The sequence below is a fragment of the Vanellus vanellus genome, assembly GCF_965231255.1.
Source record: "Vanellus vanellus genome assembly, chromosome: 3".
NCBI classification, from domain to species: Eukaryota; Metazoa; Chordata; class Aves; order Charadriiformes; family Charadriidae; genus Vanellus; species Vanellus vanellus.
Genome location: NC_138907.1, coordinates 53,352,335 through 53,457,801, shown reverse-complemented (window position 1 = coordinate 53,457,801; position 105,467 = coordinate 53,352,335). Strand labels below are relative to the sequence as shown.

The 105,467-nt window shown below is 41.9% G+C and overlaps 1 protein-coding gene across 1 annotated transcript; it reads right to left on the bottom strand.

The window, feature by feature from the left end:
- Window positions 1-2,617: 2,617 nt before the first annotated feature.
- Window positions 2,618-72,539, bottom strand: AGPAT4 (1-acylglycerol-3-phosphate O-acyltransferase 4; the record flags this gene model as incomplete). The annotated part of the gene is made up of 8 exons (XM_082481176.1): window positions 2,618-3,137; window positions 11,944-12,142; window positions 19,123-19,198; window positions 21,323-21,425; window positions 28,512-28,665; window positions 30,874-31,035; window positions 39,992-40,161; window positions 72,362-72,539. The coding sequence occupies 8 exons, from the start codon at window positions 72,537-72,539 to the stop codon at window positions 3,046-3,048; spliced, it is 1,134 nt and encodes a 377-aa protein (XP_082337302.1). The 3' UTR covers window positions 2,618-3,045.
- Window positions 72,540-105,467: the final 32,928 nt, after the last annotated feature.

Genomic DNA, 105,467 nt, shown 5'->3' with positions numbered 1-105,467 from the left:
TCTCTTCAGTTTTCTATTTTCAGTTATGATAGGAGAGGATGTAATTTGTCATCCTCAGCAATTGGCTATGAAAGTACCTGAGGTAAAAGTCCCCCCTCCCAGACTGCTGTGTGCTTCGTGTTGTGGTATATCAGAAGTATCCCTGTGGTTTGTGTCCTTATTTGCCTTGTTAAAGGTATCCTTGTACACAACAGGAACTGAGGACGGCTTTTAGGAGTCAGAGTGAAGGTGAAAAGTAAACTGTTACTAATTGTTGCCAGCTGAAAGAAAACTCACTGCACGACAGCTTTTTATACTTTTAATTTTTGTATAAACAAACGTTAAAACTACTTTTATTAAGGCAGTTGTAGAACATACAGTTGCTTGTGGGGAGGAGGGGCAAACACTGCTTCCTAATGACAGATGTCATTCTTTTAATACAGCAAACTGGACTAGTTTAACTTTGGCAAGTACCAATAAGCTTTCTCTGTTTGCCGGTGAATGCTGGAAGGGTCCAGTGGTGCAGTCCTTGTGCGCTGGGACTTCTAGAAGGGCTTAGGAGGACGGATCCAGGAGTGGTGTGTTTGGCCCTCAGGCTGTTCTAAGGGTTGATCCCAGGGAAATGGGTATGAAATAGTCTAAATACTCTTTCAGAAGTATTTACATGTGTGGTATTTTACTCTGGGAGAAGTGGCACCGCATGCAGTTAGAGAGGAAAGGACTAAGATTCATAAGGAATGTTAAATGTCTCCCTACTGGCATGTTAAATGAGCGGCTCTTTAAAAAGGCAAAAAAGCCAGTCTCTATCACTACATGAATATACTTTGCTGCTCAGAACTACTTATCCCTGCGGATGGGGTTCATTCTGCCAGTCTGAGAAAAGCCCACTGTATCAGTCAGGTAAGGTTTACAGTAAAAGGCTAGATTAGATTGGAGAGATCTTTTCTCTCCCACCCCCACCCATTTTCAGTCTTGTGTACAGTGTCTTCAGGCTTGATGCATCACTTTGGGATAGCTGGACCTTCAGACACTACTACAGGTTATAATACTTAGTTTTCCACTGTTAAGATTTTAGCAAATAGAGGTGCAGGGTGTGTGCTTTATTAAGAGAATAGCTGTATAAGCATGGCAGTATTCTCTGATCTCACACTCTATTTCATGTGTTGAAAAACTATACTAAAGCCTGTGTTTATGTTCATGGCATCATACGATCTATTCCAGAAAGCTTCAGAGCACAGGGAACACGTGTGTACACAAGACGGGTGGGGAAAAAAGCCCCCCAAAACCAGTCTCTCCATCCTTCGTGATGTACGTTTTACTGCCTCTGCTCTCAAAAAACTTTACTTACTGCCCCATGCTAAAAGCACTACTCCACCTGCTCTTTAGGTGCTGCATATTAAAAAGACTAGTTTCTAGATGATCTGATGTACTGAACAGCAAATGCATATTTCATGGAATGATTCACACTCTGTTGTACCAGCCCCTGTTTCTTCTGGCCTCAGTTTTGTTATAGGAAAAGAGAAATTGTTTTTATAGCAGCTGCTTGAACTGACTGCTCACTTTCTTCTCTAAAGACACATGGGCTGTTCATTCCTAGACTATCATGGTTTAGTCCTATGTGCAATGAAAATGTACCATCATTGAAAGTGTCAATCGTAATCCCCACTGCTCAGTATCAGTATCTTTAGATTTTAAAAGATTGGGGTTTGGTTTGGGGTTTTGTTTTTTTTTTTTTTTTTCAATCATCATTGCTGGTAGTTGGAAGTCTGCTCTTTTCCTTTTTCTTTTTTTAAACAGGCTCTTTTTAGTAACTTGCATATCCTTAATCCTTGAAGTTTAAAAAAAAAAGGGGGAGGCTTCCCTGGAATCAGTACCAAGGATGTCAGACCGACAGTTTTCCCAAGGGGACTGATTCTAGTTTTATTTAATTCCGAAGGGTGTCAAAGCAAGTCCAGACAGCCATAAAAAAACACTCTTAAGCCATAGCCCTGTCCTAGGTCTCTCTCCTACTTCCCCTCTTCTCCCCCTCAAAAAAGCAAAAGATAATTTAAGTATTGCCTCAGGCTGCCTGTTATGAGGTACCATTTAAACTAATTTATCAGAAAAGACAGACAAGCAGATTAATTGGGATCACAAGAGTATGGGTGTGGGGCGTAACTTTTAATGCACGCTTTGCATTACTTAGTTACAGCATACCCACTTGTTTTGTTTCCACCATTGTTAGGAAGGCCTAGAATTTTAATCAGTGTTTAAAGCTGAAAGGAATTTTATTACCTCAGTTCTTCCAAACTATAAATGGCATTTACTCTCAAAAGGATTACAGGTTTCAGCTGCCCCTCTGAAGTATTGCCTGGGGGAAGATGTGGCAGCAGGTAAAGTAGCTCTGTTCAGGCCAACTATGCCGAATTCCACTCCAGGTTATGCCACTGTAAGGCTCCGATCTAACACCGTGGGCCTTTAGCTGGGGTCTGGCTGAAGTTCTAAAGGGCCCATGTGGTGCACACTGTGGGAATAAGTTCTAGCTGTAGAAAAACTCTACTGCAGTTCTGCCAGTTCAGTAGAGCTGCTTCAGTCCAATACTGGTATAACCAAGCAGAGCATTTTACTGTATTTAACATAGACAGATTATGGTTGTTAAACTGGTAATGTGTAATCTACACAACTATCAATTTTAATCATCTTGTGACAATCTTCTGACGTTTATCCATTCCTTAGAGCAAGTTAAGAAAGATAAAGCCCGCACCTCTGGTTAGTTTCCAGGTAGAGTCTCATCATACAAGCACATTGGATTATTTTTTTTCTTCAAAACTTAAGACACTTTATAGGAAAACAAACCAACCAAACAAATGCAAACCTGTTGTAGAGAGTATACGAAGGAGTGCATCTTTCAAGTGTGTCATCTAGTCCAAACCCCCAGAGAAAAATAACAGGAGCACAAAATCAGATATGCGTGGCAATTGCTCATCCTACCCTTCCTCTGACTTCACCTGAAGGACCATGATATGCACTTAAGAGTTTTCCGAAGTTGCATTTGTTCCCTTTGGATTGAAGCAGTCTCTGAAGATACTACTTTTGTTTCTGCTTATTGTCATTGTTGCCATAGGTGGAGCCTTTGTTAATTTCTGTAACGCCTATCATCCATCGGACACCAACAGAAGCTGCAAAATAAATAAAAATAAAGTTAAAAGCCACTTGCAGACAGAGATTGAAGATCTGTAGAGGTGCATTAATTTGAAAGAGAGGAGCAGCATTCACAGCCTTAGAGCAGCACAGCATTATAGCTACACAGCTGTACTACCTGTACTTCACCCTTGATGAAAGGCACCCCCCCACCACCACCCTGCATCAAGTGAGTTGCCCACGGTAATTCATTAAGGAAGGTCCTAGGCTGCTGGCCTCAGGCTATACATGTCCTCTCCCACCAGCAGGGAAGAGGCTACAGGAACCAACATGGGCGTGAGAGGCACAGGCATGATGTGCCCGACCCTGTTAAACCTTACACGAGGCTGGCAGTGAAATGGGGGTACTTCGGGGGCACTGGCTCCCAGGAGCGGAGTGACAAGCTGTGCTAATGTATCCGCATGCGAAGTGTGACAGGGGAAAGGAATTCTGCCTGCTTTCAGCAGCCCCCATGCCTGGAAGAGCATGAGCAAGTGCAAGGGTGCTTCAGATCTTCATAAACGACAAAAAAAAGTAAGTTGTGGCATTTTTTAACATGAAACCATTACAAGAGGCCAGGTTAATTTAAAAGACTTTTATAGTTGATTAAATGGTAATAATTCACCATGCACAGGGCTTTATGTTTGGCGGGGTTTTTTTATAATTTATTTATAGTGCCTGAAATGACTGCGTCTTAGCCTAAGCCCTTCCTCTTCCCCTCCCCTTGCAGCTTTTTTTTTTTTTTTTTTTTTGCAAAGGGGCTCAGCTGCCCAAAATTTATTATTCCCCAAACTGCTACTCAGCTACTCTATGTATTGAGAATGGCCATGCTTCTTTCAGGCCCAGACCTACTTGTGAGTCACAAACACCTTCCCTCTGCTCAGAATGCTTTTTCCAAAAAAAACCCCAGAAAGCCATGAACCTCCCCTCAGCCTCCAAATCCCAGTTTCTTGCTCACTGATGGTGAAAAGGCCCAGTCCTGTGAGGTGCTCTAAATGGCTCGTTCCCATCCATCTTTATCTCTCTAAGATGACCCTGAACAAATCCTCACCGGCCAAAGGACTCTTTATGGTCAAGCCAGAGCCCCAGATCACCAAGAGAAGCCTGAGGTTTCATACCACTACCAGAGATCAACTGCCAACAACAGCGCTGATACAACACCCTGTGTCCTGGCATTTGCTGCTCGTTAGCACAGGAATGGGAGAGGGCTGTCAGCTGGTAACCAGTGCTGCCCTATGCTTTACCAGTTGCTTGCTTGTCCAGCTGTAACCTGGCACTACCACATCAACCACACAAAACCCATCACTTTTTCAAATAGCTACTTCTCGCTTGTGCTTCAAGCAACCTGTTCTGAGGTGGAGCACTGACTATTGAACAAATGTTGTAACTGTAATGCAGGCAACTTGAAAAAGCTGAATATACTATTTAAGTAAGAAGATAGATGGGCTAGAAAGCAGCTCTGCAGAGAACCTGGGCTTCCTGGTAGATGCCAGCAGTATGCCCTTGTGGGAAAGGAGGCCAAGGCTGCCCAGGGCTGCATTACGAAGAGTATTTCCAGCAGGTCAAGGGAGATGATCCTTCCCACCCTGCTAAGCACTGGTGAGACACATCTGGGGTGCTTGGTTCAGTTTGGGCTCCCTGGTACAAGAGAGACATGGACATGGTAGAGCGAGACCAGTGAGGGACACAGAGATGATTTAAGGGAGTGGAGGGAGCATCTTTCATATGAGGAGAGGCTGAGAAGGCTGGGACTTTTCACAGCTTGGAGAAGAGAAGAAAAGCTTGGTGCAATCTTACCAATATGTGCATAAATATCTGAAGAGAGGGTGTAAAACAGATGGAGCCAGGCTCTTCTCAGTGGTGCCCAGTGACAGGACAGAAAGCAATGGGCACAAACTGAAACATGGGCGGTTCCCTCTGAGAAGAGGGAAAAAGGAAGAAAATGTTCTAGTAAAGAACAGTGTGAGTGGCTGAACACTGGCAGAGGCTGACCAGGGAGACTGTGGTCTCCATTCTTGGAGATATTCAAAACCCAATGGGACACAGCCCTGAGCAACCTGCTGTAGCTGACCCTGCTCTGAGCTGGGGGTTTGGACTAGAGCTGCCTTCCCACCTCTGCTATTGTCTTCTCTCTGATTTGCTTGGATGAAAGGCACTGTCTATTTTGTTCTTTCAAAATACCAGCACCTGAAAACAAACCAATCAGCTACAGACTCATGTTTTGTAGTATGCCAGTAAATTAGTTTTTGGAAGTGCAAGTGGTAACCGGATAACAGAGATGAGTCACACATGATGTGACACAGCAATGGCTGAACTGATAATGGTGCAATGGGTAAGCTGGGCTGCCCGCAGGGCTGCCCTTAGGTCTTCCCTTAGGTCTTCTTGATGGAGAGACACAAGGAAAGCAGTGCCCTCTCACAGGCAGATAGCTGTGCAGTGAAGAGCCCAGAAAAGGCGATGGTTGCTAGGGAGTTCACTGTCACTTACACTCCACTATTAGACCATGAATGAAAATGCAAACAACTGGGACAAGTGAAGGGTTTCACTCTCACAAACAGATAAGAAAAAAACCATCTCAGACATTTAAATGGCTGTGAGCTAGGGAAGACAAGAGGAAGATCCACATGTAGCCTGCAGGCTGGGAATCATAACATAATAGTAAGCATGAAATCATTAAGATTTTAACCAGAAGGTATAGAAGCAGTATCTGGAGATGGACACAGCATAAATAAGAGCAGCTGTTACCACAACCACATGGCGCATTGGGGATTTCATCCAGTTCCAAGAATGCCACTGCCTGGACACCAAAAAATACCTAGTTCAGCGGTTCAGACTATTTTTTTTTCTTCTCCTTTGCTCCCTGGCAGAAGCCATCACCACCCTTCTGTCCTCATTTCACCCTGCAGCCCTCAGCACCCTGGCAGGGTGCAAGGAAAAGGGACAGCTCATGTTTGCCAAACTTGTGGAAGCAAAGTGGGGATAAGTGCTGAGGTGCCTCAGTGGTTTCTCCCTGCACTGCCTGCCTCCCTTCACAGCTCTCCTGGAGCTTTAGTGCATACCCTAGTGATACCATCATGTTTAAGGATTTATTCCACTGTTGTTTTAAATACACCTATAGCAAGAGGAACCTAGGTTTTTTTACTACAAGGAAGGGGAGAAAGGGAGATCAAGCAGTAATTGTGTCGAACTTAATCAGCTGTGAGAGTTTAAGCCCACCCTGAGAAGAGCAGGAGAAAGAATTCATCAGCTGAGGCATCCCTGCACTGCTCCACGGCAAACTACAGAAGGTAACTGAACTCCTGTCATCTTTCTGCCCATCATTACCCTCCAGCCAAAAGATGCAGAAGATTGCTGAGGACTTGCTCTGCCTGCCAGAGTGCTGGGTGCTGAGGAAAGGCTGAGCTAACGCAAATCAACAGAGACAATAATGTAATCTCTTTCTTGGAACATTTTTTAGCTCCAAGAAAACCACCTCCTCCATGCATAGTACCATATCCCTCAGCAAAACCTTAGCTCAGACCAGAGGCTTTCCACCTTTTCTCTCACACCTCAGGATTTCTCCTCATCTATTACCTGGGGTTTGTATCACACAGCAAATGCTATATGCAGCACAGCAGGCAGGGGCATCAAAATTTCCCATATATAGTCTGCTATACACCTGAGTTATATAGGTTACACATTGAAATGAATATTTGTACAATTAAAGCTTATATAAATGTCAGAAATTACCACTGAGGGCCTATCTTACATACTACAAAGGAGAAGAAACAAGCAAGTAACAAAAAAAAAGAAAATACCAGTTTTAGACAACAGGCTGAAGGGCCAGATTGTCTGGCAGCTCCACCACCAACAGGCAGAATCAACACAGGCAGAATCCTGCACATGGTTTGTAAAACTTACTTACTGTTGGCTCACGCACTCCTCACCTTCCACTCATCTCAGCCTACGGGCATCAACAGCATTGCTGCCCAGATCACATCATGCTCCAACCCTTTGGTCCACATTCCACACTTGGACGCTGTCAAGTCACCAAGGACTCACTCACCGTTTGTACTCTGATCCCTGGAAACAGGTCTAATAGCACGGTGCACATACTGTATAGCAGACATACAACAGCTCCTGCATCATCAAAGCTGGCTCATTACTACTTACGCTTGGTTCAAATGAAATACTTTTCTCGCCTATAACTGATACTCAACTGTTGGCCCCACGCCATAAGCCCAGATGCCATTAATGCTTTTAGCATTAGACATGTAAGAGCTACTTCTTCATTTAAAAGCCAAGAGAAGCTCTCACATCTTTTGCATACAGAACCAACAATCCCCTTTTAATTGCTGTTGACAGCTCTACAATAGAATACTTCTAGAGCATGAAAGTTGTCCTCTTCAACACAAGTTACCAAAACACGAAAGGCAACCTAACAAACACTGGGTTCTTTGGAACGAAATGAGACTGAGTCAGCAGAAGGAGGGAAAAAAAAGAAACCACTGTCAAATACAAACACTGGCATTTGTCAGACTCGCTCACTGCTTTAACACCAAAATATCACCCCAAAGTTTTAAATAGCAGTTGTGAGTTAAGTACATAAATCTCTTGCCATGTGTGCTATGAAACTAAAGCCAGTTTTCAAAAGAGACTTTTGTCCCTCAAACTGCTTCAGCCTTTATCCTCTGGAGCAGGGACTGCCTTGTGTTGGTTCAAGTAGTGTCACAAAGGGCTCCTGCTCCCAGACCGGTAGTTAGATATTAGCACAATGCAATGATTATTATGAGTATAAATAGCCCAACTGCTACACAGCAAAGCAAGAGGGGATGGCTCAGCATTTTCAGTATAAAGAGGAGACATCGTTTATTTAGGGCTGAAAGAGTTTGAGCTGAACCAGCAGAGCTATATATACATTGATTATTTATTCCTTGGATCTGAGAGTTTGGGTCTGAAGGATTATTACAGTGCCTTCACTCCAGCTTGACCGCCACGGGGCATTTCTTTTACAGCTCTTTCCACCTGAACAGCCAGTTATTTACAAGCCCGTAAGTGTTTTACTGGTGAGCACAATTAGCAGAGACTGTCTAAAAGACAAATGACACTCTGAAAACAAAGCAGAGGGTAGCAGGTAAAAGGACCTCCTAGTTCCTCCGTTCTTTCCTATCACAGAAGGTTTAGGAATATCTTGTGCTATCTGCACCTATGCTAATAAAGGTAATGCTATTAGGTACTGAAATCTGCCTTTAGAAATAGCAGTCTACTTACAATGGGCTATTAGGGACTGCAATAGGCTTCCCGATTCTGGAGTATTAGGTGAGCTGTCAAATTGCCATATAAAAAAATAACGTCCCAAAGCTACCTATGCTGCTTCAGTTAACGAACAGAGGGGAAAAGTCTACTAGGAGCAATGTGAAAAGGCGATTTTATCACCTGATCAATGGTAAATATATCCCTCTGATTTACAGAAAAAGCTTCCTTTTTACGTTGCTAAGCGAGCAGGTACCAATCACTGCTCACACTGGAAAAGACAGCATATACAGTGCTCCCTGTGTTGCTACAAACTGGATTTGCCAGGCAGACAGTTCCAGCTGGCACCAAGAATCACAACCTCCAAGGTACATTTGTGTTCTTCTACCGCTACCTTCAGCGATTGCAGAAGTCACTTCTGAGAGCTTGCCTAAAGCTGGAGACCAACTGCAAAATAAAATACTGGCTGTTCCTCTGTCAGAAGACGTCTGCAACACTCCCAGGACGTTCATGACAGAGATACCCCTTAGGATATAAAACACGGTTTGGGGAGAACAGCCTTGCTAAAGAAACTCAGCTATTGGCTACAAAAGTCATTGTGACAGCTTGGACTGAAGTTTTTAGATGCTCCCACAGAAAGAGACCAGTGATTACCAACAAGCAAAAATATTGCTTTTAAAGGGATATAGTAAAACCGAAACAGACTATAACACACTAAGTGAACCACTGCACTTTTGGCCAGTAATGACAAATCCACTTTTAAGTGACCAGGATAAACCAGCTCGGCTTTTTCTTTGCTTTTACTGAAGGCCGAGCTTCCTCTACTCCCACGGATTCTCTTCCTTCCAGAGCTTCATGAGGCTGCTATCTGCTAATAAGTGACAACATCATCTTTCTTTTTGCCTATTCATTCAGAGGTGGCTGGTTGAGTCTAATCAGGCGACAGCCACTACTACAGGCAAGGTAGCGTCTTCTGCTGCACCACAAATCCTGGCCAATTACAAGCACTTTGGGTTTGATCACACCAAGTATTCAGAGTGAGAACAGAGCCGTTGCTAAGCTCAGGGGTCTTTCAAAAGTTGCAACCTGTAGCATCCCACAAATGTGGTGCATTGGGGGAGCAATGCACGTTGCAGTGGGATGTTAATCTCACTACTTTTAATGCACTCCTCAGCTGTGCTTTTGCAGCCTGGGAGCTCATGCATTCATTCTGACTGCTGCTGTAGCTTTCTGTTAGCTCAAGCATTACAAATAACCTGAGAACCTTTGGGTTATCACTGCATTCAAAAGAGGACTTACAGCAGCCTGCTTGTTAATCTTTCCTTGTGGCTAGAAGCAGAAGAAAACTAAGTGGGGACTAAGACAGCAAGAAAGAAAAAAGAAAAAGAAAGAGAAAGGGCTTTTTGCTGTTCATTCTTAGTAGCGTCATTGTTTTTTCTTCTTTACAGGTTCTTTCACTCCCTTCCTGATAAAGAGAAGATGTAACCTAGTTGTAAAGGCCCCTAATGGCAAGATGGTATTGGACTTACAGTGGGGGGTGTGGTGTCACTCAACTAAATTAATAGGGGCTAAATCCAGAAACATCACAGATGCCACAATACCAAACATTAAAGCATTTGGCCCTGAGGTTAAAATCCGGAACCCTGAATTAGGCAGTGAGGCTCCCTGTGGAGGATACACAAGGTATGAGGCACTTTGGAATGGTGCCCAAACAACCAGCCCACTGAGCAGAGAAGCTGAATTATGAAGAAAATGCTGAAGGAAAGATAAGAAATTAAAAACTTTTCCAACGGCTAAGCTTCAGTGACCTATTGGGCCATCATTCCACAGCTCAGTACCAAACACAGACTATGCCAGCATTTCTTCCAAAGGCAGAACAAATGCCCTCTTCAGTGCTACTGCCAGGGACGTAGCACTTGCAATGCTGTCAAACCTCATCCTGCCCACTGTTGTATACCCATTTTGAACTAGAGCACAGGGGACACCAATTGACCTTTCTCTGGAACTGAAGGGGGTTTGAACCCAACACCTCCCATTCCAGAGAAGCACACCCCAACCATGGTGCTTGCTCTTTACTTCCATCCTATGCTAGTCAGAGAAGGGGGGTGGGGGGAGAGCACCACTTGTGCCTTCCAACAAGTAAGGTGGGTGAGAAAAGGTGCTTTTAAGTTGTAGTCACTGCTCCAAGAAATTCTCACGCATTTTACATAAAACATTCCCAGGGTAAAAAGCACCAACAATTTCTCCAGGTGAGGACAAAAGCACAGGACTCCCTCCATGTTGCCCACATTAACGTACCAACTATTATGTTGAACCTTATCCTTGCTCTCATTTTCCTTCCTCTAGCCCAAAGCATCATGAAGCAAATTTCCTGCACACATGCACACACACACAAATTCTTCCTTCTCCAATTATCTTTAAGAAGCTTCCACAGTAGCTTATGGAGAGTTTGATTTGCTGGGCACTTTCTGGAAAAGAATATTGTGTGCCTACCATATCAAGCTCTTCACACACGGGCAAAAGGACATGAGTTAATTTATCTTGATCAGACTAGCCTGGGGCCTGCTCAAGATTCAGACTTTTTGAGAATGCAAAGAAATATTCATGTGTTTGGAACAATTTCCTAGGTAGAGAGCAAAGATGCACTTCTAAGAGAAGAAAATGCTCCATGTTTTCCTGTTTCCTCCGTGTTGCTATTTTGGACATGGCTTTTTAAGCTAATACTAATATCTCTGCATCCAACTTCACTCAAAACCAGAAGGACTGTGAAGCTCTGTTTATTTTTCAAAGGATGATTGTAATATACATAGGTGTTAAGGTGATGAAGCCATAAATAAATGCGATGGTCAGTGCAGCCATATAAAATATTTGCTTTATAAATGCATGGCTTATTCTGGAAGAGAACTTACTCTTCAAACAGGCACTCAATATGCCATAAAGCACAGATACCCATATACGACGTTATTTGCCAAACTGACCTGGTTCTTACTTCCATGAAGGACACCAAATGAGATCTCCCTCCCTTTCTGTGGGCCACCTCCTTGTTTTGTTTTCCTTCCTCCTCTTAAATAACACACTAGTTTAAACACAAACAAAGGCAGTTCAGAACTACCACAGGAACTGTAGGAACCACCTGTGATAGTCTATGCTCTGTGCTACACAAGTCAGACTAGATGGCCAAAACAGGCTGTCCTTAGATCATAAGTTCATAGATTTCCAGTGGATGACGTACCAGACTATGATTAGATAAAAGAATTCTCAACAGAATAAATTAACCTTGATCACCTCTTCAAGGCATTCAAAGTGCAACCCAGAAACACAGCAGACAAGAAAAGAAAGCCTCTTGTAGGCAACCCACTGGAAGGTTACTGTTTTGTATGCAGCTCTTATAAAAAATAACACAACTACACAAAAATAAACAACAAAAAAATCTATTTAACCTGTTCCAGGCCAAAGTGGATATAGAATCAGATGGACTGTTGATTTCGCAAGTCATGTTTATATTTAGTAAGCCTCAATAAATCATGCCTGACAGTTACCCTGTAAGTAACCTTTTTGTTTTAGAAAACTTACCCATTACAATGACAAATGCAAAACTAGCCAGTGTCAGCGATGATCCACTGTTGATCATGTTGATGAGCAGCTTGAATAAAGGATATAGCAGCAATAAGGCCCAGAAAAGCCAGTTCAAAAGCGTCCATGGTCGTCGGGGTGGTACTATAGGGACTGCTGGGTAGGTTCCTGTTCGGTAGTACTCTTCCTGGAATGCATCCTAGTAGAAGAAAGGAGGGCAACAATTAAATACCCATCTGCCAACAAAACTAGCCATTTCTGACTTTGATGTTCCTCCTTCTGCACGCTTGTCACCGCAGGGGAAGATCAAAGACCAAGTCATGGCTGGAAAGCTTGTACTTCGAAGTCAACAAACACACAGTCAAAAAACCAAAGAGCTTACACTGATACATGCATCCTTTCTTTCTTCCACACATAGAAGCCTGAAAAATAGCATGCCTGGAGAGTATAACAAGCCCAGTAAAATAAGAGGGTAAGGGGATGTACACTCCTGCAGCAATGTAGACAACACTGTTGAACCTTCTGCAAGGGCCACAGCCGCTGGACAAATACTACTGGTAAGCCAGAGAAGTGCTTGGGCTACGTGTTCAGCAGCAGATCTCTGTTCCCTAATGTTTTCTCCAACCACTGCTCTAAAACAGACCCACAGCCCTGTCAGAAAAGGTGAGCAGACACCATCTTGTCCCATACTCCAAAGAACACCACCCCCTCCTGTCTGCTTTGTCCCACAGTTGCAGTCTTGTTCATCCAGTTCCCATGAAGCTTACAGAAGGAAGTTTGGGTGCTGAACTTCCCTACAGACAGGTAAGCATGCAAACAGTTTAGAATCTCTCACTGACCAGAGGACTTTTCCTTGCAGTATAATATCAGGAAGATAATGGGGTGGGGTTTGGGTGTTTTTGTTTTGTGGTGTGTGTTTTTTAAAGCACAGAGAACACTTAGAATTGAGTACCTTCCTCTAGAGCCCATATGAGTGAACGGCATTGCCTTTAGCTATGTGATCAACCCAAGATACCAGCGTGAGTGGAGGAAAACAACCCTTCCTTCTGGTTCAAAATCAAATATTATTAATCTGTGTTATAACATGAAACTGGTTAACTAATGAAGTCAGAATTAGACTGACATATAAACAAACCTCAATTTAGTTAGAGGTGCTAAATTTTTTCAAAGAAAGGAAAGATTCATGACTGTTTCCAAAAATTCTGGCAAAGCCAAGACTGTCCTAATCAACCACAGGAAGATTATTTCTACTATGCTATGATTTTACATTTACTTACACTCCAGCTGACACAGACAATGCTTTAATTATTTAATGGCAACTCGAGCAATTACAGGCTGCTACCATTTTATCTATTTCAAAGGGAACATTTAGCTTTCAAGAGATTATACAGTAATTAAAGCATTGCACTCTCTTTATAGAGATTAGAAAAATTATGACTGTTTTGCACATGCGAGCTAAATTGTACTGGGATCATTATAGCAAATTAATTAGCTGTCTTCAACAAATTACACAGTGTATGAAGTTTTCTTCACAGTGCCTTGAGGATTTTGGTTTATGACTGGTTTAACACAGAGCTACTAATCATCAGTAAATTGAATTCTACTATATATAATTACGTTTCTAAATACTGGTATTACACAGAAAAGTTAAGAATTTCTGACTATTATTGGTATTGCCATTAGGGGGCCTATTACTACAGATAGCAGGACAGATTCACTTAAAACAAGCACAGCAGTTTTCTCTTTGTTGGCTCTGCACGGTTTTAGGGGCAGCAAAACCACTGACCACATCTCACCAAGAGGTTTGAGACAAATGGATTCACTAAGGGGAAGTCGTGTCTGACTAATCTGATAGCATTCTATGATGAAGTGACTAGATGGGTGGATGAGGGGAGGGCAGTGGATGTTGTCTACCTTGACTTTGGCAAGGCTTTTGACACTGTCTCCCACATCATCCTCACATGCAAGCTTAGGAAGTGCGGGCTAGATGAATGGACAGTGGGGTGGATTGAGAACTGGCTGACAGATAGAGCTCAGAGGGTTGTGGTTAGTGGTGCAGAGTCTAATTGGAGGTCAGTAACGAGTGGTGTCCCTCAAGGGTCAGTACTGGGTCCAGTCCTGTTCAATATATTCATCGATGATCTGGATGAAGGGATAGAGTGTACCATCAGCAAGTTTGCTGATGACACTAAACTGGGAGGAGTGGCTGACACGCCAGAAGGCTGTGCTGCTTTACAACGTGATCTGGACAGGCTGGAGAGTTGGGCAGAGAGAAACCTAATGAAATTCAACAAGGGTAAATGTAGGGTACTGCATCTGGGGAGGAATAACCCCATGCATCAGTACAGGTTGGGGGCTGACCTCCTGGAGAGCAGCTCTGTGGAAAGGGACCTGGGAGTCCTGGTGGACAACAGGATGACCATGAGCCAGCAATGTGCCCTGGCGGCCAAGAGGGCCAATGGCATCCTGGGGTGCATCAAAAAGAGTGTGGCCAGCAGGTCGAGGGAGGTCATCCTCCCCCTCTACTCTGCCCTGGTGAGGCTGCATCTGGAGTACTGCGTCCAGTTCTGGGCTCCCCAGTTCAAGAAAGACAGGGATCTGCTGGAGAGGGTCCAGCAAAGGGCTACGAAGATGATTAGGGGATTAGAACATCTTTCATATGAGGAAAGGCTGAGGAACTTGGGTCTCTTTAGTCTAGTGAAAAGAAGACTGAGGGGGGATCTTATTAATGCTTTCAAATACTTAAAGGGAGGATGCCAGAGGGATGGGAGGAGTCTTTTTTCGTGGTGCCCATTGATAGGACAAGGGGTAATGGGCACAAGCTTGAACATAGGAAGTTCCATCTTAACATGAGGAGGAACTTCTTCACTTTGAGGGTAGTGGAGCACTGGCACAGGCTGCCCAGAGAGGTTGTGGAGTCTCCCACTCTGGAGACATTCAAAACCTGCCTGGACGCTGTCCTGTGCAACCTGTTGTAGGTGACCTTGCTCTGGCAGGGGGGTTGGACTAGATGATCTCCAGAGGTCCCTTCCAACCCTGACTATTCTGTGATTCTGTGAAATGGAAGGAACAAACAACGGGCAAAACATTGTCAGTGCCATCACCTCCACTACACGTTTTACATCATTATGGAAAATAGCTCTTCAATTCAGTTATGATACCTTACCCTTAAAAAGATTCACATTCCTTGCAAAAGAGATCTATGGGTTGATCCATCTTCTAAGCTTTTGCAAGGGTGCCTACAGTACCCATCAAAAGCTCAAGTCAGCATTTAAACCCATGATGTACCTCAAAATTTCACTCAGTCACCTCCCCCAAATTATGTTCCTTTCACTCCCCTGCATACAGAGCTTGTTTTCAGTTTTTAATAAATCCCACCCACCCAAGTCTCATATTCAGACATAAAAATATAAAAATATGCTCCTTCTACTGCCCCCACCAAATCTAGGTTACTTCAGATGGGGGGGTGGATAATGCAGTGGGTGGAAACCAGGGAACATCCATTATCTTGTGAGAGGTAAGTGGATTATTCTTCCCTGCTCCCACCAGGGAGGTCTGACTGCAGAGGTATGCCACCGTCCTTTCATGAGGAAGCCCACAAAGAGTAAGTATCCAAAAATATATCCTTTGTTAGCTAACACTGGAGTTGTGTACACTTCCCCTCTTCAGTTATGCTTTGCTAATTCCCTGTGGCATTTCAGCATGTATTTTCATGCCCTGTTTTCCACGCTTCTCTTACAAGTGAGAAGACTTAGAAGCTCACTTCCCTTTCAATGGAAATTAAGATTCTCAAGCAGAACTTCTATTTCAGGCACTGAGGCTGTAAGGATGGGAAAAAAGAAATCAAACATGCAAGGGCTAACAGAGTTGTGACTATTAAACTGTACCTCATCAGACCAGGCATTATGATGCTCAACCTGGTCACTGTTGAAGTCAAAGGAAGTGTTTCCAGTGAGGGGAGGCAGAGGGAAAGAGAGGGAGAAGGAAAGAAAGAGGGGAAGAAGAGGAAGAGGGGAAGGAGAGAGAGAAGGAAAGAAAGAGGGGAAGAGGGAGGGGGAAAGGGAGAGGGGAGGGAAAGGGAAAGAGAGAGGGGAGGGAGGGAAGAGGAGGACACGACAGGAGAGCCTGCGGAGAGGAGAGGAGAGGAGAGGAGAGGAGAGGAGAGGAGAGGAGAGGAGAGGAGAGGAGAGGAGAGGAGAGGAGAGGAGAGGAGAGGAGAGGAGAGGAGAGGAGAGGAGAGGAGAGGAGAGGGGAAGGATGGAGAGGGGAAGGATGGAGAGGGGAAGGATGGGGAAGGGAAGGATGGGGAAGGGAAGGATGGGGAAGGGAAGGATGGGGAAGGGAAGGATGGGGAAGGGAAGGATGGGTAGGGGAGGGGAGGGGAGGGGAAAGGGAAAGGGAAAGGGGGAAAGGGAAAGGGGGAAAGGGAAAGGGGGAAAGGGAAAGGGGGAAAGGGAAAGGGGGAAAGGGAAAGGGGGAAAGGGAAAGGGGGAAATATGCAACCCAAATTGCATTTTTGTCATAATTTGGCATTAATTGATATAGTGCTGACCATCTGTGGAAGGACAAAATTCACCCCAGGTGAGGAAGAAGCACATGGACATGGTAAGCCTGGAAAAGGAAGGAGTATAATGTTTGGTTTAAAAGAGCACAGTGTCATTGTTTATCTGGCACGGCCCTGTTCATTGCATTTGCAGCAGTGGTTGAACCAGAAAATGAAGTGATAAGTAGCAAGAACATAAATTCTCAGAGAGGAGTATCTCAGATTGAGGTACACGTAACTGACATCAGGCAACTAGGTAAAAAAAAAATGGAACAAGCTTTTCTCAAAGACTCTCCTTTACTAATGAAAATTAAAAAAAAAAAAAAAGGTCATGCCCTTTCATGTCCACTACCTGTTGATTTTATTACTCATTCAAACAGACTTGTGTCCCTGATCATCACAAGCACATGGCACTCCAACCTTGACCTCAGTACCTGTGGCACACCCCACCTACTAAATCATGCTATTAGAGCATAATTCAGTGGACAGTACACAAGCCTTGAGAAGGTACTGCAAAATTATGAAAATCACTGAGAATAAGCAATGGCACATGCAACCATAATGCAAGATAAAATAAGGGCTCTGTTTTTCAGTCATGTGCGTACCTTGTCTTACTTTGAAACAGAAAGTGGAGTCCTATAGCCAAAATATACAAAACAGGGGATGAGTGCATATCTTGCAATGAATTACTGCCCTTTGAATACAGATTTGTTACATTTTATCATCAATATTTACTGACTCTGAAGACATTAACCTGAAACAGATTAATTTTTGGAAACAACACCTAGGTGACAACACTGCTTCTTACCCAACCTAAGAGCCAATTATGTTTTTAAAGATGCATGGCAGAAAGGTGATACAGAATTGCATTTTTACCCTGCAGGTGGGCTTTCAGCATCTCAGAACTCTTGAAGTTATCCCTGCTCTGTATTCTCCCAGTCCAATTTTACAGAGACATGAGCTTGTGTAAACCAGGAATGACTGCAATGAAGTAAGTTTCACTAATGTAAAACAGCTGAAGGAAGAGGAACATGCCACCTTCAGCAAAAAACCAAAACCACCACCAAACAAAAAAAAAAAAAAAAAACCCAACCAGTCAAAAAAAATGCCACATAACCAATAAGGTTTTAATTGAAAGGAAAACTGAACACACGTTCCTTCCTTCTATGCTTAAATAGGAAACTATGGACTAAGTTGTTATGAAGAAAGCAGGATAGATGTACACTCTGTTTGCGCTAGAAATAACTGAGTGTTTGCCAAAGAGAGAATAACAGAAAAAATTTGAAGTGATTACTGCAAACTATGTAATAAGGGATTCAGGAAAACAATCACATTCTCATCTGATTTATGCTCGTCTTGCAAATGTCTAAACAGTTCTTAGGAACATGAAACAGGGTCAAAGTCACAGTAGCAGAAAGTGGACTTTTGCACTGTTTAGCAAAAGGGCCATTTGCATTTATATGGCTGCAGAGAGGGCACAGGCCCACAGGTAACAATGCCTTTCTGCAGAAAGGTGTTAGGGGTTCTGCCTGAAGTAGGTGTTAGTGGCACAACTTATAAGAAGGGAATCAGAGGCAAAGCTAGTAGATCTACAACTGAGGTCTCAACACATTTACTTTTCACATTCCTGTAAGCAAGTTGCTTATAGAGGCCATGAATTAAACCAAAACCAGTCATGGTTTGAAGCTGAGAAAGACTAGAACACAGTTAATACAGAAATGCTAACATGGTGTTCTGGCTGGAGTACAACAAATGGCACAACAGAATTTTGCTGCCCCAGTGAGAAGAAACCTGAGCCTAGCTATATGCTATCACTTCTAAATCCAAAGTGCTGCTGTATTCCAGTCTGAATACATAACTTAGATCAATTTTTGGAAGCAAACTGAGCTGCCAGGCTCTCATGCCTTGCATACCTATGACTCCCACTGATTGAAATGGGAGTGCTGTGTGTATTCAAAGAGCGCATCCCCCAACCATTATCTCCCATGTTCATAAAAACAAAACCCAGGAGAAACAGATTCTGAAAGTCTGAAGCACAAATATGAGAGTATTTGGAAAAAAAAAAATCAGTGGGCATCTACAAACACACAGTCATTATTATTCTGCCTCCATCCGATGTAATTAGGAATCTTAAATGCACATATTCTATCCACTCAACGTGAAAGCGATTTATCAGCCTGCCCTATTAATGTTGGATCTTTGCCTTGGTAAAAAAGACAAGGTAAAAAAAGGGACAAAATTTTTAATACATTAAAGCAAAATATACCTCATTTGGCCCACAAATTACTTAATGATTTAGGATGTACCTTAAAGCCATAGGAGGTCCTTCTACCAACCAGGAGGCAGTTGTGTTTTTTGTATCCTTATGCAACTTGCAAAAGATTTTTAAAACTACTCTATCAAGGTTTGCTTAAATTTTCTTTCTGTTGCTTTTTAAGTGCAAAATAAAGGCAAACATGACTGACAGCACAAGACCAGTTTGTGTCTGGTGAAACAGAACATTGTTACCCTGAAAAACAAACAAACCCCAAGTCCCCAGAGCAGGACCACTACACATGCACACTGTAAAGGTCTACTAGCAGTATAAATAACTGAGCACCAGCGGTTTGCAAGTGCTGTCTAGACAAAAAACCAACCTTTTCTTGATACAGTTTGTGGAGCCAGTTAGAACATTCCTGCTCATCTTCTGGGACTTCCTCTAGTGGAATCCGCCTGCCAATGGCAAACAAGAGAAATTGAAGAATATTAAATACTTCGGCTCCCATGATCATTATACAGACAGATTATCCACCTGACAGGAGACTCACTACATTTTCCATCTTTTTTTAATATGTGGAAACAGCTCCCAGATCAGCAAACTATAGTTTGTTTTAGAGCCACCTTCAGTTTTTAGATGTATTAGAAACTTAGATTTCTGAAATAGTAATGCATTATGTTTGAGCTCACTGGAGACATTTTCTAGACAAAGGTTTGCAATTTTCTGTTTCCAAACAAAGGTCTTGAATGAATTAATTTCTTACCCCACCTATGGAATTCAAGGGTGTATTTAATCAGCTAGATATTAGAGAAAAATCCACTATTCTCCTTATACCTAGGGTAAAGAGTTCTGGTATTCCTCAGGTAACATTTCCAATTCCTACAATTTTTGTTATATGCAGCTTGGTTGGATGATTTACAGCAAAATGGCTCCTATCACTGAAAAACCCTCTCTCGACAAAACAAAGTTTACATCACATTTTCATCAATAAACCTGTGACAGGAAAAAAAATCCCCTTGTTATCTTCATTTAGATACGCTAATAACCATATTTAATAATTTTATATTTTTCAATATAGCATATATTTTAATTAATATCCACTAAGAGCAAATTCAAATTAACTTCATTCACCACAGAAGAGAGCACTTTTCACAGTCAGGACACTCCTGTTTGCAGTTGATAAATTAAGAGGTGAGACACTACTGTTTTGTTCCTTTATTTAAGAAAGTCGTAAGCTGACAAACATCAAAAGTCAACAAAATTTAAGCAGAGACAAACAAGACCATACAAATTTTACAGACTTCTACTGAATGCAACTCCTACAGCACTTCAATACGCAAATATGCAAGATTTTGAAGAATATCTGTGATGGTCCCCAATTAATTGCCAAAATAAATTTTGCCATGAGGTTTACCCTACCCGTAAGAGCTTTTCAGGGAGCTCAAAAGGACAGAAGCGCAAATAGTTAGCCTGAGTTGTGAAAAGCAATTTTCTGCTGCAGATTGACTTGCAGCAGGCTGGAAGGGTGTAAAGGGAGACACAGCAAGTTGAACACCTCTACACTGTTGGAGGAATGGTCCACAAAGGTAGGGCCAGCTGTTCCTCCATGAACACTAGCCAGCCAGGCCATCCATGTACACCAAACTAAGGCCACTGGGCTGAGCTACCCATGAGAGCCAGGTGGGAGTGCAAACACATGTTGCACCCACGAGGAATCAAGAGAAAGTTTCTTTTTACCTTTCGGCAAAAATATTTTCTGAAGAAAATATTTTTTCAAACGGGCAGAAAAGGGGAGTTGGAAGAAAAGGCCACCCTACTCCATTTCATGTTGGTACCCAAGATTAACCAACTGGACCAGCTAATTATGGCTATAAAGGAGTTATGATGAACTCCTGATCACTTGTGGGATCCCTTCTAGGCTCCTGTGCTCCAACTCTAAACCATCACATATCCTTTGTGCCTGCAGCATAGGTGCTGCTGGTAGAACCCAGCCTGCAAATAAGTGGCTTGGAATTGTCCCATTCGCATTAAGATTATGAGAAACAATTGGGGTATTCATCACTTACAGAAACATTAATGATACAGAATCCAGGTAACTGCTCTTTTCATTATATAACCCCCTTCTTGGTAGGGAGGGAGCAGGAGTCAAGTACATCAACAACGACACCAAAGAGAGATGGGAACAGTCCTGAGCCTGGCCTCCACCTGAGTGGGAACTATTGTACCAGAGACAGGTGTAAAGCCACTTCACCTGAACACTTAGTAGTTGTTTGATATTCTGGCCAAGTGAGTGAAGAGGCCCCATTATTGCTGCTGAACTGACAAAAAGACACACAAATGAATAAAAAAGTAAAAACCAAAAAATCCTATAGACCTTTATACGTCCCCACATATTTACAGGCACAGAACTTTACGAGAAACCTTTCCCATCCCATATGAGTTTTTATCTGCAGTTCTGTGAAGCCAGGTTGGTAGAAATTTGCTATCTGTTACCTACTTGAAAATATTTCCTTGTGCAATTGTGACTGCAAGTACACATTTCTGTATGCCAAAAAGGAATTAAAATATGGATTACTTGCCTTACATATAAATCTGCATGATATTTCTTTCCATTTAGAACTCCCAGCAATGTTGGATTCTCATTATTTCTAAAATTGAGGGTAGAATCATAGACTGCAGAAACTAAAAGAAGAGAAAAAAGTTATGTTATTACTTTAGTAATATAATGGAAACCGTTCTCTCTCAGATAAGGAGCATATTTAAATATGAAGTCATCAGCAATAGCACTGTAGCTTGAACTGTCACCAAGGTAAAGATGGCAACGGAATATTCAACATGCAGGTTTTAAGAAGCCAAATAACCAGCGACCCTTTCAGGAACTGCACCAGTAGAACAGAAGGGCTTGCTCTCCACCCTTGTCTCCTTCCCCGTCAGATCCAGAATGTTTGGCATAGGGTGTTAGGTACACTAACTTTATAATATACCTAGGACATCCTAGGAGTCAAATGGCTGAAAAACTATTAGTTTTCTCAGCTTACTGCGTATCACACACACACACACACATCCCCACCCCGTTCTGGGTAAATAACCAGGCATCTTTATTAACAATGAACAATATACACGGTTTGACTAAGAATGGTTAAAGTGTGTGTGAGACACATCCTATAGCAAGAAGGCTTAATGCAACTATGAATAGCTGGGGTTCAAAAAAACCTCCCCATCATTTGATAACTAAAGCACTTGCTATAGGGAAAAGGCAGAGACAGAAAAGGAGACCACACCCTGCGTGAGCCAGGCTGCTGCTATGAAGACACGCAGCTGTGAGGAATATAACATCCAAGTTCCACAGAACAGAACTGCAACCAAAGTTTCAGCCTCAAGAAAACACTGTGTCTGCAGTTCAGGACGGCACAGTAACAGTAAAAGTATTTGTGAAGGTCGTTCGTAGTTAAACTAAGACAGCATTAACAAGCAGTTTCTACAGAAAAAGCATTCACTGTTTTAAACCACATAAAATGTTTCAAAAGAGTTTCTTTGAACACATCCTTAGAGACACTATTTTCCTGATGTCACAAAATTACCAGAGAGCAATTAATTTTCCTGTCACTGAAACCAATTGTGCATTGTGGTACGAATTCTAAGATCAATGCCAGCAACAAAACTTTTTTTTTTTTTTTTGGTCACAAAAGTAACTAAAACACACTTCACATGCAGCTTGCTGTACTTTAGGTTTTCTGCTCTGGACTTCTGCAATAACAAATACTGTGATGAACCTTTATTGTGCAAATTTTCGACCCACCTAGGAAACCCTTTTATTACACAGAACAGATTTGCTTTTATTTTTGAAGCCTATCTAGCTACGAGAGATAAATATGGCTTGGTCACAACATTCAGCCCCCAGAAACTCACCACAACATTTGTTATTGCAAAGCAGAATTCATAACTCAGAACAGCCTGGTTTCAGCGTTGCAAGGAAATCCTGAAAACAGAGGCCAAAACCCTGTCACTGTATACAGACTGTATCCCTCATTAACAATTCTATTCCTACTACAGTTGGGTTTTTAGCCCAAACTCAAAACTACAACACATAAACCAAAATCTACTTCAAGCACAGCAGAGGAACTAACTCTTTTGAATAAATTATCTACCTCCATTTTTAAGCTTCTTAGTGTAGAAGGATTTTACTAATCTACTGTAATTTACTAATCCAATGTAATTGAAGGAAGACAAGAGCTCAATTTGGTTTATACAGGGTAAGCTTCTTAGTTTATTCTTTAATAGCATTAGATTATTCTAACGACAACAGGGATGCAATAAAGGAAAGTATGATGTATGCAGCACTTGTTCTTTCGTCTTTTGCAAGAAGACTATACTTGAGTTTTGATGTGAATTGAGTACTTGTTCACACACATTGGAAGATGCTTCTCCTGTTCAGAAAAAGCTACTGCAGAGTCGGTCAGGAACATCTTTACATGCTCACAGCCATACACAGAGTTGTTCTTCACTCCAGGGAAAAAATATCCCATTTCAGTTTCAACTGGTCTGTAGTTTGATATTCAGTCCAGTGCTTTTTAATATAACACTGAAATCTTTTGCTGCAAAGCAGTGCCAAATCCAAGACAATGATAGCATATGCAGAAGTAAACAGACCTCTGTTACATCCCGATATGAAATAACTGAAGACGTAAACTCTTCTATTTTGACAGTGCAGGAAAAGAACAACAGCAGTAGCATCAAAGAAAAAGACTGCACAGAATTAAAATTTGCCAGAAAGCTTCCACAGCCAAAGCCGTACTAGCATGCTGTGTGACACACTGAATTTGTTTTTCATTAAATGTATATTTCGTAATTATATAATTAAACCGGACATCTCATGACTTTCTCATCCAAATGCTGAAGAGTCCAGAAATTTCACATTCTAAACCGAGTAAAAAAATAACTCCATGCTTTCTTGAAAACATTGCAACTGTCTCCCTCTCAGACTAAATTAGGCAGTGTTTGAGAAGTTTTGCTTCAATTGGGAAATAAAATGGTTTCTCAAAGAAGTTATTTTAAAACATCTTTTTCATTAAACAACAAACAATTCTATATGTGGAAGCCTTTTCAAAGGCTTAGAAGAGATCATAACTGAAAACAAATTTTTTTCAGCTGAATTACTATTTTCTGACAAAAAAGGCTAGGAGTTTTTTTTGTTTTGTTTTCTAATATCTGCCCATTTTTTTTTTATATCTTTAACTTTTGGTTCCTTGTACAGCATTCTGACAGATCGCTACGTACTTAAGAATTTAAGATTGAATTTCTTAATTTTGACTTAAGAAATCTTTGGATTACACACCTAGAGAGGATTTTTCTTACTTCAACTGTCCTCTTAAATTTCATTCATTATTTTGTGGACGTGGCAGATTATGCCAGAATGATCATCCGGCAAATCAACCTACAGGCAACGAGTGTGCCTACACAGAGCTTCATACTAGCACACAAATGATCTGAAGTGGAGCCTGGGAAAGGGAGGGGAAGAGACAGTGCAATTGACTGTACTGCTGGTATGACAGCCACCTTGACACAACCATTTGATTTAACATCACATTGGTCATCTTGGTTAAAAATCACTCATCCTCTCAAACTTTGTAGTTTGCTCAGGAGGATGGCTAGGACCCTCACTAAACATTGAAAAAAAAACAGGACTAAAGTGCAGCCCATGGGAAAAAAAGTCATTGCAACACCCCCAAACACTGTCATATTGAACTCCATGAGAACATCACCCTGGAATTTATTCTTGTGTATTCCCTCTAGGACAGTAGTTCCCAGCATGCACAATTGGAGGAAAAGGTTGATAACTTGGAGTTATCTACAATCCATCACGAGGCACATTTTTAAATACAAGTCCTAACTAAATAAAAACAGCTGCAAGGAACTGCCTGATATACAGCCAGGCAATAAAAGTAACAGTTAAATATAACTTTTGCAATATTTATGACTTTTGGATACGTGATTTAGAAACAAATCTGTATTTTCATTTGCTTCCATGTACAGGCTGAGAGAGTTGGGGTTGTTCAACCTGGAGAAGAGAAGGCTCCGGGGAGATCTTATTGCGGCCTTCCAGTACCTAAAGGGGGCCTACAGGAGAGCTGGGGAAGGACTTGTTACTAGGGCACGTAGCGATAGGACAAGGGGGGCATGGCTTTAAACTGGAAGAGCGTAGATTTAGATTAGATATTAGGAAGAAATTTTTCACTGTGAGGGTGGTAAGGCACTGGAACAGGTTGCCCAGAGTTGTGGAAGCTCCATCCCTAGAGGTGTTTAAGGCCAGGCTGGATGGAGCTTTGAGCAACCTGGTCTAGTGGGAGGTGTTCCTGCCTATGGCAGGGGGACTGGAACTAGATGATCTTCAAGGTCCTTTCCAACACAAACCATTCTATGATTTTTAACAGTATAGGTAGTCAGCACTACAACCTAACAGCAATTTATTAAGACAGCAAACAGCTTCTAGAAATGAAGTTCCTGGGGACTGTGTTTGTACTACCAAACTGGTAGAGATGGCCACTGATAAAAATATCAGAACAAGTTCAAAAAAATACTAAAAGCACTCCTTTAAGAATCAAACTGCATGCAGAGATCTGAATTTGTGAAAGTCGCTGAGGAGAAAAGAATTCCATTATCACTTAGGAAGGAATTTAGTTAGGAGGGAAGGTTCTTTACTCCTTATTTTGTGTGAAAGATATTTTTACCCAAATATATCTGCTTATGCAGCTATACAGCACCCACTGGTATGGAGGTAGTTTGCCATGCACGTTAGAACTCCTTCTGAAGCTAAGTTTTTCAAAACAGATGGACTTGCCAGATTGATGTCACCAATGCCTGCTTCCAACAGACGCAGAACTACTGCACCAGGTAGCATTAACAGTTAATACAAAGTTTCAAAAAGCACCAACTGTGATCACTGGTATTGTGGGTGAATTACCTCTACAGCCACACCAACCAGCATCCATCCATCCTATTGTACTACAGCCTCAGACAAGTTGAATCACACCCTTGTCAGAAAGAAGGAACGAAGAATACAGGAAAAGGAAATGCTGACCTCCGTCACACTCAGCTTGGAACTGGATCCAAATATTTGGCTCACCTTCACTGCTATGTTGTGCTGCTGCTGCCTCCCTTAGCAAGGCACTCCAGCTAGGCTCAACATGCCTAGCAGAAAGTGCATTAGCCTAAGTGGCAGGCCCCAAAATGCGCTCAGGCAGCTCAGCACCAGTCTCTCACTTTCAGAGACATGCAGGGATACCCTGCTGCAAACTGGGCCACTGAAATGGATGTGAATTGTACCTCGAGAGAGACAGGTCAGCCTGCAAGAGTGATTCTTGTAGATCATTAGAGAAGTCACTAAGACGAACTGAAGTTATGAACATCTGCATGTTGCCATTGCTGATTCTGCACACAGAGCAGCTATTCAGCAGTCACACTGATGCTGTTCGGAACAAGTAATTTGCAGCTGTAATAGATGGATACAGTCGCTTGCTGGGTCATGTTATAAGGCAGAGCATAACAGTAAGACTTAGGGGATTTACAGTGAATAAATCAAACAGTACTATTTACCAATGTAAATATTCAAAAGAAAAAATGCCCAAATTACTACAGCATACAGCCTCTCCATATATTGACACCTACAACAACGTGTTACGGCTTATAATGTGGGTACCAAATGTCAGTGAAGGTTAACAGAGACAAGTATCAGTACTCATGCAAGAAAGGAATAATTTCTAGATAGAACTTACATTTCTTGATTATGGACTGACAAAAAAGACTTCCATCATGTTCTCTATTAAAAAACATTTATGGACTTCCTTGTTACCCGTACATATTGATGTTACAAGGAGCTCTAAAAATAAGATATTGTTTACAAAAGCCTTTCAAATACTCTTCACGTGTGCCCCTTGTCTCTATAGGAGAGAAACATACAGTAACCCAGACAGTAACTCTTATTAACTCCCTCTCATTGCAAAAAGCAACAATGCAAGTAAAGCAACATACCCAGAAGAATTTGCAACACCGATGTGGGGTCATCAGCTGCTTCCCACACAGGTTTGTTCGTTGGGTTTTTAAACTATACAGTTTCAACAAAAACTACCTATGAGAAGTTATGGCTGTCTCTGCTTCTCCTTGAACTGTGACAGGGATATATTACCTTCTTATTAGCCTTAGCCTGTTTGATCTAGCAAGTCACAGCTTCTGGGTTGAGGTAGTAACATAACTTCCCTGAGCATATAAGTAATCTAGCAATCTCAGTCTTCTTTTTCTGAAAGTATTTCAAATATTTAGGATCCTAAGAAGTGTTAGTGTAGTGTACTGTGTGAATGCCCAAAACCTTTTATAAATGTCACTTGGGTTCCCTAAAATTGTTTCCTTTTGAAACATTTTCCCACAAACCAGCTACTTGTCCACAATCATACCATGTTTTGCTTGCTTTACCCAGAGTAGTGAAAAAGAACAAAATCACCACCAAAATAACCCGTCCCTGGTTCCCAGCTCAGGGCATTGGAGGTCACGGAGTTTTGACTCAGCTCTTCTTCAATGCCTCAAGTCCATCTCCCTCGCCCTCAGCAAAACAGTCACCCGTATTCAAAGGTTAAACTGTGCCCTTAAGGGAGTTGCTGGATGCTGCACATAACTTACCTCTTCACATATCAGAAAAGATCCAAGCTATGCTACCCATTTTGGGAGTGGGAAGTCATGGATGCCTGACAAGCTACAACAGTGATATCGTCTACCTGACTTGTAAGAGGATATGTAGAAGAAACATGACAGATAGCAAGACAGCTGACTGCAAAGCTTTTTTACAGCAGCTATCCCAAATATGCCACATAAAAACATGTCTTCAAAGACAAAAGAAGCTTTGACATTCATTTCAGTTAAGCAAGAAAATTTTCTTCTAAACTAACCACTTTGTCTTTCTTACATATCAGCCTTCTAAGAGCACACAAATCTACCAAACCCCAAAGTTACTGAAGCACTATGGCTACTTAGCACTGTCTTTCCTTTGCCCACGAAGTACACAGCAGAAGACTGATGGATTGTATCAGTCAAAAAAAAATCACTTCAAAGGCATATGTGCCATATTCTTACTGGTGCCACAAGTTGGAAAATTCAAGTAACCAGAAATAACTTGGGGGTGGGAATTCAGAACAACATTAACAAAGAAAAACTTACTCATTCTCTGTAATGTAGAGATAATTTATTTATAAATTTCTCCTACATGTATCTTGAGTTGAGGTATACTCCCATTCCTCAGCTCCACAAAGGTTAGTAAGAAATTCTAAAGAGTTCATCTACACAGAAGTTTAAAGCAGAATACTTTTTATTGAAAATGGGGTTATTTGAGGCAGATATTTATCACAATAAAATATTTAAGACACACTGCCTCAGATTCTCTGATGTATTTGCTTCATTTGGAGTAGGATTGCATAGTAAATATTAAGAAATATTATCCTTTGGCAATAGGTATGAAACATGCAACTTGATATCCCCCTGATACAGACTCAGTAACAGAATACAAAGCAAAAAATAATAAAAAAAAAAAAAAACAATGCTCCCCCAACACTTTGTTAGTAAAACCTAATCTTTAATTTTCGCATTGGCTAGCAGAAGAAAGGTCAGAAAGGATCCCAGGGCTTTTCTGCTAGGACACATGCTACAGGGAAAAGAAGAGCATGGCAAAGAGACAGCAGTTACACAAAATAACCATTTAGAATTGTTCCTTGTGACTTTCCTTACCTACATTTCTCAAACACTGCACAGTGACAGCAAATCCTTTCGTTCGTGGCAGTAGGTGATACTTGAGCTTGGGCAGGCCTTTGGCTTCAGCTACCTGCATGCTAATCTGGTGCTTCTGTTCTGTGAACCTCGTGCCCTCGCAATGAATCAGGAACTAAAACCAAGAAAGAACTACAGTTAGAAAGCAGCTCAGGTCTTCTACATCTGTCTGACCAGAGGCACCTCTAATTCCCACCAACACAGCCCAAATGAACACTGCTAGCAGGGACACATGCATATTAAGGTAACTTAATTGCCCTGGAGTTTACAAAAAACCCAAACCAAACCAAAACTATCTCAATTGCCTCCACCCATCCAACTTGCCATCCTCTGGTTTGAACTCTAGCCTTTGGGCTTTAACATCTGCTCTGCTACTTGGTGTCTGAATGACTTGATTTCTCTAAATGAGTCACTCCATCTCTACTGAGATGTTATAAAACAATCAAAACATACCTCCTGTTGCAAATCTCTCACTGATGGTGAGGTGCTTGAGTGTCTTGGTATCTAAAGCTTGGTAAGTGTCTAAACCAAACACATTTCTAAGAAATGCTTTAGTGCCCAGATTGCTTCCCCTCACTCCAACCCACTTGCTTTCATTGTAGCGTGAGGACCACTGATAACTGCAGACAGTAACTTTGATGCCAATGACTGCACTGGTAACAGATGTAGAGCAGTAAATGCAAAACAGAAAGCCTTATGAACTATACAGTGGAAGTGCTCAGACATGAATGATTACAATTTTGCCACTGGCATACAGGGGAGAGCAGACAGATCTTTGGAGATTCCCAACTTGCTCATCTGCTTTCTGCCAAGCCTGAATGCAATCTAACACATCAGAAAGCATTGCCAAATTGCACGAGCTAAGTCCCCATAACCCACAGCAAAGATTTAGCCAACAAAGACAGAAAGACTGAAGAAAACTAGCCAAGCAGACAGCTTCAGTTCCAGCTCATCTAAGAGCACTTTTAGTCATGTATCATATGCATAATGCTAAACAGCTAGATGAAACATACAAAAACTAATGAGAAAATCCTTCTAGCCCACTTAGAATGCTCTGTCTTTCTACCTTCCAAGGTGCTACTGCTGTGCCTTTTGACATTATGTCCCCACACAAGGGCAAATTAAAACTCCACACTGCAATAACCGCAGGTGTACACCAACAACTGTATCTCTCAATACAGGTATAGCTCCTTCTTAGTAATCCCTCTACAGTAGTATATAGAGCACAGTGGCGGTTTGTGCTCACCAATTAGAGCTGAACTGCCTAGGTGCACAGAAAGGCACTCAACACCTTTTAAGAGTCACAGAGCACAGGCAAATCCCTGTGAGAGAGATCAGAACTAGAAACCAAGAGCTGTCCCTTTGCTAGACAGCCTCCTGCCTGGAAGGCATTTAATCATTGTCCAAGCACAGAGCTTAGTTTTGATTGCTTAGCCCTCATTCAAATCAATGACAATTAAAAAAAGTATGTTTCAGAGAATGAGAGATACCATATAGACATCTTCACTAGGAAACTGCTTCTTAAGCAATAGTTTCTGTAGGCCCTTGTGAGGCTGCTTAAAGTACAATTTCTTTAACTGAATCCCCTCTCGCCATCACCAGCTCATGAGAACTAGGATTTTTCCGATTACTGGGGAGAAAAAAAAATTCAAAGGCTTTTCATTCCCAGACTAGGAAATGCCAGGCAGGCTCAATACTAAAAAATGATGGTGATGTAAAAAGTAACGCTTTCCTGTTACTGAAAGGCGACACAAATCCTCTCTCTGTAACACAGCCGGATGGCCCCAGGGGTCACTTTGCTGTCCAGGTACTTATATGTGGCTTCCACTTACTTCTACTGGGCCATGCCTGTCCTAGCACCTTCACAGGAATGGCAGAATCACAGGGAAATAGAAGGAGAAAATACTAGTATGAACTCAGTAATGAATGAGAGGGAAGCTTAGGTAAAGAATACAGCTAATGTGTTTCAATGCAACGTTGTCACATGCATCTGTTACACTGCCATGAACCCCCGCATCTACCCCTCTCCAGCTCCTATATTTAGAGGACCACAAAGTTTACTGAATGGATCACAGCGGAGGTATTTTTGCAATAACATCCGTAGGGCTCCACACTACAGAGGAAGAAAACCAGACAAGACAGAGTATTACATGGGAAATTCAAGACAGATTTCCATTCTTAGAAAATACTCTCGATACTGCCAGGAAGATAATGAATCAAAGTTCTCAGGAGCAACCTGGCAACTACCACGTACCTTCTATGCCCGTCATCCCTCTCCCAAGCACTACAGCACCTCAGACTCCACTCCTAAGTCATCACTTACCCAAAAGTTTTCAGGGTAGTCCCGGAGATTCAGCAATTTCTGCATGACTGTTTTACGATCTTCCTCCCACTTACGCTTGCAGAAGACTATCTCTAGGAAATACCACATCCAGCCAATGATAGGCATGTAGGAGAGCTCCTTCTTTGCAAGCACTTTGGAACTCTGCAAGAGTCAAAGCAAGTAAAACAAAGTTACTCCACTTCAGAGTTCTCTGTGGGTATGACACATGCACAGTTATACACTAATATATTTATTCATACTGACCAGTCCTAGTTTTACACCAGTGTAAAAGTAAAAGCAAAAGTTTTCCTCATCAACAGAATAGTCAAATCTAGTCTCAGACATCTGCATGAAAGACGACCTCCAGAATTAGATACATATATGTGGATGTATGTCTATCCTATCCAAACCCTGGAACCCAAAACATAAGCCAAAATCCTTCAAATACTGAGGAACCCATGCAAAAGACCCAAACCATATGAAATGAAATTATTAATTCAAGCAGCCCCTGGGCAGTGGCAGTGGCAATTCCTTTAAGATATCTTGCAGCTATACTTCTCCCCAAAGCTGGGACACTTCACCATGACAAAAAAACCCAACCCTACTCTGAATGAGAAGCAGAGTCACAGAGCCATTGCTGCACAACAATATATTCGTGAATACACATGGTTTACCAATGGAAGAAACCTTACATGACACTAGAAACAACAGCAATAAAAATACTTCATTTGTGTTTAGGTTAGTTTATAGAAGGGCAGAATTACACTAGTGAAATTCTCTTCAAAGCATGATTCTGAAGTGAAATAAAAACAAATTACTGTTCCTGTCTCACAGTTGTGACAGACACTGAAGTGATTTGTCCAGACCCTCCACAAGTCATCTATGGTTTATCGAGCATTCAACAAGTTTCATATCTCAAATCCTATTCCAGTACTTAAATCAGTGATCATCTGAGACTGACACCCCTTTGGGCAGGAGAACTGATCCCACTTGCTCTTTTCCTGTCTTCTAAGCCAGCCTGCCTTGGTGAGTTGTCTAATGTTTCACTTTGTTATTTAATGAATAAAATTGCAGCGCGTGTGTGTGTATATCTAGAATTTGTTGCATTTCCTGAAAAACAGTGACATTTTCTTAGAGGACAGATACAGCAACTACAGTCCAGTTTCTATCCATGATATCATTATAAGCTATCCCATCAAAGTGCTCTGCAGATGGGTTCCAGGACATTGCATTTGACTAGTAGGAATTATTTACTGGTAGAAATTACCACCGACATAAATTATTTGTTTTTACTTTTTTGGTCACTGTTGTTCATTTGGTTACTAGGGAAGAAACTTGACCTGATTTTTTATCTCAGCTCATTTCGCTCATCTGCTCTTCTTCCTTGAGCAGGAAAATAGCTTAAATAATTAAGCTATCTAAAACCTCCTAAGACTGGAAGGCAAGTGCACACCATGCAGCTTTACTAGCAACTGTTACACAGAAGCAGAGCAGAAGACGACATGAGACAATTCCATTTCTAAGAATGCAGGAACTATCTCTGTCAATGACTTAACACATGGTAATAAAGCACTCCCTCTTGATCATTCAAGAATTTCAGTGATGGGCCCAGATCAGGACTCCAAACCCAGCTCTCCCCCAAGGAGCGGATGTAGGATACGGCACACTTTTTGCCATTTCACTTTCAAACCATGCTGAACGTCAGTCCCTACTGCATGGCAGCAGCAATGCTAAACCCAGCCTCCTCTTGCAGGTCCCCAAACTGGCCACAGAGAAACAGGCTCTACTCTCACAACTTTCCTTAGCTCTCTGTTTTTTTTCCCCACACTACTGTTTTTCTTTTCTCAGTTACTCTTAACACAAGTAATTTTCTTATTTCCAAAAATAAATTTAAATAGTTCTAGCATATAGCTTTAAAAGCCTCTAAAAAGCATGTTTTAGTGGTAGACCATGTACAGTATAGCTTCCATTCAAAGCATACAGACTAGTTCATATGCTCTTCCATTCCTCCCCCCTATACATGCCTGAGGAAGAGAGCTGAGCCAAGGCTTTGCCCCGAGAAACCCCAACAGATGCAAAGTGTTTTTAGCTGAGCAGGGAGGGCTAAAACCTTAAGGAACTACCGTCCGCCTCAGCCACAACCAGGGCAGCTGTCACCCACTGCCTAGCACAAGCCACTACACAAGGAGGCAAACAGCAACCGTGTTACCCCCCGAAAATAGAAAAAAAAACCCCATACTCTTAAAGTTTATTTGCAATAAATGTTCAGTATCATAAGACCTACCATAAAAAAAAAGTGTGCCCTGCATAGGATGTACGAGGCCTCCAGAGCAGAGTCAGAAAAGACAATCTAATAGTCCTCCCTCCTAGACTTTAAAACACAGGAATCCTAGTCCAAAAAGCAAGCTAAAGTAACTGTTTCACCATAGCTACTTTCTAATGTTTTGCATATTTTAAAAAGCATATGAGTTAAACAATGGGCAGGAGAGAAGTTGCCACCATTGTTCTTTTTCCCCAGTGAAACAAAGAAGTTACGTTGTGAGCTAAGGTGTCACGGAGTGCAGGTGTAACCAGAAAAGCAGAATAGATGTTTGAATTCTTCCCGAGGGCATGTTCTTATTCATTTTCTGTGCTGATGCATTTTTAAAATTTAAAAGCACTCTTTTAGACACGCGAGTGTACGACTTCTTAGATATACATAAAAAGAAACTAAATCACCTTATGCTGGTTTGTGCACCCCATCTGTCCTAGGAGGCGAAGGAAGGCTAATGACATAGAAATAATTAGAGAAAGGAAACTCTTCAGTGCATTATACTGGCAAGACTGCTCCTGTCGGGGAGGAATACTTTAGGCCTCCCCTCAGAAGCTACCATCTCTCTTACAACAACTAGAACTACAATCTATTCTGTTTCAGTCATCTACCCATGCACAGCTGCTGTATAAATACCTGAGGGGAAAAATGCAGCTCTAGTTGACTTCGGCCACTAACTTTTCCTTTACAGAAGTGCTTTGGTAAATATGTGACAGTCACCTCTAAGCTTCAAATTCAGCTTGTTCAACAGAACAAATTTCATTAAAAAGTGCTGATTTATTCCATGTAAGATGCCTTCTTGAAGGAAGTCAAACATTTTCAGTGCTCAGAACTGTGTAATTCCAACAGATGTTTAAAGAAATTACTGCTGAATGGGGACAACTTGTCTACAGTAATAGCATTTTAATCCAGATTAATTTCTTTTGGCCAAGTTTTTTCAGATGGAAATACCCATGAAGGTCTCCTTTTGTGAATGACTGCACTAATATCACACACAAAAAAACTATTTTTACAAGCTTACTTTAGATGCATTTGCACAGCTATGCTGTCACAGAAAGAAAATCTTTATTTATATGTCCAGCCTCAGTTGTTCAACATCTCTTGATCACATAATGCAACAAAGAGCATGAAATCAACCTGTAAACTGAGGATGTCTAACAAAATTTGTTTCACAGTTTCAAAACAATTTCATTGTAGATGCAAACCATTAGCAGCAGCAACTTGCCTTGTAAGTTTTTTACTCTCCAGGCTGCCCTCAGCATTGACATACTTTTGATGATTCCATTTGTTCTATTTTTGAAATACAGCACTCCTTCATATTATACTCTCTGGGACATCAAGTTGGAAAGGTATGTTTCTTTAGTCCCTCAAAGCCATGGTTTCAAAAATTTAGTTAGCCTCCTAATTTCTAATGTTTCATATTGAATAAAACTTTTCCATGTTGGAAAGCCAACACAGCAATATTTTAGAGCATATGCTAAGATGCTGTGTGAAATACAAATAATGATGTAGTTTTGGCTGCCTACATGAATAATTACATAACTTCTATTAATACATTGGAATGTACAAATGAACTACTGTGTTCACACACCTATCAGTCCCACACAATAGCCCAGCAAAAGTCACTTCTCGTACCTATATTTAAGGCCACACTCGGTTTTTCCATCAGCAAGCTTCAACATAAACAAGTTTTAAATAAAATTTGGGTTTCCAGGCATATGGAACAGATAGTTAGGGTTAAAAATTATTACAAGTGCTTAGCAATTTTTTATGAGAAACTTAAAGCAAGATAGTTAACAACCAATTTTACATAACGGTTTTCTGCCTTGTCTACCCTGCCAAGGAATAAACAACTATAGCCTCTTTTGGAAATGCACATATTTTGATGCCAATATAATGAGCCACTCAGAATAATGTTTATGTTTTGCTGAGGTAGAAAGACCACCAGCATTAATAACTTGAAACTCCAGACAGCAGAAGATGAACAGATAAACCAGCAGGTTTAGCTTTAAAGCACAGGCAATTTTTGCTAATATAAAGGTTTTAATCTCAGAAAAAGCATTACTAAAATTATTAAAAAAGCTATTTTATCACTGCTTGGTCATATCAAGCAACGAAGCAGAAGGGTACAGTGAATCTTGGCAGAGAGCACACTGATGTGCTTTTGGTGTAAGTCCTGAATAACACTTTCCTCCTCAGAACATGCCTGTGTCCTGATTTCAAGTTCTGGTGTCCAGTGGGTCTGTTTTTAAAAGGATGCTTAGCAGACATCTTGAAGAAACTAAATGCTAATAATGTGTTTAAATGCTGATACAGCAGCTAGGCTGTCCACGCTAAGAAGAAGTTAAGTCCTAGGACTGGAATGTCACAAGCAGGAAAAGGGAAGGGCACAGCAAAGCGCAGGAATCTGTCACCAAGACCATGTCTCTATTTACACAACAGAGCAACACAGAGACACTGGAGTCGGCATCTCCCCCAGATATTGTACCGGCACAGGGTGGAAAAGCAGAGCATCCACAACACAACCACCCTGGTTCAGGTTCATAATAACAGCCCTATCTTCTATCAGGAAACACTGTTGCAGACAAAGCTTCGCCCTGTTGAGATATGCTGTTTCTGACTCTACAGAAAGCCAAGTTGGCAGCACAGCTCCTCCTTACCTTGCAGCACGTTGCAGCCACCTGTGTGCCAGGAGTAGTCAGGACTCAGCTGTTCCCATGGACATCCATGCTGCCCATGGGAGCATGATGCTGACTTGGCATCAAGCACCCCTATAGTCCCTCCCTCCTGCACACATCACTGAGGTCTGGCAGCACAAGGAGGTGAGTATGTGTGGCTGACGGGTGTCAAGGACCAAAAACAAAATAGGAAGATCCCTTCACAAAAAAACCCACAACTGGAATATAGGTGTAAAGTGATTAATAGTTTGGCCTGAACAGAAGTGTGCCTGAAATCCCTGTCAACTTCTAGTTTTTGTGAAGTTTGCTTCCTTCTGCTAATTTCCAACAACAACTAAAAATCTTCTAAGGTTTGGTGCTGCAAACAATTGCACATCAGTAACTTCAGCTGCATAGAGTCCAACTGCAACTAGCAGGTCAATCTCACCGGCTACAATAACTCGCAAAAGTAAAAGCGAGCATAGAATTGCTTCTTCATGTAGTTTTCTCCTTCTCCACTATAGATGAATAGATCTCTGGATCTCACTCAGCACTGTCAACCCAGTGCCTCTTAATGTTTTCAATGGGTGCTCCAAAAGTATTACATTAAAAAAAAAAAAAAGTCAAATAAATGTTAGAATTGTCTGCGGTTTTTGGCACCTTCGCACACACTTCTCAAATTCTTAGCACCTTCTTTGGGGTTTTTTGGTAGATTTTCTTTCACAGCCATTTAAAAACCTTCATGAAAGCGGAGAACCTCATGCCATCCAAGTACAAGAACCGAGTCATTAGAAGAGGACTCAGGTTCACAAACCTAACAACAACTTGCAAGAGAATCCCACTCCCACTCCACCCCCCGCAAACAGTAAAAAACCTAAACTCCCATTGATAAAATGAAAACCGCATTGATGGAGCATTATCATAGAATCATAGAATCACAGAATGGTTTAGGTTGGAAAGGAACTTGAAGATCATGGAGTTCCAACCCCCTGCCATAGGCAGGGACACCTCCCACTAGGCCAGGTTGCCCAAGAAAACCTGTTGGGACTATTGCAATTTGGCTATAAGGAAAAAGCCAGTACAGGACAAGAGAGACAAAAGAAGGAGCAGAACAGTGCACAGATTGAATGTTACAACTAAGACCGGGAGGGGCAGTTTTCATATCATGATTAAAAATGAAGAGGAAAAGGGAAAGACTTTTTTTTCTTTTGGGGCCAGAAGGGGCAAGACAGCTTTAAGGAAGTTTAATTTTGCTTTTAAATGAGCAAAACGAAGCAAAAAATTACAGCATTTAATGGCTTCATTTAATAAAAGTTCAAGCTGTAAAATACTGAGGGTTTGGACACATGCTTGTGACACTTAAGAGCACTGCTGTTGCCTGCCAGTGCCACAGGGTACAGCTGCATGTCGCAACAACGCCATTCTGTCTGCCTGCTGCAGCCAAGCACAATCAGTCCCAACTCCTTTGGCCCTAAGTTGTCTTCACCTTCTCCCTCTTCCCCCTCCCCAGCTATCTCTCTTTTCTTCATTGGATTAGTTAAGGCAGGAGAGAGAGAAGGGGTGTCTGAAACATGCCAAAGCAAGGCAGACAAGCACCAGAACAGATGCAGGAGATAGGATGGCATGTGCAAAATTTCCTTTTCGGCAGCAGTGGACACAAGATCGGCTTAGTAAGATGCTGGTAGTTACCCAAATTTAGCATAGAAACTTCATGGAATATAAAATTAAACAGCATTAAATATAAAACCCCATTGGCTCACAGAGTCCCTGAGCCACAAAATGCTGGAGGCTGGGACAGCACTTAGAAATCTCTCTGGACACTTGCCTTTTTTTTGTAACTCCTTTTCTCAAACATCCGCCCTCAGCATAATGATTCTTACATTCCTAATTGTGCTGCCACGCCAAACCCTGAAGCTTAGCGCACTGCAAACTTGTGCAAGGCAGCACAAAGTCAAACCAAGCTGCACCTCCAATCCCTATACTCCTGCACTGCCACAAGCCACATACCGATTGCCGATACAGGCAATCCAATCGGGAAACTGATTGTGTGTGTCTTTTTCATTTTTTTTTTAACCTGGCTTAAGATGAACCTTAACCAGTTGCCCCAGTAGGGAAATACACTGCTTTGCTGTGTAAAGATATCTACACAAATGAGAGCACATGGGAACTATTCCTTCCTGGAACAGTTTCTGGGAAGTAAAATCACGGTACATTACTCAAGACTGAAATAGTTTAAAAAAATAATTTAAAAAAACCCAACCATATATCAGTTCCTAAAAGAATCCTAAGACTATAAAAAACACAAACTGAGTAATAACTGTAAGCATCTAAAAAAATAAAAAGAAAAAATTATTTTCAGTTAGTGAAGAACAGTAATTGTTTAACAGTCATGCTTCTACGTAGTGGTTTTCTTATACGTGGAAAGATATGCAATATCTGCGATATGCAATATAAAAAAACTAGAACATAAGCCTGATTACTTTCAGAAACTATAAAAAAAATTATTAAAGTTAATGAGATTCAATCCAGCCACACAGCAGCAATGTAAAATGAGATTTTTGACCTTGTAGGCCCCTATTAGTTTGTATAAAAATAATCCTTTAATTTTCTACAATGGTGCTTTCTGAAGCAGCACCTGTCCCTCTAAAACACAGCTTTATTTACAGAACTGTAGCCATTAGGCTTACAAAATTAGATAGACTATAATAAAGCACCACTGTATAATGACCACATAGAAGGGGGACTAGTTTTGGCACATACATCTGCCTGTCAGGAACAGGTTTCCCTACATCTCCTCCTGTCTTATACTATCCTCCAGCTCTGTGCTGAAGTCCTAGACATGATGGTAGGATTACTCCTCAGTAACCAGGAGCCAACAGCCATTTTGGTAATATGCAGGGCCTGTAATGTCTAGGTTCATTTTCCTCCAGTTTTAAGGCCTCTTTTTATTATTTTAAGCAGACTGTCATTATTATAATTTGAAAGTGACCGGCGTGGCGCCTCAATGTTCAGAAAATGCAGAGTCCAAAGGCAAGGCCACAAAAGTCACGGGTTCACAGGAGTTTTGACAGTGGCCAGTAGCAAAGTTAGAAGATGATGCTGCAGAAGACCACCAAAATGAGGATTAGTCTGCTTTATTAGGTGGGAAGAACTCTTATCTAAAACCCTTGTAGGTAGGTAATGTCGTCACCACCTGTCTTGGTTTCAGCTGGAATAAAGTTAACTTTCTTTGTAGTAGTTGCTGTGTTTCGGATTTAGTATGAGAATAGTGTTGATAACACATATTGTTTTCGTTGTTGCTACGTAATGCTTATATTAAGTCAAGGACTTTGTCAGCTTCCCATAGAAGCTGAGAGGGAGCACAGACAGGACAAGCTGGCCAAAGGAATATTCCATACCATAGATATCATGCTCGATATATAAATGGGGGGTGGCTGGTGGTCAGGAATCCATGAGCGCTGTTTGGGATGGGCTGGGCAATTGATCATCGGGTGGTGAGCAATTGTATTGCATTGCTTATTTTGTATATTCTTTCACCCTTATTATTATTATTTTCTCTTCCTTTACTGTTCTATTAAACTGTCTTTACCTCAACCAATGAGATTTTTTTCCCTTTTTCTCTCTCTTCTGCCTATCCTATTCGAGGCAGAGGGGAAATGAGTGAACATCTGCATGGTCCTAGTTGTCAGCTAACTGGGGTTAAACCACGACACCACCCCATCTACATGACTACATCATTCAAACTCTAGCTGTGGATTTGTAAGACTACACTGGAGAAAGCAAACAAATTCTACAATTTACTGGGAAAGAATCACAGAACAGCTCATCTTTCTGCAGCACAATGAACCGTAATAGTTACCTGTTACCTCTGTGCAAGCACACAAAGCAAAACAACTGTAATGACCTCCACAGGTTAAAAAAAAAATCTCTTTCATCAGCTTTAACTGCAATGCTTTTAAAATCTCTGTGAATGCCTCAGCAATCCTGTCTCAGTATTCCACATACTTGCACTGCAGGTTCACCTCTCTCAGTCCAGACAGTGGCTGAGTGAAATTCAAGCACAGATCTTTTAACTTTGAAAACCAAAGAATTTGGTTTTGGTTTTTTCCACATCCAAGAAGAGAAAGTTTAAATGCTAAACAAAACTCACCCCTAAGACCCCAAATCTTTCACAAAAGTTCCAACCACAGAGAAAGTCAATTTCAAAGTTGTGATTAAGGATTACGATGGCATTTTCCTTCCCATACTTGTTGTAACTCTCTGGGTCAGTGTAGAGGGTGCAATCGGTGCCTGACCACCATTCCAGCAACATCACCATCTCTGGAAAAAAGAACGAGAGACATAAAGATGTATGTAGTATATGCAAAGCCACAAATCAGAAACATGTTGAAAAGCATCAATCACCTCAACAGAGCATGGCAAAGAAAGAGCTTTAATGAAGCTGAAATGCTGAACATAAACCACACAGTCACACATCTTGGTACAGCAAGGTGGAGGGGCAGGGGAGAGAATGGAAATAAGGAGACTGCATGGAAAGAGGGAGCAGAAATTTTCCACAGTGATATTGAGAAAAAGGAATTTAATTTGTTTGAAAACTTCAAATTCAATGCTACAAATTATTTTATCAAAATACATAGAATCATCATAGAATCATAGAATGGTTTAGGTTGGAAAGGACGTTGAAGATCATCGAGTTCCAATCCCCCTGCCATAGGCATGTAAAATTAGCATTTATAGCTTAAAATAGTACAGCAAAATAACATGAAGAACAGAACAAACTTGTAGAAGGAACAAACACACCTATTCCTGCCACACACAGGTCCTCATGCTCCTCTAAAAACTGCACAATTATAGACCAGAAAGCAGTTTGGACAAGACACCTGAAACCAGGTCTGTTATATGTACACTTTATACATCACTGTTAACTTCTCAGAAGTAACAGTCGTATGCTCTGCTACAAGTGATGCACTCTACATTTGACGGGGGTGTATCAATCATCCAGAGCAAAGCTCAGACTGGATGAAGAACATCCATCCAACACTGTGGCCAGTAGGTCGAGGGAGGTTATCCTCCCCCTCTACTCTGCACTGGTGAGGCCACAATTGGAATACTGTGTCCAGTTTTGGGCTCCCCAGTTCAAGAGGGACAGGGAACTGCTGGAGCGAGTCCAGCGAAGGGCAACTAAGATGATTAAGGGATTGGAGCATTTCCCTTATGAGGAATGGCTGAGAAAGCTGGGACTCTTTAGCCTGGAGAAGAGAAGGCTGAGGGGAGACCTTATTATGGCATACAAGTATCTAAAGGGTGGGTTGAAGGAGGATGGAGCCAGACTCTTTTCAGTGGTTCCCAGTGACAGGACGAGGGGCAATGGGCATAAGTTGGAACATAGAAAGTTCTGTTCAAATACACGGAAAAACTTCTTTACAGTGAGGGTGACAGAACCCTGGAACAGGCTGCCCAGGGAGGTTGTGGAGTCCCCTTCTCTGGAGATTTTCAAGACCCGCCTGGATGCAGTCCTGAGTAATGTGCTCTGGGCAACCCTGTTTTGGCAGGGGAGTTGGACCAGATGACCTCTAGAGGTCCCTTCCAACTCCAAAAACTCCATGATTCCATGATCCCCAAACCAAAGACAAGGTGGGTGGCTGGCAAAGTGTGCAGAGCCAAGAACAGTTATTAATAGTATAACTATCTGCACATCCCTTAGTTAATGAACTGATGAAGCAAACAGGGGACAGAGGAGGGGAGGGGGAAACAGGGAAATCACTGTTAAATACCTCAAAATCATTCTGGATTGGCACCCAGTTTTGTTCCCAAAACCTAATTGTAAGAAATGGTACAAAAATTGGTAGGAGAGTGAGGACTGTTTAAAACACTGCTGTACTTACAAGCTGGAGAGTGGTTTCTCAGCAGTCTCCTAGTGACTGTCATATAACTTTCACCTTCCTATTTGCTTATCCCATTATCAAGGACAGGCAAGAAGTAGGCTTTGTATTTGTTTTGCTTGTAACTATAAGCCTGACCACAAGACTTGTGAATCAAACCTTTATTTAGCAAAGTCTCTCTGGTCTCGGGCATGGGAAGTTGAAGTGAGTCAGTAAAGCCAACGAGCTTGGAGAACTCTATCTCCACGGAGATGGAAAAATAAAATCTAAAAGCAGTGGCTCTTTTCAAGCAACCCATGTCCTGAGCTGGGGTGACCATAGGACTAATGAAAGCTGTCTGTCAAGATGGAAAAGAAAAGGAGTTAAGGAACACGTTTGCTTCCTGTCAAAGCTATCACAAAACTTCCGCACCAAAGCAAAGGTCTGATGTGAGGGGTTATTCTTTGCTAAGTAAAACATATCCCCTTCTCAGAGCATATCTGTGCCATATTACTGTTTGTGCTGAAAGGATGAGACTTCTCAGATGTTCTCCTGGCTTCAGGCAGGCCTGAAAGCACCACAAATCCTCGTTCACCTCAGGAAGATCAAAACCAGGCCAGTCTTTGAAACACTTCTGAAATCCTGTCAATTTAGGTCCCCTACTGGCCTCAACTAGAGACTGAAAACAGAAAACAGCTAGGAACAAGTCATCTACATTTTCAGTCATCATTAGCAAAATTAATTGCCTGAAGCTTTTGAGTGACATTGTGCTGTACACTGGAGAACAGGCATTAGTGACATGAATGAATTTTATCTAACAGCACTACAGCCAGGCTAAAAGACAATCTCTATTCAAGTAACATTACCTTAATATGATAAAACCATGTTTATAGTACAGATAAATGACTGACTTGTCAGTCTCCCAGCATATTTCTGATCAGGGCAGGTGATCAGAAATAACTACTACTGTGGCAGGAGTACATCTTATTCAATGCACGCTATTATGCCTCAAAACAATAGTCAGAGATGAGGAGGGAGACCTTAACTGCCATATGTTAACCAAACAATGATTTCACTGGTCAGAAACTGATTTCCCAATACAAGTCAAAAGATGTTAATATCTCAGCTATGGAGATACAGAAGTGTATATATGGCTGATTGCGCTTCCAGACTTCCCCGGCCAAGAGCTGCTTTGTGACACACATTCACAATTTTACATCTTTCCAAGGGGGTAGCTTTCTACTAGATTTGTATTGGAAATAAAAGCCCTCCACTACCCAAAACACAGCAAAATTGAATAATAATTGGGAAAAAAACCCCACACTATAATTTACAAAACATTACAGAATCTACAGTCAAATTCTGGGGCAGAACACAATCACAGAAAAGAAAGGAAGTTAGTGACAGGATTAGTTTGTCTTTTGCTTAACTAGGAACCCAATTAAGAGAAGAAATGACTGCCAGATGGGATTTTCTCTTTTTTAACCTCTACTGCCATTAAACCTATTGCCTAAAACAAACAAGTAGAGATAATGACTGTGAAGCCCTCTTGAAGAAAAAGCCAGCTTTACCTGGGGAAAAACAACTTTAAAGCCATCCCACTTCAAGTGTGGGGTTTTATTTTGTCTTTTCCTAAGGAATTCTAACAAAACTAAAAACACATCCGAATCTCGCTACCCAGGTGTGCCACATGCATAGAGCTCTTCAGGTACATATTTTCAGTCTCAAATACATTCCAAAAAAGCATAGACAAAAATATTTCTCTATGTGGTTTGATTCTTCAGGCTTCACATAAGCATGATTTTTGTTTGAATAAATACTGCAGAAGTATGTCCCTATTCGTTACCTCACATGCCCATTTGTCACTGATGTGTTCAGGCAGTTGCTGCAGAAACAAAAAGCAGGCACTGAATGCCTCTGTATTAAATACAATAAATACCATCTGCCAGCCTTTAAGTTCTTAACATGTTTCTCCCCTTCATCTTCCCTACTATTTCCTTCCCCTTCTTCCCAGCTTCCTTTCTCTTTGTGGTTCTCAAGCCATGATTACTAGTGTCAGTTTGTGCTACTCTTGCATCATGTCACCAGCTTACTGTCACAACCTGCTACAGAAATTTATTACCCAGAAACCTGCTGTGGTGGCTCTGCAGCACAAGGTCACTCATACACACTTGCCTTGCCTCTTTCACTGTGTAGATGATCAGTACAAGTTTCCTCCTGTTTGTACACCAGTCAGACTGTATAACTAAAAATAGGGGGGGAAAAAAGGTTCTCTTGTTCCCAACCAGGGCTGGTCCAAGATTTCTAAGGCTTCTCCCCATCCCCTTTCATAAGGTTTGGGAGCTTGAACATCACAACTGAGCTAGTAAATTCACATTCACCCACATCACGGGGGTTCCTACCTTCCAAAGCAACTCTTCCAGTGATGCTTCCACACAATGCAAAGGAAGGGGAAAAACCAAAAGAACTTGAAATGTCTCATCCCTGCTTTGAAGGCAGAGCCCTTGCAGTACGTTACAGCTAGCTTCAGGAGAGGCTGATGGCAGGGAGAAAACATGCCTTCAAATGGCTAATATGGATATTCTGTCTGCTTAAGAATTTTGAAGTTTTCTACCTTTCTGGAATAGAAAATGCTCTCACCCTGCTACACAGAACAGCCCCTACTTCCTGCAAGAGTAGACTGCTTCCTAGCCCTTCACTGCCTAAATCTGAACTGCCTCAGTGCTTGCACTTATAGAACAAATAACTAAAAAAAAAAAAAGTCTCTAAGGCTGACCTAACTATAACTAGTTATATGAAAAACATTTAAGGAAAGAAGGGAAACACACACAGAATTTACTGAGACTTGTTATTTTCCACCTCAAAGTTTTGCAAGAATGAGTCATTACAACAGTTAGCACTGTTAACTTCTTCTATAGAAGTTGTTAGTAATTCCTTTAGCTAACTATTCTTGATAAGCCATGGAAACATTTGCTTACAAGATTAACCATAAAATGCCTATTTTAAAATGCAACTAAAAGCATGGTATTGACTCAATAAGTACAATAATTTGAAGATCTCAAGTAAGTATGTAAACTTTTTTAAAGAGCAAGAGAACTCTCTCCCTCCATGACATTCTTCATTCTCTTTAACCTATGTATCAAGGCAACACCAAGAAAGAGAACTCAGAAATTCTTATGGGAACATATGGTAAAAGCATAGTAAACTCTCCAATACAAATTAAAAACAAGACAAGCAGGCAAACTGTATCGCCATTTCAACGACCAGACAGGGTGAATGGCTGCATGATGAATGACTACACTGCATAGAAGACTGGGGAACACAGGCTGTTCTAGTGCTTCACTATGCCACCTAACCTGACCAGGCATTTATTTCTGGTGTCTACTCCCTTCTTCTCTGCAGGAGCTGTAAGTAATTATGAGGAAAACTTCAAGGCAGGAGTGTGGTAAGCTCGTGTTGATTAGGTACATGAAACAATTGGAGCTCAGAGCTGGAACATTATTACTCATCTACAAGACAAATTTTTAAAGTAACTTATTACTATAAAAAAGCATATACATATTTCCTGTGAGGGGAACAAAAAGCTAGTTCTTGGGAAAAAACCCTGCAGCTGGAAAGTCAAGCAATGTCTTCCTCCTTTCCCCAAGATGAGGGGGTTGTCATTCGTGGAGCCCAGCCAGACAAGGCATCAGCTCTCCAGCTTCAAGTAGATTCCCTCCTGTTCTTTACTCTGCATAAGCAACACATGCAGGTGTGCATGTGAGCATCAATGTGGTGTAATGGAGTAAGCTGGGCCACCCCAAGACAGAGGTCCTGGTCTTCAATCTGTAGGAAAATGCGTAAGTCTAATGGTTTAGACAGAAGAAAAAACCAAAATCCAGCACCACCACCAGTTACCTACTCTCCCCATTTACCCTAGCTGGTGATACACACAGTGTTATCTTTGAAATTCTTTCCCTCTCCTTTAAAGCTGTTTGGCAGCAGAAGGTGGGAGGCTGATGGGAGGAAAATCATGCACACAAATTTTAAAACAAACAAAATCTTTCCCCATTGGCTGCAGGTCTGCTTTTGGAGATACTTTGCCCCAGTCCCCTCGGGAGATCCTGTAAGCAATTAACTTGAATGAATGCAACTGCTTCCATGTGTTACGATTCTTAATTCCCCACCCATCACAATAAGTTACTGGATGTCCTTGCACAGAAAGAGATAACCACAGGCCAGCCCTTTCATATATATTCAGGCTGTGAGACCCAGTTATTTCAGCATTTGCTTGCAGGAAATTCTTTTAATGTACTTCTCATCACCAATCTTATATTCCAACAAAGACAATGTGCTGCTTTTGCCACAAATGACTGGGGTCAGTATAGCATGTGCTGATCAAAGGAGTTAGTACCAACAAACAGTGAAAGAAAACATGCCGCTTGGCAAGTTCCCATGACATCAACATTTGCTTTGTATGGGCATGAAACTAAGCCGTCACAGCTCTTCCAGATGTGTTTTCTCATTGCCCAAAACACCACTGGCTTTTTCCTACTGTGCACAGGAGCATTACTACAGAGGAACCTCTTAGCAACAAAAAAATGGTTACAGTGCATCCACTGCAAGTCACTGTGCAAAAGGAACACCAGTCTCGTTTCAACACTTTAAGCAACTTCCTATATGCACAGACAGTGAAAATAATTTTTTCTTCATGCATCCCTGGCCTACTTGTAGGTTTTGTTAGTTTTAAGCCTGCATATATTTAATTTAAGAAATACCGTTCCTATTTAGCTGCTTTGAGTACACCTTTCCACTGTTAAGAATGGTAAATTATGACCATTAGTTTTATTATAAAGACCTCAACGTGCAGTCCTTTTTGAGAATTAGTTATCAGTATGAGGGAGATGACAGCCCAAAATAAAGTTCAAAAGCTACCAGCTCCAGCTAGCAAGTGATCCCCAAGAAGTTTTTGGGAAGAAGTCACTGATGCTCTTACAGAAGGTGGTTCATTGAGAAGATGAAAAAAACATACATCTGTCCTGAACACATATGCATGTTTTCTGCATTGGTGGATTCATATAAGCGACTTCTGCTTCCTCTCAAAGAAAGCCTAGCCTATAATATACTAAAACCAGTCAGAAGATAGCTAGAAGGGATGATTATGTTATGGTTTCTGTCACTTCCATGATGCCTGTGTACCTACAACAAACACCACTGTTCCACAGACAATACCCCGTCTTTGTCCTGTATCCCTACTCTCCCAAATCTACAGGTACCAGCCTTTGTTCATCTCAAAGGCTAAGGGATTGTTGGAGAAATACTAGAAGTAAACGGTATAATTAACCACTGTAAATAGTTTACAAGATGTGGCCCTGCAGAAAGAACTGGAGGATAGCATAAATTAGACAAAAAAGGGAATACCAAGATAAGCGTAAAGGGAACAGAATTGCTAACAAGGCCAAAGAAGTCACTTGAACTATGAATGAATTATCCTAATTAACATAGTAAAAAACCAGCCCTCAAGTAGGGAAAAATGCCTACTAACAAAAGCCCCCTCCTCATGGAGCCTGTGTAGTAAAAAGAGAGAACGCTGTAACTTTAAGTAGAGACGAGACACAGCAACAACCAATGGGAATGAAGATGACTAAGTGTAAGTGTAGAAAGTATTGATAACTGTTGAAATATATAAATGCTTACCCTGAGCCAACTGGGTGGTGCTAGTTTTGCGGATGAACCACCTGGCACACACCTCGCCTCTGTGTGTATATTGGCTCCTTGTACATCGCATTAAAAGAACCCAGATTTGGGACAACAGGATGAATAGATTAACCTTCAATCGACTGTTCTCAATGTGAATTTAACCTGAAGATTGCAATTTCTCTTTTAAGCTTGAAGAAAGGGTTCTGCATGCAAATCCTTTCCGCTTTTCCAGGTACGTCAACTGGTCTCATATGAAACAATTCTTTTGACTGCAAATCATTTATATTATCCATTTTTCTTAACTCTATCCCAACTGCCTTCAGCCAATCAGACAACATCATCCCAACCAGTAAACACCAGATACGCTACAGCCTCCTGTTAGCCATATGGCCAGGCACTGTCTGTCACAGTACTTCATGATGTCTAACAAACAGCACTTCAGACAAGTAATCTCCACTGCTCCCAAGAAAAGTAGGTTGGGCAGCTTTCCTTAAACCATGACAGAAACGAACATAAGGAGTATCAGGAAAAGTTTTGCTCTGTCCTTACTAGACGGAAGCATCTTATCTCAGCAAGCAGTAGCTGAGATCTGGTTTCTATGAATATTAGATTATGCTTTTTATTAAATTATTTGGTACTTGATGTACACAAACTAGGAAGTCTAGTACGTATGAGCACTGACAGGCATAGAAGTGGAAACATGAAAAGAGTAGGTGAGAAACAATTCAGAAGAAGGTGTTAAGCCTTCTGCAGTGATCAGTAATACAGCATTTGATAGCCCTTATCAGGGCTTGCACAGCAAGTACTTTCTAAAGAGACAACCAAGCAACTTTCATACACTGGCACACAGACCCACACGGGGACAAAGCAAAACACCACCTGATCCATCACACATCCCTCTCTTGGCGTGCCTTCATCAAGCATGACCCTGCATCATGCCTTACCCAAAGGAGCATGCAAGGACTAATTTCTGTATCCTGCTGATGAAGTTGTTGCAGTAGTGATAGCTTGGGTGAACAGTACATACAAGATTATTCCTGTTCTCATTTTGATGGTTAGGGTGGCATATTACTGTCTAAATCCCAAAACAGATGCTTAAATGAGAGCAGGGTGACCTATATTAAGCATAAGAAGGTGCCATCTTAAATTGATAGACTCAAAAAATCAAATCCAATAATTATGGAGTGGCTAAAATTCTGCTCCCAAACTTCTATAAAACACCAAATGCATAGACAACTACCAGGGATTTGATCTCCACAGTTTCTTTTCAAGCTCTTTCCTGATACCAGAAGGGCTAGGAGCAATTTGCTTTGAATAAAAGTTGAGAATAATAAACTTTCAGAAGAAATATCAGCTATTTACTGGACTTACAGCATGTACAAACAGAGGAAAGAAAAGCAACTGATTTAAGATGCAAACACAAGTAAAAAACTCACTAGAAAACAAGAAGAAAAAATTCACTGTGCCACTAGATAGGCACAGTCAGTTAAAGAATGTACTAGTTTTGACCAGGATATCAGAGATCAGAAAGAAACACCTGATACAATTGTAAAATTTTGCATGGTATAGGCCCAAAAAAGAACTCACCTGCTAGCACAGAAAAGGTTAGGAGAGACAGAGTGGAAGTGCAAGTCAGGACTGCGACCTAAATTTTAAACAAAGTATATTTTTGCTTCTTGTTCCACAGTAACTGAGGCCATGATATTTCTTTTTGTGAAAAGACAGCATGAGTAAATCAGGTTGGTTTGGATTTAAATGAATGGGAGAGGAGGGGAATGGATGGATAATCTATTTCACTAGGATAGATCTATAAATCTGTTGATGAACTCCATACTTCATTTGATTATGGAAGCATTTTTTTTCATATTATTTGAGAAAAACATATGTTACGGATTAACCCCAGTCAGCAGCTAAGTCAAGGAGATAGGAGGGCCTCTGTACGAACTATTTCTGAAGAAGCTCAAACCTCCTCGTATGTCGCTACTATCTTTTTTATTCAGAGTGCTGTGGGCGTCAGATCCTCTATACCCCCAGAGGATTAGGATGTTATGATGCCCATCTTGATATATCATTCCTCAAAACTGGATCTCTCATGAAGGTCCTTTGACCCTTTTTTGGTTTATGGTAAAATCAGTTTTCAGAAAAATGTGTCTTATTCTCTTCCCTTTCTCAAACCCTTCCTCAGCTCTGCTGCCCCAAACTTGATGTGACAAAGGGCTGTTGTGGGTTAACCCTGATTGGCAGCTAAGTGCCACACAGCCACTTGCTCACTACCCCCATTCCCAGTGGTACAGGGGACAGAATATGAAGAGCAGAAGCAAGAAAACTCATAGGCTGATATAAAGACAGTTTAATAAGCAAAGGAAGAAGAAAGGGGAAAGAAAAAAAAAAAAAAACAAACCCAAAACAAGTGACACGAAAGCAATCACCTCCCACAAGCAGACCAATGCCCAGCCAGTCTCAAAGTAATGGCTGCCTTGCAAAAAACAGCCCTCCCCTCAGTTTTTATTGCTGGGCAGGACATTATATGGCATGGAATATGACCTTGGTCAGTTTGGGCCAGCTGTCCCGGTTGCACCCCCTCCCAACTTCTGGCACACCCTCAACTGGGTGGGCAGACAGAGTGGGGAAAAAGACAAAGCCTTGATGCTGTGAAAGCACTGTTCAGCAATAGCCAAAACTGGTGTGTTATCAACACTGTTTTAGTTACAAATCCAAAACACAGCATCCTACAGTCTATTATGAAAAAAAAAAAAAAAAAAAACCAACAAACCAACAACGTACCAGACAGACCCAGTACAACTATAAAGAATTCACTTTCCATGATTAAATTCTGTCTTTGAATCGTGAGCAGACTAATGACTACCGCTAATGACTCAGACAGTCATTCAGTCATTCCTAGCCAGGATAAGAGAAATTGCTTTAGGTAAGTAAGAGTGTCCCAACAACAAAATAAACACTTTTGCCCCAGTATCACCTGGAAAGCAAAAAGGAAAACTGTTTACAAGGAAGCAGTATGAAAATAAAGGTAATGTAAAACTCATAATCTAACAAATTTCAACTTGGGGAAGACCCAGATGACCTCCCAAAACACTGAATCAGAGGTGAAATGAAGTCTGATCGGAAAAATAGTTTCAGATTGAGCATGGCATCATGTTTTTAAAAATAGAGAACTGTAGAAACATACTACTAATGCTTAGATTGGTGAGTAGATAAATGATCGGGGTAACTACAGACATAGTAATCAGGCCTCAGTACTAGATGGGAATGAAAACAAAATGAAACAAAACAAAAAAGTTATTCAGAACAGATGTCTGCAGGAGTTGGAATTTAGGAAAACAAACCCTCTATAATTTTTCAAAGCCAGGTCTATATGTCATTATCTGATAACTCTGATTTTATAGACAGAGAGAGAGACTTCAAATCTAATGCATCCAGGCTATACTAAGCCATTCCTATGGTAAAATGAAAGAAATTGCTGTTAAACCAAAGAGAAACTGAAGATTAGTAAACAGCCGTAAAGGAAAACTAAACTAAAAAATGCAACTATCTGTTTTTGTTGTCTTTCAGTCAATCTGGATAAAGAAGGATCTCCTTGAAATGTTTCTGAGGACTAAAACATTCAATACAAATTAATAAATTTTGTAGATGATACAAAGTCAGAACACACTTGAAGAATCAGATGACTTTGAGAGTTAAGGTAACAGAAATGGAATTAATTTTGATAGGACAGATCATTGCATGATGCCTTGCAGAACTAATAAAATAGAGCCTCATAATTTGGAAATAACAGAGGAGTGAGATATCTGGGAACGTTAGCTTGCCACTGAAAGTTTCTGCTCAGTTCATATTATGCAGCTCTAAGGAGAAAGATGTCAGTTTGTTCCTGGAGAGAAAGGGAAAAGTGCATTGCACTACTGAGATAATTTCTGGGCCAGCACATCAGTACCAGACATCCACACTCAGGAAGGAAAAACTGAAACAAAGCAGATGCAGACCAGGGCTATCAGGATGACCGGAAAAGAGAAAAGCTTGGCTTACTCAAGCTATCTAACAAATGCTGAAAGAGGATTGGGTTGCTCCCCACAAATGTGGCTTAAGGATGAGGGAGGTTGACAGTGCAGAAAAAGAACAATGTAAGCAAATACCACTAGCACAAGAACAACAGTGTCTAATGTGACTGAAAATATAGTTATTTGATTTTGTGAAGCTGCTTCTAATTGCTTTGGCAGATTAAAAATACCTAACAGCTTTATAAATTGAACAAGATTAATCTTAAAAAGAGTACATTATACTGCTGCTAGAAACAGTATGAATTTTCTTTCAATGACACAGGAAGTCCTTTCTAGTCCTATTTCCTGTCATTAGAAAAAAAGTAAGATTTTCCAAACAGACTGTCTTATTGTGATGGTGTGCTCCCCCCCTCCCCAGCCTGACCTTATTTCCTTTAACCCCGCCTCAGCAATAAGCACCCATGGTGGTCATAAAGGGTGCATCTGGTCATGATGGCAAAGTGGATTTGGGGGAGACAGATAACAACACAATAGCCAAGGGCTAACTTGATCAATATGCCCACCTAACCACAGTAACGATACTGCGGTCTATATGCAAATATGACTATAAATCAATCATCTTACCCCTATAAATAGTGAATAGCCCAAGAGCCCGATGAGCTGTCCTGCACAACATCAGGCTGCATGCCAGGATCTCCCCTTGAGTAGGGACGCCTCTCAAGGTTACTCCTTGAGGTTGAAAGATTCCTTGCCACAACAGATCCTCAGTGAGTGATTAACAGTATACTAAACTTTGAAGCTTCACTAAGATTATATCTTAGATTGATTATGCACATATAATACTTTAGACATAAACTGTTGACCAAGTCTGGGACTAGGATTGGATCCAGCCACACCTAGACTCCTCTCTCAAAAGAAGTTTAGAAAGCAAGGGGGTCTTCTCTGAACCTTGTGACTCAACGAGAGGGTCTCCCTGACAGTTTTGCACCAAGTGTACCTTGCCATCGAATCTTGTTAAACCACTGTCACATTTATTATCAAATTTTGCTAAAATCGCTAGTTTATATCAATAAATATATTGCTGTTTTTCTCTTATGAGTGAAGTGCATCAGTCCATACGTGACACTTACAAATCAATGTCTTCTCTCTTCCATCACTGCTTGAGAAACACACTGCAGAGCTATGCTACCACTGACTCCAAGGACCACTCAATGGACGAAGAGGAAGCCAGTATGTTGCAGCAATATGCTAAGACTTCTGTTTAAGCAGCGTAGTACCAGCCAGCAACCTTTCCCAAAGGAATTTTCAGCTGAAAATCACCTTTCAGGGGGCCAGGAACTGAAAATTTAAGTATGCACAAAAGCAAATGTGAACTAAATTAAGAGATGTCATAGTTTTAACTTGTATTTATTCAATCACAATTGACTTATTTGACATAACAGATCATTAGCATTTCCTTAATTATAGGGCTATCAACATTGTCCATACTTAGGACTCATACTTTCAGTCAGAACAACAGCCCATATGTTCATATGACCGGGTTTTTTTGCCATATGCATTGCTTATATGTACTAATTAGATCAGTAAAAATTAGGAAAGTTATTTGACTCAAGTGAGTCATCTTTAATCCACATACTTAGGAAGGAAACCTATTTTCACATAATTTCTCTCCTTCAAGCATGTATTCTTACAATAGTCTTAATTTCTACATAAGGCAAGTTTATTCTTTTTAGTTTCAAAGCAAACAAAAATTTGGACTTTGGAAAGAAAGCATTTCAAAACAAAACGGCACATCAAGAGAGAAAATCCCATTATTTTTGTTGCTCTAAATCCATGCCTTCAACTTGTTTAACCTGGGTTTTCAGTTACTTATGAGAACAGATGTAAATTTGTCTCAGAGAAAAATGACTGATGATAAAAAAGACTACCAGTTGCCACAGAAAGCAATCTCTAGCACAAATTGGAAGAAAAATTAATTTGATTAGGAAACTGAGCAAAAGGTAATTTAAATCCTAAGAAAATTTGCAGTGCTTTGACATGAAGCCTCTAGTTACACTAAGAGTTACATTTCACAGAGATGTAAACATATAAAAAGAAGAAATTACCATCTCTGCGGAACAGCAGAACAAGAAAACTAGGGGTAATGGCCCCTAAGGTTTCCGTACTTTTCCAACAATATTTGCATTTGGCTTTTGATTTCAGAGAACTAGCGCACTCATAAGAAATACCCACATATTACCAGAAATAATATGCTACAAACAATTTATTTTTAGGAGTTAAGTCAAGGCAGATAACTTCTACTTAGTCTTCTTATGCATAACATATTCCATCTGAATTTCAGGACAGGAAACAAAAAGCTGACTGAGCACCTGTATTATATCAACAGAGTTAATGGTGAATAGCCACGGAACTCTATCACTTTGAGAACGTTGTTCAGAACAAAACCATTACTCATTTTTCACTTGCATTCCATGAATTCCCTGTCTCTGCCTGTAATCTTACAGCATCTCATCACGTGAGGTCTTGAGAGACAAGAACTATGTCCCGGTGCTTATTTTAGCTTCTTAATCCCTAACAGTGACTTTCACAAAGTGTTCTTTAAAGGGACAATAAGGTCAGAAACTACAAATCAAAGAAATGGCTTTCATGAATTAAAAATAAAGTACTACAGATCAAATATACCTATCAAGTACACAAAGCTGTGATTTTTTGCACTGAATGTAGTGCATAACCCCTCAAACTGAAGTTATCCTAATACATAATTATACAAAAAGCCCCACTTTTTCTTACCAAAGAATGTCATACACATCAGAAACAGTACATTCTGTTAAGACATATACACAAAGCATACAACTATATTACACCACAGGCAAGGACAACAGTGCCTCTCAAATCACAGTTAGTTTGATTGTGCTTGCATTAACATTTCCTCAAAATGTAAGTGCGGCAAGAATGTTAGAAAAATAATCCACAGGCTGAACCTCGCAACTTGCACAGCCATCCTGCAGCTCATGTGCTCCAGCAGGCAAGGGTATGAAGAAACCACTAACTTGCCTAACCTCTCGCTGCTCAAACTAAAAGGGTGCCTACCAGAATAAAGCATTACTGGCTTCCTACTCTGTAGTCCCAGTGACTCAATATAACACTGCAGAAATACTGTGCAGAGAGGTAACTAGCTTCTTGCTTTTGCATGTGTGCTCCAGCAGTGTTGTACTCTTAGAATTATTTGCGTTGAATAATTTTCCCAGGAGACATAGGTTTAGCTTACAGGGTACATGGCAACCTTGTATAATCATCAGGCTCAGAGTTTACACTCTTCTATTCAGTTTCCAAAAAGACAGCCTCTGCCAGTTACAAAAGGCAGGCCATGCTTCTCTGGTAACCAAGACATTTTCCTATTCAATGCTTTGCAAATTATGAAGAGCAGCAGTCAGACATACCATTTCAAGCAGGTAGAGAAGGAACAGATATTGCTTCTTTTAAAAGGCAGGATCTGATTTGTCACCGCAGTAACAAAATAAAGATCTGTCATGCAAACAAGGCATGCATGTGTCAGGAGTAGAGCGGCATCACAAGATCAGATGCATATGCACTATTGATATTTCTTTCAACTTTATCACAAGTATTTCTAGCACAAGAGACTCACAGAAAAAAAAAAAAAAACACCAACAAGAAAAAGTTCAAGATTTAAGCAGGGCATACAATATTGAGCAAAGTGTATCAAGTACCAGAATTTTCTCCCATGAAAAATGGATTAAAACTGTACAGAAATCCCAGAACGAAAAAGGCAGCCTATTGCAAGAATCTGTGATTTCCTTGAATTTAGCTAGAGAATTCCTTTCTGAATGATCTTTACCACTTTTGTTGCCCAAATTTTCTCAAAATACACAGGACCCACGTGACTCACTGACTTGGATGCAGTGTTTATCAGCTAGATCAGGTGATGCAGACAACGTTATCCTCTTCCCATCCTCTAGGCCATACACACTACAGATTTACAACTGATGGAAATACTCTGATTTAAATCATCCAGGCTGACATTTTCCCTTTGCATTAGGAAAACTTACAGCTTTTTAAGATCAACCCTTCTCGATGTTCATCTGGATTTCACACAGGACTTCAGCCACTTGAAATTAAGAGAAGGACAGTAATAACCCCAGTTCTGGTTGCTATATCACACCCATCAAGGGCAGACTGCAGAGTTGTTAGGTTGCCAGCTGGCACTGTGCCTGAGGTCTTTGAGGTTCTGTGCAGGCCATTTGGATCTTCTCTAAAAGTCTTGCCTACAAAGCTGGAGAGCAGAAAGCCAGTGCAAATAAACACTATTTAGCATTTGAATTTACCAACCTTATTTGAAGGCTTAGACAATAACTTCCCGTGTTATCAACACTGCTGCTTCAATGTCTTTGCAACAGCTTGCACTGCAACAGAACCACGAAGGGACAGGAAGAGCCTAGAGGTACTCCAGTGCTCTCTCACTATGGGCCTGTTACTTGAAAACTGTGTAATTTTTACCAGTTCAGATCTTTCTCCAACCGGAATTGCCTTGTAGTCTGATAGGAGTGGAAGAAGCAATGTCAGCAAGTTCAGCTGAAGGACAGAAATCACTCATGACCTAGGTTGCTGCGAGCATCATTGCTTCCAATTTTTTTCTGGCTGCCAAGACTGAGAAGCTTGTGAAAAAACACCACAGGAGCAGAGGACAACACTCCAGCCAGATGGCATGCAAAGGCCCCTCCAACAGACTGGCTCTGCGGGATGAAGCTTCCATGGAGGCTTCCACATGGAAGAACTCAACCCAGAGTCCTCCAAATCCATATGTTGCAGCACATCATATCACTCCTTGACAAAGTACAGTAGTGGGACAAGCAAGCAGATCCTAAAGTTCAGCAAGGAAGACTTTGGTTGATGAACTTTGTGCAAGAGGTACATCCCCCTGCACAGAACAGGAGGGAGCAGAGCTGCTTCTCCACAGGGTCCAGGAGATCAAGGGGTCAGCCCCAAACCTGAAAAGTGTCTCTGCTTTTAGCTAAGAAAAAAATAGCCAAACAGCAAAGGAAAAATAAATCTAAAACAAGACTCAAAACTGTTTTAAAGTACACTTTGATTTGCAAACCAGAGCTGGACACTTACTAAAAAAAGCCCACACAACTCAACAAGGAATGTGGACAGGAAGGAGGGTTTCATCTAACATCCCTAGGTGGGGGGCACAGAGGGAGCCCTAGGTGGTCCACAGAACCCACATGCCATCACTCAACTTTTAGATGTAGAGAGTGAAGGGAGGGCACGCAGCGTACAGAAACAGTCCCCAGGCAAGCACGCAAGGCAGAATTCTTTTATAGAGCACAGGGCATGACAGGCTGCTGAAAGCGGAGCTCACTGATAATTGCTCAAAGGTATGATCTACGTAGAGGTAGCCTGTGACTGACAAAGAATAATATGCTAAAAGGAACACTTCATAAATGTGCAATTTGGAATATTAAAGCCCAAACAAAACTACCACTTCAAAATGATAACAACTACCTCCTCCCAATACCTAGTAAAATCCCTCAACATAACTTCAAGATAAAAATCACAGATGAGGAGAGGATGATATATTTTGTAGTTAAAAAACAAACCAAATAATTAACCAAAGCCAATTGTAGCCCCCCCAGCTGATTCTGTACACTGTAAGAATCAAATGCAACTTCAAGCTGAAACGTGACTTTTACATTAGTCATAAGTAAACATTAGTTCCTGAAGATTGATGGTACACAGGTTGGTTTTTTTTCCCCCTACCTCCTCCCTCCCCCCCAAATATAAACTGACATTTACTTAAGTTGGCCAGATCCTCAACTGGCATAAAAATAATCCTCTACTCCAGTGTAGTCACTGTTACACCATGCTGAGTTACACAAAATAAGGCTTAGACTCGTCATACTCATTACAAAGCTAAAGCTTTATCTGTGGTTTGATCTTCTTGGCAATTTAACCTCAATGTTTGCTTAGCCATAGAATTAAAACCTGCATGTGCACATGTATGAACTGGCTAGTGTAATAAGTGAAAAAAATGTTGCTTTATTGAAACATTGTGGCTGTAATTTTGAAGGCCAACATTACACAACGATAGTTCTGGTGCTTGCTGTGCCTCAGCTCCATGAACACGATCCATTTTATTTTCTTACAGAATGAAGACAACGAACGCTTTATTGATAAAAAGTGTTTCACCCTTTTTGATGGAGTGTCATCAATGTTTTCTCAGATGAAACATACCAAACTAGATAAACTACAGACAGTTTAATACGGCTAAGCTTGTGTTCCTGTAACATAGCCAAGCTGTAATTACTTTGGGAACCAAGATCAGAATCAGATTCAATGCAAAATCTTAAATGCACAAGCCTTCACCGTATCCGGAAAGTTACAGTATTTCAGATCCTCATAGGTGCTAAGACAGGAACTGAGAACTTGTGGTAAAAACCTGTACATTAAGGCATGCCTCTAGTTTTTGAGCAAGCAGCTCTGACCTGCACACAAGCCTTGCACAGGACCCTTCCCGTTACTACGTGTGTACTGGCACACCACCTCAGTTCTCAGCTTCCCCCCAGTTCCCATTCCCATATTGCCTTCCCTCTCAAAATGCACACTGATCATTCAAGTTTGGCCAAATAGATTCTCTCTTTCTAATGTAATGCCCACAAAATGTAAACCACAATTTTTCTTCAGGTGAAGAAGAAATTTTGAGTCAGCATATGTATTTTTGAAACAAGAGGTTTCAATTCATGCTGCCTTCTCTATTGCAGTCCTGAGCTAGAGGGGTGGAACAATATGGAAACAAGTTTTGTTCATTTCTTTAGCCACTGTTCCTTTTAAACTATCATCTCCATACAGGAAGTTAAAAGCAACCATCCCTTCATAAAAAACAGCTGCACACTTCAAACATTTCAGTTCACAGCTTTTTTCCATCTTTTATCTCTACACAATCTGCCTACAAAACAGCTTCTTCTCTCCAAGTCACACAGCACGTGGAACAAAGCCAGCCTCTGAAGCACAACGGGTTTAACACACACACACAGATCTGCAGTAGTCAGTGTTTTGAAATGCTCTTTTCAAACCCTTTGGGGAAATTAATTATTTAACAGCCATGTGTCAGAGATATTTGTCTCACAATTGAAGGCTCCTCTTATCCTTCTTCCCCAAGGAATTTAGCAATACTCCTACATTTCAACAAACCAGCAGTTCCTCGTGGCAACGGGACCAGTCAGTGCAGATAACAATCAAGCAGCCATTTCCTCCTGCTCCTCTGTCCACCAGGACTGCTCCGAAAGGCCAGCACACAACTCCTTGTTTAAGACCTAATGAGGCACTGAAGGGAGCAGTGGGAATGACCTTCCAATTGTAGTACCAGAATTCAGTAGAAGTGCCCTTCCAGACAGAGAAGTTGGTCCCACAGGTTTGTTCTACTAACATTTATTTTTCATATCTCAAGAAAGGCATCCTACAAGAGTACCCACCTGCTCATACATGAGACCAGACAACCTTCCTATCCCTTCTTTGTTCTTCCCTGTTTAAAAACACAATCATGATTACAGGACTCTTCTACAGTAACAAACCAATGACACAAATTGGAAATAAAGGAGAGACTCCAGCATCCTTACTCTTACTCTTTGCATGAAGGCCAGAGACGGCATTACCATTCCCACTCCATTTGAGACAAAGTACTCACCAGTATTTTCAACTTTCTCATATTGTTCACAGGAACCACCTTACAGTCCTGAAGATTACTACAGCACTCCAGTATCCTACATAACACAGGAAGAACCTAGCATACCATGGCTCTTAATAGAGCTCCAACTCCCATCTTTCCAACATAGAAAAATAACTTTTCAAGGACTTATCTACATGGCACTTACATCAAGTAGCAGCACATCAGGTCCTGCCTTCCACATTAACTTTAAGTCACTAAGTCCAATAGTGTAAACCACACAGCTTAGGATGCTCCTGGGACATTGTTTGCCCTTCTGCTCTCCTGAACTTGCATTAATAGTCTATTTATCAACCATCATTTGCTTTCCACATGAAGAAATCTATCACTCCTTATCAGAATAAGGCCCGTATCTCAAAGACTCATGCATCTGCCATTCCAGCCTTACTAATTCTCACCTGAGGACTGCATACACCTACAGGAAGCTACAAGCTATTGCCATACAACTAAGGAAATTTAAATCACCCTTTGGGGAAACCTTGAATTTTTGGCATGAATTAATGCAGATTTCTAGCACTAAGTCAGAGCCTGTGACAACACAAGGAAGACAAACTCCATGGAAAGCTTCAATCCAACTAGAAATCTTCTGAACTCTCAGTATTTAAAAAAATACTGAAAATCTAGTGTCAAAGAAAAATGCACTGTGGTCTCAATTTTAAACTCTAGGTAGACTAAGAACATCTGGAAACTAAAGAGGTATGTCAGCTATCTTGCCTGTGTATCTTTCTCCTCCTTTATGAACACAAAAGGCAACACATGTTCAAATAATAAATCTTTTATATTTATATATATAATATATATAAAATAATAAATAATAAATCTGATATATTTGGGTGGGTAGGACAACTAATTGATAACAATTCAGCTGAGATCAGTTTGCATTCGATTTCTGAAAATATAACCCAATCCAGCCAATGAAAGCACTCTTCTGAATACTGCAAGGTTAACATCCCCCACCCTATCTTTTGCCTTTGTACAAAGAATAGCATTATAAAGGTCTATCACATAGGTCCCACAGATAAATGGTTTGAGTTTGAATGAAGTAACAGATTCTTTAGTTCTGTATAGCTAGCTTGCCAATATAGAGTCCTCAGCAAACCACAGAGCATCAGCACATTGCACATCTTTAGATGAGACACCATATGAGCTAGGGAAAAAGCCTGGAAAATGTCAGAGAATGGTATGAGTTTATTTGCTTTAAGAAAAAAAAAAAAATCCAATAAAGGACTCTCCAGAGCATTTGAGGGTGGTACAGGAAAGGAGCTCCTTTATAGCAGCAAATCTGTATTAATGAGAGCCCCTGTCAAAAGCCTTACAGCTGCAGATCTCCCACGCTTCCCCAAAAACCAAGGGTAAGCTTCTTTACAAATGACAGCAAGAAATTAAGTCTGTACAATCACTCTGTATATTTCCTTACCTAACACAGGCAGCAAATACATTCATTCATCAAAATCTTTCATTAGCAGTACATATTGATTCCTGGATTTTTTTGTTTTAATAGAGCCATGTAAGTACCAATGAGCAGTAAGAAATTTATGTATACACTGGAAAAACCCTCATGTATTAGGAAGCTCACTTGTTTTTTAACTTTCAAAGAAAACCCCACACTCAGAGATGCAATATACTGGAGATTCAATTTAGAATTGAAGAATAATCAGAATGAAGTGTACTTCCCGCTTCTTTAACACCACGAGAGAATGGAAATGGTAGTTATTGACACTCCAATGCAATTTGCTTGAGTACAAAAAGCACACAGATCTAAAATACTAATAAAAGTAGGCTAACAGAAGAGCAAAACAATCTACTCACAAACAATCTCTTACATCTCTGTCCCTTTGTTGTTACTTATTTTGTTTCAAACATTATTTCAGCAAGGACCAAAATGGGTCTGGCAAAAGGGTAACTGCCTCCCCAAAACCAAACAGGTTCGTGCACATTTCCATTTGGTTTCTTATCCAGACTTAAAGGATTCCTACTTCTGCACAGTGTTGGAAGAAACACGTTTAAGCATAGACTACGCCAAGATGGATGTAAAGAATATTCAGCAACATACATTTAGATTGCCCAAGAAGACCCTGCTACCTTGCAAGAGTCTCTAAAGTGAGAAAACAGCATAATCCTCAAGTAAAAAGCCTTAACCAGAAGGATGCAAATGAGTCACAAGAAATAAGCACCGAGCCATAGAGGAATACCAAGCATGCACTCAGATACTCTTTCAAGTGTCACACTGAAAGACCTCAAGTACCTGCTGAAAGGAAATACTACTTCCTACCGGTTTGGAAATCCTCCCACGAAAAGTTAGTCAGACACCAGATACTTTCACTGGACCAGCTGCTGAAGTCCCAACAAGCCCAAAAATCTACTCCACAACAACTTGCTGCAAGGTGACTTTCATGTTATTGGTAGATGGAGAATCACCTAGTGTTGCACATTGCTCAGAAGGCAGCAGGGAGGTAGAAGATGTAGCCAACCAATAGCATATGAGACAATACACTGCACCTCACTTGGATGTTACACCAGTAGATCTATTCCCTGACCAAACACAGGAGAACTCAAAATTCCCTCAGTAGTTCTGCCTGTGGAGGTAGTGTTTGTCCCCAGACAGGGTTGGATTACTGCTAGTTTGTATTTGCTTGTAACTGGTGATGGTGATCAATGAGCTACTCTCTGCATCTTTGCAGGAAGGACAGGACCAAGAAGCTATCCTTCAGATTTGGTACCATCTTAGCAATTAAAAACAGTCCTATAGCTAAAATAGGGTTTCTACTACTATGCAATGTCTCTTAAGGAGAATTTGATCCTCTGATTGTGATATTTACCCTTAACAAATAAACAACTGTAGCATGAAACTTGTACAAACATTATTAATGTTTTCATACTCTGTGCTATGACTTGGATCACTAGATATCACGTTTCCGAGTTACGTCATATCAGATGGAAGTACTAGAATAGTACTGGAATCATAGAATAGTTTGGGTTGGAAGGGACCTTTAAAGTTCATCTAGCCAAACCTCCCTGCAATAAGCAGGGACCTCTTCAACTAGATCAGGCTGCTGAGAGCCCCATCCAACCCGACCTTGAATGTTTCCAGGGACAGGGCATCTACCACCTCTCTGGGCAATCTGTTCCAGTGTTTCACCACCCTCAGTGTAAAAAATTTCTTCCTTATAGCTAGTCTAAATCTACCCTTTTTTAGTTTAAAACCATTACCTCTTGTCCTATTGCAACAGGCCTGCTAAAAAGTTTGTCCTCACATTTTTTATAAGCCCCCTTTAGTACTGAAAGCCCACAATAAGGTCTCCCTGGAGCCTTCTCTTCTCCAGGCTGAACAACCCCAACTCTCTCAGCCTGTCCTCATTGGTTCCATCACTCTGATCATTTTTGTGGCGCTCCTCTGAACCTGCTCCAACACGTCCATGTCTTTCCTGTGTTGAGGGCTCCAGAGCTAGACTCAGTACTCCAGATGGGGTCTTATACAAACACTCCAGATTTACCCATTCAGGAATCTAGAAAGCTTGCTGGCCAGATCTAATGCTTAGCAAAAGGTGCTACAAACTTCGTGATGTGAGAAGCTAGACACCAAACAGAATGTGGTTCACCTTCTATTGCTTCCCTGCCATCCCTCTCTCCAGTCTGCAGGCTATCACCATCACCCTTCTTCAGATCAGGAATCTGAGGCAAGAAACAAAAAGGGAAAATGAAGACAAGGAAACTCTACAAAGGTTCCAGCAACAGCAAAATACGATCAGTGACAGTGAAGGTGCTCTTTTCATTAAAGATCAGACTAAGTACTCTCTAGCTCTTCACCAGTCTTGGATAGAAAGCATTAGTACCAAAAGTATTTTTCACATCCATTTTCCTATAAAACAGTCTCTTCCTCCTAAACTAAGAGCTGGTCATAACAGACGATATCCCTTTTAGGTTAATTAGGAACACTGCTAAAGGTCATGCACAGATGTCATTCAATCACACCTTCATGAACAGAACAGCACTACGCTCACACAGCATGCCTGCAATCAGCACACAGTCTTGGCTGATCCACTAAAGCTCACTGTCAATACCTGAACCACTATGAAATCTGGGTAACAATGCCTGCAAGTGGCATAAAATTAGAGGGATTGAAATGTTATTAGTTCATACAGCAAGTTAGTGGTAGTTGGGAAAATATGGAGGCATTTGCTAGACACTGCAGAAGACTTATTCATAGTGATGAATATAATTCCTCTAGCACAATCTGGAAAAAGGGGAGTTCAAGCTGTGATGGATGCAGAGAACAAATGCATTATCTTACTCTACCAGCAAATGGAGAACCTGCTGCAGTGATTGGCTCCTTCAGTCTTTCCAAATTAGAGAAGTTCAAGATTTGGTGTCAGTGGGGAACTGTACAGATAACCAGCAGCATTGTCACAAGCACATAACAGGTATAAAAGAGTATTAGGAAGCAGGCTGGAAGAAGGTGTTAACAAATTAAGAGTAGACGACACTTTAGAGAAGATGATTTCTACTCTAACAAAAAGTCTACACTGTCAAAGCAAAGGAAACTAATAGTTTTTGTGGGCAAAACTCATTTCAGAGTGAGAGAGATCTACCTGGACCCTTTGGAAGGCTTCAAAAAGGAAATCAAACACAAGAGCAAATATGATCTACTAGAATGATGTGTATGCTCATAAGTGGTCGTGCGCTCACAAGCTTGCGCCACAGTAATTCAGACAACTCAACAGTAGGATACTGGGGCACATGCCATCATATGACAAGAGAATACTCAGCAACAAAAAGAAAACACTTCAAAATCATATCCACAAACAAAAATGGTGCAATCTCCCCACTACCCCTAAAATGGATCCTAACTGATTTTATGAAGGGCATTATACAGCCTATGACTTGAAGAGTCAAGAGATTCATATTTCAGTCTTATGGCATACATCCCTAAGTCTACTTTCTGGCCTCCTGCCCCTAGAATAAAACTCAGACCCCAGAATGAAGCAAGCAAGATCTGGAAAACACACCAATACAGGCTGCAGTGTACTTCATTGCTTGAAATATTTAATGTACTGATCCCTCAGTATTATTTTGTGAACAAATACCAATACATTCTGTTTACCAACAGACGTTTTCAGGAGAGGTACAATCCAGAAAGATCTTTGCAAGACTGCTGACTACTAGTACATTTTGGGCAAACAAAACCAAAACCTCGAAGTCATAAAATTTGGATACGTAGACTGTTTAAAATTGGAGCATAGTTTTGCCCTACATGAATGGATTACTTTTTTTAAACACTAAAAGGCAATCTATCTGTAGAAGTGAACAATGTACTGCTATAGGGTTCACAACTTGTCATATATTACTTTTAAATCGGAGGAATACCTCCTGCTGCCCCTACTTTGATGGCTTCAGTAAATCAGATAACACTTTCTCACATTCTGTTGTCCTTGCTAGCAACAAAGATCACTCCTGTCACTTTGCTCATTTTTCACTAGATCTTTTTTATGACACAGTGCTAAGTATGTTACTACATTACCTATAAGGAAGAGAAGACAAAGCAAGTTAGAAAATTAAACAACACTCTATGATGACATTATATATACTCTTATCTGCGCCAACCATATATTTAACAAAATCTGTCACACACAATATACCCCTATGAATTTAATTTTTGAGAGCAAAAGAATCCAAAGATTCAGTGATATTCACCATTCTAATAAAAGTAGATTTTAGAGAAAGCTAATCATCTACCTTATTGTACACAGCTTAATGATCAACACCAACAACTGGAACTTACAAGCAAGTAAGTCAGACATGTAAACACCTACTTCAGATTTGCAGGGAACATGGGAAGAAACCTAAGACTACATTACAGAAAAGAGGTATGGCAACGGTTTGGCTAGAGATACCCAAGGTAGCCCAAGTGCTGAGAATAAAATTGCCATGGCAGCACGCAGGCTGCAACAAACACCTCACGGCCTGGGTAGCTACTTCGGCACCTGCCTGCTCAGATCTCCATGCTACCATAACTATCCTTCCCTCAGTAGCAGAATTTATCTAGATTAAAACTAACATGGACATTTCCTTAGTACACTCTGTTTCTACAATCATCCCCATGGTGGGGCTTGAGGGAAAACAAGAAGGCTTAAGCTGATGGTCTAGCTCCTCGAAGGTTCAAATCAACATTTTCTCTTTGCATGACCATCAGATTTGGCCTCCAATTTTCCCTCAGTATTTATTGTAAACTTTTCATAGTCTTTCCCAGTGGCTTCACATGGATGTCGTGTGCGAAACCAAGATTAACAAAGGCTTATATGGCCAAATAGCACTTCAGAAAAAATCATTTTGCACACATTGCTCAAAACAATGTTACAAACAGGCTAAGAAAGCAGTCCTAAGTGCCCTGTGAAAGCTCTTTGCTACATTTACATGTACAAGAATTAACTCAGTTTGCTTTATAAATAAAACAGTATAGGATTATGTTAAGGACACAGTGTCATACTTTGAACAACAGCAGACTGCTTCCTCTGCAGTCTAAGATGGCAGTAGAGGGAAGTGGAGGAAGAAGTAAGCCCTGCCTCTCTAGAGCCGCCTTGCTTCCCACCCCTTCCCACTTATTTAACTGCACCAGAGGAGAGAATTCTCCTCTCTGCCCCAGCACTACTTTGGTACAAACAACAAGCAAAATGGCCAACGGGTCCTCTGAACTCCAAGTGGTCAGTGCATGCAGGGAAACAAAATAATCTTGAGGATTACCATGGCCCTGATTGTACCACAGAGCCTTATTTGGATGCCCAGTTCTCATGTTGCAAAGCCTATAGTTGTACGTGGAAGGAACTAGCTTTACTGTCTCATAATAGCCAGCCAAGATGATGAACTTGAAGCAGTTCTCAATTTCCTCTGGTTTTGTTTCTAGAAAGCTCAGTTGCAAGAAGAATCAGTTTCCATCTTGTTTTTGCTGCAGTCAATGAGCAGGCATCAGGATGCCTCTTTCCATGCAAAGGGCCTTCCCCTCAGAGGGATTTACAAACTGCAGCCTACATAGTGTAACTTTACCCAGAGGTGTAATAACACCCCTTTCATAGCACAAGAATAGGTATTAGTACTACTATAATTTATTTATGAAGGCAGATTAGAAGCTAAGTCAATTGCTTTTAAAACCCTTATGCATCTGTCCACAGGACTGTGCCATTGTTGGCAGCTCTTTTGTTTATGCAAAGTTCACCTGGTGCAGACAGTCAAGAGAAGGCCAGTATGTCACTCACCCTGGGAGCACAAGGTGGATCTCAGCACAAGGAGAAACTAATTTTCCCCCAACACAGTGGCAGCAAGAGGACAAGTTATCAACCACTGCTCCACTCACAGGCAAATAGCTTCCTGAGTATATACACCCAGCATCGCTAAAGAAGCCATTTGTCCTGTATGTGTATGTCCCATTGTTATAGTCTTGGCACATGGGAGAGTTATGTCCCAAACAGCCTGCAGGACTGCAGCACGCTCTGCTCACCCCAGAGCAGCACTGCCCTAGCCTACCAAGCACAAACTGGTTCAGGAAGCACAAAAGAGAAGGCTCCGAGGAGATCTTATTGTGGCCTTCCAGTACCTAAAGGGGGCCTACAGGAGAGCTGGGGAAGGACTTTTTACTAGGGCATGTAGTGATAGCATGAGGGGGAATGGCTTTAAACTGGAAGAGGGCAGGTTCAGATTAAACATTAGGAAGAAATTTTTCACTTTAAGGGTGGTAAGGCACTGGAACAGGTTGCCCAGAGAGGCTGTTGAGGCCCCATCCCTGGAGGTGTTCAAGGCCAGGCCAGACGTGGCCTTGGGCAACCTGGTCTAGTGGGAGGTGTCCCTGTCTATGGCAGGGGGGTTGGAACTTGATGATCTTCAAGATCCTTTCCAACCTAAACCATACTATGATTCTATGAAACCACTTTCCCTCTGCCCCAGCAAGCTACGCAGCCATGTGCACAAATGGCACTAATACACAAGACAACCTGTGTTTGGCCAACTTTACAACCTAGTGCAGAAAAGCCATGCATGCCCTTTGTGGTGGTTTGCTGTACTCAGACAAGGGGGAAGAAGAAGATGTATTCCCACCTTTTCCAATTCAGGCACAAACAGCATCCATGAGAGCTGTGATGTATTCCACACCAAGTGCTTCCTTCCTTGGCATATATCTTGGCTCTCAGTCTTTGGGAAAGAGACTGAGGACAAGATGTCCCTAAATTATTTAAAAATAAAAAATAAGATTGATTGCTTGCCCAACCTTTGTTCTAATGCCATCTTCCAAGCACACTTATTTTTAAAATTTTTATTGTTACCACCTTTTTGAGGTTTGCAGCATTCAATTTCCTTATTAGATGTGCACTCTGTGGAATTCAGTATTAGGAAGAGTTTATCAGGGTTGTCATTCTACAACTGGGGGATTAACAGGCAGTTGAACCAGTGAATGAATATATACTTGAAGCCAGAAAGTATTTTCTGAAAGGTAAAGCCCAAAGGTTTGGGGTTTTGTTCTATTTCTGTAAACTTAAAACACAACAGAGGGTGTGTAACCCTTACTAGTCTTTTAGTTCATTTCAAGACCAACACAGACAAAAGTCTGTTCTTTCAAATTGAATGTCCACTGTCTGCATCTAACACTCTTCAGTAATGGTTGAGAAATGCAGAGGAAGGAGGACAACAACTAACCATTGCCTTGTAGATATCTGTCAAATGGGATAATGGGATCAAACAAGAAGAGTTTATTCATAGTAAAACATGAAAAGTATCTTGGAGATACAAAGGCAACCCAAACTGCAATCTGGTCAATGGCTAACACACCCCGTGGGGAGCAGGAGATTCAAGCTGAACAATGGCTGAACATTTACCCAATTTAAATTTCATAAAAAGCCATGGCAGAAAAATTGGTGATTTACCAGAACCAGTATTTTTTCATTTGCAACACTGCCATTAGAAAGTTCTCCCCAATGCTAATACATAATGAAGCAGGTCAGTAGAGAAGCTACACTCGCTCTATCTGACCAACCCAGGATTCACAATTGGTTTGAAGAAAGGCAACAATTTCTCAACACCAATCATTGAAGGTAACCTGGTGTGTGCCATTACACCTGCTCTGTTCCATTAAAAGCAAGTTGTTGCTCTAGTAAATCCTTTCCACTGTAAATTCAAACTGGAAACCAGGTTTCTACCTCTTCTCTAACTTGCATTGATGAAGAGAAGTTTGAAGTCTATTGCTTTAGCCTGCTAGGTTGTCTGTCAGCAGTTACAGCGAGGAGCTGTAGTGTTGTCGCCATACTCACAATAGAGAAGTAGCAGCTCATACAGCTACATCATCCTCAGCTACCAAACCACAGTTACTCCATACAGCCATTTTATGGTGCAAAGCTGGTGAAGAGCACAAGTCTTATGAAGAGTGGCTGAGGGAACTGGGGTTGTTTAGTCTGGAGAAAAGGAGGCTGAAGGGAGACCTACAACCTGAAAGGAGGTTGTAGAAGGTGGGGGTTGATCTCTTCTCCCAAGTAACAGGCGAGAGGACAAGAGGAAACGGCCTCCAGCTACGCCAGGGGAGGTTTAGAATGGCAATAAGGAAACATTTCTTCACCAAAAGCATTGTCAAGCAATGGAATAGGCTGCCCAGGGAAGTGGTAAGTCACCATCCCCAGAGGTATTTAAAAGACATATAGATGTGGTGTTTAGGGTCATGGTTTAGTGGTGGACTTGGCAATGTTAGGTTTACGATTGGACTCGATGATCATAAGGGTCTTTTCCAACCTAAATGATTTTATGAATAGTTTTACTTGAGCTAGTCTGGCTTGATTCATGTGAACAGATAAAGACTCCCAACTCAAGCTGGACTACTGAACTGAGCATAACTCATTAATCACAATAGCAGTTTAGCTTCCCATATACAGTATGACAGCAGACATTGCACATGGAGAAGTGAGAATATTATGTTCTTATATTAGAAAGGAGATAGGAGAAAAAGGAGTAGAAGAAAACTCCCCCATTACTTGAAATACAAAAAGAACTTTCCCAAAGAGCATAGTGTCAAAGATTAAATGCTCTCCCCTGATTTTATGGAATCATTTATCTCTGCCTTTGACATCAAATGGAAACTGACTAAACTTGCAAGATCTAAAGGCAGCTGCTGCTTTCATTCCATTCTTACGTTAAACCATGCCCGCTCTATTTCACTCTTTGATTGACTTAGTGACTCAGGCTTTACCAGCCACTCAAAGCAACAATGATGCTTGTCACTGTCCTGGTTTCAGCTCAGATAGAGTTAATTTTCTTTCTTGGGGTTGCTGTGTTTCAGATTTGGTACGAAAGAAATGCCAATTATGTATATTGCTTTAGTTGTTGCTAGGTGATGTTTATACTATTCAAGTATAGACTTTTTTCAGCTTCCCATAGAAGCTGAGGAGGAGCATAGACAGAACAATGGAATGGCCAATGGAATGTTCTGTAGCACTGACATCATGCTTGGTATATAAATGAGGGTTGACCAGGGGGCAGGAATCCACCATCATGGCTTGCGACAGGCTGGGCAACCAATTGACCAGGTGGCAAAAGTGACTTATATTGTATTACTTAATCTTGTATATTCTTTTGCCATCATTATTATTATTATTATTGTTATTTTCCTTTTTCTGTTATTGTTCTATTAAACTGTCTTTATCTCAATCCACAAAGTTCCGTCCCTTTCCGTTCCTATCCCTTTTCCTTTCCTTCCTACCCTTCTAGGGGAGATGGGGGAGAACTGCGCAAGCAGCTGTGTAGTCCTACCTGCTGGCTGGGGTTAAACTTCAACAGTTGCCACCACAAAGCACATGCCTTTTTACATTCTCCGAGGCTAAACTTCATTGTCTCAAAGTGTAGGCTGTTTTCATGACTTTCATCAGACTCATACATATCCAACTTAAGTTATTAGTCAGCACACCAATCGCCCCCAAAAGGCATTATCTTACACATAGACTACTACAAAAACACATCCGTTTTGATTAATTGGTCTACTGCAATCTTCAGCTCTTTCAAATACTTTTTTGAATTAAGTATAATTTTTGCCTCTGCAAATATCACTCAGATAAGGGTGACTCATACCAAATGCTAGCTTGCTCTCCTGTAAATCTAAAATAACTCTCTTTAACCTAGAGATAGTTTGTTCTGAGCATGATTGAGGAAAAAATCTCACAACACTACCTTTTCCAGTGGCATCAACACTGAACACTAGATCAGCATCCCTGAGTACCAAGCCATCTGCCCAACCAAGGACAAGCACGCAGTATTATTCGTTCTTCCACAGTGACCAGCCTCCAGTATAGATGAGACTAGATTGAGGGCAGCTAAAGGATTCAGTCTGGAGACTCTAGAGTAGCTGACGTCTCTGCACTAAGCAGGCAAAAGGAAAAATGGGGCAGAAGACATTGCATGAAAAATAATAATAATAATATACCTACATATACATGTATACAGCTGTACAGTATCTTCTGCATTCCATGGCTTCAAATGTATACTATGCTAACAGGCAAAGGGTAAAAACCTGGCCACATTCATACCACTGTTCATACATACAAATGAATAGTACTTGCAAACTCACTACTTCCGGGACATACACACAGACTGCAAAAATGGAATTTTTCAGCAGGAACATCCTCTCTTTATTACAGAAATAATAAAACAGCACCCCCAAATTATTCAGGCCTATACATGCTGATACAGCTTTGAAATTTAAGTCAAAAGTATGTTTAAAAAAATGCTTTGAATAGTTGCACATCCGAGTCACTGATGAGTGATAAATAACAGTAGTGGCCTCCCATTTGAAGCATGTGGCAGATTTCTCCCTCAAGCAGTTCATTATGAATACTAACAATGCTTTCCCTTTTCTGGTTCCTAGTTGCAGAACAGGTGACCTGAAGGAAACCATTTTGCTGCATTTCTACAACACTATTCTTAAACACTGTGTTCGAGGGCTGTTCAGTATGAAACCATCCATAACTCACTTGGCATTGACAGTGACATCACACTTGAATAATATTTAGGCATGCACTTTGCAACAGTTACATTTTTATAAAGTACTTCTGAGTTTTAGAAAGTACTTCTGACTTTCAGAAAGGTCCAGGGAAATCTGTCTGGAAGGTGGACACATTTAAAAGCACACTCCCAGCTACTGAACACAGGCACATTAACGTATTTTTTAACAGCTTCTGTGGAGAATGCCCTCTGCTGTAAATTGAGAGCAATTAAGTGGAAGTCAGAAGTTGCACTGCAATATATCTGTGCTGAAACTGCAGTCATAGCTTTTTAAAAACACATATATATGCAGACTGATAATATCAAGAAAACGACTCATGCTCTGATAACCCATCGTTGACAGGTGGAGATTCTACCAACCTCCTACTAACAAAGAAGAAATTAATGGATACAGGTCTCATTCATTCCACTGGAATTACCTATTTAGTCAAGTGTTAACGAATTGTCATGTGTCTCAGCAGTTACAAAGGTCTGATCTTTCTTCAAGTAATATCCTGAGCTTGTGCTCCCATGTGCCCCAGAAAATAAAAATAATTGCAATCCCCGCTTCTATCAATGCTTACAGCCTACCTGCTGTATTCTACATTACAACTATATGTGTATACTGAATACATACAGATGCAGCTTAAGGTCTTAAATGCCTATTCAAAGAAACAACAGTTTATAACTAGCTTAAGAAAGAAGCACATGGAAACAAAGATTTTTCTTTTTTTTACTCTTATTTCCCAGTCCTGAATAGTATTTGCACATGAAACACATGAAACACTTAAACCAAGATCATAAACAAAACCATGCATGATAAAAAGATTGAAAGCATTATTGGAAGTGACTTGTTAACACTGTAAGCCTACAGATAATGCATCTCAGTGAGTTCAGCTATTATTTGGTCAATATTTCTCATTTGGCTTAATGGAACATGATTGATAGCCAAAGGAGAGGTATTCTTCAACATCCTGAGTCAAGCAAGTATCCCAATATAAAAGAGCAAAACATTTCAGCAGAACAGGACATTTCAACAAAGCATACACCTCTTCGCACAAATGCAAGTGCTGTAGGAAGCAGTAATGACCTTTCGTTACTTCATTACTTTCATTACTACATTAATGACCTTCATTTCAAGGTTACTTTGAAATCTGTTTTAGAACTTTTCTATCAATTCCCTTAAGACAAAATATGAAAATACTTTAAAAAACAAAATGAAATCTTACGGCTTGAAATGCAGTAAGCCAGCCTGCAGTTGATCCTTCTGAACAGTTGCTTGTTGATTGGCCAAAGTATAAGAGTAAAGAGTTGAATGAAGTTAATGATCAGTCCTGACACTATAAATATGTAGCAGATCAGAAGGTGGCAAATGAATTGAGACTTCAGAAAGCCAACGATGTCCATGATTTGCTGAGAAAGCAAGAGGGTACCTTCAGACCCAAAATTCAGAAGACGACCTGCAAAACCAAGCAGTATCAGTGGTTAGAGAGTGCATTTATTTCTATAAACACATGTTAATACAGACTTCCAGTTTTACACTTAAATACAATAAAATAAAAGCTAATTCTACTGCAGAAGGCAGACTGATGACATTATTTGCAAAAGTCAGCATGGAAAGAGAATACCATATTTCTGAATCAATTTACATTTAGCTTTGGAAACAAATTTTTCACATTTCAGTCCTAATTCTACAAAACCCATGAGCATATGGCTCCCTTCCATGGACTAAGATACTCCTCTATCAGGTCTTTATTGATAAAATATGAGCAAAATAATCCACTTATAATTTGATTTGAATTGTCTGTACTCGTAAGACATATACTGTGGCCTCTGCTATCTTCAAGAGCAACTCCAAAGTAAATACTAGCTTTAGACCTTTATGTTAGAAGTTGTGCCTTCCTCTACAGGCTATGCCAGCCATGCTCCCCAACCATGAAGCAGCAGCAGCCCCTTAATTCCAGCTTTATTGGCTTGTTCCCTTGTCACATTCAAATACCAGTTGATTTTGGCATGAGAATAAAAGCTTGGCTATGCACAATACACACAATTTGTTCAATTATTCCTTGAAACTGTAATTTTGTCAGTTATACTCCATAAGCCCTGGAAGGAAACATCAATAACAGTACTAACCCATGACCCAGTAGTGTTTCCGGAAAAAAATAAATCAACTCTTATGTTACTTGAGAAATGTTTGTACAATTTTGGAAAGGACCAGTCCAACCTTAGTAGCTGAGCATTCAGAGGAAGTGTCCTCTGCAGGGTATTCTGGCCTACTAAATACTGTATTGACTTCCCCCCACCATCACTACCACCAATGCTAGTCTCATTTGTTAGGAGAAAAAATATGAAGACATGATCTCTCAGTAAACAACACCCCAGTACTTCGAATACAGTTAAGCAGGATGTACTGCCATCCTGTTCTATTCCTACACTGTTTCTCCCTGCAAGGAGAGTTTGCCCAGGGAGGAAGCTCTGAAACAGTGTTTCTGAATGTGCCAGTCATAGGCAATAACAAAATGACAGCTGTCAGCATCCCAGGGAATTAACTGATGGAAAAAAATGTTTATGCTTATCCTTTTAGTTTATGAGACCCCATTATGTGAGGCACCAAATCTAGATCAGTGTCCTGAAACATTTGTTTTACTGCCCTTGCTGACTATGCTTACCACAGCAAAGAGCACACACAATAATTGGTGCAAAGCCATAGGAAGTTATTTAGCCAGGTTTTCAGCCACAAGGAAGATGAAGAAAAAATTGAGAAAGAGAATCTGTATTGTTGTATAATTTATGTAGACAATTTATGGCAGTTCCAAGACTATTATTAGTAGACAAAATGTGCCCTTGTGTATCACAGACTTTGTTCCCTTTATCTGACTTTACTATTCAGTACCAAAGCAGCCACTATTTGTAGCTCAGAATGGCAGAACAGGTCTCTGTTCATTGTAGTAACTACTGTCATGATAGTTGCAAAAAGCTTTTCCAGCTTTAACCAACCATTCTGTTAAAGATAAGTTTCTGAGGGTGGCAGACAATTTATTAGCATAGGCTTTGACCAAAGGCTTTGTTTTTGTTGAAGGCTAAGTAGAATGAGAAATGTTGTCTAGTAGAAACCCTTGCAATGATTCATGCCCCAGCCCCTCCACTCTGAAGACAAAGCCAAACCCAAGTTTACAGTGAAAGATACAATATTCCACTTGCCTAATTCAAACTGCTGTACTTCACCAAGTAGCAGGGTTAGATCATGTCTTTAAAACAGTCAGAATGGAAGCAACGAGTCACTTACAAGTGGGTGCTTTAAAAGATTGTGCAGTGCCCAAAACCCTCAGGACTGGGTTTATCCTACCATCCTTGGCTAAAAATGATCAAGAGGTTTTTGTGCTAGCTGGCCTGTTTAAAGCCATCCCACAGAATCACTCCAATCTCATGTAATTCCCAGAGATCAGTAAGGGACTGGATCATAAAAATTCCATATATAAAATAAGATCAAAGCACTGCCTACTTACAGTAGAGACTTGAAAATTCACTATTTGATATAATTAACAGAAATCTACTATAGTAAGCAGTTAATCAACAGACTGTGACGAGGAAGAATTCACCAGAACATTAGGCCACCAATTCAGGTTTGGGTGAGGGAGGCGGGGGGTTGTGTTGTTTGTTTGGTTGTTTTTTTTTTTTCATTGTAATAGTAGTCAAACTGCATTAAAATGTTATGTTTATGTGAATCATTTACTTCATACTGTGTCTTTAAAACAAAACTTCAGAGAATTAAAATAAACAAAGATGAGATGACCCTGATAAAACATAATTATTCTCGTCCATTTTATGAAGCCACAATGGAATGTTTGAAAGTAATTTATTCCTTGCTCTCATACCTCAGTCATCAAATTTCAGTTCTCTAAAGCTTCTAAGACATGTTTTAAAGGCAAACTAAATCTACTTAAGCAATATCATTGAAATGCATCTAACCTAACTTGCTTGTAAAAGGAACAAGAAGTTAGAGCCACTGCTTAAATTTTGCTTTTCTAAAAAGTAGAGAGACTAGAGAGATTAATTTTCTTTTCTGATTAAATGCAAGCTGTTTTCCCTACAAAATTTGCAACCCAAACATTGTGTACAGAGTGCTAGCTAAGTGTTCTGTTTCTCAGGCATAAGATCATTCTTAGAAGATTTTTTTTAATATGATATTTTTTGGACTGTTTTCATTACCCTAACTCCAAGAAATGCAGTTTATTCTTGGTACAAACAACAAAAAAGTAGAAATTTATTTTCAAGAATGAATTCTGAACTTATGAAAGAAGTCTAGAAGCTTGCTTTTTAAGAGTTCATAGGAACTTTTTCCACTTCCTCTTTGTCTTACTCAAGTTCCTCATGGGTAACATCAATGTAATACCAGTTTAAGTGATAAAGAATCAGGTCTTTAATTCTTAATCCATGATGCTGGTTTAATAAATTACACTGATTTCCTTATAGATAATGACTGAAAATTACAGCAACCTTTTGAAAACAAAAGAGCCAATCAATGCATTTTCTCAGAAGCTATTAAGATCGGAGAGCTGCCAAGAAGCTTTCTTCTATCAAACACCCCTTAAAACGAATTAGAAGAAAATGGCCAGCCAGAGCATCAAAAACAGATAAGGACATTTGTTAATAACAGTTTTCCTATGGATATAAAACAAAAGACTCAAACCTCAAATGTCTGTCTAGGGAGCAAGTCAACAAGCATCTATTCAGGTGACTAAGAGATCACAGGATCTGGTTTAAAAGCAAACTCCATGACTATTCATTCTGTGTCTTCTCCCCAAAAGTTTCATTATTCAGCAAGATCCACTGTGTTTTCTACTTCAACTACTTTCAGCATTTCCTTCTGCTTAGAATAACTGACCAGGAGGACACAGAAGAAAATGGCAAGTGATATGCAAGGCGAAAACCTCTCTTCTGGCAGAGGCTGCAGCCAATTAACAATGTTATTTTGTACTTCAAGGTCTGTAGGAGTTTCAAGGCTAGTGATCTCAGAAAGAACACAGCCACTTGCACTTGTACAGAAAGCACAAGAATGAAGCAAAGAAATCTAACCCACCTTGTCCAAAGTTTATGTGGTAACTAGAGTCCTTGGAGTGTGGAGAGCAATATGGTACCTATCTGACAGCATCTGGCCTAAGCTAATATTGCCCACAGTTATAAATAGATGCAAGAGAGCACTATACCTGGTTATTTTCAGAACAGCATGTTTCAAGCCTATGCAAAGGCTTTTCACTTATGTCTACTCTTTGATAAAGTCCTTAAATGCTTTGCTGCAAGTTAAGAACAACCAAGTATAGGAAAACGATGCCCATTCTTATATTTCCTCATCTAAACCAGATTCTTGGATGAACGAGTTACAGAGACCAAGACTATGAATATATGCTCAGGTCAGATCACAGCATTTTCAGTAGTTCCTCTAAGTGAATTTCGGTTGCCATCAGAACAACACAGATACCAGCACTGTATTTTATATCAGACTCCATTTTAACAATGCTTCTCCATATAAAATATATATGCAAGGCAAGTCACAGGAAGCCCTTGTGCTCTTCTCTTTCTGTCAGTGAGCATCAAAAGTTAGCAAAAGTGAGGTTGTGTCCATGTATGTATGTGCCTTGGAGGAGAATATATCTATACACGTTACACAAAATAATAACCAAGTCGGAAGAAAGAATTATCCATCTATTTGCCTCATGCTTAATTAGGGTTTGAATCACTGCCCACCTCCCCCAAAGGTGACTACTAGAGCATTACCTCCTGTGTTGGGTTTATGTGGCAAGATTTTGGTAGTGGGGGGAGATGCAGTGATGGCTTCTCTGAGAAGACACCAGGAGCTGTCCCCAGCATCAGACAGAGCCAGTTCCAGCCAGCTCCAGAAGGGACTCACTGCAGGCCAAAGCTGAACCCATCAGCGATGCTGGTGGCACCTCTGTGATAACACATTTAAGAAAGGATAAAAATGCTGCACAGCAGCTGTGAGTGAGGATTGACAAAAATGTGAGAGAAACAGACCTGCAGACATCAAGGTCAGTGAAGGAGGGGGAGGAGGTGCTCCAGGCACCGGAGCAGATATTTTCCTGCAGCCTGTGGTCAAGACCATGGTGAAGCAGGTTGTCCCACTGCAGTCTGTGGAGGACTGTGGTGGAGCAGATATCCACCCTGCAGCCTGTGGAGGACCCCATGATGCAGCAGGTGCCCAGAAGGAAGCTGCAGCCCATGGAGGGGAGCCTACTCAGGAGCAGGCGTTTTGTCAGGAACACCCTGGGTCCCCCAAAGGCTGCAGCAGTAGCCTGTTCCTGAAGGACCGTACCCTGTGGAAGGGACCCCAGCTGGAGCAGCGGAACAGCATGAGGAAGAAGGAGCAGCACAGAGGAACTGGTATGGACTGACTGCAACCCCTGTTCCCCATTCTCCTGCGCTGCTCTGGGTGTGGTGGCAGGGGGAGAGGGGAGGTAGAAGAGTCAGGAGCCAAATTGAGCCCGGGATTAAATTAATCTTCCCCAAGTGGAATCCGTTTTGCCCATGATGGTAACTAGTGAATGATCTCCCTGTCCTTATCTCAACCCGTGAGCTTTTTCATCTTATTTTCTTCCCCTGTCCTGCTGAGGACAGGGAGTGAGGAAGCAGTTTGATGTACACTTGGCAGCCAGCCAAGGTCAACCCAACACCTCCTCAGAAAAATCCCAAATCAGGGAATAATTTGAACATATCTTAAGTCCTTCCCCCAAAGTTAGAGGAACATAAGAATGTTTTTAGCTTTTCCTGAGGAGTCATGCATTCCTGAACTGCGTATTTTGTAACACACACTGCTACAAAGGAGATCAGTCAGTTTGGCTGTTTCAAAGGCTGAAGAATGAACACCATCTACTAGAAAGTTTTAGGATATCCAATTTATAGACTTGCTATAAAGCTGAAGTTTTATTTATTTTCTATTCAGCACAGAGATAATCAGCATAACAGAGTACAAACTGAAGAAATGAAAGTAACCCATGAGTTTTTGAAATGGTTATTGTATAATAATGCTTTCCCCTTCCCCTTTTTTATTTTCTTTCTGCTGTGATCTAACATAGAGCAAGGCAGCTAGGCAAGCTTGGCATGCCTGCCAGGATACAAGTTCTCTATCTGTGTATGCATACTCTCTGCTGGTAAAACGCACAGCATAGCTGCTGTTAGACCTGACAGCCTCCATGCTTGTACCCTTACCATGTAGAAAGGAAAGTGTTTATACAGTGAGGCAAAGGGGGGTGACGGCAACCTGGGACAGACACGCACAGTTGGAGAAGGAAAAGGAAAGATGGGGAGCCACTGCCCAAATTCCAGTGAAAAGCACTTCAGTCTTGCTCCTTCTTCCAGGAGCATGAAATATTTAGGGAGGAGGGAGCTGAACAAGGAAACCATAGGGAGCTGGGCTTAAACACAAGGCAATACAGAACTCCTGGAGGTGCAGTAGTTAGGGCTGCAGGGCTTGATGCTGAGGGAGGTATTTACTTGATGAGGGTGAACCCCCTGAAGTTAAACATTTCTGTTCCAAGCTCCTGCAGAGATCCTTAAAAAAATACATTGGGGTGAAGTACAGCACTTATCTTGGCTGCAGAACATCCAGTTCACAAAAACAGCAGTAGAAGGCAAGTTGCTTCTTTCCAGCATGCCAAGTGTTGCTCTTCAACTGTTTCCCACCTAAGTTTCTCTATTTTAATGCATTCATATATATATATATATGTATGTATTTCTCCAAAGCACAACATCTGCAATTTGCTTGGGAAAAAAAAAGAAAGGGCTGCATTAAGATATTTAAGACTTGGAGGAGTCCATCAGAGTTCAGCCCCAGAGTCCCTCTGTTTAATCTTTTACTTTATCTGGGTCCCTTAATCTAACAAGTTACTTGTGTTGCCAACAAGGGCAACATAACACAAGTCAAATTCAGGGACTGAGCAAGGGAGCAGGACTAAATAGCAAACAAAATTTACAAGAAAGTATACTGAGAATCTAAGCAGGATGTGGGCTATGCTGTCACACAAATAAAAGCGACCTGGATAGTACCTCAAAAATAACCAGGATGAACAAAACCAAACAGTCTAGGACAAGCAACTATATCATGTGCTCATAGCCAATTTAATATTTACTGTCATAGGCAACATTAAGTGCTTAAAGGTAACCGGGCCCACACATTACTGTCATCTGGCACCCTCCTCTATAAAAAAAAAAACAAACCAAAATGTGTTTCTACCAAGTCACTTCAATGGGTGATCTGGGTTGCTGCAAAAGTACAGGTGGCTTATCAAATAAACAGGATGCAAAAGTCTGCAACAAACTAAACCTTCTCAAATATACATATATATCAGAGAATCATAGAATTGTCTAGGTTGGAAGGGACCTTTAAGATCATCAAGTCCAACCATCAACCTAGCACTGCCAAAACCACCACTAAACCATGTCCCTCAGCACTACATCTACACATCTTTTAAATACCTCCAGGGATGGCGATTCCACCACTTCCCTGGGCAGCCTGTTCCAATGCTTGATAATCCTTTCAGTCAAGAAACTTTTTCTAATATCCAATCTAAACCTCCCCTGGCGCAACTTGAAGACGTTTCCTATTGTTCTATCACTTGCGACTAGCGAGAATAGGTCAAGCCTCACCTCTCTACAACCTCCTTTCAGGTAGTTGTAGCAAGTGATAAGGTGTCCCCGCAGCCTCCTTTTCTCCAGGCTAAACAACCCCAGTTCCCTCAGCTGCTCCTCATAACACTTGTTCACCAGACCCCTCACCAGCTTCGTTGCCCTCCTCTGGACACACTCCAGCACCTCAATGTCTTTCTTGTAATGAGAGGCTCAAAACTGAACACAGTACTCGAGGTGGGGTGTCACCAGTGCCAAGTACAGGGGATCGCTTCCCTAGTCCTGCTCACCACACAATTCCTGATGCAGGCCAGGATGCCATTGACCTTCTTGGCCATCTGGGCACACTGCTGGCTCATATTCAGCCAGCTGTCAACCAACACTTCCAGGTCCTTCTCCGCCAGGCAGCTTTCCAGCTATTCTTCCCCAAGCCTGCAGCATTGCATGGGGTTGCTACGACGTAAGTGCAGGACCCAGCACTTGGCCTTGTGTACGAGGCTTTCGTACCATCGGCCTCAGCCCATCGATCCAACCTGTCCAGATCTCTCTGTAGAGCCATCCTACCCTCAAGCAGATTGACACCCCCGCCCAACTTAGTGTCATCTGCAGACTTACTCAGGGTGCATTCGATCCCCTCGTCCAGGTCATTGATAAAGATATTAAAGAGAACCGGCCCCAGTACCAAGCCCTGGGAAACACTACTTGTGACCAGCTGCCAACTGGATTTAACTCTATTCACCACTACTCTCTGGGCATGGCCATTCAGCCAGTTTTTTACCCAGTGAAGGGTACACCAATCCAAGCCACAAGCAGCCAATTTCTCCAGGAAATTATGGAGAATTGTGGGAAACAGTATCCAAGGCTTTACTGAAGTCCAGGTAAACAACATCCACAGCTTTTCCCAGATCCACTTATCGGGTCACCTTGTCATAGAAGGAGATTAGGTCAGTCAAGCAGGACCTGCCTTTCATGAACCCATGCTGACTGGGCCTGATCACCTGGTTGTCCTGCATGTGCCACACAATGACACCCAGGATGATCTGTTCCATAACCTTCCCCAGCACCGAGGTGTGACTGACAGGCCTGTAGTTCCCTGGATCCTCATTCTGGCCCTTCTTGTGGATGGGTGTCACACAATTGCTAATCTCCAGTCAACTGGGACCTCTCCGGTTAGCCAGGACTGCTGATAAATGATGGAAATTATGTACATAAGTGTTTGTGACACATCAATTAGTGTACAGAACAGTCAAGGTACTGTTTGAGGCAACTGTACGTTTGTGGTACAGAGATCAGTCTGTCTAGTTAAGCCATTGGTCCTTAATGTACAGCCTGTGGAAAATATCTCAACTATGAGATCCACAACATTTTGGGGTTTTTTGGTTGTTTTTTTGTTGTGTTTTTTTTTTTAATTGTGCCAGAAGCCCAAACATTCTCCTGATAAGAGATAAGCTTTGTAAAGCAGGTGTCTCCTATGAAGACTCATGGTTTATGCTTGCCAAATACTGATCACTTATCTTGTTTTAAAGAATTGTAAATTACATTCACAGCAATGCAAAGAGTCATCACGAGGTACAGGAACTACCTATACTCTGTACACATTAAATACTTTTCCTACATCCAAACTAGCTTTAGTTATGAGGCAACAAGGAAATATGCATCAGATGTTTCGTTTAAAGCTTTAAATATTTAATCCTCCTATTCTTACCCACAATGAGTTAGTTACAAAGTTAGGCTACAAAAGTATCACCTCATAACTTCGGTTCAGCAAAAGACAGCTTTCAACACAACTAACACACGTAAGTAAGTGTATCCAGGCAGAGAAGTTTCACATTCACTCAGCAGACTTTGTAGCACGAGCAAGTCCATTTCTATCTGCAAAATCAAACCCTTTATGGATAAGATTAGAAAATAGTGTGGATTTTTGCCAATTCTTTCCTGGATTTATCCATCCCCTTTCATATGAAAAGCTCCAGCCACTTAGAAGATGCTAGTGAAGTAAGTCTGGCAAGATCTGTCTTGCTGACCCTGTCTTACATATGGGGAACTCAGAACAACGCCGTTGGAGAGCTTGTGACAGTCACATGGCAAATCCATGGCAGAGCCAACTCCAGAACCACAATCTACCAATTCCTTGGGCTCCAGCTTTCAACATAAAACAGTACTTTTCATCCTCCTTTATTTGCCTTTTTGCCCATGCTCAAGTTTCCCTTGCAACAGCTTCTGACAGGCCATGTATAGGGAGCAGAGAGGGAATGGACACATCCCACAAGGATCTTCAGTGACAGCAGATGATGCTACTGGTATAAATACACAAGATGGTTTAAACCAGGGAATGAAGAAAGAAATGAAAATCAAATATTCAGCAACTCGGATGGCTCTGTACTATAAAACTTGCTTTAAGGACAACAATCAAAGATAAAAATCATCAGCACTGGGAAAAAGATAATTTTCTTTCCTCAATATGCTCCCATAAAATGACCTCTTTATATTTCCTGGAATTGTAATTTACGTTTTAGTAATTTTGGGCAGCCTCTTTAATCCTGTTCCTAGAAGTCTAATTATTATCTTGTGTGGCTTTGTTGTTTTGTTTATTCCAGAAACCCAGAAAATGCACCTAATGAACAATATAGGATTTGTGGCACCAAAAATCTTTAAAAAAAGATCTGGAAAGTGGCAGAGATAGGGCATGAATTGCTGATCTGAGAAAACCATGTTGGTGGCAGTACTACTGGTTTATAAGTGGGACTTCTACCACCAGACTGTAAGCTGGTAACAAATTTTCTGCTGTCCCTAAAAAAAACCAACATAAATACTTTTAATGTAGTTTCTCTTTCCAAGCAGCTGCATAGCCCGCTGGAGACAACCACATTCTCCCACTTGGTGGATCTGAGCCCTGCTGACAATGCTGCCACAGACACAGCGGGGACATGGGACGGGCCACATCCTCTGTGCTTCCTTATCACAGGGATATGAAGGAACAGCACTGACCTCGTTTGTGAGAGGATCCAAAAGCTTCCAGTACAAATCACAAGATGTTGTTAACAGTGCTGTAAATAAAAAGTGCCATTCAACTGATTACAACGCCAAGTGAGCTGTTAGTTTTTTTGATGTTCTATGACAGTAGTCTGCCTCCTTCAACTAAACTATTTGCATATTTTTAATTAATATGAAATAACATTCATTAGTATGTTCTTTGAATACTAAGGAAATGTTAAACAGAAAAAGATTTGCAAGATTTTTTTTTAACTTCCAAGTATTAATTTAATTTGGCCGTATTCTATCATATGACAGTGAAGAGTATGAAGTAACTGAATTTCTCCTTTATGAAAATCACATCCCAAAATTGGAAATGACAATGCATACATAAGACATAGCCACACCAAGACAGGGATACACAGGATATTGATATTTATTCACTAAGTATTTCCAAATGCTTCTTTATATATAAGACAGTTTAACTGAAGAATGAATGTGGCAGGGAAGCTTCCAGATTTATTATTCAAAGAAAACCAACTCCTGCCCTAAAGAGGTAACACCCAATACTTAGAAAAACATATGTCTTACAGCTGAGATGTGGTTGGCATGGTTCCAAAAAATAAGATGCCAGCTTCAGTGAAAGGCTCAAATGCACCCACACACAATCAGACATCCAGATGCCAGGTAAAAGTCCAAATAAACATGGTGACTGCTTTACCTACATTTCAGTGGTCCTATTCCACATCAGTTTTCACTCACCTCTGCCTCTGAGACACGAGTGTTCAGAACTGTTTTGCTATACCATGAATTCAGAATACTTTCAGCCTCCTCATTCTCCCCAATCATCAGTCCGCTAGCAGCCTGATTTAATTTGAGAACTTCAGAGAATAAAAGCCTTTATCACAGGCACGGGATTTATCAAGTCCAATAATAAAGGGAGGTTTCATTTTGGACCTGATTCAAATCCTGTTGAGGGCAAAAGAAATCTCTGAACAAGCTTCAATAGTCCTTGTTGTTTGAAAACATTATCCCTCAAAAACAGCCAAATGTGATATAACTAATCAATGAACTTGTATTCTCAGCACCTAAATCCAGGGCTAGTCAAAACCACCTTAAACTTCCAGCAAAATCATTCAGAGATAGTGCTTGATCCAACAGCATTTACCTTACTGGATGGCAAGCATGCAAATGTTACGGTTCCTAAACATGCTGGTAAGAATCCAGTAACATTTTTACAAATTTTGCCCTAAATTAAGCATCAAATAAAGGTACATCAGTACCTACCTGGATTTTCTACAACATCTCTGCACAGCTTTAGGTGCCTAAATCTGTTTAAAAGCCCCTTCAAAAGGCTCACTTTCAGCACTTGTCCTGCTAACTTCAAATAAATTGGAGACAGTTTTACAAGGTTTAAATTCAGAATTAAGTTTTTCTCTGTCTCCCCCTTGGGTGAAATACAGTATTTATGCACACTCTCAGAGGCACAGGCAGGCATGTAAAAAACAGACAGTGACACCCTGAAGGCCCAATGAACTTGGGAATATTGCCTCTACCACTATTGGGCAACAGGAACAGACAGTTTCTTTAAATTACTTTGATCCTCTAGATACTTGTTTTACTTTTGTTGGTTGTGGGAAGATTGTGGTATCACTCCTGCCTACCATCTGCACATTTGGCAACATTGATGTTACTGCATTGCTTTATGGTAATTTTCACTAATACCAGATCAAGGGGGGGGGGGGGGGGGGGGGGGGGGAAGTAAATGTCTGTGCAAGTTTCAGCACTGTCTAAACATATCCTCAGAACCATAAAATAAAGTCTTGTTAACTCCTGACAAACCACCTGTGACTTGAAGGGGGAAAACCTCATAAATGATTAAAGTGCAGGTGTAGGCTGCTGCAGACAGAATGCTTCCAGACCTTCCAGAAGTGCAAAGCATCGTCTGTAGCAATGGTATTTTCCAAAGCGATGAAAAACACAGCAAGAAGAGGCAAACTATGATGTGTGAAGACAGGAGACATGGAGACAGGGGGAGAAGCAAGGCACAGTTTAACTTTCACACAGTATTCACTTGAAATGGATTAAAAATCTTGTGCCATTTCTACACATAGACTTCCCCCAAATATGTTCCTTCCCTGTCTTCAACACCAGGTTTTAAGTCAGGTCTTCCCCTTTTTCTGATAGATGAAAAAACTTGCATAATCTGCCAACTCAATCTGCACAGGCAAACCTTTTCATTCACCTGAATCCTGCTGGAAAAAATGTAATCAAAATTTAAGTTTGGTGGTCAGATTAAAAGGAGATCTGGTGCATGTCAGATTTTTTTCAGACATTAATAAACAGTCACACATGCACATGAAATCAGTGTGCTTGTATCCGCCTACAGCTCCTAACCTTCTGGCAAGTAAACCCTCTCTCAGTGACCTCTACCTCTGACTTCCTTCCAGCCTAGAACTGGTTAATTGTCTTTCCCTGTTCCTGTTATTTATGCTACAGTGAAACCTCAAGCTAGGTCAGCCCTTCTGCAAGCAGCAGAAAATTACTTCAGTGTTAAGCTCTTTGTGGCAGAATATAACAAGACAGAAGGGCTGAAGGTGACAACAGAGGCATAGAAGTAAAAAGGCTTTAAGTTCAAAACAAAGAGCAGACCACTAGCAGGACCATAACCCAGCATCTCCCAACTGTGGACTCACTACAGTTGCTAGACTGCTCTGCACAGATCCTAACACAGGGGTTATGTACCTTTTCAGGAAATCCATTACAGCCATCATCTTTTTCTTGCATTATCAAAGAGGGGTCTTTACAGTATCATCATCCTTGCCACAACACACAGTTATTCTCATTCATTTCCATTTCCTCTTTCCCTGACCGTACCTTGACCCTACCACATCTCTAGTCAGGCACTAGAGAGGACAGGTAAAAAGCATGAAAACGAAGTGAGTCAGCAGTTTCTGAGCAGCACACGAGCATTAGTCAGAGGTGATCAGGGTACTCACCACACAGTCAGATGTGAATGAGCTTAAGACCACCACACAACAGATTGGTGGGCAAACTTTCCCAAATGCCTGAAAGTGAATCACTGGGGAAAGCCACACCGCAGACAAAGCACTTGGGAAAAACCACATAGTCAGTTGCCGCGTGCCCGTGCCGAAATGCAACAAAGAATACAGGGTACTGCTTTCAGTCACATTTCTAGTTTCCTTAAAAAAAGCCCACTGCATTCAGTACAGCTAAATCAAATACACCTGAGCAGACAGTTGCCTTGACTCATATAGTGTTTTCCTAATGACGGAGGCCCACAGTTGCAAAAGCTTTAGCTGACTAAAGCACATGCATAGTGCATTACAAAATGTTGCTGCCCTCTTGTTCATCTGCTCCCTTATCGGCACATACCAACAGTACTGTTAATGATGTGATTTGTTAGGGAAGTGCAGTGGACATTTGACTTTTTGAAATTTAAGACCAAATTACTAATACAAGTTCTAAAGCCACAAGTGCACATTTGCGACACAAGAATATCTTGCTAACCACAGCACAGCTCTGACAGTGCCTTCCTGTGTTGAAGAGGTTTCAAGGGGCGTTATTCCCAGTCTTCACCTTCCACCAATAAAATCAGAGTATACAACAGAAAACAATAAACCACGTCTTTTCAACAGGGCAGAGCGCAGTCATAGGATTCTCATCCATCACCTGCAAGAGAACCCTTTGCCTACAGAGCTCTTCTCTGTTATGGTACAGTAAGTATATTGAACTGTAAATGATGTACAACCATCACTCCAGGAAAGCACACCTCACTCCAGAGAAGATGAATACCACTTCAGTGCCTCTGAATTTTGGCTGGACACAGCAAGGCACTGAAAAAACAACCTTCTTACCAAACTGACAGCTACTAGGTTTCAAGAAACATAGTTAATTACCATGCTCTGGGCACAGCGTTCTCTGTTCTGTGACTCTGTGCAAGTGCTGACCTCTCTGTGCATTTTCTCCACTCCTAAAATACAATAATTACACTTACTAATTTCTGTTATTTACGTGCTTGCCAACAACACAACCAAACTTTGCTTAAGAGCAACCTTTATCCATCACCATCTTACAGTACTTGCTCTCTTCATTGCAGGCTTCTGATACATTCTTTCACATGAATCCTGACCCTCTGTCTTCCATCAAACACGGTTAAAGTTTCATTTTTAGATGCAGCTTATTCAGGCTTTGTTATGCAAAACATTAATGTGAAAGAGCAAAGCTATGCACAGTATTTACACAAACTCCTAAAATGAATCAAGATGTATTTTAATCCATAGTATTTGGAAAAACACAGCATTAGATCAGATACAAACAGCTAGAGAAAGCTGCTGGTCAGTAAGTGACAGCAAACATTTACAGCACATCAACTATTCTAGCAAATCACGCAGTCAGTCTTCATACAGAGGTAGTCCCGGCATACTATAAACAGACCGCTGTATGTTTACAGTAATCTTATCATTCACATGAGCAGTTACAGAAGAAAGAAGGCTCCAAATTTCAGCTTAAGTTGTTCAGCAATAATTTCTCTCTTCCACCAGCTTTTAATTCTTTTGCAACTCACTCTTAGTGGGAAGCGATTATCAGCGCAAGCTGAGGCTACAATCGCCTGGTACAACTTCCTGGACTGGACGCATCACTTTTTTTAAAGAAATGCTTGGGGGATTTTTTTTTTTTTTTGAGGGTTTCTGGCATCTTTCCACCTCTTATAAAGTATTTTCATGTAGCAGCAAAGTTGCTCTTGCCCACAAGCACCTGGGAAAGGTACATCATTTTTAGATGTTCGCACATGATCTTGAAACGCAACTCAGAAATGTGTAACAAAGATAAAGACCAGAAGTCTCCGTGTGACATTGTTCAAAAAGGCTCTTCTCTTGGTTGTCTTTTCAGCCATACGAGCAAATGCTTACTTGTTGAAATAAATGCTACAAAGGATTACTTCTTAGTTAAACAATACCCCCCTCGGACTTTTCCCTACACCACACGATATCACTCGACACACCTTAAGACAGTTTGTGGCCATTATTTAATTTGGCTTTCCGAAGACACACAGACAGATGAAAGGCAGAGCTCCTACAACCCGTGAACACACCACCAGACCAGGCAGACTCCCCCTTCCTCCGCCCAGCCACCGCTCACGCTGCCTCAGCTCACAGACTTCTAGGTACGACGGAAAAAACAGCCACCGCGACCGGAGACTGTCCACTCGCACGTCCCCTCCGACCGCCTCCAACCTTCCCCCCGTCGGAGGGGGGGGGGGGGGGGGGGAAGCACATTTCGACCTCTGGCTATGGACAAGCGCCTTCGGGGAGGAGACAGCGAACAGGCGATGGCACCCGCCCGTTTCCACGGCAACCGCCCCACCCGTCCCTCCCGCCCCGCCGCTGCCAGAGGGGGAAGATCGAAAGTGGAAGGGGCCGCTGTGACCGCCCGGCCCGGCCGGCAGCGCCCCGCGCCCGCCGGCGGATGGAGGAGGTGGGGGGGTGGGCAGCGGGGCAAGGCTGCCGCAGCTCTGCCGTTTCCACGGAAACCCCGGCACGGGCCGCGCTCGCCACACAAAGGGGGCCCGCGGGCGGCAGGAAAATTCTCGGCGGCGGTGGCGGGGGGGGGGGGGGGGGGGGGACCGGCGACGAATAAATCAGGCAACTTCTGTCCGCAGCCCGCCTCCCGCCCCGCCGCGCCCCGCCTCGCTCGCACACCCCGCCGGCGGCTGCCGGCCCCCCGCCTCGCCGCTGACAGCACGCCGGGGAGAGGGGTGGTTGTTTCTGGGGAGGGAGGTTGTGTTGGGTTGAGGGTTTTTTTCCCGAGTGGGGCACCATGCCGGCCGGAGAAGCGTGGACCCACACCTGAGGAGCTCACTGGCCGCCAGGGGAAGAGCACGTACCTGGCGGCGGCGCCGGGCCTTGGCATGCGTGCCGCGCTGAGGCGCCGGGAGCAGGCGGGCAGTCGGGCGGGCGGCGGGGCGGCAGCCGAGCCGCACCAACTGCCACTAGTTTGCACGCGCCGGGAGGCAGCGGCCGGCTCGGGCGGGGCCGCCAGGCTCCACCCGCCGGGCGGCTCCGGGAAGAAAAGGGCGCCCCTCGCCTTCCCTCCCCGCCGCCATGTCACTTCCTCCCGGGGCGGCGGGTAGGGGCGACCGCTCCCCTGCACCGCGCCGGCTTCCCCTGCCCCTCGGGGCGCCGCCCGACGGAAGGCGCCGCCGTTGAGGAGCGAGGGCAGACAGCGCTCGGGGCGGAAGGGCGGGCGGCTCTGAAGGGGGAGCCCAGCCGGGGGAAGGGGGGAGCCCAGCCGGGGGAAGGGGGGAGCCCAGGGAAAGGGGCGCAGGGCAGCCCCCGTCCCCTGAGCGCTGGCGGAGTCCGGGCTGACTCCTCGTCAAACGTGGGGTGAAGATGGAGGGGGGCGGGCCGCGCCGTGGCCCCACGAAGGCCCTCCCGGAGGGCAGTCTGTGAGCTATGGTGGGGTGAAGGGCACCTGTGAGTATCTGGCACTTCGAGTAGAAGCTGGGGAAGGGAATACCAGCTCCACGGGCAGGGGGCTGTGGGGAAAAAGTAAATGCAGATGGCAGTCGTCCAAGCACCGAGTGCCCTGACACACAATATTCACTGTCTGTGAAAAACGCAAACATTTGCTGTCAGGCTCTGACAGTGGAGTGGAAAGCGGTCTCTCTGAATAGAGAATAGCAAGAACTGAGTCTATCGAACACCCGAAGCCCGGGAAGGTGATAACGCCCGGGATGAAACATCAGTGGGGCAGCATGGCCAGCTCTGCAGGGCGCACGGTTGCACCGGGGCTGGAGGGATCCTGGGGCCTGACTCCGGCAGGGGCAGGCTAGGCTGAGCTGGCTGGAGCAGAGCCCTGTTACAGTCCTGGTCCATAACAGCCACATAGCATCACTATTTGCCCTCAATGCAAGTTCTGGTTGTTTTGGTTTTTGTTTTTTTTTTTTGTTTTGTTTTGTTTTTAATTATATTAAAAATACTCGAAGCAAACACTGAACTGTGGAAGTTGTACTATGCATTAAGCAGGGGCAGAAGGATGATATAAACAAGACTTCCCAGACTAGTCACCGGACGACATTCTCTAAGGAGCAAGAGAGAAATGTCCTCTTGGGACACTCTTGTTCCTCTTGAGAGGGACAAGAAACTACAGCTCTTTCAGGGAGCAGCAAGAACAAGGCTGCTGCTCAAGGGAAAACAAGCCTGGAGCTGAGGGTGACCACAGCGCAGGCAGGATCTTCACCAGCCAGAGCGCTGCCCCACAATACCTGAACAGAGCATTCACAGTGCAGTCAGGGTCCATTGACAGTCCTAGACAAGATGAAGCCGTGAATCAGGTGCAGAGTTTGTACAGGGAATCCAGTCAGGAGCAGCAGGGCATAGGGCTACAGCTGGAGATAGGGCCACCATGTGGATTCATCCAGGAAACAACACAGGAGACCAAACTGAAGACACATCCATCTACTAGATAGCTCAGGCAGAGACTGAAAGTCCAGACCTCAGCTTCAATGGAGCCCTGGTGCACGGGCAGAGTGTGTGGATGGGGATCCCAGGTGAGGCTGGTCAGGGCCATTAAGAATTAGCGGTGCCGTAGGGCCCTAACATCTTCCTGCTAGTGGGGTGGGTGAGCGAACTGTTCAGGAGGTCAAGATTTGGCAACCTTCCTCCCATTTGGACATGAAGGAGTGGAATCCAGCTCACTGAAATCCTCAGGCCAGTGGTCTAACTGCTGAACTGTAACATGGAGAGAGATTAGTAAAGGGTATTACTCCAGCCATACTCTAAAAGACTGACCCTGTGGCTGCATTTTTAAAAAGGGACACTTCCAGGCAGAGGGAGAAGACTTAAACCCTGAATGAGGTACTTCATTCTAAAGAGTGGCTGGATTTGTAGCACAGCTATACCCTATCCCCTACTAGCTACTTTAGCCAGCTTTGTGTACTACAAGCACAGATTTTTGGGATGTTATTCCAAGGCGTCTCACTAGGGTCTAGGTGTTATCCCGAGAGCCAAGGGTCCAAAAGTCAGGCACCCTGATGCAGAGTGTGGTAGTGCCTGAACATCTTTTAGTTATCTGGCCTTGAGACCAAACTCTCTGCAGCTGGTTATTTGTATGTTCCCCATTTGCTGGGAAGCCATATTAAAATCTGCCTTGCTGCCACTGGTGTTAAGCTGCAGCTGAATATAATAGGATTTATGGATGCTTTACACCTGAGAAGACTCTTCACTGGAGAGAGAAATACTAATTTCGATGCAGTACATCTACTCAAAAGTATAACCAGAAAAATTTGAATAATAAAACTCTCTTATTTAAATAGGGGTTTAAAAGGTAAACATATTAATCTCATGAAGCTGTTAGATATCATGGTAAAGACTGAGATTGGAAAGCCTATAGCAAAAAAATACTTCTGCATTAAGAGCAAGGTTTGTGGGGTCCTCACTGTATTTTTTTAGGTGCTATGAACAAGGAGGCTAAAAATAATCTTCCACTTTCCTTAAGTTCTACCCTCCAGAGCACTGAATAGAGTATACGAAGATTTGTATAGCTAATTAGAAAAAAAAAGAAATCATATGGCCAAGGGCAGCTAGATTAAGTTTTTTCGGGTCTCAATTTTGGCATTCCCTGTTCTGAGTGCTTGAGTTCGCAACCTCAATGAAGTTCTTTCCTTGTTGCTTGTGGGCATGCAAATACCTTATTTGCATTGGGCAAGAGTAAAGAGTTGAGTCAGGAACTTATACCAGGCAATGACTCCTCCCAGCTATCCAAGGGTCATTTCCCACTGCGTGTGGAATGGGTGACTTTCAATGAGTTTTCTTGTAAGAAACAAACAAACCAAAACCACAACAAGACCACACCACCCCCCCCAAAAAACCCCAAGCAACAACAACAACAAAAAAAAAGAAAAAAAAAAAACCAACCAAACAAACAAACAAAAACCCCCAGACTCGTGCTGGCTAAAGCACTTACCAATTGGTAAGGAAGCTAGGTGTCTCTCATGGCTGAAGTGAAATTAACTGCTTGCTGGTTCTAGCAGCTGGACCCCAACCCTGCTCACCACATGCACTTTAAGTGCCTCGTGAATTTGATTTCACAAATTTAATTGCATGCAAAAGCTTGTCTGTTCTGGGAAGTTCTGCGGTTCTAGCCATGGCAGCCTAGAGAAAGAGGCAGCACCCATAGTGTTGGTGCTGCTAGACTGATAGGGTGGATACTATATAGGGATACACTATGGTACGCTGCTGTGAACAGCTGGACTCAAGAAGCCCAGTTTGCTCTTGCTGCATGTCTTATGGTTAGATTCTCTAATATCTAATAAGATGTGGATTATAAAAGACACATTTCCTGCATTTAAAAGCATTAATAATGTTCAGCTTCTGTGTAGGTTGAGTGTAATAAAGGCTGAACTGCAGGCTGTCCCTCCATGCAGGCAATAACAGGAAGTCTTTCCTGTGCTTGGCTTATCCGTCTTTATGAAATCTGTGGGAAAGTAATTGTGTCTGAGATCTCTGCTGTTTTTTTGGGCTTGATTAAAATCAGCTAACAAGTTCAGGAATTATTGTAAGGATTGATGCATATAGCATGACTGCACAATTTTTTTCCTTTAGGAAACCAGATGAAAATACGTGTACACAGGTTAATATATGCTAGCAGTTTATTTAAATATGGAAACCAAAAATGAAAGGTACTGAAACAATGCATTGTTGTAATGATAGAAGAGTCCTAATAAGGATGCAGGTGTATCAGTTTAAATATGCCAGGCAGTGGGGTGGTGGTGAAAATCACACACTCATAGCCCATGTAACTAGTTTTTCTGGGCAAGTTTTTCTAGTACAGACTAACCCTAACTGTGACACCTGCCAGCTTCTCCTCTACCTCAGCTGAACAGTCAACCTACTGTTTTCATATAGAAAACTCCACTTCCCTGCACAGAAGCCACACGGTACCCACAAATGGAAACATCCTGTTAAAACTAAACCCTGGGGCCACAGTTAATTTTAGAATAGACTCATTCTTCAATTGAATACGCATTAGCAAAAGAGCTGTGTGAGATGCATTACAGGAATTTAGGTTCCAAACTGCCCAATCTGACCCTTTACAAAACCTAGTACATACAGAAAGAATACACCTTCCTTTTAACATGTTTCTTCTTTCAGCATGCGTCACTTTCTGCAACAACTCCATGGCTACTAACGAATTATGGTGCCTTTATCATTTTTAGAGAATAACATTCCTTTAACAAATACCAAGGATCATACCATACAAAAATTTTTCCAAATTACTCTTTGCAGAATTAGACCAAATATTTTCACATCTACTGATATCCACAAAATAAGCACTTCTCACACACGTGCAAATGTTACTTCCATGACTGTTTTAAGTACTCCACTTGAGCCTACCTATGAGGAGAATAGGGGCCTTTGCTTCTCTCTACACACATATCTAATACAAAATGCCACAGATTTGTTTTCCTTGTTTTCTTAAAGCTTGATTAAAATGAAGACTTCTGCGTCGACCACTTCAGGCCCAAACTTGGTGGCTCAAGTGACTGGCTTTAGCAGTACCTGTATGTGCAAATGACAGAGCAGAAATTGTACACACACACATGCATGGACACGTGCGAGCACACCCCCCACACACACACTCACCCTTTGTGGCAGGAGGAAATCTTGCAGCGCTGATCAAACACAGTTCAGAGAGTGACAGAATGGTGAGGGCTTCAATGGCACCTTGGAAACACAGAGATGCCAACATCTGTTACTGTCATGGTCATGGGGGAGGGGCTGTGAATGAAGTTCCTCTAAGATCACTTAGAGCTGCAAAGGTGAGTGCTGTTTAGAGGGAACTCAGGAAAATGCCACTCTTTCAGAAGCAGAGATAATAAACTGTAGAACGAAGTCTTGGTCTGAACGACTTGGAAGCTGGAGTAGCTCAGAGCCTGTAATAACAAATGCTGCTTATGCATAACTGTTTACATCAACTTTACTGGGGAAGAGACACACTGGCTGCTCTCCAGGTCTTCAAGGGCAATACCTAATCTGCATATATAGTTACACAGACATTAACAGTCAGAAACAAATCCACGCAACCATGCTTTTTGCTTGTACATGTACATTTCCTCAACTGGAAGAGGAATTAATTATTTCAGCATGATGAGGACAAGGCTGCTTTATGCTGCAATAATGTGTAGAGACGCACTATGCGAGCCTGCCATTTTTAACTTTTACAAACTTACAGAAAATGGCAATCCCTGCAATAAGCGTGTGCTGCTTGACCTAGCTTGTTGTGAATTCCACAGCAGTGTCCTCACCCTGTGAATGGCTGCATGCTCACCTTCATTCATCTTCATTCTGCTAGGGAGCAACTCTAGTTCCCTTGCCAAATTTACATTGCAGTTAGTATTTGATTATCTGTTTGTTCAATTGAACAGAATTAGAAAGGTGATTAAAAAACGAAAAGAAAAAAAAAAAACTTTTAAGAAACAGCAGGCAAAATATTCATTCTTACACATTGCTTGCTGAAGAACTTGTTGCCCGCTGCAGCTCCTCCCACCAACCCTGCACCACACGGTCCTTACTGGAAACACTAGACAGGACGCAACTCTCATCTTGATCACCTGTTGCAGTCTCTGTCCAGTGTTCTCTTATGTGCTACTTTTGTAAAGACTGCTTTATCTGAAAGGAACATCAGGGAGCTGTCTGTTTCCCAAGAAAATTATGGGATAAACCCTGGTTAGGTTGTAGGAAATACCCATTATGCAGCAGTCTTTAGATGGATTGTGAATACATTTTTTTTTAATTTCTGTGCAGTCTAATGTGTTTGAAGAACAGATCTGTGTCAAATTTTATTCTGTATACTTCAGTAGAGCCCACTAATTGTTTATGAAGACCCCACACTTTAGAGATCTTCTGGGAAGTATGGTTCTTGAAGACTCAAGGGTTAGATTTAGTGGTACACCTTATAGACGAAGATACTTGGTGTGAGCAAATTTGACTCCTCAAAAATTGAGATAATTGGCATTCAGTACTGTTGCTTGCTTTCTTAAAATGAGCCAGTGGTTGATGAAATAGATTTTTAAATAAAGAGGCATTAGCTAAAAGCTAATTGGGTAAAAGCTGAATACTTACAGTTCTTGTAAATGTCTATTATGCACATGAAGGAATGAAAAAATTTGGGACAACATCTTTGATACTAAATTGCAGAAACAGATTGCCTAGCGCATGATAACAGGGAATAGAGAGACAAACAGCATTAGTAGCTCAGGACTTAGAGAAAAGGGGTGAAAGAGTCAGATGAGATTTTGTACTGGTTTTGCCTTGGGCTGCCAAATACCTGTGATACCACTGAAAAAAATACAGTACACTATACATTTAGACTGCCTTATCCCACTAACAAGAGCAAATCTGTCCCCTGTGTGAAAGTGTACAGGGCGCTACTTTTCCTCTAATTCTTCCAGTTAATCTTTCTCCCCCTCTGAAGCTGTGCTCTGGGGAACCTACGTATTTCCAATGTCACAGCAGGAGACAGGTCTCCTGCCTTGACTCCTTAGTTCTTAATTTTCTATGACTTGGCCTGATCTTGCTCCCACTGGCATTTCATTGATTTCAGTGAATGAAAGCTCCAGACTGGCTATTGCATAAGAATGCTGTATTAAGAAAAATACTAAGTTCCAGAGAAAAGGAAACTCTTAAGTGAGCATGAAAACATTAAACCAGGAATGTTTTTACATGAAATAACCAGAAATCTCATGAAGACATCTGATCATGCCTTGGCAGAAGTCACTCAAAAAGAAAAGGATCCAGGAAACAAAAATCAGAAAAATATGAGAAATTTTCTGTGAGAAAAATGATAGAGTAGTTCTCAGAAGCCCAGGCCTCAAAGCGCTTAGGCTGTTTCAAACACCACAATGCTCTTAAGACAGGCTGTAATGAAAAGAAACTTTCTTGAAAGAAAGAACTTTCTTGAAAGACTGATGTTATACTTTCTGAAGTGAAATTGCCTCAATATGAAATATTTTCTAGGTGCCTTGCTGGCATTTAATAATTATTTACCTTTGAATCCTTAACTGTAGTATTTTATATGTTTGATTCCAGTTCTGTGCCATGCCCTGCTGTCCTGCAGCCTGTGCATGGGGCAAAGCTTAAAAGGATTTGTGAGATGTAAGAAGGGCATGTAATCCAGGGATGCCTTTTGGTAGGCTCAGACTAAGTGATGATGCCACAACTTTTCCCTTTCCAAAACAGTGCCAGCCACTGTGCCATGGCAGAGCCTCTCCGTAACCACTACCAGACACAAAAGATCAGGCCATTTCTGTAAGAGCTTGTTTTGCCTCCAGCTGCCCCCATGTGCTGCCTGTATTCTTGTCCGCCTCAGTCCTAAGTGTGGCCTCCATCACAAATCACAGCAACCCCCAGCACTGTTTGGGTATAAGGGCTCTGATTCTCTTTGTACGCTAGAAATCAGCCCTTCCATCTTTGCTTCATGGCACAAACTGCCCCATTGTATCTTCCTCCCTTCTGTTCTTTGATTCCGTGAAAAGCTCGGGGCCTAGGGGATAGCTAGACATGCAACAACAGGGTATGGGGCTAGTCAGCAGTCTGAATCCAGCAAAGAATGGTGGTGAATCAAAGGCTGTTTATTCAGACGACTCCTTTGTGGTCTATGTGAAATTGCAATTGTGAATTTGCAATTGCAATCCACTTCCTTTGGAAAAATCACTGCAATTGATAGTAATTAGCAGCCTCTTACAAACTGTTGGCAGGCTGTCTTGAAACCAATCCTCAAGTTCCTTGGGCATCGCATTGTGTGAGACTGCTGGGTCCCTTGTCACCGATTTAATACGTTCCTCAGGCCTGAGGCAAAGGCCCTGCTCCAAATAGCTATCCAGTAGGAAACTGTGCTAAGTGACCTTATGGCTAAATGCCCAAATGGCTCAGCTGGAAATAGGGCAATTCTCCCACTTGGCCCTGGAGGGGCGAACCTCCTGGAGGTGGCCACCTAAACCTGGTACTAAGGTGGTACCTTAGAACAGTTGCTAGATAAGACCTCGTCAGAGGGCTGCCTGCTTCACAAATGGGTCTCAAACACCCAGGACCTTGTGTCAGATGTATTTCACAACCACATGTTTAGATAATCTCTCTCATGAAAACTGTTATATACAGTACACAGAATGGACTGCTTTCTAAGAAAGACTGACTCTATAGCCCAGCATCGGAATTGCTTTGACTAGGTATGTATTTGTATTAGAAAAACGCATAAAAACATCAACAATGCAGTTTTATAGAAAAATACAGTAGGAAATACAGAAGTACCAAAGCTGAGTGCAGTACATGTCAGATTTTTTTGTGTGATGTATTCATCACACATATTGGGCTGAAGGACCTTGACTGCTGTTAAAAGAGACCTCTTGTTCTGAAGAGGATTCTCAGTGTTGTCCTACTAACTCATTTGTCACAAGAATTCAGGTGCCCCTGAGCTCAAGCCATCAATGTTAACAAAAAAAGGCTTGTTGCGCACACACACAGCCTGGTGAGCCAACGTCCTTAACAGCTCCTGGATCTGCGAGCTCAGCCCCAGGTCTTTGATGTAACCATTCTCAGAGTGATTTGACAGTGCCTTATTTGTATGCTCACTTCCATGCCAGCAGTATGTTATTAAACTTACAAACCCCACTGATTCATGCTTTTTTCCAGTCTGAATAGCATAGCTAATGTCATTTCCTACTCACCAACTCCCAGGTGACTAAGAATCACTAGCCCAGGAAACTGAGCTCTGGGATCTGTCAATCAGTCACCTAGCAATTCAACCACAAAACAGTCTACATAAGCAGTCAGAATCACACGTGTTTTGAACCACAGGTGTCCTAAGTATTATCAATACTATCAACAGAGCCTGCTGCCTCCCAGGCATGGTAGCCATAATGGTAGCATGAATCAGAATTGGCTGCACTAAGTGCAGTAAATCAACATCACTGAGCAATCCCATTTCATTAATAACAGCATCTCATCACCAGCTGATCCTTGGAGACAGATGGCTGCAGCTGACTCCCTAAGTATTGCTTTCTCTTTCCACCCCCAATAAGTTGTAGTGTTTGAGACATCAGTGACCGAGTAGTCTGAGTTTGTTTATACACTGGAAATGCCTGTTCTGTCTTGTTGTCTTCTTTTCCTGTACCTTTTTCTTCATAAGGGGAATCACAAACAATAATAATAAAAAGAAAAATCGGTGTTTATTTCAACACAGATAATAGAATTCCAAAACCCATGACTGAAAAATCTCCACCTCACACTAGCACTGTTACAAGACCTACATCAGGCAGTGCGATAGCATCATGAGAACTAATTAAAAAGTCTTGCCAGAGGGAAAACTTTGTACCTGGCAGATATGAAATGCTTTTTTGTCTTAATTCAAATACCTTATTTAGGCAAAGAAATGCACTCTGAAAACAAACTCTATGCATTGGTACTGGTCAAACGATTGCAATCCTAATTGGACCCTCCCTCCTGCACTGAGTTGTGCCAAGGGGACTTTCCCCAAATCCACTTGAAATGAATAAAGCTGCTACGAAGACAAGAGGATTTGCCAGTGCCCCATTTAGTGCAGTGTAAGAATCTTATAGCCAGTGTTACACTCACTCGCCAAGACACATGGACTTTCAAACAGCAATGCCCTGCATGTGCAGGAATCTCCATCATGTGAGAAAACAAGTAAAGTTTGTACAACCCCAGGGTAAAGACTTCTGCATAGAGTGGTCTGCTTAATCCAACAGCCAGAAGAGATTCCTGGGCTTGTGTGCTGAATCACTGTATCATAGGTGGAGGGGGCCAGCTGCATTCATAGCATTCTGTGGATTTTGCCATCAAGTTTCAGCTCTTACTGGAATAGGACCTTGTGGGAATGTGATGTGTCTCCAAGAGTAAATTGCTTGCCGACTGTTGCTCTGTTACTACAGCAGAGCTGACAAGAGGGGGTGGGAGGGAGGAAATACCAGCCACCTGGGTCGTGACACCTTAAGGGCATGAACAGTCTTCTGCTATAACACTAGACAATATGAAACACAATAAGGCTTTGTAAGAACCACTAAAATCTTACTAATAATACTCCACAGCTAAATGGAGGCAACAAGTGACAGGCGTGGGCAGCAGAAGTTGTTTAATTTTATAGATAAACTATTTTATTATAAATATCTTTGGGAATCTAAAAGCCATTTCTGAATTAGGAAATGAAGGCAAACAAATAGACAGTGTACATCTTGCCACAAGAAAGTAGTTCTTGAAAACCTTTCCCAAATTCTTTCACTTACAAGCAATTCTAGTATGTTCCTTTTTTTTTTCTTTCGCTTTCCTGTATCCTAAAATTGTGCCTAGAAGCTGGTTATTAAGAGTGTATTTTTGGAAGCATAGCCATCAGTACTTTTAAAGTAATTTAGAGCAAATTACTTTATATTGGATCCTAGCAGCAAATGGGAGCCAGCACAGTAATGGCAGAGGGAGTGTGTTAGCAGAGAGCAAATGCTCACGAGGGCAAATACAGTAAGCTAAAACTTCCCTGACTTCAAATATCAGCACTAATGATCACCTTGCACTACAGCATCTGGCACTCAAGCTGATAAAAATAGTGTTATTAAGAAGATCCTTAAGTGTTTGTGGACTAGTTGATTGCATTGTCTTAATTAGACAAGAGTTGAATTCCTTAATGTTGCATTTAGCTTGCTACCTGAGTGACTGCAAATCACTTGGGGGAAGGTTGTGGCAGCTCTCTTTGGGGTGCTGTGGGAGCAGGTGGGAACGGGATGGACCTGCAGCTCTGTAGGGAGGAAGCTGTAGGGAGGAAGCATGTCCTAGCATGACATGCATCTGGCCAGTATAGCGTATAGGGAACCTTGCCTTCTGCTGGCTAAATATTTATCAGGGCATGAACTATGAGCAGGTATAACTGGTTAACTGGTGTAAACCTGGTGTAGCTCCATGAGTTTCCATGACACTAGGTGCTGGTTTACACTACAGGAGACTGCAGCTCTTTAACAACACAGCTAAGGGGCTTTTTAGCAGACTCTGGTAAATCTCATAGGGGCACTATCAGATGTTATTGGTCTCCCAGCTGTCCTTCCTACCCTCTTGGGTTATTGATCCCGTAGAAGACAAAGGAGACAGATGTGCCTGTGTCTTAACTGCCCCAAGGCATAGCCCAAGTTTTCAACAAAATCACCCCCGAAGGTGAACTGCTCAATGCTAACTGTTCATTGGAATAAGGCAAGTAACAGAAGAAGGGCAGGGCACACAGACAGGCGCGGTAGTGTCTTCAGCCACTTCAGGAAAATTCTTCAGAGGACGTTTGCCAAGGTCCTCACTGACATCAGATCTATGCAGAAAGGTATGGAAGGTACAGTGACTTGCTTCCCACAGTTAGCTCTCTTAAGGAGAGAGGGCACAGATGTGCAACAGATCTTGAAATGAGAATGAGTAGCAAAATGTGGCTACAGTATAAGATTTCGAACTTTGTAGAGCTAGTGTTAATGCACTGTTTCAGTTTAGATTTGTGTACTACACAAATACATAAACAGCAAAAGGTATGTTGCAAAGTCGACCACTCGGAGATGGAAGTGCCAGAATGAAAGTGGCCTGTGCAAATTTACTACCTCCTGTGTGGTTCTTCATATTTTATGTAGGTTTCAGTTTACATGGCTGCCCAGTTCTTTCCACAGACCCCTTCCCATATTCAGAGCAAAGACCAAGCAGGCTTCATTTAATGAGAAGTTATTCAAAACTGTTTTATCTTCCTTGTTCAATGTGTGTGGCAGTAACACAAGCTAATATTTATTGCATGGTGTTTAAGCCCTCATGGGTATTTTTAATGGTACTGACTGTTAGTGTCCAAGTTCATTTTCACAACTTGTCTGTGAAGTGAGGCCAGGGGCATGAGTCTGATCTTGTCATCTTTACCCTAAGTGGTGAATAACTTCCTTCATGATTACTGGTACTGGTCTTCAGAAAAAGGAAAGAAAATTCGTGCCTGATTTACAGTCTGCCTAGTTGTGCTTCTTCTAAATGCCCCCCTTGCACCAGAAAGGTATGTGGGAACGTGATAGGCATCACCTGGTATGAGTTAGGTTCTCACCAGAGAGGTGTAGAATGGACTTGATATCAACTTCAAAGAAGAGGAATCTGGATTGTCACCGACAGAGGGATGTGTCATTAAATCCAAATCTTGTTCCGCAAATGCAGTTTTTCCGTTACCTTATGTACAGTTTCTAGTCACATGAATCCTCATGTGCAGCCTCTTTCAGTCGTAATGCACGGTGCTCCTGGCTGGCAGAGACTGAAGTATGCAGAGGCAGCCTGAAACAGTGGCAGAAGAAAGAGGATGAAATTGTTTTATCATCCTACTTAACAACTTTCTCTGTACTATAACATAGGGCATTTGATAACCCAGCCATTTGTGCATACACGATCAAAACATTGTCCCTTAGATATAATAGCTACTATTGAAATGAATGTAAACTACAGAGCTGGGATATAAGAGATTGTAACAGCAAAAGGGAAAAGCATGCCTAATACTTTCCTTTATAGTGGATGTCTTCCAATGGCGTATAATGCATGAAAACCGTCAGCTTTCAAATTGAAATTTCCTACCACGGCTCATTCTTCAAGACTCAATTCTTGGGGAAGTTACAAGGTGCTTGCTTTGTTTATTTAAGATAATAAGAAGCTAAAACTGAACCAAAAGCATCTATAAGGGTTGGTTTGTTTGTTTTTTGGGTGTTTTTTTGTTTTGTTTTTTTTTGGTATTAAATAAGAAATACTGAATAATATTTGGAGCAACTGTTGCTCATCAGCAGTTTACTACAGGAGATATTATGTCACAGAATAATTGTGCCAGAGAGTTCTGCAAGTACACATTCGGGCATTTTGCTGTAGGCCAAACAAGTCATCAGAGGCAGGTCGGGAGGCATATTCCAGTGGTCCTGACTTCCCATGTTGGTTGACATGTTTGTAACAAAGTTCATTTGTTGATGCAAAGACTACTTTTTTTTTTTTTGAATGAATCCTGACCAAAGTGTTGCTCCTGTAATTGTGGTAGTTCAGCAGGTGTATGGTACCATGGTTTATGAAGTTTGCAATGCAAGATTCGCACTGTCTGTAACTTGGAAGTAACAAAGGGATAGGATTGTACAGAAAAAGCTTATTCTTTCCTTTGTTACTGAAGTAGGACATGAATGAACTGCACAGGTTCGATTAGCTACATGAGAAGATTTTAATATTATTATGTTTGCTGTCAGAGTATGGAAGTCTCAGGGTCTCCAGAAACATTAAACCATGTTTTGGAGAAATGGTTTCTAACAAGCCGTTGCTCTCTGCAGAAAGGGTGCACTGAGGCCACTTACCCGTTGGTGCTGGCATTTGCTGCTGGGTTTTCCACTAAGCAGTTTGCTAAAATGTTATATACGTTTTTGAATAATTTTCTGACCAGTGAAGTGCTTTATTTTTGTTTTCTTTCTGAAAATAAATAAATAAATAAATCCTGTAAAAAAGTTTAGGAGACTCTTTATTCCTTCCTACAGAAAGAAATGAAAACTCTATCCATGCTATAGAGTACCATATGTTTCAAGAAGCCTATATAGGAGATAAAATCCTATTTTAAGTTTCTTAGATACTGGAATAAAGTGTGAAAAAAGCTCTTTAAAAATGTTTCCCACTTATTTTTTTTTAAAAGTTATTATCTAGCAATATAATTTATATTCTGCCAATCACCATAGTACAATGAGTTCAATAAAAAAAGAAGCACAATGTACTTTTAAAAATCCCCCATGAGATGTTAATATAAGGATGTGATTATATGGCATTATTTCAAACACTGACACTTACTGATAAAGAACCATTATAACCCCCTCTGGAAAACTCTTCCTATTCCCTTCTTGCCAATAAACTGGGCCCAGCCCAAAATCTGGCAGACCGAAGACCAAGATCACTGAAATCCACCTTTATGTCTTTTCTCTTCTCATCTCTCCCCCAATAGTTGGTTCCATTATCCATATATCACTGGGCTACTGCCACCACAGAAAAAGTTTGACTGTAATCAGGTGTGACTTGAATGTTCTCTGTGGCGAGCTGGGAGTTGCGCTGCCTGTGTCCTAGTGATCTTTAAATAGCAGCCAAAAGCAGGCTGGCTGCTACTGGTGTCGTCCCACCAATTGGAGATATTTAACTGAGAACCCTGAGTTAGGAGCGCGGTTGCTCCAATCTTCATCTGTAGTCAAAAGAGAGACAGGCAGACACTTGGTGAAAATGAATCAGGTACCAGTGATGAAAACTGCAGAAACTGTGTTTTAATTAATGCCAACCTCATTCTTCCTATGAGTCAGTAGAAACACCCCACAAAACACCACAGGACAAAGCCCAGTTTTTGGGTTGAAACCAACAAACATCTTCATGCTTCCTGTACAGCCCCAAAAGAGGGGGGTGGGGTGGGGTGTAATTAATCCATTTATCACAGCCACGTATCCAAATTTATGCAATACTTTTCCCCTTAAGTCAATGGGGAACTTCTGATCTCAATTTAAAGTAGAAATTAAGACTGGACTGGGGAATGATAAAATAAGGCTGTTTAGCCTCTTAGCTTCATCTCTCTTTAGCCTCCTTAGCTTCATCTCTCTGACTTTATTCCATGCTTGCCAGTAGCTCAGTGAGAATTTAATGTAGCTGTCTGTAGCTTCCTTGCTGGCTGACTCTGTCTATGCAGCTGTCTGTCAGTCCTCCCACAGAAGCATTTCAATGTTAGCCAATTTCAACCAGATTTTTCCAAGGCAATAAAGATCTCAAAGATACTAAATTTATAAAAATAGGCTGCCAGTCAAGTACAGAAAACCTGTTAATACTCACACCGAGAAAAAAACTTCATTGTTAGTTCAACCCTTCTTAGGCGTCAGAGCACTTAGGGATGCCAAGGTAGGAGGTAAATCATGCTGCTGTGACCACATGTGTAGCAGTATCCTGCGCCAGCTTGTTTAAAGCAAGCTTTTTGTACTAGGTCTGGGTGGCACAGACTTAATTTTCTTCATAGCAGCCTGTTGGTGCTGTGTTTTGGACTTGTAACTAAAACAGTGTTGGTAACACACCAGTGTTTTATCCGTATCTGACCAGTGCTCGCATGGTGCCAAGACTTGCGATTTTTCCCACTTTTCCCCCGCAGTGAGTAGGTTCACAGAATCACAGAGTGTTCAGGGTTGGAAGGGACTTCTGCAGTCGTCCCAAGGCCCTGAAATCGTGCTTCATTGCCCCTGGTGTTCTTCTTACTACATCATCACTGCCTACCTGAAAAACTAAAAGGGGATAACAATCCGATTGCCACACCAGGGTTGGAAGCCTCCTCTTAACATCACTAATCCAGGCCCCAGGGAGGCAGCAAACCTCCCTATATAGCGGGTCCGGTCCACATATTGGGCCTTCCATCCCCCTCAGAATTGAGTCCCCTATTACAATGACCCGTCTTTTATTTTTTACTGAGGCAGTTTTGATTTGGGGGGTGGTCTGACTCAGTGACACCTCCGACCCGGGAGGATTATCCTCCTCACCGTTGTTCAGTTCCCCTCGCAGAACAGCGTATCTGTTGGGCAGCGGGACTTCGGAAGGTGCGGGAGTTGTCGGGCAGATGCGCCTGCGGCGCCTGTTGTGTCGGGCAGGAACATCTCGCCATTGCCCCGTCCTCCGAGCTACCCCCGTGCAGCCGATCGGGGAGAGGAGTGGGAGTTCTCCGCAGGAGGAGCTCTGTCTGCCTGCTGGGTTTCTGTCACGGGAGACAGGGCATGACTCCAGCCATCTATCTCCCTCCCGCATTCCCTGGTAACAGTCAGCCTACTTACCTCCTCCCTGAGCTCCATCACTAAGCGTAGCAGCTCCTCTACCTGGGCACACCGGCCGCAGGCACGCTCACTGCTGCCACCCGACACTGGCACGAAAGCGGGGCACAGCCCGCAGCCCGACGCCCGGCTGGCAACGTGTTCACGCGGGAGCTCTTGCCTGCGAAGCAGCATCAGAGCCGGCGCGTGCACAGTCGACTGGGGCCCTGGTTTTCTGCCGGGTGGATACCATGGTTACCTGACCGAGTCGGTAGAGTCGCAGCGCCCTTCCGCGCAACCTGTCACGCCCTGCCGGCCCGGTCAGCGCACCCGCTCAGGGGGTCCGCCCTTCCGCCGTGCTCCCGGGTGCCGCCCTCTGGCCGCCCCTCGTGCCGGGCGCGCAGGAAGGCGGCTCGCCGCGCTCCTTCACAGCTCCTTCAGAACTGCCGCGCGCGCTGCTGGCTCCGCCCTTGCCCTCCCCCAAGCTGCCGGTTCCGGCGCAAGCACGAGCACGAGCTAGCCGCTTGCTCCGGCTCCGAAAAGCCCCAAAAGAGCCCCTTGCCGGCCCTTTTCGCCTCCGACCCCCTTCCCCGGTGCGGCCTTACCTGCACTGGAGCCGGTCTCCTCGGCGAGTGAGGGTGGGGGTGGGCAAGAGGCTGGGGGGAGACACAACTGGGGCAGCTGACCCGAAGTGACCGGGGCAGTATTCCGTGCCTTGTAACATCGCGCCCAGCAATAAAACCCGGGAGGCTGTCTGTCTAAAGTAGCCGTTGCTCGGAGACTGGCTGGGCATCCGTCCGCTTGTGGGAGGGGGTGAGTGGTTGCTTTTGTATCGCTAAGTTATTAAACTGTCTTTATCTCGACCGCAT